Source organism: Nipponia nippon, unplaced genomic scaffold (genome assembly GCF_047370975.1).
Source record: "Nipponia nippon isolate SJK-2023a ecotype South Korea unplaced genomic scaffold, ASM4737097v1 scaffold_1, whole genome shotgun sequence".
NCBI lineage: Eukaryota > Metazoa > Chordata > Aves > Pelecaniformes > Threskiornithidae > Nipponia > Nipponia nippon.
This window is the reverse complement of record NW_028262290.1, coordinates 1,952,503-2,094,122: the sequence shown is the minus strand read 5'-3', so window position 1 is coordinate 2,094,122 and position 141,620 is coordinate 1,952,503. Positions and strand designations below refer to the sequence as shown.

The window sequence follows — 141,620 nt, the reverse complement described above, 5'->3', positions numbered from 1 at the left end:
TGGGGGGGGACAATTTGTCTGACCAAATTCAGGTGACAGCTTTAGGATAAATTGGACGACACCCCAAGCTCTCCTGACCAGATCTCCCCTGAGAAAAGAGAGTGGCCTGGGTGGTATAGCCAGATGCAACCCCCGCAATTGCATCAGATGAGCTCATCTTTAGTGGCTGACGTGGGAAGAAACTCAGAGAATCACTGAATCAGAGTGTGATACAGGCAGTTAAAAACTGGTAATCTGAGGATACACCAAAGAAAAGCTTGAGGATACAGCAAGGAAACTATGAGGTAATGATAATTTTTTTCCAACCTGTATTGATTATTTTCGCTACTTAGATACTGTCAGGATAGGAGGGCAATGCTTGGAGTTAGAAACAATTTCATTCCCCTGGTGCTGCTTGCCAAAAAGCCTCCTAGCCAGTACTTAAAATAGGATATAAAGCCAGAATAAAGTCCTCTCTTCAGAGCCATTCATATACACTTTATGTAGCAAAAAAACCCTCTCTTTTCATAATGGCTCCAAGAAACTGTGGCCTGATTTTTCAAATTTATTTTCCAGCTAAAGAGTTAAAACAGGAGGAAATGACAGATATTAATCAGAATTCCCATTATCTCTCCTGGCTTGTACCACTCATCTTCTGCTTTCCTAAGCACTGGAGCATTTGATAAAGCAGTCAGGAAAAAAACTCTTTTAATGAAACAGTTTTTGTAAGAATTTGCCAATTCATCAAAATCAAATTGCTCCACAACACTGCATCTCTCCGGCCCAATTAGTTTATAATTAGTTAACACAAAGTGGAACAGTTCTAAGAAGCAGGACAAAGACAAGTACAATCTGAATTCCAGTATCTATGGATAGAGCATCTGCTCAAGCAAAAGGAAACATGACTTAAGAGGACTGATCCTGTATCTCTCGCATCTTAATTGCATGTCCTAACCAGCAGAGATTGGCTATTCTAGATTGATCTTGCGCTCTCTACCTGAGTTTGATTGCAAAATCCATCCTGGACTTAAAATAGCTTTTTTATTTCTGCAGAACATTTCTTTGTCAACAAAATGGTATTTTCCAACCCAGAAAATATTTTGTCAACAAATTCACAACCAAGTCACAAAATAGCCCTGACAAATACGTTCCCTCAGGAAAATACTTTCCCCACATGTAAGACCATGAACCGAGCTCCTGTGCCACAGTTTCTTCCCTAAGCCATGTTAAAATGGGGTAAGCAGTACCACCCAAAAGTGCTGGCCTCAAAATGGGGACAAGAAGGACAAAGGAGGGACCATAAGTGGCCATGCATTGAATTAACCCACTTCCACATGGGGAGCAATTGTCCATTCTGGCCCCATATGGGGCTCGGTGTGTCCAGCCATCACGTCTACCCTTTTCTACCTGCAGCAGCTGGACTGGAAATCTCAGGTTCTTCCCCATCGATATTCTGTGGTTTCCTATAGGGGCCAGAGCAATTAAATAATTTTCCTGAGGGAAGGAAAAGGACACAGACTAGGAAGCAGCTAGGGTGCTTGAGGGTCCCGGTCTGAGGTCTGATGTTGCCCTGTTGTGTGATCTCAGGAAAGTCATGTTTTCTGCCTGTATTTCAAACTGCATTTCCTACATCTGTCCACAGAAAACTGCAATGCCTGGTATGCGAGGGGGTAAGAAAGTGTTTTGTAAGGGCAAAGCAAGCACAGAACTGCTTTGTGATCATAGCACAGGCTACTGTCCCCACACTTCACCCCAACTCCAAAGCGTAGGCATAGGAAAATGCCCTCCTTTTTTTCCTGCAAACAACTCAGAGATGCGCAAGGCATCGCCAGCAGAAGCTGGCAGGGATCCCACACTCCGAGTCTTTTACAACCAAAAGAGCTTAGCAATTAGCAAAATAACAAAAAAAATGTCAAATGCATTTTTGATGCTCTGAAGTTGCCGAGATTTTAAACAAACAGTCTGGGCTGCTCCCACACACGGAGAGGTCTGTGCACCAGCAACGTAGCAACAGCACCACCGTATGGGGATCTCCAACCCTTACAGCCCTCAGAATCTTGCCCATCTGCAGTTTGCTCCACAGACAAGATTAGCACCATGGTAGAAGTAATTTGCAGCAATGCATTGATTTCATGGTTGTCAGCAAGAACATATCTGATGTGACGGTGAAGTTTTTCTCCAAGCTCGTCAGGCTGGCTTCTGAAATCTGAAATCCTGAATGGGAATAGACGGATGTTTGGGTCTGTGCCTGGACCCTTGTAGAAATACTCAAGGTCAAACAGGCTTCTTGCTTATTAAACCTTTAGAATGCTCACTGGTTGTACTTGTTTGCACCCATAGATCTCAAAATACTTCCCTTGTGATGCAGGAGACATGAGCCCTATTTGCCATTAGAGGAAGGAGAGGCACAAAGAAGGGAAGGCACATGCCATAGTCCCTCAGCAGCCCAGTGACAGAGATCCCAAGACCCTTCTGTCTTTTCTCAATGTTCTACTCTTGATGACAGCTCCAGTTTCTGTTGCTGGACTCTGGATGATGTCTCAGGCAGCCTAGCCTTACCTCCATGTGCTCTGAAGCTCACTTGAGCAGTAAACCTAGATGTAAATCCTTGTAGTGTGAGCTAGACCATGACATGAAACAGTGTTAAGCATCTACAGATGTAGCAGCTGGAGCCTATCTCTGCTGGCAGTCGAGGGCAGCCCTGGAGCAGCAGGAGTCATGTTTCCTGCTGCTGGGCCAGCGTCGTGCCTGTCCATCCCAAGGCATGTGCACAGGAGAGTGGAAAACAGATGAGAGCTTGGTGAGAAATACTTTAGAATGAGACTGGGGACATACTGTGGCCTTTTGTCACAAGGAGAGAAAAGCCTGCCTGGAATCACGTACAAGGTTAGAAGAGGGTGCACAGGACCAGCTACTCTAGCTCCTTCTGACTACTAGCTATCCATCCATCTCTGTGGACATCTGTATATCTACTCGGTTTTAAATCTTTTTCTCCCCTTATCTACCCATCTGTCTTCCTGTCTATCCAATCACATGCCTCATTTATGATCCATGCTTCCCTCCTTACAGACAAGTCTGTAATGTGGTTTGCCGTACTGCCATCTAGTGACTCAGTCTCATTTATTCCCCACCCGTTCTGACTTGGGACAGTTCAATGATCCTGAGGCTGCTTGCGTTCCCAGGAACACAGCTGTGCAGCTGTTAGAAATTCCTACTTCAATGCCTAAAATTGGCCACTAAAATCCCTTATCATACATCCTACATCCCCACATCCTGAGTAGATTTGCAGACATCATTGCAGACAGCACCAGCTCATTCACTGCACATGTACCAAACGCCTTCCAGGAGTGGAGAAGTCAATAAGTTTCCTTCTGCAGCCCATTGCAGCCTCCACATATGTACTTCAGAACACTCTGAAAAGGAGCTGCAAGCCATGCTTATGCTGAGCAAGCAATGCAGTGACCTCTTTTCAGGGCCAGGCAGCCTTGGACAGCAGCTCCTCTTGTTCATGCACTTAATTCTGGCTTGAATTAAGGCGTCTGAGAAAGTGTTACATCTCTGAGCTCAGAGGCTGGAGACTCTGCAGGATCCCCCGATGATCCTGCTCTTTCAAGGACTACAATTCATTCAGCAGCTTGGATGAGTGTGTGGAACTTCATTTTAGTTTCCTCTTTGCTGGGTTTTGTTTTTTTTTTTTTTATCTCTTCTGCTTACAAGACATCCGCACAAAAAAAAGGCAGTCTGCGATTGAAGTCTTAATACATTATCTCTGTCATCTTGCAGGCTTCCCTACAGCCTCTTCGGACCACCTAGCCAAATGATTGCCACAGCCCAGGAAATCAGAGCAATTTTCTTTTGCCTTTGGAGACCCTTAGTATCTCTATCCAGATTTCCCAGGCACCGTCTCACCTATTGCCCTTCTTGTTCTCAGATTTCCAGCTCATGCCCACCACTGTTACTGAACCCCTCAATACGACACCATGCTCTATACCATGATCCACCAGCACTTCCCCAGCCTGAGCAAATAATCAAGTCCTCTTTCCCTCCCTCCTCAACAGAAAGCTCCAGACCTGTATCTATCAGGAATCTGCAGTGACAACATAAAATAGTATTAAAAAGAAACGAAAACCCAAGTGATTAGTAGACATCCTTAGATTCCCAGGGGACATAGGTGGTCTTTTTTATGCAGTTAGATGAACTGGGGATTTTATAACATCAGGAAAATAAAAAATACCATGCACACACAATCCTATGGACAACTGCATGTTAATGTATGTGTAATAAATATAACGGGGCACGTTTGCCATCTTCAGGACTCGAGCAGGAACTGCACGCAAATGTTCAAAAAACCAGTGCGAACCAATTGCTGTAAGGACATAGGAATGACAGGGTTCTCATACAGCCAAGTTGCAGCCAAACAGGACTGGGGCATGGACAGGCTCTTAGCTGTGTGCATCTCTTTCACAGCACCATGAGTCCTGGTCTTCACTGGCAGCCCTGATGCTATTAGAAAAAGAATAAAAAGAAATAATAGTACCAGGAGAGTTTGACTGGCAGCAAATCAGGCTGCTGAGGATGAAAAGAGCACTCCATCTTCCTTATCAATGAGTTGCTCGAAGGAAGAAATATTTAATTCAAGGTCTGGGTGGATTTGATGGGGTGACCATGTTATGCTTTCCCCTTGGCCCTGTTCTTCCCTAGCACAAAGAACCAAACCCTACAGGGACAATCATAAGGGATTAAAAAAGAAAAATAGCCTCAAATATCTCTGAATAAGGAACACCAGAGTCTGAGAACATATTGCCACTTTTTTTTATCCAGCTATTCCATAAAAGTTGGCTATAAATGAGATAGTCTGCAAATATATGATGAAGCAAAAGTCAATAGTCACAGAAAGAAGGTGTTGGGTTGGTTAGGTTTTTTAATTTTTAAACAGAAGTTCAAGAGTCCAAGGGGAAGCACTTAAGATCCCCACAGAGGAAACAGATTTGCAAAATGATCCCCTGCACCAGATTCTCCACTGGTGTAAATCAGGGCAGTGTCATTAACTTCAGCAGACTTAGTCCAGCTGACCTTCTATCACTCATCCCACAGCCAGTGATGAAGATCAATGATCCACCAACATGCCAGCACACCTTCCTTTCAATTTGAAGAAGTGCCTGGTGTCCTAAGAGCTAAACTGCATGAGAGCAAATCCCTGCTGGGTATTACTGCAAGGCGCTAAGTTCCTGAGGTTTAAGACCCTAAATAAAATGAGAAACCATGGCAAATTGAATTTAGCGGAAAGGCCTATTCACTGGTGGAGTGGGGTGAGAAGAAGAAAAGGCCTTGACCCTGTGTAAGCACTGCTCAGCAATAATAAAAATATCCCTGTATTATCAACACTGTTTCCAGCACAAATCCAAAACATAGCCCCATAGCAACTACTATGAAGAAAATTAACTCTATCCCAGCCAAAACCAGCACAAGACAACACATACGAATAAGGGCAAATGAGCACCTGGACACCTGGAAGAGGTCAATGCATTGTAATTTGCCCACATACCTTGCTACCACATGCCACGAGTGTCACAGAGACACTCACACATGCAGATAAATAGCTGGAGATGTTTATTAAAAGAACATTTTGTCCTTGATTTAAACACAATGGCTCCACTCAGGGTAGCAATGGGGGTGGAGAGCCTTGTTCACAGGGTGCAACTGCAGCCTCGCTGGCTCTGGGGAAATGCATAAGGCCAGCCTTGTTCTAAAGAATTTGGGTTTTTTTCCACTCATGTGAACACTTTGCCCAAGGGTAGGAGGAAAGGCGTGGGCATAGTGGTGGAGAGGAGCTGCTGGCAGCTCCAAGAGTCATAGTGAAATAGGAGAGGCACCTAACGCAAATATCACCACCGCAAACCAACCCCTCCCTTGGTCCAGCGAGCAGCCTTATTCAGGTGCCTTCACAGGGTAACCTTCTGGGCATGCCCGATTGCTGCCTCCCATGGTATATAAACTGCCCCACGAGGAAACAACCCATATTCAGCACAAGAGAGGCTATCCCAAAATGAAGGCTTTCTTTGTCCTCCTGCTGGGAGCAGTCCTGTGCTTGGACTCAGGTAAGACAACATGGAGAGTCTACCCCGCGTCCCCTCCCGCAGATCTTCAGCTAGGAAAAAAGACTTGTGATGGTGTTTGGCAGTGAGGGAAGAAATGCTGACGCAGTTGTCATATGAAGACATTTGTTTTTTGATGGGATGTCCTGGGTGTTGCATGGAAAAAATGCATAGTCCTACCCTGCTGATGGTGTGATCCTAGTGCTGGGTAGAGCAGCTTCCAGGAAAGATAAATCCTATACAAACCCAAATTTAATCGAAATCGAAATTATTTAAGCCAGACCATGTAGTTGTGTGTGTGTGTTTTTTTAAGTGGGGCGGAAGGATTATTTTTCTTCTTCCCAGGCTATCAAAATTGCAACTTTTCTGCAAAGATAAGTTTTGTTCCCACTTGTTTTCTGACTCTTCATTTCAAAAGTGGCCTCTGATGCTGCACAGGTTGTCAGAATTTTAATAGGACAGAGAAAGGGAGAATGCCATGGCGTGTTATTTTATAAACTGGATGGGTGGGATTTGGGCACTGTCAGGATTTTCTGGCCTCACCGGAAAAAAGTGGTTTTAAACTAGCTCTTCCCTATTACAAGAGAACAAAAGAAGCAGATCTGAGCAGAAAAGTTTCTCAATAAGCAGAGGATGCTTAAGGAATAGGCTGAGAAGGGTCTTGTACAGTCCTGGCCAGAAGTTCCCCTCTGCCAGTTTCCATCAGAGTTCTCTGAAATTTGACTTTTATTACATTAAAAGTCAGATAAATGTGAGAGCAGAGTGCAGCACTACAGACAAACTGGGTTTTGGTTCCTTGCCTCTATGACTGCATCAGTCATTTATACCAGAACATCTTGGACAGAGGGAGACTAAGTGCCTCAAATCACTTCTTGTTCCTCCTCTGAATAACACTAATTTCTAAATAGGGCTTTTCTGTGTCCTAAAAGAATATTTTAGGCATTAGGATATTGACTCGAGGGACTCATGGTACAAGCCTGGTGGTCATGGGGTTAAAGTACATATGTATACATTAACTCGCACACTTGCAAGGCTGCAGTGATGCCCTGGGGCACAGGTAGGTAATAGGAACAGGTAATTGCACCATGCTCTCACTCCTCTGGGGACTATTTCTCATCAGGGATAGACACTTGTAAGCTGCAATGCTTATTCTGCCTTTTCTTGATGCGCGTAACAGCACAGCAGATGTTAACAACACTGACTTGCGTCCCCCATAGAGTGGCATGTCCATGAGGGGGTGGAAACACGTGGTGACCCAGTTCTCAGAGGGAGGCGAAAGACGTGTTTGCACTTTGCTTTCTAAGAGGGGGTGATGAAGAGTACATGTCACAAGATGGTCAAACTGAGACTGGGGCTGGAAGAAACCTTGCAAATTGCCTGCTGCATCCTTCCTTCACCCTCTCTTCCCTCTGGCCTTTCCCTCCAACCCTGGCAATGCCTCAGCTAAGGCTCACAAGCCCACCAGGTAAAACAATAATGTCTATAGAGGCAGACAAATAATATCAACCTGTCCTTCTGAGGACTTCATCCCTTCATCCCAGTTTAGGAGATGGGAATATCACAAAAAGCCTGTTCCAGACAGGAACTGAGTTAGGCATCCAGAGGAAGAAGCATTTGGGAAGCACTTCCCATTGACTGATGAGACCAGTCAATGGGACCAGCTATCCAGCTGGTCTCTTTTTGTACCCTCACTGTACTGACTAGATCTGAAACAGCTTCAGCACCTGCAAAATTTGACTCTCACTCCAAGTAAGTGTACTGTTCTCCGCTGAAAATGGAAAAAAACACATTGTTTTCCCAATAACAGAGGTACTGTCTTTCTTTGAGGACCTTTGGGAATAGTCCTGTTTCCCAGTTCAAGCACTAACCTGGGTTCCCTGAAGAGCTTCAGATGGATTTGTCTTATAACCCCTCTTGGTCTCTTGCAGGTTCTTCTTTGCAGTGTTACAGCTGCACATCACAGCTCAGCAACTCCAAATGTCAGATGAAAGTGGACTGCAAGGAAAAGGAAATATGCAAGACAGATGTGATCAGTAAGGAAAAGTTGGGGTGGGCAATGTCTTAGTTGTGGTGTCGGAGCCAAGCATGGTCCCAGACTCAGGTGTCCAAGCGAGCCCCACCTATTCTAGATACACCAGCTGGCATGGGCCAGCAAAGCTCAGTGTGCAGCAGAAAGAGAAAAGCCATCTAGAGAGAAAAGGTGACAAAAAAAATTTCAAATTACTTTCATGTTAAGTAGAAATGGCAGAAGAAAAATGTTTATCCCTTGGTGATAACTGGGTCCTTGGTAGTGGTGCTGACCATCACCAAGTCCTCTCCCCACACCGGCCATGAGAGTGTGATTACAAAGTCATATTAGTACGTGCATGCTGTACCCCACAATTTCCTCAGTGTTTGTCAATAGATCATGCTAAAAAGCAGTATGGCCAGCGCAGTACCAGTTCCTGGAACGAACCTCAGGAGGGTGCAGCTGCCCAACAAGGCACTAGCTGTTAAGCACTTGACATTGCAAATACCTACCAATGCCTATAACCTGTACAAAATTATGTTTATTTCTCTTTCATAACACTAAAAGTGATTTGCTTACAAGGACAATAGTAAAGTTTATGGCTTTGAAAAGTTTGGAATATGGATTAAAATGTGAGGGACTGAGTCTGGTGAGACATAGTCATGAAGTTAAGAGTAGCGTTCAATGACAGAGCTGACTTTAGGTGAATTCAATGAAAAGGATAGAATTTCACCTAGGCTCATCTACAGCCATCTCTGAATGCAGCCATCTGTGTGTCTCCGGGTAAACCCCTTTAACAGATTATGATTTAATTCTCCCATTCTAGGCCTGGCAAGAAAATGTTTACCCTGTCCAGATCTGTGGTGACAGCTCAGTTGCTCTTAGACCTGGGGCACAAAACTCATCAGTGGCTTCTTCAAACTCATGTCTGTCAAGCAGCAAATGTAATACTTCCAGTAGGCGTTGTCCTTGTTGGAAATATGCAATTCCATGGCCACGCATTCACATGCAGGAGAGCCAACACATTGTATAACCCACTGGCCCTATACAGTAAATTTTTATATGTCAAAGACTTGGTGCCCAGAATAAATTGTGCAAGATCAGGAGATCTCATGCAGACTGTAATCTGATGGTAATCAGCAGTTACTGAGTATTAACTGGCCACAGAAAAATAGGCTGTGCCTCTCAGAAACCAATCAAACAACTGTGTCATCTGTGAAATGGGGATAGTCATGTTTCCATAACTTCCCTGGGTGTTGAAAGGCTCTGTGCAACAAAGATGGATGGGGTACAAGCAAAGATTACCCCACATGTTTGCTCCTCATCCATTAGTAGCTTAGACTCCCCAAACGAGGTGTTAATGGCTACTTCCATTATAAATTAAATTATTAGAATTTCTGTAGTTGCTGCTGTTTCAGAAACCCTTGAGAACTGTGCTGTGGAATACACTGCCTTAAGCAAATACTTGGGGATTGAAACCCTTCCCCCCTGCTGACAAACTGACACCCCAAAAATACAACCTGCTACAGTAAAACATGCTGCTGTTTGGAAACATTCATTTTTTTTCCAAGAAGTGAGCTCAGATAAGAATAGCATCTCATTATTCAGTTCCATGAGGCTTAGCCTGGCTTGCATTGAGTTCTTATAATAATGGTCCTGCTTTCCTTCCAGAGGTCATAGGGCTCTTCAACATCATCAGCAAGGGCTGTGACTCGTCATGTGAATCACTCTATCAGGACTTCAGTGTGGGCAACAGGAATATCTCCTGCTGCAGCAGCAACCTCTGCAATGTCAACGCAGCAGGCAGTGTGAGGTACAGCTATGGGATGGCAGCAGGGATAGCAGCCAGTGTGCTCTGGCCCTTCCTGAACAACAGACTGTGAGGAGCAAAGAGGACTCCCATGACTACAGAAAGTCTTGGAATACCCCTCTTATGACAGGAATTGTAACCATGAGCAAGGTGGTGTGTTGGGCACACAGCATCCTTGGAGCTGATGGCAGGTCTTTGCCGTATGATAGCTTCTTCATTACTGTTATTGTATTGCTGTAGTGCTAACAGATAAGAAAATATGTGTGCATGCTATCTGCATAACACCTAAAATATACTTATTTCTGAATCAAGTCTGAGTTTGTTACCTGTATATCACTTAGTCGTGTATTTTGGCACCCAACAGCAACTGCAGGTGGGTGTATTGCATGTCTGGCCAATGTTCAGTCTTGGTCATTGCTGTGTAATGATGATATGCGCCGAGAGGTGCCATGGCAGAGCAGAATAGAGCTGGCATCTGTACCTCCAAAGCTTGAGGGGCTTTGGCTTATGACAAACTTTGGAGGGGACATACCCCAAGAAAACCCATGAAGAGCAGTCACACATGAAGGGGAGCTTGCTTGTGATCTAGAGACCCTGGGACCCTGCACTTTGTTAGCTACCATACCAGACAAAAGCAGTGCTCACCTTCCCTGCTACGTGTGCATACAGCCATTCATACGCCTTCCCATAGCTGTAGCATCCTTGGGATGGTGGGCAGGACTGCACATTCAAGTGCCTGAAGCACCATGGTGGGCAATAACCATTGGAGTGAAGTGGAAAGGGTGTCCCCATGGTGTCCTGGTCAACAAATCCAATTCTGGGATTGCCAGTCTCCATCCTGGCCATAGTGGCATCCCCTGAAATTTCCCATCTCCTACAGGCAGGTTCTCAATCTTTCTTCTCCAAGTTCCTCTTTGATCCATTCCCCATGCCACTGCCTGGGACCCAGGTCCTGTCACAGGGTTGAAAATGTGTTTATCTTAAAGGTCCTGTGGGGTTGCCTAGCAGAGCAGAGAGAATGGAGAAAGTAAACATCAGAGCTCGCATTTTCCCCTCCGGGTACTTTGACCATGGAGGTAAGCACACACCTGTGAGCACACACCCACTTCCACCGCCACGTGAGATACGGGGAGATGGCAAGTGTAGGGAAAAGATGAAGGAAAACAAGAGCAGGGGAGATAGGGAAAGGCATAGGGCTGGCTCCTCTCCTCCTGAGATGCTCTCAGGACAGGGCTAGGAGGGCAGACGAGTGAGGTGAAACTGGTGTTTCCTGAAGATTTGTTGAGGTCATGAGGATACCCACAGAGCCCTTTTTTCCTTATAATAGGAATTTCCCTTCTTCACCAACTGATCTTTCCCCTTTCCTGGGACTCCCTGCTGAAGCCAGAGTGGCTTTCTCCACTCATCAGATGTCGAAGATTTGGTTCACATCTGATGAAGGAGTAGTTTAGTGCATCTCTGGTACTGATACAATCATCATGTTTCACCCACCTTTACTGATGTAATGCATGTGGCAACCATGCAAGCTTCAACTATGTGGAAAATCATTTCAAGCCCTCTCTGGTGCTGATACCAATGAGGTGTCTGCATGCAAGGCAGACTTTATAGTTTTAACATCTCTCCTATACAGTTATAGCCCCTCTATATAGTTACAGATTCTAAATTATATAGTTTGTCTTCTTCGAATAGTTTATTTTACAGATATAAACTTGAGCGTTCCTACCTTGCATTGAAATATCCTGTGCAGTGTTTAGCAAAGGCAGCAGAGAAAGTACCATACAAAGCTGCCTGAAGAAACTCTCAAATAAGACCTCCAAGCAACACATATATGAAGATATCTGAGAAACAAGTTAGAAAACATTCTGGAGAAGGCCACTGTTTCACATGTGCCTCCTTCCAATATACAACAAAAGAAGACAAGGCTCATATCAGCAGAGTGTACAGATGGGCCAGGGAGAGCCCCGGGTAGGAGCGACAAGGCAGGCTGGATACATGAAGTCCAGGAGCTGTGAAGTCAAGACAGCAGTGCATGGAGAACTAAAAGGAGAGGGAGATTGGCCAAGAGCCCCATTTTCCTCTCTCTTACCCTAAGAACTATTGGAGCTGCAAAGGATATGCAGAGCCACAGGCTGAAATAACAAAGAAGCATTTATCTGGTGGAGATGAGTCATCTGGGGGACCCATAGCCATGGGACAAGGGCCAGCATCAAATTTTGGATTAAGTTAATGGGATGTCAGAAGATAATTACATTGTCTGCTATTGTGAAAGAGAAAAGTACATAAATCCTTGAGACTTAAGACATTAACAAGCTGCTAATTGTAGGAAGCAGGGAAGGGGTTTTCCCCAAAAGAAAATCCAGAATGAACCACCTTCCTCATATGATGCGAGTCTGGTTATTGGCAGAGGGAGGATATGGGACATGTGGGGTGATTTATTCTGGCTTTTGCAACCCTCCTGAGTCTTAGTCACTGAAAAGGGGGTTTCATTCAGCTGTACATCTCCCAGCCAGGCTGTTTTCTGCATGGATGACCAACTCCATGACCTCTCCAGACCAGGGGTTCATCTTCTTGCATGGTAAGAAGACCCCTGACGCACTACTGCCCTGTGCCCACTTTCTGAAACAACTCCCAGGCAGTCAGGCATGTCCACATCCAGTGGCCTTTCTGAACAAGCAATTTGGCTACAATGCCCCTGTCTGGAGACTGGGAGTTTAGCTGTACAGAAATGGCCAAAGCATCTTAGCCAGCTCCTGAGCCAGAGGAGTTCCAGGACATTGGGTGAGCCAGCGACATTGGGTGAGACACTCCAGCTGCTGGAGAGGTCAAGCACATTCAACCCTGAAAATAAGAGAGGTGTCAAAAGCCTTTAGCATGAATGGGGGCTCCAGTTTACCTGCGTTATAGCATATTTGTCCCATGTGTCAACATTTTCTACTTGCCGGAGCATGGCATTGAGGAGTTTCTTGCTGGAGCCAAGAGGGGACTTTCCCTTGCTTTGGTGGTTGAGATGTGATGTCTGGACCCTACAGGCTGAGGGGATGATTCCTCCTCCTGATTTCCTTTCTGTACATATTCTGGAAGGAGTCCACAATCGATTACTGAGTGATTTTCCCCTGGATATATCTGGAGATATATCCGGAGATATATCCTCTCTACGGATATAGCTGGAGATTTTGCATGCAGTGCTGGGGCAGGGATTAGATAGTTAGGAGAAGGTGCAACTGGGAGATGTCATGACTGGGTGAAGACACAGTGAATAGCAGGGTAGGAAGCCCCTGCGGACATGATGCAGCGTTAACCGGCGGAACTCACTGCTTCTTGATGGGTGCCTGGCATGGCACTTGCAATAGCACAACACTGCACTCCCCATTCAGGTCACCAACAGACAGCCTCAAAAACAACCCTCTAAATTCTGGGAAGGGTTAGGAGGTGGTGAACTGAGGTGGATAAATGACTCAGACACGGGTCAGAACCTGGGCTGGGCCAGGGCAGGACCAGGAAAGAGGACTGTTTTCCCAGGTGCTGCGACTGCACGTTGACAGAAAGGCTGGAGTCCCCTCCTGTCTTGTAAACCCCTAACAAACACAAACAGGACTCGATCCCTCCTGCTCTGATCTGCCCCCTCTGTCGCTAGCCTGCTTGGTTAGTACAGATGATCTGGCATCACACAGCTCTGCAAGTCCTGGCTGAAGGTCGATTTACTCTCCAGGTACTGAAAAAAGGGGCTAAGAGTTCTTTGCTGGGTGACACACAAACACAACATTTGTTTGAAAAACAAGGTTATTTTTTTTGCCCAAGCAAGGTGCTTCTTGACAGTGCTGGCTGAGCAGTTTTATTGGTTCTTCTCCTATCTTTTCCACACTTATCAAAAGGCCTAAAATTGAGGACAGGCTCTTTAAACAACTCGATCTATCATGTATGCAAGAGATCTCTGTTCCTTCAGGATCAAACTGCAGTTAATTTATTTAAATAATAAACAGCTGGACAACAAAATGGATGGTTTCTTTTTTTCAAGGGCAGCAGTACACTTTTCCAAAGGCTGCAGTAGCATTATGGACTGAATGTAAACATACAATTCTTCAGTGAGGTTACCTCTTACAGATGGCAAAAGTAAAGAAACTCTGATCTAGAGTAAGTGCTTCGGTATGATTTTTATGGTAGGAAACGTTACAGACATACATTCAGAGTAAAAGAAAAGTGTTGCTTATGTTGTTGTTACGATGCTGTATTTGCTACTGGTAGTATTAGCTAGTATTCTTTATCTCTGTGAATAGGGATTAGGGCATGCAGTATTTCCTATGGCCCAGTAGAAGTTATACCCAGTGCCTGTACCTGGTCTGAAAAACGTCACCAGGGTCTCCTGAATTCAACCGGATTTGTGGCAGCTGGTTAAAAACATTTGATCACACTGGAGAAAGTCTCTGGGGCAGAGAGGCTGGATGAGCTGGCATTTAAGGACCAGTAGTTCCTTGCTGTGCTCCACATTTCCTTCGTGGCCTGGGGCAAGTTACACAGCACTTCCATACCTCTGCCTTGTACAGATGTTATCAGGTCCAATACATTGAAAGATTCTCAGATAGTGACTTTAATGGGGCCAGGGGAGGGACCTAGGCTAAAAATAAGCTCGAATACAGTCAGCTAGCATAACAGAGCTGGGGGAGGATTACCCACCACCAACCCACCCTGCACAGCCACATTCCTCCTCTGAATTATGCACACACCGTTGTGCAATGAGGCTTTTTGTGGTCCCAATAGACGGGAGAGAGAGCCTGCAGTTAGCTCTGCTCTGCCAGCTATTAAGCAACTGGACAGTCACTAAAAGTAATCAAAAGACCTGCCCTTTGATTGCAGAACATCCTTAAAGTAACTGTACCCTATTGTCTACCTGGATTTCAGTAAAGCCTTTGACACCATTTCCCACATTCTCCTGGATAAACTGACTGCTTATGGCTTGGACGGGCGTACTCTTCGCTGGGTAAAAAACTGGCTGGATGACAGGGCCCAAAGAGTGGTGGTGAATGGAGTTAAATCAGTGGGCGGCCAGTCACGAGTGGTGTTCTCCAGAGCTCAGTATTGAGGCCAGTTCTCTTTAATATCTTTATCAATGATCTGGACGAGGGAATCGAGGGCACCCTCAGTACGTTTGCAGATGACACCAAGTTGGGTGGAAGTGTTGATGTGCCTGAAGGTAGGAAGGCTCTACAGAGGGATCTGGCCAGTCTGGATCGATGGGCTGGGGCCAACTGTGTGAGGTTCAACAAGGCTCAGTGTCAGGTCCTGCACTTCAGTCACAACAACCCCATGAAACACTGCAGGCTTGGGAAGGAGTGGCTGGAGAGCTGCCCAGTGGAAAAGGACCTGCGGGTGTTGGTCAACAGCTGCCTGAACATGAGCCAGCAGTGTGCTCAGGTGGCCAAGAAGGTCACTAGCATCTTGTCTTGTATTAGAAACAGTGTGGCCAGCAGGACTAGGGAAGTGATTGTCCCCCTGTACTTGGCACTGCTGAGGCCGCACCTCAAATACTGTGTCCAGTTTTCGGCCCCTCACTGCAAGAATGACATTGAGGTGCTGGAGCATGTCCAGAGGAGGGCAACGAAGTTGGTGAAGGGTCTAGAGCACAAGGCTGGGGAGGAGCGGCTGAGGGAGCTGGGGTTGTTTAGTCTAGAGAAGAGGAGGCTGAGGGGAGACCTTATTGCTCTCTACAACTGCCTGAAAGGAGGTTGTAGCGAAGTGGGGGTCGGTCTCTTCTCCCAAGTAACGAGTGATAGGACGAGAGGAAATAGCCTCAAGTTGTGCCAGGGGAGGTTTATATTGGATATTAGGAAAAACTTCTTCACCAAAAGGGTGGTCAAGCATTTGAATAGGCTGCCCAGGGAAATGGTTGAGTCCCCATCCCTGGAGGTATTTAAAAGATGTGTAGATGTGGTGCTTGAGGACATGGTTTAGTGGTGGACTTGGCATTCCTAGGTTAACAGTTGGACTTGATGATCTTAAAGGTCTTTTCCAACCTAAATGATTCTATGATTCTACCCGCCACTCACCTGGGACAAGGCTGGCTGGCCAAGGCTGATGAAGCCAAGTTTATCCCAAGCTATCTTGACTAATCCCACTCCCATCCTGCCAAGCTCCTATTGCAGCCCTGACCTCCTTCCTATATGGCTTCTCCGATTTCTCATCCACAAGCCCATATTATGGGGGCATCACCTTATAAACTTGCCAGCTCATTAAAACACCTCTTGCTATGTGCCTATACCAGAATTTGCACACATCAGATGTGTTCATCACCCACACTGAAATAGCCTTTATGCTCTTCATGGGCACATGGTCACCTCTGCCAGTGCTTCCTCACGTGAATCACTTAAAGACACCATGACCCAACCCTGGACCCTTTCACAGCTCTGCTGATGGTCCTCCAACAGCTGGGGTAGTTTGACTGTGTCTATACACCTCCCCTGCAACGGGTATGGGGCTGAGTCAGGAAAGGAAAATATTTTGCTCCTTCCTCTCTTGTTATTTTTATTAAAGATTCAATCTGGCCTCGAGGGAATTTGTGAAATGAGGACTTCACCCAGGGCAGATGAGTGAAAGTGGAATAATGGGCAGGGAGGGGACTTGTTTTCATCAGGGGTCACTACACATTGAGTTATTTGCAGGGACCCACCTGTCTTCCTGGGTGGCTGTGTGGTGCCACACACATGGATGCCTTCTTTCCAAACTAGTTGTGTCTTCTACTCTGGATTTGCATTCAGCTGCATCCTTTAAACTTGCTTTCTGTGATGTAGCAAGAGTAATATGTTTGTCTGCTCCAAAGACAAATTCAAGAGAAAATGATGGAATCTCTGTCTGTAACATCCAGTGTTTCTGTAGTGAAGGGAAAGGTGTTCATCCTGCTTAAAACACTGATGTTCAAACAGAGACTAGTTTTTCTGACACCTATTCAACTGTAGCAATTAAAAAGAGAGGAAGGTGTGGCTAAAGTTTCAAATAGTCAGTTGAGATGTGATAATTTGAATACATCTGACCTATTCTGTTCTTCTACATGTTAAATGAGCTTTAGAAAAATAAAGGAAGGTTAGACTTGACATAAGAACTTGACTATTCAAAGTTTAAATGGGAATATTTAAAAGAAAACAATTAAGAAAACAACCCTCTTTGCTCTTTCTCTTGCATGCCATAGAGGTAGAGAATGGCAGTTCTTTGCCAAGAGTGTAGTGCTCCTGTGCAGTCACTGCTTCTGGACTGGCTCCAATTGCCCTGTGGTAAAATGGCAGAGCATTTCACAACTCTTAAACACAGCTATTTCCCTGCGCTTCACAATCCCACGCAATTAATTTCTCTTCTTTGCTGTTTTTGCAGCAAATGCTCTGCTCTCAGGTACTCTTCAAATGCAGCAGCTCTACCCTGCTTCGCCTCATCCTTCCCCCACGAGGATGGAGAAAAGAAGCATTTGCTTTTGCCATGGACACCTATTGATGTGATGTCTTCCAGTGTCCATGGGAAGCAAGGAGTCTGAAGCCAGTTACAAGCATGTCTACATCAGAAGTGCTACATGAGCTGCTGCTCAACCTTGAATCTATTCATAGAATCATAAAATCATAGAATGCTTTGGGATGGAAGGGATCCTTAAAGGTCATCTAGTCCATCCCCCCTGCAATGGGCAGGGACATCTACAACCAGATCAGGTTGCTCAGAGCCCCACTTAGCCTGTTCTTGAACGTTTCCAGGGATGGGGCATCTACCACATCCCTGAGCAACCCAGTGTTTCACCACCCCATTGTAAAAAATTTCTTCCTTAAATCTAATCTGAATCTACCCTCTTTTAGTTTAAAACCATCACCCCTTGTCCTGTCTCAGCAGGCCTATTCAAGAAGTGATGATTTGAAGAGCTGGTATTTGACACAGAGACAATGAGAGCGAACAATCTTGCATGAAGAAATACCCAGCAAACAAAAGCTATTTATCTCAGAGAGCAGGGGCACTCACAGGGTGAATGAAAAATTGCCCCAGATTCCCTACTCTAGAAGTATGAGGACAACCCTTACTCATCTTGGTAATGTAGAAAGAGCTGCTGTCCCAAAGCCCAGGGAAGTTGTGAAGGCCTGAGTCAAGAGCCTGAGAGAAGCCCAAAGAAGCCAACAGGGAAATCTCATTGCCATCCTTGGCAGCTGTGAATACAGAGGCTGCAAGCACCCCACCTAGATGTATGGGCAAGCATGTGTGGGCACGAGAGATACAGCATTTGTTTTCCTGGCTGGCACCAGAGATTGGCACTAAAGGCAGCAAGGAACACAGACATTTTTCTGACTCTCATTGTCATTCCCTCCCTGTACTCAAAATGGCCTCTGAGGACGATAACAAAAATACTCCTTATCCATCTTATCTTCTCCTGCTTCCTGGTCCACCCAATGCTTATATCCATCACAAGCACCGGGACACTGCAACCAAACCAATGGCCTTCCCTCACCCAGACTATGCCCTGCTCCTACCTCCCTCTCATCTCATCCACATTCCAGCTACATCATTTCAACAACTACTTCCTTGGCCTGGTTTTGTCTGGAGGCCAGTCTCATCTGTCACTTCCCTTAACATCTATAAGAGCTGAGGTCACCATAGAATCATAGAATCGTTTAGGTTGGAAAAGACCCTTAAGATCATCGAGTCCAACCGTTAACCTAACACTGCCAGGTCCATCTATACCATGTCCTCAAGCACCACATCTATCCGTTCTTTAAATACCTCCAGGGATGGAGACTCAACCACCTCCCTGGGCAGCCTGTTCCAATGCTTGACCACCCTTTCGGTGAAGAAGTTTTTCCTAATATCTAACTTAAACTTCCCCTGGCGCAGCTTGAGGACATCTCTCGTCCTATCACTTGTTACTAGGGAGAAGAGACCGACCCCCACCTCGCTACAACCTCCTTTCAGGCAGTTGTAGAGAGCAATAAGGTCTCCCCTCAGCCTCCTCTTCTCCAGACTAAACAATCCCAGCTCCCTCAGCCGCTCCTCATAAGACTTGTGCTCTAGACCCTTCACCAACTTCGTTGCCCTTTTTTGGACACGCTCTAGTACCTCGATGTCCTTCTTGTAGTGAGGGGCCCAAACCTGAACACAGTACTTGAGGTGCAGCCTCACCAGTGCCTAGTACAGGGGCACTATCACCTCCCTGGTCCTGCTGGCCACACTATTCCTGATACAGGCCAGGATTCCATTGGCCCTCTTGGCCACCTGGGCACACTGCTGGCTCACGTTCAGGTGGCTGTTGACCAACACCCCCAGGTCCTTTTCAGCCAGGCAGCTTTCCAGCCACTCCTCCCCATGCCTGTAGCTTTGCATGGGGTTGTTGTGGCCTTTTGCACAGCCAAGATGCCTCTCTGGTTCAAAAGTTCTTGGAGACATTCAGATGGGCAGCAAGGGAACATGTATTTATGTATACAGTCTAACAGCTGAAGGAAAAGAGGTTAAGAATCAAAAAAATGTTCATTCACATACATATTTACTGAGCGCTGAGACTTTACTGGAGAGCACACAAGTAGCTTCTGATGGAAGGTTAATCACAGGGCAGAACAGCTACCCCAGGAAATCTTGCCTAGCTACTATAAAAACCTCTGCAGTCTCATTTCTTCATAGACCTTAGTAATAACAAAAAAACCGTAAGTTCTTGCAGGGCTTTTATCAGTGACATCAGTATCCATGAGTCAAGAATTCAGTGATGCTTGGATTGCCAAAAGAAATTCAAATGTAGTCATTACCTGGGCCTTCACCAAAATACGTTGTCCCCCTGCAATGCTCTTTTTACATTATTGTATGGTTTCTGAGGCCCATTTAGGGATAAATCAAGCCCAGCAGCAAGTAGCCATGCAACCCATTATACTACCTGCTAGGATCCTGCTTAACAAGCACTGGAGGTGGGCTATACCCACATACGCCTCAGAAACACAGGGCAGGTAAAGGACGAGAAAAGAACTTTCTTCAAAATCATGGAACCCAAAATACAAACAACTTACTGCTTTTCTAACCTTTCAGGGGTGGGACCAGCAAGTTCCAGGCCCAGAGGTTACAGTTATGTTAGTAAATCAAGCCAGGCTAGTGGACACTTCAGGGCACTGGAGGTTAGTCATCCCTACTGTCACCAGCATGGGTTAGGCCCAAGAATTTCCCAAACCATTCCTGGGCATGACACAGGAGTTAACACAAGCCAATGACCATTCCCAGGAGGCAGTTTGGATGCAACCTGTCTATTTTGGCAGGAAAAAAGAATCATAAAGCATTCCTTGTTAGTCACCTTCAGTACCAGAGACTGGTCCTTGGCATCTTTAATTTAATTTAACTAGAAATAGAGGACCTGGAGTCTGGGATGGGTGTTTATTCCCCAGATGTGGAACAGAATGGAATTAATGATTAATGGGATGAAATTTAACTAGTCCAAATGCCAGATTCTGCACCTAGGATGGAGTAATGCTGGGCACAAGTATAAATTGGGAGAGGAGTGGATGGAAAGCAGCCCTGCAGAAAGGGATCCGGGGTGCTGGTCAACAGCAGGCTCAATAGGAGTCAGCAGTGCGCCCTGGCAGCCAAGAGGGCAAACCGCATCCTCGGGTGCATCAAACACAGCATAACCAGCCCATCAAAAGAGGTGATTATCCTGCTGTATTCAGCGTTGGTGCAGCCTCACCTTGAGTACTGTGTGCAGTTCTGGGCCCCACCATTTAAGAAGGATGTTAAGGTCCTTGAATGTATCTAGAGTAGGGCAACAAAGCTGGTGAAAGGACTGGAAGGCATGTCCTGTAAGGTGCAGCTGAGGACTCTGGGCTTGTCTAGTTGGGAGAAAAGGATGCTGAGGGGCGACCTCATTGCTCTCTACAGCTTCCTGAGCAGCGAAGTGGAGAGGGAGGTGCTGTTCTCCCTGGAATCCAGTGATAGGATGCGTGGGAATGGTTCAAAGCTGCACCAGGGGAGGTGTAGACTGGACATTAGGAAGCATTTCGTACTGAAAGGGTGGTCAAACACTGGAACAGGCTTCCTAGAGAGGTGGTCGATGCCTCATGCCTGTCAGTGTTGAATTGGTGTTTGGACAATGCCCTTAACAGCATGCTTTAACTTTTGGTCAGCGCTAAATTGGTTGGGCAGTTGGACTAGATGATCATTGTAGGTCCCTTCCAACTGAAATATTCTATTCTATTCTATTCTATTCTATTCTATTCTATTCTATGCTATGCTATGCTATGCTATGCTATGCTATGCTATGCTATGCTGTGCTGTGCTATGCTGTGCTATGCTGTGGTATGCTATGCTATGCTATGCTATGCTATGTTATTCTACTCTATTCATAGAATTATAAAATCATCATAGAATGTCCTGAGTTAGAAGGGACCCACAAGGATCATCGAGTCCAACTCCTATCCCTGCATAGGACAACCCCAAAATTCACACCATACATCTGAGGGCGTTGTCCAAATGCTTCTTAAATGTTGTCAGGCTTGGCGCTGTGACTACCTCCCTGGGGAGCTTGTTCCAGTGCTCCACCACCCTCTGGGTGAAGAACCTTTTCCTAATGTCCAACCTAAACCTCCCCTGGCAGATCTTCCTGCTGTTCCCTCGGGTCCTATTGTTGGTCGTCAGGGGGAAGACATCAGCGCTTGCCGCTCCTCCTTCCCTTGTGAGGAAGCTGTAGACCATGATGAGGTCTCCCCTCAGTCTCCTCTTCTCTAGGCTGAACAGACCAAGTGACTTCAGCTGCTCCTCGTACGGCTTCCCCTCTAAACCCTTCACCATCTTTGTGGCTCTCCTCTGGACACTCTCTAGTAGCTTTGTATCCTTTTTGTACTGTGGCGCCCAAAACTGCACACAGTACTCAAGATGAGGCCGCACCAGTGCAGAGTAGAGTCCATTCTATCTAGAACAGCTGGCTATTTTCCCGCCCATATTTCACCCTACTTTCTGTATAGAATCCCAAAATGCAAAGGGTGGAAGCATATCTACAATACTGTGTGGATACTTCAAGGTAAGTTCCCTGCCATCACCACCCTGGTGATTCACCATGAAGTAAAAAACAGTGGACACCTTTGCGTCACAGAAATTACACTGAAACATTTGCTTCCATGCTCCAGGCTTTGGGATTAAGATGTTGACATAAACAAGCCCAAAGACCTCAGGCTAAAGTAGAACATACAGCTACCTCTTTCCTATTGAATGGTGTGATAAGAAGCGGACACCATCCTGAAGACAACCAAGGACGTAGAAGGCAAAGTGACTATGCAGACATTCTCTTAAGATGGTTGGTGAAGAGGGGCTGTGCTAGTCTACCTCACATAATGGGGCTGTCTGGCCAAGAAGAGCCTAAGAGGAGAAGGGTCTCATCTACTTCATCAGTATTTTTAATAGTATACTAAAGCAAACACAGAATTCAGGAATAACACTTCTGTCCCAAAAGAGACCCCACACATCACAATCAAGTGTACGTTTCACTTACGTCATCCCTATTATCCTAGTCACATCTCTTCAACAGTACCTAGCCATAGTTGACACTAGACTTATCAGTGCTTTCAGCAGAAATGAAGTGTGAATTACTCTCATCTTGCTCACATGTAGAATAACTTTCAAAACTACCTAGCTCTCCTCCAACCCAGCAGAGATGCTGCCTGGTCACTTCTTCCTTCATCACCCACTTCTACCACTCCACATATCCCAAACCCTTTGAGTTACTCAAACACGGATTGCCAGGGCACTGGCACAGACAAAATAGGTCTTGGTGTGTGGAAAAGCTTGTTTCATCTGTGCCCAGAGCTGACCACTATTCCTGTTCATGAACTCTTATTTCTAGCTGTGAGGGCTATTTGCACACCTAGAATCACTAATGATGCATCTACCCAACATCCTTGTATGACAGGGCAGTACCATTAGGCTTATTGAGTAGATGGGTATTGAAGGCTGAGCAGACTAATGCTTTGCCTGGAAGGCCACTGGTGGGAAGGACATAGAGCTCCTCTGTTCAAGTGTCTGGTGAGAACACTTCTTATATTTAGTCCAAACTAGCCTATGCTTCTCTGTCTCCATGCCAATTTGCTATTCACATGTACATGTAGTGTTGCTCTGGCCTTGAGCAGCTCCCAGGCTGAAACTAAATTTGGTACATTTATACAGAGAAGTGAAGGACCTGCCTAGTTCAGCTTTTCTGTGATCTAGTGCCAGTTTGTGCTGACTGGGCCACCCATCTCTCCACTGAGCACAGAAGCAGCAGTGACCAAATCCTCTGAGAGCACAAAGCAACATAATTCTAAGAGCGACTTAGAAAGGAAAAAGATCCTCCTGAATTACTGAAGTTATTTCTGTGACGTACCAAACACATCATCTTGACAACACATTGATCAATAGATCGTACTCTGATAAAACTCCACCTTAAAATCTAGCTGTTTGTTCTTTTGCCCATCTGTTAGGAGAAGACTAATTCATTGCTTGGGCACACATTTCTAATTTCCAGCCTTGATTTATTCCATGGCCAGATCCCACCTATGTGTCCAGTGCCACTGTCTTTCTTATCTCAGACAGGTCTTCCCTTCCCAGTTGCCTGCTGTTGAGTATGTCCATATTTGGGAATTTTTTCTCCTTCTGCTAAGAAAGCCCAGCTCTTTCAGCCTAATATACTGTCCATTCTTATCTTCATATTAGCCTTTATACGGGACTTCAGCTCCCTTGGGCACAGGTGGTGAGAAATGCACCCAGTGTTGCAAGTGTGGTCTTGTTGGTACCTTGACCTTAGCCCTGCACTGCCCTCACTGACACAACTCCCACTCATGACAGCTTTCTTCACCCTTCATCAGAAGTCTGACGTATATTCAGCCTGTGATCAACCAGGATTCTCATGTCTTTCATCTCTCCAGTCATTTACAGGTGACCTCCTAGTTTACCGTATAACTTAGTTATTACAGTATATGATCTTATTAATATATGACTTGCATCCAAGCCACCTGGTTGTTTATGACATCCTGATCCTTCTCTGCACTGCTGATGCTTCCCAAATTTGTATCATCAGTAAATTTCATTAACACCATCCTATTTAGCATCTTTCAAGGTCTTCACAGAAAATATTAAACAAGAGTACTCCAAGACCAGTTCCTGAGGAACTGCCCTACTGATGTCCACCAGGCTCATATCCCCTTGGCAACACTTTAAAAAACTTTCAACCCTTCCACTTCGAATCCTTTAAAAAAGTTCTCATCCAGCTTATATTGACTTAATTTCCATCCGTGCCACCTTAATAAATATTCCTGTATTATATTGTTTTATTACTTTGCTGAACTCTTGAAAATCAGACTTTATTAATGTGAAATCAAGGAAGATCATCATCTTGGTTTTTAAGCCTTTTCATATTTTTCATTATTCTCTCCTTCAAAAATTGTTCTTAATCCTGGCATGCTGTCGAGGTCAGACAGATGACTTTTACCCCTCCTCTCTTTAATTTAGGTGGTGAATTTTGACCACGTGATACTGACTTGAACTTAATCAATTTATGAATAATATTTAGGAGTGGACCTGGACCTGTTGTTCTGTATGCTGGCTCTTTAAGAGTTCTGGGATGGAAAATATGCTGTCCTGCTTTGTCCCAACTTGAATACATTAAACTTTTTTATGCCACCTCAGATGTGGTTATTTCTATTTCCAGACACCTGTCTCCATGCTGTCTTTACCCGCAAAGTCAAAAGCACTTTCTGTATTGAATAAGTAATCAGTTTAATATTCAGTTTTCATCTATCATATCTTCACTACTTTCTTTTGTCTCTCAATATAAGGGCTGAAGAATTTTAACGTTTAATGTCTTTCCTGAGATCTAAGTCATTTTGACTATTGCAGATTTTTACTTTATATATTTCTTAACCTCTGTATGTAATTTTGTCTGCTGCTTGTTTTTGATTCCATTCTTTTAGGCTTCCCTCTCATTCCTAGTAAAATCTTTGAAATGGTTATTCACCCATTTCAGGCCACATTTATTCTTCTGTAAATGCTTCTTCTCTGCTTTTCCTCTTTGTTAGGGAAACAAATTCCAGACAGGTTTCGGAATCTTTGCTTTCAGGGAGCCACAGCCTTCATGCCTTGCATCCGTATCCTTGAATTGACAGTTCACTCACCCTTTCTCTAGCCACCATATATCAACATTTATCTTTGGTATTTGCTTATCTTAAACTAAATCAATCCAAACCTCAGCTGGATCAGGGGAGAATATTGTTCAAAGTGTGTTAGACTCCTGAGCCCAGCCACCAGAGTATGCCATCTTAAAAAACATCTCTGCAAGGAGGGGAGATATGAGGGAGGAAGGGAAGAGACAGTTGGTCTGTGTTGTAGGTGGCTAAAAGGAGCTGAAGCCAGATTAGATCAAAATGAATCTGAACAGCTATACTCTGGGCAGGCAGCTGAACCCTGGAAATTCCCGAGTCAATGGGCCATTTGAGGGAGATCAGGGGGACAGAGGACCTCCTGCTGTAAGAAAAGATCAGGTTCGTGACCACCTGAGGAACCTGAATGTATACATACAGTCTATGGGTCCTGACAAGATGCATCCCAGAGTCCTGAGGGAATTGGCTGATGGAGTTGCTAAGCCACACACCATGGTACTTGAAAAGTCATGGCAGTCAGGCGAAGTCCCTGGGGACTGGAAAAAGGGAAATATTGCAGCCATTTTTCAAAAGGGTAAAAAGGAGGACCCTGGGAACTACCGACCTGTCAGCCTCACCTCTGTGCCTGGGAAGACCATGCAACAGATCCTCCTGGAATCTATGCTAAGGCACATGGAGGACAGGGAGGTGATTCAGGACAGCCAGCACGGCTTCACCAAGGGCAAGTCCTGCCTGACCAACCTAGTGGCCTTCTATGATGGAGTAACTACATCAGTGGACGAGGGAAGAGCTACGGATGTCATCTCTCTGGACTTGTGTAAGGCCTTTGACATGGTCCCCCACAATATCCTCCTCTCTGAATTGGAAGGATATGGATTTGATGGGTGGACTCTTCGGTGGAGAAGGAATTGGCTGGATGGTCGCATCCAGAGGGTAATGGTCAATGGCTTGATGTCCAGATGCAGAACAGTGATGAGTGGTGTCCCTCAGGGGTCCATTCCGGGGCCAGTGTTGTTCAATATCTTCATCAATGGCATAGACAGCGGGATTGAGTGCACCCTCAGCAAGTTTGCAGATGACACCAAGCTGAGTGGTACAGTCAACACACCTGAGGGATGGGATGCCATCCAGAGGGATCTGGACAAGCTGGAGAGGTGGGCCTATGTGAACCTCGTGAGGTTCAACAAGGACAAGTGCAGGGTCCTGCAGCTGCGTCGGGGTAATCCCCAGTATCAATAGAGGCTGGGGGATGAAAGGGTTGAGAGCAGACCTGCTGAGAAGGACTTGGGGGTACGGGTAGATGAAACGCTGGACATGAGCCGGTAATGTGCTCTCGCAGCCCAGAAGGCCAACCATCTCCTGGGCTGCATCAAAAGATGTGTGGCCAGCAGGTTGAGGGAGGTGATCCTGCCCCTTTACTCTGCTCTGGTGAGACCCCACCTGGAGTATTGCGTCCAGCTCTGGGGTCCTCAGTACAAGAAGGACAATGGACCTGTTGGAGCGGGTCCAGAGGAGGCCACGGAAATGGTCCAAGGGCTGGAACAGCTCTGATATGAAGAAAGGCTGAAAGAGTTGGGGTTGTTCAGCCTGGAGAAGAGAAGGCTGTGGGGTGACCTTCTTGCAGCCTTTCAGTACTTAAAGGGGGCTGATAAGAAAGATGGGGACAGACTTTTTAGCAGGGCCAGTAGTGATAAGACAAGGGGTGATGGTTTTAACCTAAAAGAGAGTAGATTCAGACTGGATATAAGGAAGAAATTTTTTACAATGAGGGTGGTGAAACCCTGGCACAGGTTGTCCAGAGAGGTGGTGGATGCCCCATCCTTGCAAACATTCAAGGCCAGGCTGCATGGGGCTCTGTGCAACCTGACTTAGTTGTCGATGTCCCTGCCAATTGTGTGGGGCATGGACTAGATGACCTTTAAGGATCCCTTCTATCCCAAAGCATTCTATGATTCTATGATTCCAACATGTAGGAAACCCAGAAGAAACCCACCTAAGGAAGGCAAATGGAGAGAGCATTGGCTGTGGTCATTTCAGTTGGACACATAGGTGAATGAGGAAGGAACTTGGTCCTACTGGGAAGAATTGGCACAGTTCTATATGGGGATGGCATTTCTTTCTCCAATTTGAGCAAGAATGTCCTCTCATTTGCGACACTGGCTCAACAGCAGGGATGGCAAAAAAGAGATTCATGACAAAGACCCATTTGGGAAACATTGTCCTCTTCAGCTGCCATTTGCAGGCATGTACCAAAGGTATGCGCTCTTCATGAAGCATGAGGGGAGAGTGGAGAATATTAAGGAGAAGACTGGACACCATGCATCACAGCCATTCTCATTCTACATCTCCAGGAACATCCCTAGCCTTACTCATGACCAAGTGGGCAAATTTTTAATGGTTGATCCTTTATTATTAAAATCCCAACAAATTTATTATGCTGCAAGTTTACTACATGCCGGGGTGTGAACTGTGAGTAGCCCAGGAGTAGTTTTTAATTGCTCACTGTTCTCCTTGTCAAAGAAGTCTTGTTGATGCCCCATACAACTTATTCTGTAACCATATTGAGACACTGTTATTCATGCAGTAGTAGCTTCACCATGCCCCTGTATTTTTGTCTTTAGCAACTCTTTTTTCTTCCAAACTAGCCATGGAAATAGCCTCATCAGAAAAATATCCAACAGATATCCAAAAGGATTATAGACAATCATGCATTCAGTTCAACTGAGTTACATACTGATGTTAGGAAGACAGATACTGGCAACATAGCCCAGATGTCCCTAACATAATGTTACATGAAAGAAAATGTGTTTGCTAACAGGCAAATCCTTCTAGTGGCTGGGAAAGAAAAGCACCATTTCCACACCTGTAGCCTGAGCCTGCACAGAAGCTTCCCCATCAGACCCCAGAGCAAGCTGCTTCTGTCAGTCATTTACCTCGTGCAGCTCCACCCCGACAGCAATGCTGAGAATGTAGATAGAAACAGGTCAGTGGAATTTTTCCATCACCATATCATGAGCTGTTATTACTGTTTTACCTGCAAAATAACTTCATAATCCCACAAACTGGAGTCCTCATCTATGAGCTAACAATATTCATACCCAGACACCTCCTCAGGTGCTGATCTGTCCCCAAAATCTGAAGATACTTCGAGGGTAGCAGTCTCAAAAAAAAAAACAAAACAAACGTGCAGTCCAACAGAAGTGTCTGAGCCATTGCAGTGTCCTGCCAACATCCTGAGTGTAATCTCAAAGACATCTGGAACAAGCTGGTCTTCTGAGACCTTCTTCTCCATGTCCTTTTAAAACCCCTTCCTAGGGACTCATACATGGATATGTTTTCCTCTTCCACTGGCCACTCAGCTCCTTATCAGAGATAGTTACGTTTTGTGGGGACATTTGACTTTGTACCTTCTAAGCCAACAAACACTGGAGTGGGATGCATTTGACAAAATAGACATATTTACTATGGAGACGTGTCCAGGTGACCTAGTCCTCACCTTTGAAAGGTGCCTTTCAAAGCTAATGAAGGGAAACTACTAATCCACAGTGCCATTCATTTTTTGATGAGGCTTTTGTCTAAACCAGTTCTGATGAATTGTGCATGTGTCTGACACTGCAAAAAGAAAGACGTACGGTGATTCACCCAGGAGACATCTATGTTATAGAAGGAAGGCTATACTTAAGTCAGATGACTCCCACTTGGAGTTCTGAGTCCTGCTTCAATCTGCTTGTCACTGTGAAAATTTTCAAAGGTTATTGTCTTCCACATTTTCTGTTAGTCGGTGCTCCCACAACTTTTGGCCCTGTCAACATAGATCCCAATGATGAGGACTGGTTTCTTTGTTATTCTGTTCCTTTTATTGTGCTGGTTACCCACAGCAACATGCACCATAAGCTATTCTTACTGTTTAGCAAGGCTCACTATTTAGATTAGCTCACAGTAGGGCACCCAGGTCTGTATCTGGTGATAGACGTTGCTGCCAACATGGGACATGAAGCAGTAACGTGAGGGACAGGCTTCCTCATACAACTATCAGTCCTGCCAGTCAAGGGCACTGATGATGATATTGAAGGGCTGACAAAGTGATGTCAATCACTTCAATGCTCAGTCGGAGACTCAGTTACAGTCCCTGGTTTTGACAAAGGTAAGTGGTATCTTAAATTAGTGGGGAGAACTCAATTTCCTGTCTCCTGTCCTCTTCATAACCATAGCCTACTTGATAAAGAGGGAAAATCTCCCTTCTAAGGAGAGGGAGGTACCAGGCCCTGCAATTGGCCTGTCTTTGCATGTTGTCCACTCCTGCACTACTGCAGAAGGTTGCTCAGAGATTGACAGTGCCTTCAGCTGATCAAAGTGTGGACCAAGACATCGGAGACTCCCAACCAACAGCAGCCCCCATGAATACTCCCAGCACCCTTCAGCCTTGGCTCTAAATCATCCAACTTTCAGGTGCAAAAATCACATGGTCACAAGATCCTCTCACATGCCAGAGCACACATTTATGGGTCATAACGCAAAGACTTTCACATAGGGTTTGCAGCAGCTATCAGCGGGACAGAAAGGGGAATCACAACATAACAATGAATGCAAGAGGCTTTCGTTTGAGGACACATCCAGGCTATGTCTACACTGGTCTTTAAAAGGGGCCAGGATCCATTCTCTGATCCTGACGACAACTGGCAAAGCTCATGCTCGCATAGCTAAATTTTGTTATCCCCCCAAAACTTAATGGCCTCATTGGAAACATCTTTGGCCCATGCTATGCTTCAGAGTGTGCCTGGGTGCTGCCTGGGACAGATCCAGTGGGTTCAGGCCGTAACAGGGCCAAGGAGCACGCAAACTGCTACACGTCCTATGGACTCCTCAAGTCCATGGTAGGACCAGTACAGGTTAAAGGATCCCTAAAATGCCTAACTTGTAGATATCCATCCCTCTGGGATGCAGTCCAGAACCACGTGTTGGACACTTTGCATGCCCTCTGCAAATGCCTGGGAGACCTACATTCCCAGGGCTGACCAAGCACAGCTGATGAGGTGATGCCTGAAGGGATTGTCTTCAACCTTGCGGCTAGAAGAAGAGAAACCTGCAGAAGTAGAGTCCATGTCCCTGGACTCCCTTTTTTTCTCTCAGAGCACTGAACAGAGCTCACTTCTTTTTCTAAAAATAGGGGGGTGGAGGATTTCCTCCCATCTTCAGAAGTGCACCTGCTTTTTAGCCTAGAGGTTACTGTGCTTAAGCCAGAACTTGGGAGATGTGAATACAATTTCCTTCTCTGCTTGGAGAGGTTCAATTTCCTGTCTCACATCTTCAGACAGGGTTTGCAAACCACCAAAAGGAAGCACAGACATGGGAGGAAAGGGGTAAGAACTCTTTACAGATTAACAGAGTCAGCACTGGGACTCTGGATTTCTCTTTGATACTCCCCTGTGTGGAGACACATGTGTTTTGTATCAAACAGCCCCTGGAAGACCTAAAGAGCTCCTAGGGGAAGGGTGCTCACTGAGTCATGCTCACACTTTCCCCCTTCTCCAGCCCAATGAAACCTGCATTCCTTTCTGCTCAGTGGCAGAGTTTCATCGGGAGGGTGGAGAGCAACTCCACCCGAACAAGCCTATAGTCTTGTTATTAGTGCACACCCATGAGAGGTGGGAGCTTCGATTAGCTGAACACATCATCAAGCATAACTGCAGCCATGGTGATGGACAGCATGGTTTCCCGCTGCTGAGTCACAGATGAAGATGGTAGAGCCCACAGATACAGTCATCCAAATGGTGCCCAGAAAAAATCTACCCTCCCTGAATCACAGGAGACAAACTCAAGTTGGCTCAATACGCACATCAGTAGTGTCTCTGTTTTCCTATACTCCAGCCATCACCATGATATCTGGAAACCTGAGGGCAGACTCCATCCTGAGAAGCAGCTCCCAAAAAAGACATTGCCATCAGGTAGACTGATGCCATGGCTACAATGCTATGGCCACAGCATCAAACACAGTTGTTTGATGCTCATCTCATGACAGAAGGATATGTTCTGCTTATACCTGGGACTGGAGTGGCTGTTGCTACAAGACAACATTTCATTCTGGGTTGGGCAATGCAGGAGAGAAGGTGGTAAATCAGAGGCGGATTGGAGAAGGACTACTGAAAGGATTAAAGCTCTGGAGGACAGACCTTCCAAGGAAGGAGTCAAAGAGCCTACCAAAGTCTATCAAAGGGATATCCTAGACAAACTGCATCTCTGTGAAGCAGAAGGAAGTTGCAACAGTGAGCAATTAAGCTTAGTAGAGGGGTATAATGAGAGCCAGTGGCTGTAGAAGCTGTATAAATCAGAGTAGAAATATTTTACACAGGGGTTATTTTAGACACGGCCGATAACTGAACACTGGAACAGCTTAACAAAGCTTGTCATAGACTCTCTGTTACAGGACATCTCTACAAAATTTGCTTTTTCATTCAAACAAAAATTAACTGTAACGGAAGTTAGATCAGGTAGTTATAAAGCACATCGCCTTCTTGCCTGTGAACACTGAATTTACATCATCGGCCTTTCCTTGCATATGTGACAAGCAGAGAGAGATTATATCTACCTACATTACCTTATAAATAAGGACAGTCTCACAGGGACAGGCTGGTAGTGGTTTTGGATTGATACCACTGAAAATTCAGAGCGGCTTTTGGCACACAAGCCTTTCTCCCTACACACCACACCTCATTTATATTCTCAGATCCTCAGACCTGAAATGACATTTCAACTGGAGTCCCTTATGGCTCCTGCCACTCAGTGTTCAAAACCTTGCTCAGGGTTTATTCCACCACTGACAAAGACAGATGGGAATTTAGGTCCTCCTGAGTCCTATGAGCTGTCTAAGGCTCTCCTAACTGCTATATCAAACCACTTCTTTTACATATTTATCAAGCTCCATCTTAAAGCAGGTGGGATTTCTACCCTGCCTTTGCTTTCAGAAGGGACCCAATTTTTCCTAGCGTTTAAGACCCTACCTCTAATTGCCAGTCTAATATAACTCTACAACTGCCTGAAAGGAGGTTGTAGCGAGGTGGGGGTCGGTCTCTTCTCCAAAGTAACAAGGGATAGGATGAGAGGAAATGTCCTCAAGCTGCGCCAGGGGAGGTTTAGGTTGGATATTAGGAAAAACTTCTTCACTGAAAGAGTAGTCAGGCCCTGGCACAGGCTGCCCAGGGAAGTGGTTCAGTCTCCATCCCTGGAGGTATTTAAAAGCCGGGGAGATGTGGTGCTCGAGGACATGGTTTAGTGATGGACTTGGCAGTGCTGGGTTAACGGTTGGACTCAATGATCTTAAGGGTCTTTTCCAACCTTAACAATTCTATGATTCTATAACTCATGCTGGTCTTAGCTCTAGTCCAGTGTGACATTTTAGCTTAAGGAGTTTTTCTTTCTGTAGCTCTGTTTTCGATGCTTTCAATGTATTTCTGGTGGAAAAAAAATCATATCTCCACTCAACCTCTGTTCTGCCAAACTAAAAGGGGCCAGTGTTTTCCAGTGTCATCTTCTGGGGTGCATTCTCTTTTCCCAGTCTTCCCATTAGTTTCCATGTCCCTTTTCTTTCCATGAGGACCACATTTTTTCTTGACAGGGGCAATGAAATTCCAAGTGGGAAGCCACCAGGGCTTCATGCCAGTGTGCTAGCACTTCCATAATCACCCTGCCTCCCTTACACCCCAACACACAACTTGATATCACCTGTGTTTGTTTGTGTTTGGTTTTGGTTTTGTTTTCAGGGCTCCATCTACCAGAGGCTCCTAGCTACCTTTAGATCAACTAATACCTGTAGGTCATCGTTTCCTCCACAATTTTACTGGCATGCTCCCAACTTCTCTCTCCCTGAAGTCTGGCACTCCCGCACACTCAGCCAGTCTGCAGGAGCTTTAAACAGCCCCAGCTCTGGTGGTTTCCTGATGCTCTGCCTTACGGCCAGATTTCAAAGATTTTCAAGTCATTAGACAGAGTTAAGTGGCTTTGCACCAGCCAGAGGCAAACTATCCTACTGTGCTAATGAATCCCATGTCCAGACACCACAGTCATGGACAGCCTCCACCAAGCTGGACAGACTCCTTTAGTTTCCTATTTATATCAGTATTCCTTCAACCACATTGATTTATTCCAAGGCTTTCTCCATATGCGATGCCTTTCAAGCACGGGCAGACCATTACAACATGCCTGTGTGGCCATCTCCAGTTCTGCACGCTACAAACAATATGCCAAGCAGCCTTTTAGTGTTGTAAACGCTGGAGCGCCAACCCCGCTGTGCTTACCTGTTGAGACATAACCACCTTGAATGCTTAAAGCACTGGAAATTTTCCAGTTTCATTACTGTTAATTAAGATATTGCTCAAATGTGCCTTGAACTGCCCAGTTACAAGAAAGGATCTGGATGTAATCAGGTCTGGTGGCTTTCACAGAGCAGTCTTTCCTATGTAGCCAGGGAGGTATGTTTGAGCTGTTTTTCTTTATGCACCTGGTCTCTGACAACACAACAAGATAAAATAAAGATAAATGACGGCTTTCACTCTCACAGCCAAGTGAGCGTTAGGGTGCATGTCTTTCCCTCCCTTTCCCATGGCACAGTGCTGATCCTGCTGCCCCAGCTCGATCAGTTTTGTGTCATCCATGACTGTAGAAATTTTCATTAGCAATGCTTCTCAAGTTACTGCGAACCCTTTAGGGAGCAGCACTTTCCCAAAAAGCCCTATTCTCAAACTGAGAAAAAGGACAGGCTGCTGGGAATGGTAGCAATGTCCACATGCATCACCACAACGAGCCTGTGACAAGCAAACCCCCAGTCATTAAATCAGCTTGTGCACTCACCTTTTCTCCATCCCTGAAGACTCTGAGTACTTCACAGTGATTCACAAACTTTTCTTCTCTGGCTTATTCAGCTGTTTTACAGGAAATTGCATAATGCTGGGGTTTTCCACTCTGGATCACAACAAAAACAACTGTCCTGGTTTCAGCTGGGGTAGAGTTAATTTTCTTCCTCGTAGGTGGTGTAGTGCTCTGTTTTGGATTCAGCATGAGAATAATGTTGAAAACACACTGATGCTTTAGTTGTTGCTAAGTACTGCTTATACTAGTCAAGGACTTTTCAGCTTCCCATGCTCTGCCCAGTGCACAAGAAGCTGGGAGGGGGCACAGCCAGGACAGCTGACCCAGACTGGCCAAAGGCTATTCCATACCCTATGACATCGTGCTCAGTATAGAAACTGGGGGGAGTTGGCCGGGGGGCAGCGATCGCTGCTTGGGGACGGGCTGGGCGTGTAGTGAGCAATTGCATTGTGCATTACTTGTTTTGTATATTCATTTATCATGATCATTATTATTATTATTTTCTCTTCCTCTGCTGTCCTATTAAACTGTCTTTATCTCAACCCATGGGTTTTACTTTTCCAATTCTCTCCCCCATCCCACCAGGGAGGGGGGGAGTGAGCAAATGACTGTATGTAGTTGCCAACTGGGGTTAAACCACAACAACAGCAAAACCAGAAAGTCTATCAGCTTTTCCCATGAAATATAAAATGTTATTGACTCAGTCAAAGGGAGAAGCAAAGCATTTCTCCCCAACTGGAAGCTTTTTAAGCTGTTTCCATAAATATTGTGTAAAAGATATTGAAAAATTGTGTTTGAAAAGGTTGCCTTGAAATGCATAAAAGGAAAACTTTGCATATGGCATATGCATAAAGAGAAACTTTCTATCAGGAAGGTACTGCAGTGGGAAAATTGATCCATTTCTCTGTGTTGGGTTTATTTCCCAGCTTTAGAATAAAATTTGGTAAATAGTTGACACCTTTGCAAAAGAAAACACAGCGCCTGCTCTGCCAGCATGACCCAGGACCTGAAATAAAATGACATATCTAAATCCTAGATTTAGAAGCACCATCTCCCATGGTCGCCACCACTGGCCTTTCAGTGACTCTCATGTTCACCTGCTCAGCACCAGGACTCAGTTAAAAACTAAGCCCCTGGGAGCCAGAGACCAGGCTTGCTTTTGCACTGGATTTGGGAAAACAGACATGCCAGCTTCCCACATACCAGCCCGGAGAGCAGTAGGCATGAAAACATGGCACAGACTTTGGTGAGGTTGAGCCAATGCACGTGGAAGCACAGTCTTCTGCCGCTTGCATCTTGACTGTTGTTGCCCAATGCGACACGCATGACACAACCCAGCTCTCGGCTCGTGGAGCCAGACTTGAAGGAACAAACATACTTTTTCACATTCCCCATCCAAGCACCTGTGTGGGGCCACCTCTTGCAGTGTAAGCTGTGTTTTTCCTTTTCTATTGGACCAGCCCCAGGACATAAACCTGAAGAAGAGATGACGTATGGCAGGAGTCTTCTCGTTGTGGTGATGTCACCTCCTCGGGGATCTTGTTCCTCTACAAATTCCAATCCACACTGGAGCTGAGCTCTCCCCTGATCACCCCGAGGGAATCCGCCCACAGGATCCACAGGGGGTGGAGGGTGGGAAAGCATATAAAGCTCCCTTGGAGCAGCCGTCCTTTACCGTCCCAGCTGCACGGATTTGCTCTCAGCATGAAGACACTTCTGGTTGGGGTCCTGCTTGGCCTGGCATACGTGGAGTTGGGTAAGACCGCTGCATTCCTGACACTGCAGGAACCCCCTGGGAAATGCTTGGGAGGGGAGGGGAAAGGCATCAATGCAGAAAGACCTCGTAATCCCCAGGTAGGGGAAATAATGTCTTTATGTATTTAAGAAGGTCAATGGAGAGGGTGAACGGGGAAAAGGGATATGCATTCCTGGTGGGGAGAGCCATGACGCCTGACAGAGAGCCATGCCTATCATGTGGACTCACAGGTGGTTGCCTGTCACCCGTCCCTTCTCACATCGCACTCCAGTATGGAGGGGACCAACATGTTGCTTTGTAAGACTAAGGTGTAAATGGCAGCCATATGGCACAGAGCAGTACAAACATGGGCAAGAACTTGAAGTGACAGCTTCTACTTAAGCTGCCAGCCTGTCCCCTCAGGGATGGGGTGGGATATGTTCATCCTGAGCTCCTGCTGTCCCTAAAACTTCTCAGCTGGCTGCTGGAAGCACTGAAAACCAGAGGGCGAGGCTTCAGTATAGATATGGGTGAGGGTATGAGAAATAACTCCAGGGACTTTGGAAAGGTTCATTACACCACCAGCTCCAGGGTTTTCACTTATTTCTAGAGATTAGGAGATAGGTGAAGGTTGGAAATTCCCCTGGATGTGTTTGGGTTTGGTCTCTGATGGGTCTCGATCTTGGGCAAGCTGGCAGCAGGGTCTGGTTATCACTGTGTTCTTACTCCATCTAGTTGACCCATTGCAAATACATCCTTGGTGTGGAACAGAGACATCCTTGGGGTGACAGCAACCCAGTGGGTTTTAACCTACAGCCCATGAGATCCTCAGGCTGCTTTCATGGGACTCTGAAAGACCTCAAAGGAAAGGCAGCCTGGGCAGGGGTGGAACACCTCCATCTGGAGGCACAGCTACCTGGAGATCATTCAGAGTTGCAAATGAAAGAAGGCTGAAAGGCATAGACTTTGCAATTCTTTATGCATGGAAGTGTGTTGGGTATCTTCTTCAGGCTGCATTGGTTTTTTTTTAATCCCCCCTACCCTCATTCCTCCTTCCACCTGTCTCTAAAGCAAACCCAACTGCTGACTGAAGGACACGCTCTGGGTCAAACCCGCCCAGGGCTGAACCAGGACAGGTGCAGTTACTTCTATACAGCTACTGCAGTTTTTTACACTTCAGTACCTGCTAGTTTTGGGGTTTTTTTTATTTCCTTCAAGATATTTCACAGGTGGTGTATTATGTGGTTTTTTTCCTCCTTCTGGGTCTAAAATCCTGTCCTGGATTTAATGGGGTTGCTGTGGAACTGACAGAGCAGGTTTCCACCCCCGGGTCTCGAAGCGCTTTATGGAAACAGACGCATCACCACCCTTTGCTTTATAGTTGAGATGGAGAGAGAAATGGCTTTTCTGGGAAGATCCAGTGGGAGGCAGCTGGTCTAGGCACAGCTCTTGTAGCTCAGGAATATGTCTGTGACTCAAAATATACCACTCATTTTCCGGAGGTTTGAAATCAAGGGGTAGAAGGTGCTGTTGGACAGTGATGAATGGTGAATTATTGGCCTCAGATCAGGACATAGCACTGTCCTCTCTGTTCAGTTCTTCTCTTTTGCTCTGATCCTTATAGTTTTGGGCTTTCCTCTTCCACTGCAACCTTCCTACAAAACCAGTATCCTCTGACTGCCCCACCCAGGCTCAATGAAAGGTAACAGGCTGATGGTTTTCTTCCTTAAACTTGCTCTTAACTGAAAGTAATTCCCCCAGAGCCCATGGCACTGCCCTGCTCACCCATGAAAATGATGAGGTTTAGAAACCAGCTCAACGCAAAGGATGCAGATCAGTTTCTCAGATGCTTTAAACTAGCACTGCTCCATCCATACATGAGCCAGTCCTACAAACTCACAAACATCACTATGCTTGCAAGGTTGACAACATTGTTCTCTCTCTCATTGTGCACTACATGTTAAAATATAAAACAACCTCTCATGGGTCATTTGGAAGGGACCTACTGAGATCCTCAGCTCAGGTAAATGGGGATGGCTCCACTGCACCTGTTTACAAAAGATATGGCCACAAGAACACCACCACTGCTCACGTTAAAAAGCCCTTCCTACCTCTGCAAAGAGGACAAAGAAAGCTTTTGCATTGTGTAGACTCTATTGCACAGCTCAGTTTTCCAAAGGAGGTGCTAAGAGAAGTAGATACCCTGAAAATTCTTTCTAGAGTCAGATGTTCAAACAACTGCCTTCAAAAAATGTTTATCCTTATCACAAAGTCCCAGAGTTTTCTTTCTAACACCAGATGCTGCAGAACAAGAAAACATCGTCTCCCTGCAATTTTACCAATAGATGGCAGTGGACACATTTGGGTGGTTCTTCAGCTGCCGTGTTGGTGGAAGGCAGGCAGGATAGAAAATATCAAACCAGGCTGGTTTCTGTCATCAAGCCACAGCGGAATGACTCCAAAAATTTTGCACACTCGGTATCTGCCGACTGTGGAAGGACAGCTCTCGTACTGAGACTTTTGAGCAGCGGCTGTGATCAATGCTTGCATATGTAAAGGTATCCCTGTGACAGCAGGCAGCCAGCAAGAGCTTTGTAGCATCATCTCTTTTAAAAAGCAGCAGTAGCCCCTGATGAAAGTGGTTTTTTGGGCCATATTCAGCCCTTAGGATCTCTGGTACAGCTCTGACATTTAAATTCTGTTCTCAGTTACTAAGGTCTGCAGAAATCCCTCTAAACAAGCATGAAGGAGCTGTCACTGTGGGTGGAGGGATGGGGGAAGTGCCAGTCTTTCGGTGCTGGTGAATGCTGCTCTCAACAGAAGGAACTATTTAGCTCTCTGTTACAGCATCTCTTACAGAGAATGCAAAGAACCTATCAGAGCTGCTCAAGCAATAAGTGCCTCTAGATCCCCGCTCTTTTTGGGCTGCTGAACCCCAAGGTAGTGATCAGACTCAACTCCCGCAACATCATCCTTGTCCTTTGGTGTTGGGGTTTGGTCTTTCCCCCCTGACATATCCAAGCTTTGCCACTGCCTCCAGCTGTGCTTAGTTTCTGAGGCCACTGTGTCTTGGTAAAGGGGGGATGAAGCACTGACTGTCACCTAGTCCCCACTGCAGAGCCAAGGAGCTGCAGGCTTGCTGTCTGTCTTTGCTGCTGCGACCACCTCAGACCCATTCTGTTTCCCTCTGCAGCCCAGTCCTTACGATGTTACACGTGCAAGGAGCCAAAGGACATTGCTGAATGCAGAACAGTCACCCTATGCCCCCCAAAAGCCACCGTGTGCACAACAACACTGCACTCCGTAGACTCAGGTAAGTTTCTTTGCTTGCTGTGAGTGCTCGTGAGGAGACATGCATCCTTCGTGGGCCAAATTACTTCATGAACTTAGAATCATAGAATCAGGGAATCATAGAATCATAGTATCACAGAATCATAGAATGCTTTGGGATGGAAGGGATCTTTAAAGGTCATCTAGTCCAATCCCCCTGCAATGAGCAGGGATATCTTCAACTAGATCAGGTTGCTCAGAGCCCCGTCCAACCTCACCTTGAATGTTTCCAGGGATGGGGCATCTACCACCTCTCTGGGCAATGTGATCCAGTGTTTCGCCACCCTCATTGTAAAAAATTTCTTCTTTATATCTAGTCTAAATCTACCTTCTTTTAGTTTAAAACCATCACCCCTTGTCCTATTGCAACAGGCCCTACTAAAAAGTCTGTCCCCATCTTTCTTTTAGGCCCCATTTAAGTATTGAGAGGCTGTAATAAGGTATCCCTGGAGCCTTCTCTTCTCCGGGTTGAACAGCCACAACTCTTTCAGCCTTTCCTCACAGGGGAGGTGCTGCAGTCCCCTGATCATCTTTGTGGCCTCCTCTGGACCCGCTCTAACAGGTCCATGTCTTTCCTGTGATGAGGACTCCAGAGCAGAGTAGAGCGACAGAATTATCTCCCTCGACCTGCTGGCCCTGCTTCCCTCTCCCTCTCCCAGTCCTAGCTTGGATTATCCTTTAACTTCCCTTTAAGAATCCAGATGGATTATCCAGCTTCAGAGTGGGAAGGAGAGAAATCGATCAGATTCAGAACCTCATAGTGAATCATACAGGACTCATCCTGCTTACCTGGTCTGTTTTACCTTTCCTATCCCTATGTCCTTAAGGACCCTGAACCTATAGATGTGTGCAAACATATTGCAGAAACCCAGGGGCTCTCTCCTTGTTTGTAGACGCTTTCACCTAGCACTGTCTCACCAGCGACCATGTCAGTGTTACACCAGTGCTTCTTGGCACTGCTACCTCCTATGCAGAGCCATTGCAGGAGCAACTCACCTGAACAGAACACACAAGGACTTGTGTCCCTTTTCCATGCTCAAATAAATTTAGAAGGAGCAGAGGGAGGCAGCAGGGACAACCAGTGGACCTGTTCCTACAAAGAGCAATCTAGGTTACAAGCACCCATGGATTAAAGATGCTCAACCCCTAATTTGCCTTTATTTGCCTATAAACACTTTACTTTTAATTCCCCTCCATTGCACAAAGTGTTTCTCGATGCCAGCCGTCTGCACCTTCCTTTGCCATTTCTTTCTCCCTTGTTCTTCTCCCCCTCTCCAATCTGCCTGTTTCAGGTTACCCCTTTTTCGGCAACATCACTGTGACCAGAAGCTGTGAGGAGCAATGCATCTCCTATAATGGGATAGGGGCGAACAAACCCACGTCATGCTGTTACACTGACCTCTGCACCGATGACACCAGGAACAGCAATGGAGTGGGAAGAAGTTCTGCAGCACTGGGTCTGACGGCCATGGTCGTTGGCACGCTCCTCCAGTACGCTCTGTAATGCTGCAAGTGCCCATGCTCCAGCCAAAGCATCCCCACTCCTCTCTACCAAGCTGCCTCCTGAGCTCTTAGATGCCTTGGGAATAACCTTCTTCGCTGATGGGTGGCTTCACCCATCTTCAATGCTGTGAATTCAAGTGGATTCAAGCCAAGAATTTGGGCATCTGGACCTAAACCCCTCAAATTTCCAGTTTCCAGCTGCTAAGCAGATGTTCCTCACCTTCAACTGCTTCTGGCCCCTAGGACCCATATCTCCCCCTACAGCTTTCCTCTGTGGGGAGCAGCAGTGGATGAAGCGCTGCAGCTCTGCACAGCAGGAGGGCCTGGGCAGTGCCATCAAGGCTGGGGCTCTGGGGTCATCCTCAGCAAGAGTAGGGGCTGTATGCACAACGGACATGGACAGTGGTTTTTTCCAGGTCTCCCCAAGCTCCCACACAAAGTGTCCCTGTGTACTTCTATTAAATCCCTGTGTACAACCCCCCAAAAATCCTGCAACCCTCCACCAGGAGCTTGGCTTATTTTCTTTCAGCTTTTGGTGCCGTCTCCTGAGTCAGACAGCAGATGGATATTGGTCCCTGCTCAGTACCTGCTCAGCAGAGTGTGGTTTGCAATTGCAGAGAGCTGGCACTTAATTCTTTCTATAATAAGCTATGGAATGAGTTCAGAAGGGCTCAGCCTTCATATGTTGAGATGGGATGTATTTCTGGAAAGCTCAAAACATGCCCTGGACTAACTGGCCAGGGCAGGTTAGACGCGCAAAAGCAAATTTGGGCGTTTGGCTAGCCAAAACCCTCAGCAGCCCTTTGGCTGAGCTCGGGTTGCAATCAGAGCTCCTGGAATTCCCTTCCCAGATGTTTTACAGGCCATTTCAAGCAGCTTCTTCTGTTACTCTGCCCTCCCCTGCCTCTTCACAGCAGGGGCTGCAGGAAAGGAAAAGTAATGATTATCCCAGACCCTCAACTCTGGGAAAAGCCAACGGCTTCACTCATGCTGGTTAACAGTCCTACTGGGTCCCAGCGGGGGATTTGCTCCATTCTCCCTTGGAGCAGCTGTAAGATTGATTTTGATGCCCTGTCTGCTGTAAAACCAGACAAAGTGGAAGTGGATACAAACAAGACAGGCATGCCCAGCTTGCAGCCCTCTCTGGTGAGGAGAGACAGGGAACTTGCCATTTGCTCTGTTCCTATTGCCAAGGCTCGTCCAGGGGACAACCTGCAAGAGCAAGGGCAGAGTGGAGCATGGGTACATCCCGTGCGCCATCCTTGTATGTTCATGCCATCCCTGCAACCTCCTCTGTGGCAAAGTCCATTTTTACTCTGTTTCCATAAGACACCAGCCAGGAAAGTAAAGGAATAAGCAGGGAGACTCTTTTTCTTCATTGCACAGAGGTAATTGTTTCTCAAGGTCTGTCTCGGTACTATTTGGAAGAAAACTTTGACAAGGCATTGCATTCCTTGGCAGATGGCCCAGTGCAAGCCTGGTTGATGAGCCCCCTTTTTTCTGGAGGTGAAATGCTCTGTGCTTCATTAAAGCAGCCACAGCTTCCCTGAGACACCCTTTCAATGCTGAGATCGAGAGGGGGAAAAAATGTCATTGAGAGGATAATGATTGGGAGCTACTCAAACACTGATATTACACCCACCCTTGCAGACACAGAGCACCAGCTTCTGCTTCCTACTTGTCTGTTCTCTGTTTCCCTGCTCCAAAAACAGTCTGTTGTGTCAGGCCAGAAGCAAACCACCATCACTGTCATCCTTAGGTCAGATCACCTTTTCCATTCTGGGTTCAAGCTCTGGAGTAAGTCACTGTCCCCCGTGGCCTTTCCAAGCTGGCTGCAGGGTCCTGTGCTGTTGTCCTGGTTTCAGCTGGGATAGGGTTAATGTTTTGGGGTTTTTTTTCCTAGTAGCTGGTATAGTGCTGTGTTTTGGATTCAGCATGAGAATAATGTTGAAAACACACTGATGCTTTAGTTGTTGCTAAGTACTGCTTATACTAGTCAAGGACTTTTTCAGCTTCCCATGCTCTGCCAGGTGCATAAGAAGCTGGGAGGGGGCACAGCCAGCACAGCTGGCTCAGACTGGCCAAAGGGCTATTCCATACCGTATGATGTCATGCTCAGTACAGAAACTGGGGGGACTTGGCTGTGGGGGGGACTGCTGCTCAGGAACTGGCTGGGCATCGGTCAGCGCGTGGTGAGAAATTGTATTGTGCATCACTTATTTTGTATATTCGTTTATCATTATTGTTATTATTATTACTATTATTTTCCATTCCTTTTCCTATTAAACTGTCTTTATCTCAGTCCATGAATTTTACTTTTTTTTTTTCCCAATTCTCTCCCTTATCCTTCTGGGGGTGGGGGAGTGAGCAAATGGTTGTGTGGTGTTCAGCTGCCTACTGGGTTAAACCACAACAGTCCCTTTTGGCACCCAACATGGGGCATGAAGGGTTTGAGATAATGACAAATCTGACCACAGCATGTTAAAACAAATCTGTGATAAGCATTCATTATATGAGTTTAATAGTTGCTGGTCACAATGTTGATCCATTTGCTCTCAGAATTGTTGTGTTTGTTCTCAGAGTTGTGCTACGTAACACCTTACTTGTCGTATGTACTCCCTGCGGTGCTGTTTGTCACCTCTGAGAGTTGGATTAAAGTTATCATTTTGCTGTACTGTGTAACACTGGCTTATGGTATGATAAAATTATTGGTCATGAGATTGTACTCAGCACTGCTGTCATCCCTGTACTTTGGGAGCCATCTCTCGGAACCTATTTACACTTTTTACTTCTTCTCCTCAGAGAACCAAACTATGGGGGAGACGGGGGGGACGTTTTCCTCCACTACTTCACCTTCCCTTTTTCCTTCAGGCTAGTTACAACAGCTCTTGAGAATTTTCAGTATCCTTGGGATGTTCACACCAGCATGTTCCTATTGCTACGTCTCCTGAATGTGGTTCAGGTCTTGTTTAGGGTTAAACAACTATTCAAGAATGCCATCCAGAGATCTACCTCCATGACAGGCACTGTGGCTACTCAAACCCCAGTGACAAGCACCGTGGCTGAACCAGAGAACCAACCCATGCCGGTATTAATCGCCCTTATACACAAGAAATACACAAGAAAATCAGCTCACTTAGTAAGGGATGAAGATGAACCAAGGCCATCATGAGAACAGGAGGAGGAAGAGGCAGAAGCTATGAATGAGATGGGTATCATCTGATCCCTATCCCTGAGTGAGCTGCAAGATATGTGAAAAGATTTCCCTTATTGTCCAGGCGAGCACATCATCACCTGGCTGCTCCGATGCTGGGATAATGGGGCCAGTAGCCTGGAATTAGAGGGTATGGAAGCCAAGCAGCTGGGAACCCTTTCTAGGGAAGGGGGCATTGACAATGCTATTGGAAAAGGGGCACAAGCCCTCAGCCTCTGGAGGCGACTCCTGTCAGGCGTGAAGGAAAGGTATCCCTTCAAGGAAGACATGCCACATATAGAGGGACTCGTGATCGAGGAGTGGACTTGGCCATGGACACTACTGCACAGGTTATCCATGAATGTGAAACATGCGCTGCAATCAAGCAAGCCAAGCGGTTAAAGCCTCTCTGGTATGGAGGACGACGGCTGAAATACAAATATGGGGAGGCCTGGCAGATTGATTATATCACACTCCCACAAACCCGCCAAGGCAAGCGCCATGTGCTCACTATGGTGGAAGCAACCACTGGATGGCTAGAAACGTATCCCATGCCCCAAGCCGCCACCCAGAACACTATCCTGGACCTTGGAAATCAAGTCCTATGGTGACATGGCACCCCAGAAAGAACTGAGTCAGACAATGGGACTCATTTCCAAAACAACCTCATAGACACCTGGGCCGAAGAGTGTGGCATTGAGTGGGTATATCACATCCCCTATCACGCACCAGCCTCCAGGAAAATTGAACGACACAACGGACTGTTAAAGACTACACTGAGTGTAACGGGTGCTGGGACATTCAAAAATTGGGATACACATTTAGCAAAGGTCACCTGGTTAGTCAACACTAGGAGATGTGCCAATCGAGCTGGCCCTGTACAATCAAAACTTTTACATATTGTAAAAGGGGATAGAGTCCCTGTAGTCCACATAAAAATATGCTGGGGAAGACAGTCTGGGTTATTCCTGCCTCAGGCAAAGGCAAACCCATTTATGGGATTCCTTTTGCTCAAGGACCTGGGTGCACTTGGTGGGCGATGTGGGAGGATGGGAAGTCCAATGTGTACCTCAAGCAGATTTGATTTGGGGTGAAAATAGCCAATTAATTAAATTGTATGATGTCAATTGCTACATAATACTGTATATCGTCACTTCTATGGTGTCGATATGCCATATCAGTGGTATTACAGTAAGAATCACACGGATTAATGAAGACTAAACTTTGATGAAACTGAGCAAAGTGCAGCGATGACAGAACCGGGCAAGCGCAGCAATAATGGAACCAGAACTGGTTTCAACATGCAACAATCCAACACCACACACCATCCCTCCTGCTCTGAAGGACTGTTATGACAGATGAAGCCCGAAGTCATGGACTAAAAGAACTCAACGGACATTTTATAGGGCTGGCCCATAGACTAAGGGAATCTTATCTGTGTGTATATATCAAAAGACTGGAAAAGCGGTGGTGATTAATTGGAATGTATTGGAAAGTGTGGGACTTGGGCATGACGCAGACGGTATAGAATAAGGGCTGGATACTGTCCTGGTTTCGGCTGTGATAGAGGTTTGGGATTTTTTCCCTAGTAGCTGCTATAGTGCTGTGTTTTGGATTCAGCATGAGAATAATGTTGATAACACACTGATGTTTTAGTTGTTGCTAAGTAGTGCTTACACTAGTCAAGGACTTTTCAACTTCTCATGCCCTGTCAGCAAGAAGCTGGGAGGGGACACAGCTAGCACAGCTGACCCAAACTGGCCAAAGGGCTATTCCATACCATCTGATGTCATGCTCAGTATATAAACTGGGGGGAGTTGGCCAAGGGGGACCGCTGCCCAGGAACTGGCTGGGCATTGGACAGCGGATGGTGAGGAGCTGCATTGTGCATCACTTATTTTGTATATTCTATTATTTTTTTTTCTCTTCCTTTTCTGTCCTATTAAACTGTCTTTATCTCAACCCATGAATTTTACTTCTTTTTTCCCTTTTTTTTTCTGATTCTCTCCCCCATCCGACTGAGGAGAGGGCGAGTGAGTGAACCTCAGTGTGAGTGTGGTGTTTAGCTGCCTGCCAGGTTAAACCACAACAGCTGTGCTAACGTGGGCTGAACTTTCTTCCACCTATTGCACATGCAGATGGAGCAGAGTCAGGATACAGAGGGACTGGGAGGGTGAGAGTTCCCTTCTGGGTGAGAATCTAGCAAATAAAGTTAGATCCTCCAGTTTTCAGCCTGTGGCATCTTTCTTGTGCGCTCAGCCTTCATGCTGGGAGGGAGAGTGGGGCAGCACAGGCTGCAGGGAGGGCACGTCTCTGGCTGGTTATGCAGCTCCCAAACTGCCCTGGGCCAGAATGGGGAAAAACTGCGGAAGGGGACAAGCAAGGGAGTGCAAAAATACTCCTTGCAAGACCTAGATTTAAGGCTATCCCCACTGGAAGAGGAGGGGGAGAAGGGTGGCTGAAGGGTAAAGTACTGTCCAGTGGTTACAGGAGGCTCATCTGGGGCATGCAGAGAGAGAACTGGAGACTTTATTAATGCAGCTTCTCTTGCAGCAGGCAAAGAGAAAGCGGCTGAGCTCAGCACAGCAAGGCAAGCAGGCAGCTGGGGGCAACCATTCGGGATCCGCTCTGTGCTGCAAAGATGCTGCGGAAGGGGACCACCGCCCTCCTTGTGTCACTGGTGCTGGCTGTGAGCATCCTGTACCACACTGCACTGCAGGTCTCCTGTCACCTGGGACTTGCCTGTTAATGTGGCTCCATCACCAGAGCAGCAAGCTTCTACTGTAGCCAAAACAGAGTCAAAGGCAGGGTTTAGCTTCAAAGCTTTTGCAATATGTTCCTAGATTATGTGAGGTGAAAAGCCTTTCACACAGAGTGTCAGGGATACAAAATGTCCTTTTGCATTAATATTCATCTGTTCACACTGTGTTAGCTATAAGCCATAGGCTGAACAGTTGTCACTGGGAGCCCTTACAAAGTTTGATTTGCTGCTGCTTTGGTTATTGCTTTTATTTATTCTTGCTGTTTGGTCCCTAGCAGTTAAACCCGGCAAGCACCACTGCCCCAGTAAATGCAGGACACTGCCAGGGGTTTCAAAGGAGCTGGCGGACTTTTGCGTCACTGTGTCAAGTGGACATACGGAGGGAGACGTTTAAATATAGGCTGAATAAAATAGAACAGAGAGAGATGTGTCTCCAAAGGGCCATAAAAAGACTTGCAGCCTCTTGGCCCCGCAACACGAGCCTTTGCAGCAGGCGACATCCAGCGCTGCTGTTGCTGTGTTGAAGGATTTTATCTGCCCCTCTGGGGGCTTGTTCTTCCCAGCAGTCATTCTGTGCATGTTCAGAGACTTCATCTCCAGACATGAGGGCATTTCTCAGTGCCTTATGCTTTATCTGGCCAAGAAGTTGCCTTTTCCATCACCTTCTAGCCCTTCTGCAAATGTGGGGCAGCCCTACAGATGGGCAGCCCTCCAGATGCGCAGCCCTGATCTGCATCACCTGCTTTCAGTTGCAAATGCTTTTGTCCATCTAGAAATTCAAGAGTAAAGCATGACGGAGACTAAAGTTTCAGGGAGGTGTTTGCAGACCCACACTGGTGAGGATATACAAACTGGTATACCCTGTTGAGTCCCACCTCCAGCCAACCATCAGGGATATATGTCTGCCTTGCGTGGCCTTTCCTTGTGGGCTCCACAAGTCTAGAAGGCGGAGTGGGCATTTCAAAAGACAGTTCCTCCTCTGGAAACACAGTACACACCCAGCCTTGGCTTGGGTTGGATCAGGACCCAAGCTCAATCACACTGCTTTGACTTGGGCAAGTTTCCCACAAAAGCATCACTGGTGCTGCGGGAGATCAAAGCTACACAAACAGCATGATTAATAAGTAGAGGACCAGGGTTTTCAGTAGGGATCGTTTGCAGTTACTTTCCACAGCAGGACACTGGTCACATCATGTGTAGACATGAGTGGTGGTAGTTATCCTGGCATGCCTTGATTGCAGGCTGGCTCAAGCTGCAAGGTGGGAAACACCAGGAGCTGTTTTGCTGCTTTCTTTTAATTATATATATTTGGTTTTCTTTGGGGGCAGAGGGGGGAACCATACAGCCCTCTTGGAAGGTGCATTAATCCAGGTGGGCATGAGAGAAAAGAGAAGAGACTAGGGCAGAAATTATTGCAAAACTCCAAGAGAAGAAAAAAGAAGGCGATATTTTTGTAGTCCAGATATTAAATGTAAAACGGAGCTCTGATGTAATCAAATACAGAAAGAACTTGTTCTTGCTAAAAATACCTATCTAGAATATAAATATACATTAGCATGTAGCTGCAAGGCTTATGAAGATATCTGCTACAGTCTTATATTTACAGATAGGGATTTAAATGTTTAATACTGCACATTCAAAAGAAAGTCACTTCATCTGAAGTAGTTATTAATTATAGAACGCACTTGGCAGGACTGAAGTGCAGCCAGAGTGATATCATTTTCAATATCACTCCCCAATTTTTTCTCATCTAAAACCTATCATGTGCACTTTTTTTTTCTTCTTAAAATAGATCTATTTTTCCATATTAGGCAGTGTATTACTTGGAATGGCTGCCTCTAACATGCCGGCACATCCTCTCTCAGATGTCTTCATTGCTCTCCGGCACGACTCTCGCATCCCTAATTCCAGGGGAACACAAAACTGAAGCCTCTTTATTCAGTACGGCCCCAGGTCTGAGAACAAGACAAATCCCCTAAAAATGAATTGAAAGGAAAATTCAGGGTTTCTGAAGCGGATATGTTGAGGGGGCACGGAGGCAAGCACAGCATCATAGATGGTATCTCAATTTAGCAAAGTCATTTAGGGTCACTTGAACTCGACAGGGATGCTTAAAGCATTGTAAAAGGATGGGGCAGATGGCCTGTGTGTTCATTAGCTGCCTTCCCAGCATGCCTTCATCCCCATTCCCTGGGGCACCGGTCTACAGCTTGCCATGAGGTTTTAAAAAACATAAGGTGTGTCAATTAATTATTCTGTTCCCTGTCTGAGGCTGGTCTGGATCCTGAACCCCTTCCCCAGTCAGCCCCTGTTACACAGACGGGGATTGTCACGTAGCTCCAGGCATGGTCCTGCAACACCTCTTTAGTGCCGACTGAGCTTTAAGTTTGTGAATCTACTTAATAAATGTGGGTAAGGACATTGTGCCTTGGGATGAACCCATTTTGCACTAGTCCCTCGTGGGCATGTTGCTGAAATCCATGCTGATCCACAATGTTAAAGGCAACCGAAAGCCATAGCATATGAAATCCATAGGTCAGAGTCCCAAAAATCTAACCCAGTCATCTGAAAAAAAACACTACATGCTCCCTTTGGCCAGCAGGTCTCTGTATACACAGTGTGAATATATTTTTCATGTCTTCAGGCCATTCCTCCCCATTGCAAGGGCATTTTGTTGTGCCCTCAGTCACATCAGCGATGGCACACCAGCACTGAAGCATTGTCTGACTCTTGTTTTAGCGCACAGCCTTGCCTTGGGCTCACCAGCGTTTGGAGCAGTAGAGCTCACTCCTGCCTTGTTGCCAGCTGTGCTTGGGATTGGCATGAACATCCTTTCATCTCCTTGCAAAAGAAATTGCTTTTATCCAATAATCTGGGAATGAGATACAAAAGACTGCCTGGAAAAGGAGATGGAGTGATGTCAAGGTGCTCGTGTTGGTGCATTTGCTTCTGCAATATCTTTGGACTTGCAAGAAGCAGAGTGAGGATCACCTCGATGCTTGAGAGAAGTCTTGCACCTTTTTGAGCCCTGCTGCTATGCATGCACCTTTGCTGCTCAGCTGGTTTGCCAGACAAGGCACAAACACAGGCTGAGGCACAACGCTTTTCCGCTTGCCTACATGAAATCCCGGGGGCGGGCGGCACTTTGCCAGTCGAAACTCTCCCCTAGGCAGTGGAAGGATTTCAGAGGGTGGCTGTGAGGCAGCAGCGATGGGAGATGCTTTTAGAGGGATGTGCCACCACTCCCAGCAAGGAGCACCAGCCCACAGTGGGCAGTGGGCTTCAGGTTCCCAGTGGCACCAGGACACGCTCACCAAGAGCTGATGTGAGTGGTAGAACAGCAAAGCCTCATTAACAATGTGCTTTGATGTAGCTGTTTGTCATGGATTCTTTGAAGCCTTAAAAAGGGCTGAGCTGTCTTCAGTCCCAGTGAAGGCTTCAGTAGAGTCTCTTCCATCTGAATATTTGTTTTCCTGAAACCCACAGGGACTTCGCAAACTCTTGCCGTGCAACGAATTCAAACCAGCGGCTGTATGTTGTTACCTGTGCACGCACAAATCCACGATCGGATGAGCCATGTCCTTATAAAGCTGGGCTAAAAACATACCAGAATTTGTTTTTAATCTTCCCTGGCTGCTGCCCATCTCCTGGCTCTGAGGAGAGATGACACACGGGAAGAGATGTTTTTAGTGTAAAGACAGCTGTCGCTGTGTTTGGGGATGACATCCAAAACTGAACGAGAAACAAACACCCAGGAGATAGTGACAGACTCTGACGCACTTACAGCAGAGGAGGAAAGCCATCCTGGTGAGGAGGGGAGAGGTAGTAGCAAGACATCTAACTTCTGCCCCAGAAAAGAAGGGATTTTAAACAAACTACTATCAGCCACCAGCCATGGCCAGCTTGGGAAAGGGGTCTAGTTTATCTTTGTCTTTGGGGAATGAAATTAGGAGGTGGTTTTTTTTACCTGCTGATGTCCTCAAATCATGATAGGGTTTTCTGCAAGCTCACTTTTGCTGTGCCAGCTCTGTGCAAAAATCCCGCAGGCCAGTTGGGGTTCCTCATGCATAGGAAGCAAACCTAGGTGTCTCAAGGGGCTTTTACTGCTGACATCAGGGAGCACATGTAAAGGGTCTCCTAAGCTTATAAGACTCAACCCATATCCTTACTTCTTATAACTCCTTTAAAGAAAAATATTCATCTGAAGTATATGCATGTTTGTGGCTCTGCTGACAGGAGGTTGTTCCAGACCCTCACTGCTGTGATGGTCAGAAACCACATTTGTAATAACATATTGCTCTTGCTTCTCCCTGCTCTGAGATGGCATTTCTGTGGGCAGTTGGTCCTGTCTCAGATGTTTTGTTAGGCTAAACAAGCCAGCCTGTTCTGATCTGCTCTTGGAAGATCAGCACTCCCAAGCACAATTTTCATTATTTTTGACTGTGTCATCTTCAAGGCATGGTTACCTTGGGCGATCCAAGCTATGTGCAAGATCTCATGAGCTAGAAGGCCATCACAAAAAGCATCCTTAGAGGATCTGTCATTTCAGCAGTCTCCTGGGGCACAGTTGGGTTGGATAAAGGAGCTGAGAGGTGTTTTATTCAGGCAGTCTCTGAGCTATAATATTACCCCTCTATGAAGGCAGTTCATGAATCCTTATCCAATAGAAAAACACAGATGAGAGTCTCACTGGAGTCCTCTTGTTGTGCCAGTTCTGCTGAATGGGGCAGGGAAAGTAAGTGTTTTTCATCAAATGAAAATTGGTGATGAGCTGGCATTTCTGTCACCTAATCAGAGCACCCGTGTGTGCACAGCACCTCCCCTCCATTGGCAGTGCGAGGATGCACGCACAGGGCTGAGCTTCAGCTTTTTAGGGTCCTTTGTCAAAATCCTCTCAAACTCCTTAGGAAAAGGTTGGCAGACATACAACATTTTTTTCACATGCAATAAAATGCAATTGCTGACAGGCTGCTGCTTCAACAAGCCACGAGGTCTGTGGGAAAGAAATATCAAGTGTGTGCAGTCAGGCGCTAACTTTCTGGTCAGGAGAAAATCATTTGGTCACACAAGCGCATCTAACCCCTATAGAAAATGCTGTGTCACAAGATAAATAGCAGCAAAGTGTAAATGGATCTTCATGCGTTGAATTTTCTTTTCTTCTTTTTTTTTTTTTCTGGAGACGTCTCAGGGGTAGCAGAGTCAGGTAGACTAGACTAGACTAGATTAGACTAGGCTAGACTAATTTCAGTTGGAAGGGACCTACAATGATCACCTAGTCCAGCGGCCTGACCAATTCAGGGCTGACCAAAAGTTAAAGCATATTATTAAGGGCATTGTCCAAATGTTTCTTAAACACTGACAGGCATGGGGTATCGACCACCTCTCTAGGAAGCCTGTTCCAATATTTGACCACCCTCTCTGTGAAGAAATGCTTCCTCATGTCCAGTCTGAGCTGAGGTGTTCAGCTCCTTTTCTTTATTTTATCCAGGTCTTTTATTCAGACTCTCTTTTCTCCACTTGCCCTGGCCCCATGGATGTTTCCATGCAGCCCACCAACCTGTAGAGCTCAACCATCCTCCACCCCACCAGCACGGAGCTGGGTTCCCCACCCTGCAGTGCCTGGGGGAGGACAAGAATGCTCTCTTCAAGCTGAGAAGTCACAGAGACCTGAGCCAGGTTGGTGAGATTCATCCCACAGAGGGCACAGCCATCTCCCAACCTCTGAACCATGGTGCCAGTGGTGTTTGGGCTAGGAGCTATGGGGAGCGGCTGTGTGTTTTGGAAAGGCCAGGGCAGCAAGAGCACGTGCATGTGGGACTCTACGTGTGGGTGGATGGATGTGCCTGTGTTATCGTTTCTACCTAGTTGCTCAGTAACCTCACTTGTTTACTTTGGCATGATCTTGACAGCCCTGGAGGCCAAGGGAGACTTAATGAGTTTTATGGTATTCTGTAATCATGCAAACCTTGAAATAACATGTGACAACATGATTGTTTTATTAAGGAGGAATAGGTACATCTAAGATTAATGAGGCTTTTAGGAGTTTGTAGTTGGGCACCAGCTAGCTGTCAAGTGCTACCTACAACCCCGTAGAAGTTTGCAGCTGATTGTCTCCAAGATCCTCATGCTTTGTTTTTGGGGAGAAGGAGTGACATAGTCACCTCCTCCCAGCCCCAGCACTCAGGTAGAAAGAGCCCTGGGAAACATCTCTGCCATGTCCCAAGGGACTGACCATGCCACAGGGATCGGTGGCAGCAGGTTGCTGCATGGGCTGCACTAACCCTCTCTGCAGCCCAGGCAGGTCCAGCACAGAGTGGGATCATCCTTTTTCTGATCACAGGAGAAGGCATAGGGCCAAACTTTTCCTGTTCTTCATTTCATAGCATCGCTTCTCTCCTTGAAACTCAATATCTGCCCAAGTCCTAGGCCAAATCCTGCCATGAGTACAGGTCTGGAAAGATGCAGTGGAGTTAGCCAAAACCAACGTAAACAGCTTTTAAAGCAAACCAGGTCCATGGCATACCTGCAGCTCTTGGAATGCAGTGCTGTTTTTTCTAATGTTTTTTTAATTCCTCACGAGGTTTTATTCTGCTCTATTTTTGGTACTGAGATGTAGGTTTCCATTATAAATAGATGCATATTCTAATTCAGTCTGGTAACTAGGACAAGGATGCACTGGGCATCCAGACCTTGATTTTGGGGGATGAAGACTGCAACATTTCCAGCCAAACTTCAGGCTTTCTGTGAGATCCTTCTCTCAGGAAAACTAGTACCTTTGCATCTGGAAAGTGTCCTGCACTCCCTGGATATAAATCAAATGGGAGCACCGATAGGGACTCATTGCCAAGCTGACAAATCATAGAAACAAGGCTTTGAAGCTCTATAACAGCTTTCCCTCTGAGGAGCTCAGAGTCTGAATTTAAACACAAGGACTTCAGCATCAAAGCTGGGTGATAAATATTCTTCCCATTTTATAGTCAGAGAAGCCGTGCTGTAAGCCTGCGCATCCTTGTATGTGACACTGAACAAAAGCCCTTTGCAAAAACAAAAACCAAAGGCTCTGTGTGGTTTGTGAACACTTCTAAATGACTAATTACTCCAAAGAAAATCGGAAGCACACTGCAGACATGTCCCAAAGAACAGAAACAGTTCTGTTTGCAAGAAATATTTTTCATCCATGCGTAAGGAAGAGCTGACAGTTCAGGGCAACCATGAAGGATGGCTCAGTTCCCATCCCACTCTCATCCTACTGTCACCTGGGGAAAGTCTCTCCAACTATATAATTTACCATGGGCTTTGGATCAGGACTTCAACCTACATGTTTCCCAGGTGTCTGTGCAAAGCAATACTACTGCTCATGCTGCTGTACTGGGGCTGGGGAAGGGGAGGACAGATCTGTGCTCACGTGGGTTCTGCTCATGTGCAAAATAAGAGCAGCTAGTGAAGAGATTAGCTGGATTGGACACCAAACCAGCCCTGCTTTGCCCAGCAGGTTAGACCCCAGAGCTCCCTTCCAACCTCATCTGTTTTATAATACCAGATCTGGATCCATACTGGGGGTAACTCCTTGTTTTCTGCTTTACTCTCAAAATGCCTTTCACTATACACCAGTTGCTGTCACTTAGAGCTGGATAGCTTTCCAAATGTCAGCACTAGTCTGTATTCTCTCTCTTCAGAGGACCACAGAGCAGTGGCTGTGCCGTACCCAACTCCTTCAGTTTGTTTGCAAAGGGGAAGGTAAAGTTGCCATAGGGAGCACTGATTTGCAAGTGCATAACCATTGACTGATGACACAGCCTTACCCTTAAGGGCATGAGTCGCATTTACATAGCCATTAAGCGAAAGATAATCTTCTTGTTATACAACCATGGGTATTCTTCTCTGACTGAAATGTCATCTAGATTTGTTTTAAAAATCAGTTTTCAAAAGAGCTTCCTGGGTTTTACAAGTGTACACAACTGTTTCCTTGAGTATGTACCCACGCAACTCTGCCTGCAAACAGTGGCACTCACTCTTGGTACAGCTATCTTTTTTTTTCCAGGAGGGTAATATAGAGCTGCATTGCTGAGCGTGGGTCTCTCCAGGCTTGATCAGAAAGGTGCATGGAGAAACACAGCAAATGAGAACAGCTGTGAATAATAAATAAGCAGTAAATGAGATGAGGTCCTGCTGTGCAACTCTGCAGAGAGCAGGGAACTGGAGCAATGCTCTTCCAGAGGGGAGAGCACCAGCACAGCTTAAACTTCAGACTGCAGCTCACGTTATCAGCAGCAGCAAAGTGCATGTTCAGGCAGGGGCATAAAAGGAAATCTCCGTGCCTCCTCCTATGGATATTAGTGAATGGCTCTGCAGTCTCAGCGGGAGGTCACAAATGCCTTGGCCTCCTCTGAGAAAGAATTAGCAAACACAATAGATTCAAACTACCCTGTGAGGACTGGAAGCACAACACAGCTCTGGGCTTCTCATGCCTTTCAGGGGCAGCCATGCCAGGTCTCAAACCTGGACCTTTCTGGCAGGGGTGTCTGCTGCCTCCCAGTTTTCTTGCCTGTGCTACATCATACAGTCACAAAGCTGGATTTTACCTGGAAGGCTTCCAAGCAGAGTGTTCACCTGCCCAGCCAACACATTCCCTTTGCTGTGCCACTGGGGAAAGGGAGAAAACACAATATATTCAGAGAAATAGGTAGGTAGCTTAGCTCTGCATACAGTGATGTTGTGTTTATTGAGAGTCCTGGCTGATATCCGCTGCTCCCTGTAGAAACCTGTCTTAGGTGGCTCCATGGCCCAGGGAAAGGGCTCTCAGGTTGGTAGCTGAAGCAATGAACTACAGACAGATTGATCTACAAAAATTAACTGGGGTTAATGACGTCATATGGTATGGAATAGCCCTTTGGCCAGTCTGGGTCAGCTGTGCTGGCTGTGCCCCTTCCCAGCTTCTCGCTGGCAGGACATGAGAGGCTGAAAAGTCCTTGACTTAGTATAAGCACTGCTTAGCAACAACTAAAACATCAGTGTGTTATCACGTTATTCTCATGCTAAATCCAAACCACAGCACTGTACCAGCTACTAGGAGGAAAATTAACTCTATGGCAGCTGGAACCAGGACCGTCTCCTAACTTAAAGGAGAGAAAAGCAAATGAGAAGGAAAAATGTCATTTAGCTTTCTGGCTGAGGAGCTGAGATACTAGTAAAATCATAACAAATACTTTCTAGTATGCCAGTAATAGAAAGATGTTGAGAAACCAGAGCAACTCCAGCAGAGGTTTTCAGGGGGCTGGAGCCCAGGAGGTAGGAGGAGAGGCTGAAGGACTGGTTTTCTTCACTCTGGAGAAGAGAAGGGGAAGGGGAGACCTTATTGCTCTCTACAACTACTCAATGGGAAGGCATAAAGAAGACTGAGCCAGACTCTTCTTGAAGATGCATGGTGATAGCATAAGAGGGAACAGACCCAAGATATTAGGAGAGCTTAGGGGCAGAGGTCATAAATGAGCAGAAGACTCATTCCCAAACAAATGCAGGCAAAACCTTCAGGGAGAGCATAGGCCTCAAACAGCCCCCAGGAGTGAGGAGGACCAGAAAAAATAGATGGATCTGGAGGTGACCTGGATGAGGAAGGAATTACATTTTAGCAAAAATGAACAAAAAAAGCCCTTCGGTGACTGTTGAGGGGGAAATAAATACACAGAGACGTCATTTCCAGAAACAGCCTAGGTGCAGACAGCTTTTACACCAGGTCAGTGGGAACAGAGCTATATACTAATTTTGCATGCCATGCTACCTGCTCCTTGCAAGAGAGGTTCAGGTTTGTGTTTAACCAGAGAGCATTGCCCCATGGTTTAAGAGCTCTGTTTTGGTCTGGAGGTGCAACTACAAAGCACAGCGCCTCACCCACATAGATTTTCTGCTTTTCAGACTAGATCTCATCCAGGACCTGTGATCCTGCCATAATAGCTGAAATGTGGGAAATATGCTGACAAACTGGCCAGAGATCAAAGAAGTGACGCATCCATGGCCAATGAAGGGAGGGGAAGATTAGCCTCCCCCGCATGTGGCTTGTCAAAGCAATGACAGCTACACGGATATACAAGCTAAAGTCATGGAGCATGAGCACTGAGAAGTGGCTGCAATCAGTTGTGTCTAATGCTTTTTAACTGGTGGGGATCTCAAAAAATCTCCTTGGCTCAAGTGCATTGTAAAAGCACGCAGCTGTATGAAGAATTCTCACCGCTCACCTCTAATGAAATCACAGGACAGTCGGGGTGTTGGGACTTTCTGATTTTCTCCCAGGTGTCACCTTTTGTGCTCAGCCCAATTTGCTACATGCTTGCCTCTGTGGCTTTGGCGTAGCTGGAGAAATCCCCACCAAGGACTGCTGCACATTCACAGTTTACTTTCTTTCCTAGCGTATGCTCCTTGTTCTGGCTTGTTGTGATGCGAGGCTTGGCACAAACGTGAAAAGACACTGCAGATAGGGCCCATCTCACCAAAACTTGGACGTTTTTAATACGGAAGGCTCCACTAGAACTATTAATTCAAGATCCTTGAACAGCCACCACTAAGAAATAGCCATTTCCAGCCTACTTCATCCTAGAATAGATGTTAACACCACATCAAAATAATTGTGTCCTGGTCAAAGTAATTGTGATTCTCTGTCTTTCCACTGATTCTTAAGGGAGCCACAAGGAACGGCTCAAGAGTAGATGTCAACACCGTAATTCTGCCCCATTCTCAGTTACACTACTCTACAAAAGATATTTCCCCTTAGGGCGAATCCATCCAAGTTCATGGTAAGAGAAGAGTCCTGTGTTAACAGATTTCCTTTCCTCATGGAAGCACTTCCACTGTTCATCCTCGAACTCATAGTATGAGCATTTTCAAGCAATGGTATGGCACAAAAGAAAGAAGGAGAAAAGTATTGCTCATTACTCCTCTCCCCCATGTCCTGCCACAAGAAGCCCCACTGGTCCAGAGCAGAGAGGTGACACAACCTTCCCAACCCTGTGGTCTCATGTTCTGCTGAAAACACAGCAATAATCCAAAGGGTTTTGTTGTCTCCCTAGGAGCTCTTCTTCAGACTTCTACCCACAACAGTCCAGTCATTTTCAAAATCACTGCTCCCCAGAATAACATGTCCCCTGATTATGAGTTTCTCAGATACAACAAAGATGCCTTCAGTGTCAGGAGCTAGACTGACCATCTCCTGTGCAGATGTGTACCACAGCCAAATAAGCAGCCCCTGAGATAAGATCTACTCAAGCATCTGTCTACCTAGCCATCTCTCCATACCCAGCTGGGAATCTCCATATTCTTGTTACACTCGAAATCTTGTTATGGGCAAAAAGAAAAGAGATCTTACATGCAAAGCCAAGAATTTATTATTATTATGTATGAAATCTTAACAGTCTAATCAAAGAATTATGATTACTGAAGATCAAATTCTTACAGACATAGAAAGGAAATAGTCATTAAGATTACAGAAAAAGTTTCAATAGCAATACAGTTAAAATTGTTGTACACATACTTAGAAGTTTCTACCCATTTTCCTGGTGTTATGTTCACTCTTCCACTAATGTTGCTGCCTTCCACCTTACAGGGAGGTACAGTGCGTCATCTGCAAGCTGAGCCCTCCATTGGGAGGAGTATGATGGTGGAAATGGATTCTTCTTCCTCCAATGAGAATCCACTGGGATTTTATCATTTTGATTATGTTTGCCTAAACACTTTTACACTTCTCTCTTTCTTTCCTGGTTAGAAGGTGCAGGTCCACCTCACATCTCATTTTACCATGTATGGTGCATTGGTTTGATACTTGCTCTTTGTTCTCTTTGTTATCCATAAAGCAAATTTTGTCCACCTCTGGGTCTGCATTTCTTTAACTGACTGTTGGTGAGTTGTTTATAGCCAAGGCATCTCTAATGCCAAAGCAGTGCCCAGTCTCTTACCACCCCATGCCTACACTCCTCTGTACTGTGTCGTGCAGCTCCACCTCTCCAGGTCTCTGCTGCTGTACCAGGTCTGTATTGCTTTACACCCCATCATTACATCAGTCGCAAATAACTCATTCTACATACAACAACTTGTTAGGGCTATCTATGTAAACTTACAGTTGCGCCATACAAAGATAAACAAAAGTAAAGCAAATTAGGCATAGCCACCTGGCTAATTAGGAAAACTGCTGTTACACCTGAGCAAAGTAAAAACAAAGCTGAAGGCAGGTCAAGACAAATTCAGACAAAGCAAGCCCAACAAGCCTCAGCCCTGAGGACTTGCAAACTCAATAAAAAGAGTGTGGCCTAGTACTAGCAATGTCAGTACCGAGTTTCTTGGGCTACATGGCTATAGCGTCATCTCTTGCAATTGAGAGGCAATGTTTTTTCTTCTGTGCACCTTTCTGGTGACATGACTTTAGCTCCACCAGCCAGATATGCTCAGTTCACCTTCCCAAGCCCTGAAATGGCTTGGTTTCAAGCATTTTCACTATCTCTGCCCATGACTTGTACTCTCAGTGTTCATGACTGCAGTGGTATTTTTACTGTTGTTCTCTAAGATGATGATATAACACAATAATCTGGCTCCTGATGTATATGTTTTTAAATGCTCTTTGACATGATAATTTTGTGATGTTCTGGGCCATGACTGCCCTGCCTATCGACCAATGCAGGGTATGGACAGGGTAGTCTGAGCCCAGTAACTCACATCTGAGAAAGAGCAGTGCTGTGCAGTGAAAAATCTGTGAAAGCTGTGTTTCTTTCCAAGTTTTGCTAGTACGTAATTAATGTTGGTCTCATGTGCAGAAGTGCTGACGTACATACACTTCTGGACAGTGAATGGGAAATGGCTAATATTTTTTCCCTAACAAGTGAATGAATAGCCAGATATTTTGACCACATCCTAATAAACCCTCCATTTACAACAATGTAAAATAAATGGGGCTCTCTTCGGCTTTGTTTGGAGAAAGAAGATAAAATAGGGTTTGACACAAGTGCCTGTGGACAGAGATGAGGAAATACTTATCCACATAAAGCTCCAGCTTTGCTTTTAGGGAAACTTCAGTTTCTTCAGATTGTAGAAGAAAGTTATCAGCTATGGTGAAGTGCCCTGCGCTTCTGGATGTAACAAACGTCATTCAGTGATGCAATGAAAAGCAGAGGTGGCCATGATGGAGCCCAGCGGCCTGTCACCATTGCATTTTACCAGTGCATGACAAATCCCTTGTGTTAGGTCTTAGCAGTAGCACAGCGAGAACGTGAAGTGCCCACTTCAAGTCTTGGCACTCATGCATGTCCTGTGACTGGTGAGAATATTTGACACCCTTCTTTCCCCATGGTGTTCATTCAGGATTTTTAATGGTCCTCTCTCTATGGCACTCAGTACCTGGAGTACAGATGGGTTCATGTACTCATGGGTTCATGAGTGATACCTGGATTTAGACAAGGGATCTTTGCCTTGAAAAAGAGCTACCAGGGTGGCCACAGGGCTATATAACATAAATGGTGTAGAAAAGGTAGACAGGGAGCAGTATCACTAACGCTCATCTATGAGAACAAGGGGTCTGAATGAAACTGTGAGGCAGAGGGTTTGAAAGAGAAACAAACTACCCTTAATGAAATGGTGGCATTAAGCCTAAAAGGGTGCTGTGAAGACTGGGAGTGTGAATAAAATCAACGTGCAAGAAGACATTTTGGTGGTGTTTCACTATTGGTTACCATACACAGTGGTCCTGATGCAGCCCCTGGACCAGCGAAACCTGAAACTGCTGACTGCCAGAACTGGCAGATAAAAAGGGAGAATCTCCATGTACCACCCTTGTGCAGCAGAAAGCCCAAAACATATCGCACACCTCTGGGGACTGAGCTCTGAGCATGGCTCATAGGTAGAGGGCGCTGCAAAGTACACACTGCCAGCTAAAGCAAGCCTGCAGCTCATTTCTGAAGTCCTTCCATAACCAGTGACGTGGTTCATCCAGCCACCTCCATGCCAGTGCAGCACCCTGGCCACTTATGCAATGTTATTCCAGTAAAGGAATTATATTTGAGCAACCTGGGAGCTGTGCGTGAATGCAGAATTGCAATTCGTTCCAAATTTGATCTCATTTTGGCAATAGGAAGCAATGCAGGACAGGTGAAAATCATTGCAGAAACATCTGCCGGACTTTGCAACATGCCTGGAAATAATGGTTTGTGCTCTGGTGATCTCAGTGGGTGCATCATAAGATCACAGGAAACTCAGATGGGAATGGGGAACTCGGGAAGTGTCTAAATCAAGTTCCTGATCAAAGCTCTCAGCTGTGAGGTCAGCCCAGGTTTCTCAGGACTTCATCCAGCTGAGTTATGAAAACTTCCAAGGTTGGAAATCGTACCATCTCTCTTGGAAACCTGCTCTTATGCATTATTACATAGAAGACTTCAAATCACATCTTTAGTGATAATTTCAAGTATCACAAGCAGAGTGATAGTTGGAGAAGGACATTTTTGCTGGTAGATCTTGAACAGGAGATTATATAAAAATGCAGAATCAGACCAGGATGGACAACATAAAAATGTAGGAGCCCTCACCAACATACAAGGAATTGAAGATGATGCTCTAGAGGATTGAAGCAAGGGGGAAAGTCATTCCGCTGAACTCCAAATTCAGGCCAGAGCCGTTGCACAAATCACCTAATCTTCCCAGTAAAGATAGTTTCATACCAGTGGAGTTGGTAGAAGAAATGTTGATGGAAGGCCACTGTAGTGGGGGATAATAGGAAATGTCTTACACATCTGCTGCAAGACTGACCTCAAAACCTAACTCATCTCCCTGTATAAACAATACTGAAAGGTGGCACTGGAGTTCAGAAATAAATAAAATAAAATAAAATAAAATAAAATAAAATAAAATAAAATAAAATAAAATAAAATAAAATAATAAAATAAAGTAAAATAAAATAAAATAAAATAAAATAAAATAAAATAAAATAAAATAAAATAAAATAAAATAAAATAAAATAAATAGAATTAAATATTAAATTTTATCAGAGTACAGGTGCACTATAAATAAATTTAGTGGTCACTGCAGTTTTAATGCAACGTTCTTTTTATTCTGCTTAAAAGGGTACAGAAAACAAGAGATTTTAACCTCTTTGGACCAGATCACTGGCATGAGAAGTTTAGTCTCCTGCTTCATATTTTGGACACAGAATTGTCTCCTTAATTTCTTGTGTACAAAGAAGGAGATCTAGACAGCACAAAGATCCAGCACAAAACTGGGGCAGGGGGGAGAGGACCTGCCGCATAACTGAATTTCATCTGAGAAGACTGGTCAATTCAGCTATTCTGCTGGCTAACACCTGGAGAAACAAATGCTTTAAGGAAGAATGGAAGATTCTTAGTGCAAGGTTTTTTGCTTTAAATATACCTCATACAGCAGAATTTTTTAGGTCAAAACCAACCAGACCAGCATAGCAAAGAAACTCCAGAGTTAATTTTATGGGAGTTGTTGAAGAGTCAATTCAAAAATTTGTCTCAGGACTTCCTGAGCTTTGCTTCTCTCTTGGTCATGGGAAAAGGGTGGGTACTAAAAAAGCAATTTCTGGGAGCTGTTGAGGGTTGTCCATGAGGCATCCAAACAGAAATGTGGGCTGGCAGGGGTTTATTCTCTTCTTCATTGGGTTCTTCAGCATGAAAGATCTCCCCACCAGCTCCTCACAGTCTGGTCCAGAAGAGGACACAAAGGGAACTTGCTAGCAACCCAACTGGCACAAAGCTGATCCTCAAACTAGCTGCACCATCAGAATTGCACAAGTCAGAGTAACAGCAGGAGACAGGGCGTGTCATGCCAATCCCATCCACATCGGATGGGATGCATATGGAAGAGCACATCTTGGTGACAGTCGAGATTCCCGTGAAGGGATAAACTACAACAAAGCAAGAAAGAAGGAACAGTTAGGAATCGGAGGAATGAAGGAGAACTCTCCTTGTCCCGAGTGAAATATTAGCTGCCTTCACCACCAAAGTCTTAGCTCCAGTTCAAACACAATTGGTCTACTTCCTTCCAGGAATATAGGAAACAGTTCCCACTGAGTGGCTGCAAGCTGAACAGCACCTTGCATCCTCTGTGTCCTACCTGGATCAGCTTTACCCTGCAAAAGGTCAATTAGGCACTTTTTCTGCCTCTGTTTTGACTCTGCTCACTATCTCCTGCCTCTCCCATGTATGACCAGAGCCTTATCAGCAAGACCATGCAAAAGAGAGAGTTGCATCTTCATAGTGCATTTCTTTATTTGGACAGGTTATAACCTGTAGGGTCACCAGTCAGACTAACGATGCCTTCCTGAGAGCTCCAGAAAACTCAAGGGCATTTCTGTTTTGCCACCAAATGACCAGAAGTTGGTCTCCCCACCTTACTGAGCTTGGTTCATCCCTACTGGCCTCTCTACTCCACCCAGCTTTCATAAATAGTTCTTGGGTTAGGAGAGCACACCCGTTGTGCGAGTCATGCAAATGGCTCTGGAAAGCCAGAACTATTTAGCTCCATGCCTCAAGCTCAAGTCAACATGTTTTTTCTAACTACGCTCAGCACTGAGCATTAACTATGAGCTTACATTCACTAAGTATTCACTCACATGAAGACTGCTTTCCGCAACAGCAGGAGACTGCTCTCTGCCCTGCAGGAACTCTCTTCCAGGCTTATATATTTAAGTGAGAAAAGTTACTGGTCCCCACACCAGCCGTCTTCCCTGTAGAAATGCTGACTCATGTTAAAAATATGGACAAAGAAGTAATTGTCCTTACCATCCTCCAGGGAATACATAGTAGTCTTGCACATGGTTTCATTCTTCCTGCAGTTCTGGATCGTCAGGCACTTATCAACAGAGGTAGGTTCGTGGCAAGTGTAACATCGCAAGGTTTGGGCTGCAAGGAGGAAAAACATGAGGTTGCCCTAAGTGTGGACCACCACATTGTGTCCGTGCCCCTCCAGGTACCTCTGGGGAGGGTATGTCTCAAAAATACTCATACTGAGAACAGGAATGGAATATTTGTATCAATGGGAATGATAAATACAGTAGTCTGGTGGTCAAAGCACAGTCGCAGATGTGGGCTCAGACTCCCTGTAACAAGTCAAGCAAGACAGAGCCACACATACAGAAGACCCCATAATACAGGGAGGTCCTATCAAAACCAGGCTGCTGAATGTTTGGGGCACAAAGATGGTCCTTCTGCTCTTGCTTTGTTATCGGGGGTTTGCTATGCTGGCTTTTTTTGCAGATAGGTCATAAGTAGTCTGCAAGAGAGTATAAAGGTCATTTTACTTAATTTTTGGATCTGCACCCTAGAACACGCAGTAAATACGGGCTGAATCTGCTGGGACATCCCAACTCCAAGAGAAATGAGGAGGAGGATAAAAAAAATCAGGAGTAAATTAATGAAAATAGCAAGGAGGAGCTGTTTGACCCACCTACTTCCTCCTTACCACTGTGGGGGTAATTGTGTTGCCTAAGACAGGGCTGACTATTCTGCGCGGTGGCTGGATGCTAGCAGACAGAATTTGCAAAATGTGACATCTCAGTGCCCGAATTCTTTGAAGATCTAGCCCCAGGTGCCAGCAGACAGCTAAGACATGCAGATACCCAGAAGTCCAATACTTCAATTGTGCAATTAGCAAGATGTTTTTATTTCAATCATTATCACAAGTAGTCAATAGGCCCTGCTTCACATGTTTATGCCAGGTATCTAACTGTTCTACTTTAATTTGTGTTATTCCCACAGGAGAGTAAACACACTTGTAGCTGGTTTACCTCAACTCTGTTCTTACTTTGCATCTGCTTTGCTCCTTGCCTTTGCATTAGAAAGAGATCATAGACTCACAAACTCACAGAATCACAGAATGGTGGAGGTTGGAAGGGACCTCTGGAGGTCACCTGGTCCAATCCCCCTGATCAAGCAGGACCACCTAGAGCCAGTTGCCCAGGACCATGTCCAGCTGGGTTTTTTAATGTCTCCAAAGATGGAGACTCCACAACCTCCCTGGGCAACCTGTGCCAGCACTCAGTCACCCTCACAGTAACGAAGTGTTTCCTGATGGCCCAGCTCTCTCAGCTTTTCCTCAGAGGAGAGGTGCTCAACTTTGTGTCCCTTCTTTGGACTCCCTCCATGTCCATGTCTCTCTTTTACTGGGGAGCACAGAACTGAACACAGTACTCCAGGTGTGGCCTCACCAGTGTTGAGTAGAGGGGAAGGATCACCTCCCTGGACCTGCAGGCAATACTTCAACTAATGCAACCCAGGATACCATTAGCCTTCTTTGCTGCAAGGGCACATTGCTGGCTCGTGTTCAACCTGGTGTCCACCAGGACCCCCAGGTCTTTTTCAGCTAAGCTGCTTTCTAGCTGGATGGCCCCCAGTATATGTTGGTGCATGGGGTTGTTCCTCCCCAGGTGTATGACTTTGCACTTCCCCTTGTTGAATTGCATGAGGTTTCTGTCAGCCCATTTCTCCAGCCTGGCAAGGTCCCTCTGGATGGCAGCACAACCCTCTGGCGTATCAGCCACTCCTCCCAGTCTTGTGTCATCTACAAACTTGCTGAGGGTACACGCTGCCCCATGGTCCAGATCATTAATGACAATGTTAAACAGGACTGGATCCGGTACTGACATCTGGGGTACACCTCAAGTTACTAGCCTTCAAGTAGACTTTATGCCAGTGATCACCACCCCCTGGGCTTGGCCTTTCAGACAATTTTCAGCCCACCTCACTGGCTGCTCATCCAGCCCATACCTCACCAGCTTGTCTATGAGGATCTTATGGGAGACAGTGCCAAAGACCTTGTCTACCTTGTCCGGGTAGACAATATCCACTGCTCTCTGCTCATCTACCAGGCCAGTCATTTCATCACAGAAGTTTATCAAGCTGGTCAAGCATTAATTCCCCTTGGTGAAGGATCTGGATACAAAGAGAAGTCAGACTTGAACGTGAGTTGCAGCAGGGAGAATTTCATCTGGTGCTGTCCACTCTGTCAGCTCTTGTCAAAGACTGAGATCTCTTGGGTAGGAGAGTGTCCCGAAGAGAAGGAACTGTCTCCATCAAACTTACTGAGCCATGAGAACAAATTAAGCACAACCCTTCCCTTGTGCTGAGACTCTGGTTCAATGAGAAGAATGTGTAAAAAGTTATTTTAAAAAGATGACAGTGACTGTAATAATAGACTCCTTGGGACATGTACCACTCCAGACACAGAAGATAAAAACAGACTTCGGTACCCAAGTCCCCAAATCCAGTCCAAGGTAGCTCACCCTGCCTCATCACTCACCACTTCCTAGATGCTCTTCATCACCTCCCTGTTGAGCTGCAAAGACCCTCACAAACCTGCAGGTGCCAATTAGCTCCTAGACATGCAGAATAACCACAGCCCAAGTCCTTCAGTGCCTAAAGTCTTTGAGATGAAGAGGTTTTAGAAAGAGATGCTGAAGAGCCCAGGCTGTTGTGATGCAGTATTTCCGGAGCACTCCAAGCTAAAGATATCAAGCCAAAATAGCACCCAGTGTTTCCTGTCACCGAGGAAGCCATTTTTGGACAAGATTTCCAGGGCACTTTGCTCTTTGCAGGTATTTCTGAGGAACCCAACACCTGATCTAGGTCCTCTTTTCCACCCCCCAGCCAGACACCTGAATCTGTGTACCTTACAGGTATAGCAATGCATTTTGGTACCATCACAGACCAGCAGCCCCTCCTTGGTCTATCTGGAAAGCCGTTCTCACCCCATCTGTGTGACAGACCTGCTGAAATCCCTTTAAGCCCAATTGAAAAAGAAAAACAATTCAGCTCATCTCAGCACACCTAAAATGGGGTGTCATAACAGCAGGCTCAGGCAAGGCTTGCCTTATGAAAATAGATAAGATAACTTCACCCTAACTAGTAAGCCGAAAGAGCCCTTTTATAAACAGACCCAGCAACTATCTTGCTTTTATCCGAAGCTCACTTTATTATTCTGTTTTGCTCATTGTGAACTGATGTTTTGTTTGCATCAATTCTATGTCTGACAGCTGTTAAATACATCTTTAGGGAGGAAGCTTGGTCATTAGTCTCAGATTTCATGATACTTGTCACTGGGTAAGTCAAAGCCACAGCATTTGTGTTCCTCTTTGGGAAAAAAAAAAAAAAAAAAAAAAAACCAAACCACAAAAAACAATCAAACAATAAGCACAAAGGGACGTCAAGTTAAGAGAACATTGTCCCCAACAGGTTGAAACCCAGTATTTTCATTAACCTTGCTGAGACTAGCAGGTTCCAACACAACTAAATATGTTAAATAGCAGCTATAGCTATGAGTATTTTCTTTTTGACATGGAAAAGATAGCAGATCAGGAAGTGTATAACACAGTAAAATAACCAAAAGCTGGAATAAAACAACTTTACTTTTGCAAATAAGGCAGCTCTTCAGCAGCGATAGTCAGCTGACATCTCACAGAGCAGGGAAGAAACACCATAACTTGGAGACTTGAAGACCTGTGGTCTAAAAGCCCTGCTTTAAGCAAGCTTTGGAATACCTATCTGGTCTATTTGTGAAGGGTAGATGTTTGTGCAGATAACAAAACTGTAGTGGTCCCTTTTTGGTTGAAGAGCTTATGAACTTACACATAGACAAGCAGACATACAGTAGCTTAAAAATGGAATCACACTATAAAAAGGAATAGGGACATATTAGAAGCCTTCTTTAAAAGAAAAGGTAAATATAAAATGCTAAAATATTTCAATTTAGTTATAGCACATTCTTTTTGGAGTGCTGAAAGCAAAAGAAGAGATAAAAAAGCAGAAAATCTTGGAATTTCTTAGAAGAGATTTTGCTAGCTTCACTTGGCAGTGAAGTATGGCAAGATCTGCCAGTCTCAGTAAGGTTAATGAAAATACTGGGTTTCAACCTGTTGGGGACAATGTTCTCTTAACTTGACTTCCCTTTGTGCTTATTGTTTGATTGGTTTTTTGTGTTTTTTCTTTTTTTTTTTTTTTTTTCCAAAGAGGAACACAAGATCTGCCATTCTGACTGCCTTTCCAGGAAATGGTAAAATTACACAGAGTCCACTCATGCTCAGAAGAAAGCTTGGAGGAACTGCAGATATGTCATGGTTCTATCCCAACTTTGCAGCGGAGAGTGTGCAGAAGAAAATTCTGCTCGCCAAATCCACTATGAAGTTTCCAAAATCTGCCAATGTTTGCCCACCAAATCAAAGCATCCATCCTGATTATACCTACCTGAATGGGACAGAGAAGTCGGGAAGGACCAGAAGGGAGAAATGTGGCAGCACTGGGTCACAGCAGGAGCTTCTGCTCCCCAGCTGCCCAACTCTTGACAAAGTCTTATTAAGTTGGTTAAAATTACGTTGGTGACTCAATCCTACACCAAATTTGCATCGTGCTCCATTGCTTTCCTGCTCCATTCTGCCTTTCAGATTCCTGTCTGCCCCTTAAGGAGATCTGACTATAGAGTCCCCTTCTCTCCAAGCCATCCTCTGTTAATTAATGATGTTCTATTCTGAACTGCTGTCTCTCCATTGACAAGCAGACACGAATCCCCAGAATGAACAGGGTATAATGAGGAAAGGAAATATCTCTTGCTCTGGAGACCAATGATGATTGGTCTCTACTGTAGCAGCTGCAGTGAGCACATGAAGCTCCTATTGATCTTGACACAGCACAAGCACCCCAAGGCTTTGAACTACTAGTGACTAGAGCCAGGACACACACCTTAGAGATAACAGGACGGTCAGTGCATTACACAAGAGAGAGGGCTACTGTTCCAGCTCTGGGTCTGCCTCTCCAAAGAGGAGCTGTGGTCTCCCCAAAAATCCTCCAAAACCCCCTTCTTTGTCTACCCGCTTATTCCTCTCTTGCTGAATCTGCTGTGCAGACCCAAAGATGGAGGAAGCAAAACATCCTTATGTAAGAAGGAAATAAATACAAAGGAAAAAATCCTAACATAGCTCCACATCCCAGTCAGGCACAGATAAAACCAGACTCTGCACTGCCTGGATCTGGAGTAGTGCAGAGCATGCAAATATCCCAATTAACAATCACAGCTCCTGCACTTACCCTGCATTGGACTTACCTTGGCCACTTGGCTAACACGGACTCTGAGCTTGGGATCATTAGTATAAAATAAGTTTTTGTGCAAGAAGTTATTCTGGTGGCAGCATCAAGGGATGGAGAGTCTATGCCACCGTGTCCTTTCCACTGTGCAGTCACCTTCCAACATTAGAGGTTATGGCATCACGGCTCATGTAGGACTGCCTGCGATGAGGGGATTCCCTACTTCCTAGGGAATGAAAACACTCATATCCCAAACACCCCTCTGTGTTTGGCTTTGTGGAGTTGGTGATGGAGGAGAAGCAACTGAATCCCACTGATGGAAATGGAGGGGTAAGGTTTGCATGGCATCCTTGTACAGACTGGACTCACAGGGCTTGTTCCCGACATCCACATCCCAGATGGATCCCCCCCCAATATCAGGCTGCTGTTGGCTGCCCGCCTTGACTGTGTGCTTCAAGCCTACCCCCTCCAGCGAGGTGGCAGGTAGCCTAACAGGGACAGAAAGGAGGGAGGGAGGATGGTGGGGGTCACTCCCTGTGGTGACAAACGTGCAAATCCTCCTGCAAACGGGGAAAATCCCCAAAACACTTCACACTTGTTGGTTTTCCAAGGTGGCCTGCCAAAATTGTCTTTGACTTCATGCAAACCACAGTGTGTTACTAAACAGAGCTGAAAACATCAGCTCTGGAGTACCTGGGCCACCAGCTTAGTGTCCCAGCCCATCCTTCCCGTTTCTAGTGGCTGAAGTTTAATAAACAACACATGCAACATATAATTAGAGATAGCCACTACACACACTGCATTAAACTGGCTAGCTGGCTTCAGGGTTAAATATCAAAAGAGGAACAGAAATATTAAAAAAAAAGGAACCAAAAAAACCCCAGAAGATGAGAGTCAGATTGAACAAGAACAGTAAAAAGTGAGAGCTGGAAATTACATTAAACAAACGACACGATATAATCACACTTTGTCTTGTAACACTTCCTAAAGAGCCTGCATTAACAATCCCAATGAGAACATAATGATCCTGATCATCTGACAGGCTGGAAATATTCTACAGACAGATTTTTTGCTGAAAACTGCTGGAAGTGGGAGGCATGGACTTCAGAGGGAACAGGACACACCCCATCCCGCCATGTTGCTTCTCCTGCAGGAGTTTGGATAAGTCAGAGCAGGAACTTACCGAGCTCCATGCAAGCGATGGCAATTAGCAGAAGAGACAGAAACACCTTCATCTTGCACGGACCTTCGTTGCCTGGTCACTGGGCTGCCACCGCTCTTCACTGCCAGCTTTAATGGCACACCTCCTGGTGGCTTGCCATGAATGGATTCCGATCCAAGACCCAATTCTACTGGAAAAATGAGTTTGATTGAGCTATAAATGTATTGAATGAGCTACAAAGCAGGCCCCACCTCCTGCCATACTATCATCTCTTTTCATGTTCCCTGGAGTAGAAAATGAGGGTTTGCATGATGAACAATAGCTGAGGTTGTTTAAGCTGAGTGCTTTGTCTCTAGGCATGATGTGTAAACCCAGGGGTATTAAATAATCCCAGTGTCTATGCCTTGCCTTGCCGCTTGTTGATATTTCTTTTTTTTTGTAGTGGTTAGAGAGACTTGGGTGGTTTCCACGAATCCTGGGAAAAAAAGCATTTGTAGCTGAGAACAGCAAGGCATTAAAACCCATATACTTTTCTTCTCTGTGTTTTTACCCTTGGCAGGGACCAGAGTTTACCACCAGGAGGAGAAGTGGAAAGCTGACTTTCAATCCCTTACTCACTGGAAACAGCATGGTTGGGGTTTTGGTACTGTAGCACCTCTCCCCAAGCTGTGAGCAGGATTTCGGGGGCTGTGGGTGGGAGTATGCCATCTCCCTCTCTCCTCTCCCTGTCCTCTACAAGACACAGGTGGAGGGTGCACTGGGAAATGAAAGGTCTGGGCCAAGGGAGTGTCTCAGGCTCACTACCCTGAGCCGTTCAGGGAGGATGGTGCATGGACAAGCCACTCTGGCCTGAGCCAACCCTCTCCAAGTGCGGCAGCAAGCCCACAACTTCTTTGCTTGCCAAAACCCTTGGCTTTCCCATCCCCAAACCCTGCTGCCCTATCTCCCTGCTTCTCCTACACCTCAGGCCAGCCCCAGGCTAGTAAATCCTCCTACAATGCACAATGGGCAAGTTTGATTGTGGAATTGCAAAGACTGGTAAAGAAGACCCTTCCTGTGGTTATGCCAGGTGCCCCCCAACACACACGTTTAATAAGGAGAGAAAGGAGGGAAAGTTGAAACAAAGATATTCTTGGAAATATTCCCACCACCTTTGTTATCTATCATACTATTGGAGGAACTTTAGTCAGGGGTAGTATCACTCAAATTCTTGAAATATTAAAAGTAAATGGTCTTGTGTTATTCCCAGATAAACAATCCAGTCCTCATCTCTCCAAACCAAAAGCTCCAGCGATGGTCTCATCATTTTAGCAAGCTCTGCCTCACTTACAAACAACACTTCTGGTTTATCTACACCCTCAGGCATTCATAGAATCATAAAATCATTTAGGCTGGAAAAGACCTTTAAGATCATCAAGTCCAACCATTAACCTAGCAATGCCAAGTCCACCACTAAACCATGTCCCTAAGCACCACGTCTACCCATCTTTTAAATACCTCCAGGGATGGAGACTCAACCACTTCCCTGGGCAGCCTGTGCCAGTGCCTGCCTATGCTTTCAGTGAAGAAGTTTTTCCTAATATCCAACCTAAACCTGCCCCCGCGCAGCTTGAGGCCATTTCCTCTCGTCCTATTGCTCATTACTTGGGAGAAGAGACCGACCCCCAAATTTGGACCCGTTGTCTTCACCTTGCCTCCGTAATACAGTCATTATGTTGATTATGAAAGTTTAGCAGTTATTTCCAGCCCAAAACTATCTAGGGAAAGGCATTTTGGTATATTCCTGGTTTGGCATTACTCATGTTCAGCAGAGAATTTTATAATCCTATTAAGAAAGGGGAAATATGCTGATTGTGTTTGTTTTGTTCTTCGGAAAAAAAAAAACCAAACCACCAACTGGGGTGTGGTTTCTGGTTTCTGGTTTCTGGTATTAAGTAGCCTTGAACAATGTGTGCTAGATGATTGGTTTCACATGCACATCTGAAATGTGATCTTCATTACATTATAAGGTTTTCAATGGAAGAATATATGCCAGCACCCTGCTTAAATCCTGTATTCTCCTTCAGTTTGGAGGGTTGGTTTTGGGGGGGTGACAACATACCTTACTTGTTTATAGTTTCAGTTGATCTTATCTGAGTCTTTAAGCATCACCTGAAATGTTTCCTCTTTTATGCACACACCATGCAATTGCCTTGCAGTGTTGGCAAGTCACCAAAGAAATAACACGAACTAATAGGAACATCCAAACAGCGTTTTGTTGAACTCCTGTTATTCTTTTGCGGGTAATCACAGCCTATTGTGTTGGGGGTTTTCCATTAACTACAGAGAAAAAAAATAAAAAGACACAAGCTGTATAAATCTGCCTCAACCACTCACAAGATGGATTTGAAAAAAAAGACATTTTTGTAGTGTATGTGTTGAAAGGCAAACTAGTAAAAGACTGCATTTCAACGCAGTTTGTTATCATAAATAAAGGGAAAAGTTGAGAGTCAAATGTTTACTTCCAGCCTGAGAAACCTGTGCCAAACCCCTCTCCTGTCTTACCTGGAGAGCTGAGATAGTCTCTGGGTGGAGGCATCTTCATCTGATGTGAGCACTCCTGCAACAGTTGCATCCATGCTGGAAAGAGTCTCCAAATCCCGTAACCTCCCAATAGACTGGCTCATATGGCTTAATTACCAGGCTGGGGAGGTCCTACTGGGAAATCCTAAGATATGTCCATCCACCTCCAGGGCAGAGTTTCAGGGACCGTGGGCTGCGTGTGTGTACTTAGAGAAGTGCAGGCATTGGTTTTGATTCAGAGCCTTCTTGATGTGATCATTTTAAACTCTCTATTTTCTTGATTCTAATCAGCTCTTCATATATCTCCTAGGAATCACACAGCTTTCCAGAGCAAATGTATTAGCAAAAGCTACGATGAGATTCAAAGGCAGATGTGGAGAGGTGCTGACATGACAGAGTCATATGCTAATGGAAGCTTTTGCTGCACACCTACAAGTAGGTTAAACCCAAAAACACTCCTGTAAGATGAGTAAATATTATTATCTCATTATCATATATAAGGAAGCTGAGATGCAGAGAGGTTAATTAGGCTCATGGAGCAAGGTAGTAGCAACTCCAGAAATAGAGCCAGCATTGTATTCCACATGGTTTAACCACCAGTTAATGCTCCTTTTTCATCAGTGCTCTTCTGCTATTTTTGTGCAACCTTGATAGGAGGCGCACGAGTTACTAGAAGCAACAGGAGTGAGTGCTGGCCTGAAAGCCACATACTTAGAGGTTTATTCTAAGCTCTGTCAATGATTTGCTAGCTGACCTTGGAAAATTAACCTCAGTTTCCCCATTTTAGATATTAAGTTAATGCATGTTGTAGGGTTGAACATAACTGCAATATCAGCTCTGTGTTAGAAAGCCTAAAGAGATTTCTTCAAACAATTCACAGTTTTCTCCTAGTAGCTTCAAAATAGTGTCAATGATGAAAGCCATTTAAGGAAGCCAACAGAAACGATGTTAGTGTAATCTGTAAACCCGCTGGTGTGCAGAGTGCCAGGGATTAAATTACCATGAACTTCACCTCTGATGCATCATGCCCCCCATCTGTCTCTCATACAAACCACAATTCTCCAGAGATAAGGGCCACTTCTCACCTAAAAGGGAGGAATTAAACAGCTATCTTTGTCCTCCTCCATTTTCTCCATTGATGAGGAACATCTTTAAAAGTTAAAGAGAAGCCTGGAAAAGCAAAGTAAAAAATAAACAGTGCCAAGCCTGAATCTGGCCTATCCCTATGAATAATGCATCAGGAATCCAACCTTGCAGCTCTCTTAGAGCCATTTCCACTCAGGCATCACTCATTAGCTCATTAGTCACAGCAGCCTTATTCCTACAAATTGATTTTACTACAATTCTCTACAATGTATGGCCAAGATCCAACACATTTCTGCCTGGCTTTAAAACCATTATACTGGCACATCTTTGCAAGACACTTCATCTCTCTCTCAAGCCTACTGAGCATGTAAAGGTCAGGTGATTCCTGGAACCGAGTTGTTGGAAGGTTCTCTTGGGGAAAGGGCATGTGTCCCCTCAATCTGACAAACCATGGGCTCAAAGCACCCTGCTGAGCAGAGAGTTGTGACTTTCACACCTGGTAGGAGGTCAGTCTGCTACAGACTGGAGCTACAGATGGGTACAGGAAAGCTTGGCAGATCACTCCACCCTGGTTCCCACCTTGGTACTGGACTGGGACATGAGGAATGCTGGTTAGTGCAGGACCTGGAACAGACAGATCAGACCACCGCAAGTATGAAGGGTTTCATTAACTCTGTTATTCTTCCCAAATTCCCACCAGACCTCACTATAGCTATCCCCTCTGCCCCAGGCATGTGTTGTATGCTGTGCCTGAGAATTAGTGATGCTTTGTATAGTCACCAGGACAGGAAGGTATAAGACTCCCTATAAAAATAAATCATCTTGTTCCCTGTATGTAATGATTCACCTGCCTTTTTTTTTCCAACCTTGTTTTTTTTTTTCTCTTTGAACTCAATGTAGGTACCTCTTATCTCTAAGTTATTAATTAGACTAAACTCTGTGTAGCACTTAACTCGTTCAGGGTGGGACTTTCATATTTATCACTTGCCTGGCCAGTGGCCAGAATATGGATACAGTGGTCCTATGGGGAAATGTTACAGGAGTTGATAACTACTAAAGCATGTTCATAATGTGCATAGAAAGGATTGATCATATATTTATAAGTAGTGAGAATTTGTCTTCCTTCCCTACCAAAGTTTTCTAGTTTCCTTTTTTTCTTTTTGCTTTCAAACCGGTATCTTTTCCCTTCCCATCAACCCTGACTGACTGAGGGAGTAATCACTTGTTTCCTCCAACCAGCTTTCCAAGGCATTGTTAATGATGCAGGAATGTAAATGATAGAATCATAAAATCATTTAGGCTGAAAAAGACCTTTAAGATCATCAAGTCCAACCGTTAACCCAGCGCTGCCAAGCCCACCACTAAACCATGTCCGTAAGCATCACATCTACACATCTTTTAAATACCTCCAGGGATGGGGACTCAACCTCTTCCCTGAGCAGCCTCTTCCAAAGCTTGACAACTCTTTCGGTGAAGAAATTTTTCCTAATATCCAATCTAAACCTCCCCTGGCACAACCTGAGGCCGTTTCCTCTCGTCCTATTGCTTGTTACTGGGGAGAAGAGACTGACCCCCACATAGAGGAGAACACTGTGTTCCTGATCCCTTAACCAGTTGTCCCAAGGCACTGAAGTCTCTTTTGATTGCCCTCGACTTCTTGTTGCAACTTCATCACTGCCTGCCTGAAAAATCAATAATGGATAGTAATCTGAGGGCCATACTAGGGTAGGAAGCTTTCTCTTCACATCTTTAACCCAGGCCCCAGGGAGGCAGCAGACGTCCCTAAGAAGTGGGTCTGGTCTGCATATAGGGCCTTCTGTTCCCTTCAGAAGGAAGCCTCCTATGACAATGACCTGTCTTTTTTTCTTTATGGAAGCAGTTGTGGCACAGGGCATAGGCCAACATAACCTCAGTGACACGTTCGAGCTAGATGAACCATCATCCTCGTTATTGTTCAGTTCCACTTGCAGAGCCTTGTATCTATTATGCAAGGGCACCTGGGAAGGTGGGGTAGTCACAGAGGAGACGCGCCTGCTGCGCCGGGCAGGAACTTGTCGTCATTGCCCTCATCCCTTAAGTCACTGTGTTCACCCAGGCGGAGAGAGGATAGGGAATCCTCCATATCATACGTCCTGTCTGCCTGTTAGGTCTGTCCCAGGGAAGGTAGGGTGCAGTTCCAGTAGTCTATCTCCCTCTTGCTCTCCCTGATACTCAACTTACCTCCTCCTGGAGCTCTGACACTAAGCAGAGGAGTTCCTCCACCTGGGCGCACCTCCCACAGGTGTGCTCACTACTGCCATCCAATACTGGCATAACAGTAGGGCACACCCTGCACCCGGACACCTGGGTGGCAGCGTGTTCCCACCAGAGCTCTGTCTGGGAAGCTGCATCAGTTATGGTGGGTGCAGAGCTTAGAGAGGGCATGGTTTTCTGCCGGGTGGATACCATTGATCCCTGGCTGAGCTGGCAGGGCTTCACGCCCTTCCTGCACGCCCTTCCATGCAAACTACCACGCCATGCCCTTGCTGATGCACCATGCCCTGTTTGCCCACCCTGTTGGTGGTGCTCCTGGTCGCTAGTGCTCCCTAAGGGCTTCCTTTATACATGTGGGGAGGCTTGGCCGCCATTGTTCCTGGCCCTGCCCAGGTCTCATCAGCCACTGTCACATGAGCTGCAGCTCCTGGAGGGTCTCTCTGCTCCCCCTGAGGTTCCACCAGTTCGGGAACCCCCCGCTGTGCACCACGCTAGAGCGCTCCACTGCCGATTGTGCCAGCACCGGAGCTGTTCGCTTGAGCACCTGAGATCTTGCCCAGCTTAGCTGTCACCTGCTCCAATTATCCCCTATGTTCCTTCAAGACTTAATCCAATGAACAAGAGATACTTTCCTACCTGAGTCACTTCTCATCAACCCAGAAGGGAAGAACAAGGACAACACATGTAAAACAGTAAATGACCTGACTGAAAGGAAGCAGCTTTGCCTCCAAGCCCTTTTCATCTCCCTCTAATGTTGCAGTGCTTGGCACTGAAGCTGGAAATAGCCACGTCTCTGGCTGAGGAGTGTGTTTCCAAGTTCAGTCTGCCCAAACAGTAGAAATCCTAAGTGTCTTGAAGATATCCCCACTGCCCAGGTGATAGGCTCCGCCTGTCTCCCACGAGCTGCAAGAAACATCCCAGGTTTGGCCTCCAAATGCTTGAGAATTTCAGGAAAAAGCTTCTGACCAAAGAACTTCTGGCTTCTGGAGAATTTGTCCCTCATAAAGGTGAGGGAAGCAGCCTGGTGGTGATGTTTCCCAGCCAGGGGAGCAGTTCAGTCCATCTGATGGTCCTGGCAAATGGGCAAAGGAAGGTCTGTGGGAGACAAGACCAGTTCATGGGCGCTTGTCACAAAGCAGAGGAGCACAAACACCCCCAGCCACACCAGCAGCAATATTCACACAAATCACAAAATGGTTAAGCTTGGCAAGGACCTCCGGAGATGGTCTAGCCCTACCCCTCTGCTCAAAGTAGTGTCACTAGAGCAGGTTGCCCAGGGCTGTGTCCATGTTGGGTTTGAATATCACCAAAGATGGAAACTCCATGACCTCTCTGGGCAGGCTTTCCCAGCATTCAGCCACACTTATAGTAAAGAAAGATTTTTCTCATGTGTAAATGGAATTTCCTGTGTTCCAGTTTGTGCCCTTTGCCTCTTGTCCTGGCACAGGGCACCACTGAGAAGAGCCTGGCTCTGTCCTCTTTGCACCCTCCCTTCCGGTATTTCTAGACATTGATAAGATCCCCCCAAGCCTTCTGTTTTCCCGACTGAAAAGTCCCCAGTCTCTCAGCCTCTCCTCATAGGACAGACGCTCCAGCCCCTTCATCATCTTTGTGGCCCTTCGTTGGACTCTCTCCAGTATGTCCATGTATCTCCTGTACTGGGGAGCCCAGAAGTGGACACAGGACGCCAGGTGTGGCCTCACAAGTGCTGAGTACGGGGGAAGGATCACCTCCCTTGACCTGCTGGCAATGCTTTGCCTAATGCAGCCCAGGAGGCTGGTGGCCTTCTTTGCCGCCAAGGAACATTGCTGATTCATGTGCAACTTGGTGTCCATCACGACCCTCAGTTTCTTCTCTGCAAAGCTGCTTTCTATCCTATCAGCCCACAGCCTGTCCTCGTGCCTGGGTTTATTCCTCCCCAGATGCAAGACTTCATATTTCCATTTGCTGAACTTCCTGAGGTTCCCCCATTTTTCCAACCTGTCTGGGTCCCTCTGAATAGCCACACACCCATCTGGTGTATCATCTCCTAGTTTTGTACCATCTGCAAACTTGGTGAAGGTGAGCTCTGCCACATCATCAAGGTCATTAACGAAGATGATGAACAGTACTGAGTCCTGCGGTACCCCACTAGTGGCTTGCCTCCAATTGGACTTTGTGCTACTGATCACAAGCCCCTGGGCCCAGTTGCTCCACCAGTTTTCAGTCCACCTCACTGTCCATTTACACAACCCATACTTTGTCAGCTTGTCTATGAAGCTGTTGTGGGAGACAGGGTTGAAAGCCTTAATAAGGTAGAGATAAGCAACATCCACTTGTCTCACATCCTCCACCGAGCTAGTCACCTCATCATCGAAGGCTATCAGACCAGTGAGGCATAATTTTCCCTTTGTGAATCCATGCTGACTCCAGGGTTGTGATGTTGCTTTTTGTCTTGTCCCCCTCTCTCAGGATCTTGATCTCCACCACCTCATGGTCACTGCAGCCAAGGTTGCCCCCAAACTTCACATCCACAACAAGTTCTTCCTTGTTTGCAAGTGTGGTTTGGCCAACATCTTGACCATAGGCAATACGAGGAGTTATGAGAGACCTGGGTTTGTTCAACCTGGAAAACAAACTGAGAAGAGAGGGCTCAGGGGGTCTAACAGCATCTGACATAAAAGAGGGTCAAAGAGAAGGCTGAGCTGGGCTCTCCTAGAGGACACCCATTGACCACAAGTTGCAGGAAGTGAAATTCTGTCAGATACAAGGAAAAATAGTTCTCCATAAATGTTAAAAAAATTGGGACAGGAGACCAGAAAGGCTGTGGTGTCTCCATGCTTGGGATACAATGAAGAGCATGCTGAGCTAAGGCACTTCTTCCTCAACTCCAGGCTCCAGATGAACTTCTTTCTGCATCATGTCCCTTAGCAAAAGGGGCTTGTGGTCCTGATACGGCAACACACCCATCCCAGGACATCCTACTGAGGCTGCACTGGCAGATCTGGGGCCTGCCACTGCCACCTTCCGACAAGAGAAGAAAATGCAAATGCCTGGCCTAGCCCATTTCCCAAGGAAGGAAGGGAGGCATTTTTAGGACTATTTTGGTAGTTTTTCATTTTCAGTGTTTCCAAAATTCAGGTTTCATAATCATTTGGTTCCAATCAGCTTTAGGATGAGAAACATCCATGTGAAAATAAAAAAAGAGAGAAAACTTCAGTCTATCTAAGCTGCTTTGAACAAACCATGAGTTGAGCTCCCAACATGCAACGAGCAGCTGCACCTTGCCCTTAAAAAGAACCGGCAACTGCACAGTTGTCATCTGCAAGGTGCCACCATCCCACATCTATTGAGTGCTTGTATTTGTTTTTTGTGATCTTTCCTCTAACAGTTTGGACCGTGATACTAAATGGGCGCCATTCTGGAACCAGCAGGTTTAACTGGTCTGAGCTCAGGAAGGGGTCCTCGTGCGAAACTCAGACTCTCGTGCGAGAACGGGTGACTGCATCCCTGCAATTTTAGCAATGAGAAGACAGAATCACAGCCAGGAGCACCTGGCACTCAGGAACAACAACATGACATTGCTCTCTGATGTGGGCATGACAAGAATCTGTGTGAAATACAATACACCCAGTTGTTGTTTGTGTTAATTGGCACGGAGAAGGAGAGCAAGGCACGCTACTCACACCTCTTCCCCCACAGGTCTGATGCCGTATGTGTCACATGTTAGACGTGCTAGCTAGCTTAACTCTTTCTACACAAAGCACAAGAGTTATTAACTTAATGGCAGCTTGGATGGCCAAGGGTCCCCGTGTCACAGGAAGGGCCAGATCACCAGACCCAAGAAGACCAAGGTACATTGTGCATTGCTTTAAATCTCTTTTTCTTGGGAGATGATAAGCAGGAAGATTGGAGTGTGTTCCCACAGCCATGCAAAGCACCTCCCATCTTTCCAGCCTCCTCCCATCTCGGCTGCTGCTCAGGTCAGCATTGCAGCCTGGAGGTGCCATCTTCCCCCTCGCTCCCCATGGCCTCTCATGTGGATCTCAATACCCATGAACTGGGGAGAAAAGGAACCAGAGGGAAAGAAAGTGGAGAGGGTTAGCACTGGCAGGAAGGTGGAGCTCTTGATTCAGTCATTTTTTTTCTTCCTTTAGCACCACTCAAATTTTCACCTGCAAACTGTCTACCTACACACTTTTCTTGACTCTTCCATGTCAAAACTAGCAAATGAACCCGTTTTCTGGAGACTTCCCTCCAGCCCCAGAGCTGTTCCTTCATTTAAAACCTATGCTCGCCACAGCTAGAGTGGCAGCACATCCAGAGGGACAGAAAAGGGCGGGGATGGGGAGGCAGGAATTCTCCCACTTCAGACCCATTTGTAGCACATGGTGTCACATACCCTGAGATGGTCAACATGACCTTGGGATGCCAGTGGGAAACGTCTGCAGAGCCAACTGAAACAGAAACACTGGCAACAGCCCGCATTGTTTAGTTTCCAGAAATACTTTTGGGTATTTGGTATTACTACATCTCTTAACAAGGCTCACCTGGAAATACGGACCTTAACGAAGGAAACAGCTCTGTTACCTCTGGGTCAAAACATTAATGGTGTCCCTTCTTAGATGTGGAGAAATGGCACCATTTCCCTGAACTTTATGAACACCTGAAATGTGGGAGAGCCCATCCTGGGCCTGTCTGGAGACAGGCAGGTCCCCATGGAGCAGCAGGAGCGGGCACGTGGGAGGCAATGTGAACAGAAAGGATGGGAACACTGGGCAGGATGGAGGTGTAGCCTCTTTGGGGGTAGGTTTCTTTTGCCCCCACCTGCTGCGCAGTGCCCTCCTGCCCTGAAAATACTCCCTGTCTATGCTGGTGCTCTCCTGTCTCAAAAACATTTGTAGGGAAGACTGCAAAATACGGATTGCAAGGAGGGAGAGCAGTGGAGAAGAGCCTTTCCCAGGAAGAAGATAGTCCAGGCTGGGGTTCCCCAGAGAAAAGGAAAGATATTTTTAAGTCTTTGTTTCAAACAGCCTGTGGCTATTCCAAAGAAACTCCTGAGAGCCCATTGCTATTATTCTGCATTTGTCTTACATTCCCCAGGGAACACAATCTCCTTCTCCCACGGGATCCAACTGGGCTCCCCAAAATAATAAAGCTTTAAACAAAAATTAGACTGACACATCTTTGCAAAGCAGCAGGAATGCTCCCTGGTTCAGAAGAGCAGGGGGGAGTCTCCAGAGCAACCAGCCCCCACATCCACGTGTCCATGTGTGCATCTGTCCGCGGGCAGGAGAGGGGCCAGAGCAGCCCCTGCAGCACCGCAGCCCCATGGAGCTTGGGAAGAGGAGCAGCTGCCCACAGACACCCACACAGGGGCCATTATGTGCCCAAAATAGCCACCCTCTCCAACAAGAAAGAGCACAGGCTCAAAGGACAAATCCCATCTCCGTTCCCAGTAGGGTCATGGGCAAGTCAACGATATTTATGAGCACGACTATTGAAGGCAAAGACAATCCCTGTTCTTTATCCATCACCAGGAAGAGACTCCAACGGCCTTGAGATGACATGTATGGATTTATCCCTCCCTATAGTCTATAGGCTCAGCCTCACGTCTGTCCTCCTTTTGACCGGCCTGCAACCCCCAGCCCTGGGCTTAGAAGCCAACCCAAGCACTTTGTTTTCACACAAAGCAAGAGATAATATCTGTAACATCTGCAAAACCATCCAAAAATTTTGTTCCAGGTGTACCTTTTTTATTAATTCCATATATTTTTATTAGAGTATAAGAAACAATATGTAACATACTCTACACTTATACTTATGTTAATATATTTAAAGGAATCAATGCTTCTTTATTCTGCTTATTCTGTTACAATAAAGGTAATACACAATTACAAACCTCACATATATGTATTAGTAAAAGAACATTTCAGTGTAACCGCCTCAGTGAAATGAGATCATCCAACAAAGCTGAAATAAAATGTGTCAATATTTTTTCTACAACACTTTATTGGCCTTATTATATTTTCATGAAGTGTTTCAGTTTTGATGAAACAGCAGGGTTTGGGCTGGAAAAAGTGTTCCCTCAGAAAACGTTGGTCCTGGGAAGCCTGTTAAGCCTTTCATTTCTCAATTTACAATATCAGAGCAAAGCTAGACAAATTAAAACATTCAATCTGTCTCTGACATTTCTGATTCTCTGTTTTGCATGCAATTATCTGGTTAAAGGTAGCTCGCCCTTGGCTCCCTACTCGGGATTTCATGTGTTAACAGTTCCTCCTTGACTTGTGAGAGCTGGGCTTCAAAGCATCTCTACCAGGTCTGGCAAAATCCAGTAGATGGCAGGACCGATCCAGGGCTTTGCTTCCCTGTGCACCATGGACACTCCCACAATGCAAAACTGGGTGTGTCTATCCCCATTCCAGTTTGATAGCCTCAGACAGTAGCTTTCCAGGGGCGAAATAACTCCTCCGGGATCAAGGAAGGATTCAGAGTCATCTTCATCCCAAACAGCTGAGACCCACAGCACCTCACCACTGAGCGTGACAGTGAAAGCACAGCCCAGCTTCAGGGTGCAAAAGCACTGGAATCACAGGAGCAAGGGGCTTGTGATTGGGCCCTAAACCTCCAAGCATCCAGATGTGCACCACATCTGCCTTTCCCGGAGACAGGAGAGCATGGATGCCTATACCTCATTCCAGCATGGAGGCAAAGCCACCCAGACCAGAGCTACCAGGCTTCCCACAGGGGTGGTGGGACCACAGCCTCCTTCATGGCAAATAGGGTCTCTGGGAGGCAAGTCATTTCAAATAACACATAACTTGAGTAAATTAACACCAAGCAAGGACATTCTTTCAGTAATGATGTGGATCTTTTAATTAAGATTAAGCAACTGGCCTTATTTGTTCTGGCTGTTTGCGCATGGAAGTCACAATCAGGTTTGTGTTTTCCAAAAGAAGAAATTTTGCCCTTTTCAAAAAAAAAAAAAAAATTCTTAAAAACTGTTGGAAGAACTTTGTTCATTTTTAAGTCCTCCTTTCTGGGAAACAGCAAACCCAGCGAACCTAGGTGGAAAGGGCTGGTGCTGCAGTAAGCTTTGAGCATGTACAGAAAATACCCAAAAATGAGAGCCCTTGCAACATTGGCGTAGTGGTAGATGGCAGCAGCTGCCGTTGAAATATAGCCATTCCCAGGACGGAAGCACAGAAACCGTTTTCTCATTAGCACGCTCCAAAATGGGCAGGTATTTGACTTAAGCTCTTCTTATTTTTCAGTGAAAACTGATCCGGGATATTTTATGCTTGTACAGAGCAAAGCTGCCTCCCCTCGTAACCTCTTGTGTTGTCAGAAAAGGGGAAGATCTGAGTTTTCTGCTGAGATAATTCCACAGTCCAAGTAAACACATTCAAAGCACTTAAGGGCTGTCCCACCATGGCCTTCAAGTTCCAAATCAGGCTTTTGGTTTAACAAGCCACCAGTTTTAATGCTCTATAAATGCTGGGTTCTTGCTATTTATTTTCTTCTTATTATTAATGCTTTTAATTACTACAGCCGCACGTTTTCAGGCCTTTCACTCCTGGGCTTTACGACAGCTGAGGTTCTCATGATTTCTGGTGCTGGGGACTTGAGGGCAAAAAAAAAAGTCTATAGTAGGACCAGAAATTGTGAGAGTTGGCAGAACTGATCATATGACACTTGGGATTAAACTGTTGAATAACATCTCTTGCATTTGACAAGCTGTCCTACCCTCCCCCTCTCTCAAATATACATATATCTATCAAAGACATCTTTGCCCCATGTGTTCGAAAGAAAAAACTGCAAATCTCTCTTCTTCCATATACTAAGTGTACAGGAATATAGCACATGAGGAGGAGAGAAAGACAAAAAGAGAGCAAAGAGGGGAAAAAAAAAATCTCCATATGCAATCTATTCATCATCTATAGGCTCAAGAACACGTGTGAGCTGACCTTCAGATCTGTCCCCGGGCAATACCATTAATATAACTTGTTATTTGTATAGGGTAAGTAGCCTGGTGAATGCTCTTCCCGCCAGCCCTTGCTCCCTTGCATAACCGAGTCCTTGGCACGAGCAAACTCTGAAACGCTGAGATAGGAAGGGGACGGCCATTGGAGGAGGTAACCAGTTCTCATAACCCTGCTTGTAGCTTTAGCCCATGGGGTTGTCCAGCATGGCATGCTCAAAAGCCTCGTAAAGGCATGAACAGGCATTAGGACAGAGCTATGCTGATGGCTTTTAAGGTTAGCTCGTTGCTCACAGCATAGGTTTTGTGAAGGTAATTTGAGTCCAAAACCAAGATACCTTTTACCAGGTGGCTAGAAAAGAGTTACAGCCCCATCACTTGAAAGGTAGAGTACTCCTGGGTGCTGCCTTGCTCTCACTACAGCATCTACTCACAGCAAGTGGCGAGGAACAAATTAACCCTCCAAACAAGGTTTCTAACCCTCTTGGGAGGAAGGCTCAGGCACAGGGAAGCTAGGGAATATTTACCCCATTTCTAGTAATTTTTTCCCCAATTTTCCCTGTGCTATATGTGCATAGCAGAGATTTGTGGTGCACCTCGAGCCCTGTGGTCCCAGCAGGCGAGGGAAGATGCATTAACCAGAGGAAGGCACATCTGAGGACCAACGAGACAAGTGATGCGTTCTTACCAAACTTATCACCTAATTGCAGGTCACGTCACAATGACCAGTCCCTCCTGTTGTAAAGGCTATCATTAGCATGTGTCATTTTAATTAAAAGATGGGGAGAAGGAGGAGGAAAAAACATGTAACCACTTTTGTTGCAAATATTTCTATACATCAGCACACCATCTTTCAAAAGAAGCTGTTCATCACTCATTTTAAGTGGGGACAGAGGTATAATTGAACAGCGTGTGCAGCTTGAGAGGCTTTTGTTTGTTGACACAAAATAGGAGAACCACGTACAAGGAGGGCACGGCTAAAAAGTGCCAATAGATACCTGATTTTTGCTGCTAGAAGAGAGAAAAAGCCCAGTGCACCTCTGATCAATCACTGGAAGCAACAGCAAGCTTTCGCCTGACAGTTTAAGGCTCAATTTTGGCTTGTTTTGCATCTAGCAGGTCCACAGGTGGGCAAAGCAGGTAGGAAACCAGCACGATGCAGAGATGGCAGGAGGACACATCTCCCATGGGATGGCCGAGAACTTCCAGGAGCAACGCTGCCAGAAGACCTGGGATGATCCTGGAATCTGAGGGACAGCAGGAGTGGCAGGTTTGGTGGTGAAGTCACCTTCTGCAGTCCACGTGCACCATCAGCCCATCAGTCAGGGATTGCAGGTTGAACCTAAAGATCTGAGTATTGATATCTTTGCCTCTGACTTCACTAAATTTTGCAAACAGACCTGTTGCCCTGGATCGTTTAGGTATTGATGTTATTGTCTATCATCATCACAAGTCCAAAGTGGGGAAATCGAGGCACCAAGTCTTTGTAATACGCAGACTAATTTTTAGAGGTCCTGTTCCCAGTGTGCTTGCTCCATTAGGAGTAATGGGGTTGACTCAGATGCCAATAACTGGCATTTTTCACTAAAATGCACCTGGAAAATGCGATTCCCAAGAGAGGTGAAACAAGCTGGCCCACGGGTGTTTATCAGAAAGGACAGGGCCAGGAAGAAGACGGACTTGCTGCTCAGAGGTGAACTGGAAGGAATGCTGAGATGAAGCACTCAAAAGCCGCTTGAGAGGGTAAGAGGCCCTCGTGCCAGGCATAATATTTGGGTTTCTTCTAAGAGCGTTTCTAATCTCTCTGTCTGGAGCAAGGAAACACACACAGCACACATCCCATCTCAGGTAAAGACAGGAGCATGTTTATTCAGGTCTGGCACTTACAGAGCTTGGAGGGACAAGGTACATGTCATTTGTTTTCCAGAAAAGTCAGCCCAGGATCAGAAGAAACGAAACGATTTTATAAAAAGAGACTGCAGCTGCAGGGATCAGGAATGTGTCTCCCTTTGGGTCATGCATTCCCGGTGCCCGGACCACCCACATGCTGGGGGCACGCCAGTGCCAGGCACCTCCACGGAGCAAGAGGCAGGAATGTCTGAACACTTGACTGGGTGATATCTGGGGTTAATCGGTTCTCGGCGAGTCCCAGCCTTGTTTTAACCAACCTTAGAAATGAGGGGAGGGTATTAGGTATAAAAGCAGAAACCCTTCCAAAACGATCCAGCTTTGCCAAGGAGGTGTGAGAGCGCAGTGGGGTATGTCCACAGAAGGAGGAGAACAGCTTGGCCAAACCGCCCAGGTCTCCAATGCTGGAAGAGCATAAAGTCTGGGAAACAACCACCTTGGAAGCCTGCTGAGAAGCAGAGGATCTCCTTGCAGACAGCGACAGAGAAGATATTGGCTAATGAGACCCGCGACAGCCCCTGGAAGACGGCTCTTCCTTGGCCAGCCCCATCACTCGCGAGCCCTGAGGACGTAGATGAAGCTAACGAGGACCCCCAAGGCCAGGACCGCGTAGCTGGCTTTCACGCTGCTGGATCCGCTGATGTTGCAGAGGAAGGAGTCGCAGCAGTAAACGGAGGCAGCCGCTATGCCGAGGTTAATCCCAGCGCTGGGGCAAATGGGAGAGCATCCTTTGGAGATGGACTGGCCAGACTTGCTGCCTGAATTTAGGTTGGGCAGGAGGAAAGGAAGGAAAGCAAAAAGGAGACAGGTTTATAACGTTTCTTGGCTTTCTGATCACCTGTTCTGCAAAGGAAATAAGAGCACTGTAATAGCTGAAGCATCACAGGTGGCACAGAGAGGATGAGGTGCTTCTTGGAGTCAGGCCACGATAGTAATCTCAGCCAGCCCACACATTTCAAGGAATACCCCTGACAACCCCCACAGAGACTCTAGAGACCGTGCAACACCCCAGGGACACTCCTTCCAGGCTGTTGGCCAAAGTTTGGCTGCTACGGCCCCAGTGAAGAATCTCAAAAATCCCACTCGAGCTTGACCCTCAAGCGAGACAGGGAGTACGGGGCATACAGAGCACCACAGCAGGACTCGTGAGCGAAGGCTGCGCTTCGAGCCGTCAGCTGCGAGAGCGGCGCAGCACACATTTAGCAGCAGCAAACAGGAAATTATTAGCTCTGTGCTAAGACAACAGGTTTATAAAAGCTCCCAGCCTCCATTTGTGCATGCACGACCGCCCACATTGCGGACCATGCAACTCAGGCATGCAACACCCCTCCGTCCTGCAAGGGAGAGTAAGGCAAACCAGGCTCTGGGCTCTGCAATGGTGCCAGAAGACTTGCCAGAGCAGCCTGCTTCCCTAGGAGCAGCAGCCGGGAAGCACAGACCGCCCCCCCCCCCGAGATCTTTCCTGGCACTTAGGGAAGAAACCTGCAAATCTCCCTTCCTGGCAACCCCACCTTGCCCGCAGAGAGCGAAGAAGCAAAGGTGGGACTCAGCGATGAACAACCCAAACACAGGACAAAAGCAGGAAGGGCAGCCCTGGAGCTTTCCTACAAAGGAAGCATCCAGCATTCTCCGCACTTTCACTTATTCATCAGCAACCTCCCCGCCCCCACCCCAAAATTCCCTTTGGACTCCTGGCATCAGTGAAGGCACGTGGGCTTTAACGTGACTCCATCTGGCAGCACGCCCCTCATAAAATTCCCTTGGGATGGTCCGACACTCAGCTGCTAAGCAGAACTTTCCCCTTTTTCCAGCCAAAGGAAGGAAAGCCTTCCTGCAGCTCAGCAGGTGACCCAGGAGAGCAGCCAAGAGGGGCAGAAGAAGGTCCTGTCACCACTCACCGATTCCCACTCCGACATACGTCGTCACACAGTGGTTTTCATTCTCCGCGCACTTGACAGGCTTCAGGCAGGCCCAGTTGGAGGATGCATCCGAGCACGAAAAGCAGATGAGCGTGTGGGCTGCAAGGGAAAGGCACAGCTCAGTTAGGGGCTGGTGGGGAGACTTCCCCGCTTGGTGATCCCCACCTCTGACACACGGCATGCACCACATTTGGCCACAGACACGCTTGCTATTCCGTCTGTATCAATCTGCAATAGGTTTTTCCCCCCAAAAAAATTGGCCAAGTGAAGGGTTCAAGCATAAGGGATACATTTCATGCTCTTGGCAGGATCAACGGTCAGCTAAAGCCTCAATACAGCCACAGGTCAGCCTGGCACTTTATGGCATGCTCCTGTTTGCACCAAGAGCAGGTTCAAGCTACAGCTGCCAACTAGAAACTAAACAACGGAGGCAAGTTCAGGCCTACAATCTGGAGCCTGAGATTTGAGCTTATTCAGCTCAGCTACCGTGGACGCTGATGGGAAATGCTGTAGGCGTGACCACGGGTTTGAGCTTTCCGTGACCTGCCTTTGGCAGCTGGGCACAAAGCTCAGGCTATGCTTGAGCTAGCACACATGGTGGAAACAATTTCTCAGCCAGAGCAAGCCCAGCATGGCAGCAAGACCTGCAAGGACTTGCACCATCCGGCTACCCAGCGAGTCATAGCACTATGAAGGCAGCATATGCAACCAACCTTTTTAATTTGGAGCAGGGGGATAGCAAAAAAAGCATGCCTTCCTCCATGGCAGGTCCCCTAAAATGGTCTATCCTACACTAGCAGGATGGACTGCACCAGTTAGCTCCCATCCCTCATCCCTCAGATCTGCCCAAGGAAGAGGAAAGATTGGAAAATAGCATTCAGTGGTGGGAAATGGTTGCGGAAACAGCCTGGACCGGTGACTCAGCAGGGACATATGCACTTTGCAGTGGACGGACAATCTTCTCTCTGTTTCACATACAAGAACATCACATCCACACTGCAATTGTTGACCTACATATGCAGACAGATCAAGTCTGTTCCCAGTGTTTCACAGGCTCTGATTTTTGAGCGCGCAGACGGCAAGCCCTTCCACAAGGCACTGTCTTTCTCTTCTGTGTTTACAGGATGCAAAACAGAGCGGGGGCTGATTCAGGATGGGAAGTGCAAGGCAGCATCATTCCTGCTGCCACCTCTTTCAGCCCCACCACAAACAGATTATCCTAAGGAGGTGAAGCCGGTGAAGCCCTGGGAGAGCTTGCTGAGGCTCAGCAGTCCCTGTCACAGAGTATTTTGAAGAACAAGTTGGACAAATATTGGTCAGCAGCTGTCCCATTTTGCCATGGGACTGCATGACCTCTTGAGGTTCTTCTTAATCCTGTCTCTCTCAGGAAAAGAGAAGCTTTTTACAGGAAAATTGAGGTAAAAATAATAATTGTGCTCTGAGGATGACTTTTGAGCAGCCACAGCCAAGGCAGGGGAAGAAAACAAAAACATAATGTCAGGGAAATGGATTAAAGCAGGTTAGTGGGAGATCCTGAATGTCACATCAGGGCAGCCAGACGACTCTGCTTTGGAGACGAAGCCACCACCACCACCCCCTAAGCAAGAATTTCCTGGACTGTCTCATACATCCTCCAACAATCACCAGTCTGCCAACGATCCTTGCAACAAAACAGAGTTACCTGAGCATGCCAATGCAGCAGCCACAACCTACACACAGCACCCAGAATTACAGGGCCACCAGTTGAGTCAAAACCCCAGGAGAGATTCGTCAGTGGACCTTGCTTCTGGATCTAGGAGAGGGGGAGGAGGAAGGAGCCAGCCATTGAGCCTACAGGCTGCCATCATCCCTTGCTGAGCCCTCAGAGCCTTTCCATGGGTGGCATTTTTGACCTCATTGGCCAAAACTCAGTCTGGGACCTCGGAGTGAAGCCCAGCTCTCTCCTGCTCCCTTGTCCCCAGCAGGCTTCTGCTCTGAAGTCTCAGGTGACCTGTCCCAAACTCTTCTCCTTGCAGCTACCCTGAGGGCAAAGTGAGGAGGCAAATTGACTCATCCCATTTCACAGGAACTGTCTGCAATCAGGAATGGTCTGCAATCAGGAATGAAGTGGATTATAGGCTTCCTGTGGGCATTATGGTAGGACATACGTCCCCATATGTATTTGCTCACTATGCCGAACGCACGAGTCGAGTGGTGCAGTGCTATTCATTAAGGCTTAGGGGTTCCAGATACAAACACATCAGAAATATTTGGACCTGCACATAAAAGTGCCTTTAGGCATTAAATTCTCTGCCATGTGACTAAATCTATTCTCTTACGACAGCATCTCCTACCTGTCTGTGTCACACCTACCTATTACCCCTTGTCTGAATATAGACAAAATCTTTCCAGGAGAGATGAGTCTTTCAACGTAGTTTAAGAGAGGAAATATGCAGTCATAACTAGTGCTGCTTTCTGCCCCAGCAAACCGATAAGTAAATAACCCACTGCAGAGTGAAGAGCGCAAGCAGGCAGAGTGTTTTAGACAAAAGGCACAAGAGGGGTGCAGAATTATTTTACGCAGCCGGAGACAGAGCAAAGAGTTGGAGCTCAAGGCTACAAAAAAAAAAAAAAAAAAAAGCCCAAGACTGAACAATGCGAAAAGGAAGCCTCGTTTTCAGCAAGTAGAAAACGCAGTGTTCTTCCACAGGAAGAATTTATGTGTTTATTTGTTTGCTGCTCAGCTCTTCCGAGGAACAAAGGGCTCCCAAAACAGAGCGGATCATTTGGGGGAATTCCTCAGATAAGAGGTTGAAGCCATTCTTGCAAAGAGCAATGCAGGGGAAAAAAAAAAAAAAAAAAAAGCCTTTAAAAGCCCTCTCTGAAGCTCAGCAGCACGGGTGAAAAATGCTGTTGCTTCGGCAGCTCTGCCATCCGGTCCCTATGCCCAACGCTCTTTCTTTTTCCATTGCTTTTTGGCAATATCCTTATACACCAGATCTTCAGGGCACTTTGAGCAGGGGGTAAAGCTTTTCTGCAAAAGACTCCCTGGATGCGCTGGAAGCGTTTGGGGATAAAGCTACCTGCAACAAACCCTTTTGCCTGGCTAAGAACTTACTTTAAAGCTGAAAGGTTTTTTGGACGGAGGGAAGTGAAAGCCCCTCCTGCCTTGGCCTGGACAGCCCATCCTCCCAGCTGGAACTGAGCACATGCCAGCTGGGCTCTGACCCAGACCCAGCTCTTGAATTGCCAGTCGCTTTCTGGACCCCACTGGGAGGGGGGCACAGGAAGGGTGGTGAACAACTTCTTTCTTCTCACCGGTGTCCTCAGGAGACAAGGAGGGCCCGTGTTTCCTGAGCAGAGGCTCAGAGGGCCCAGAACTCTCCCGTTTGCTCTTTGTTTGGCTTCTCCAAGCATCGACATATGGAAACAAGATGGGGTTTTTTGCACGGCCCCACGGAGTTCGGATAGTCAGAAATGGAGTCGTCGGGAAGGCGGGGGTTGCAGCCCCTGCGACTTGGACAACTTGCAGTTTAATGCCCAGCAACAGGAAGCACCTTCTCCCCAGCTTCGCTGGTAGCCCCAAGATGCGCTCCACAGGGCATGGTCCCTTGGGGGTCACCTCCCCACACGCTGGCCACCGCAGCCTGCCCCAAAGCATGCTGGGGGGCTGGGGGGGGGGGGGCGGGGCGGCAGGAGCCAGGATCATGAGTGGCTTTGCCCAGACTTTGCTCCATCAGCCATTGCCAGGACTGGGCTCCATCTCCCCTCCACCCTCCTTCCCCTCGGCTGCATCTCAGCCCATTTTGGCGCCGTTATCCCGGCTCGCCGCGCCGTATGGGGGAGTGGAGCCGGCCCTGGTCTTTGTTCGAGCTGCAACTGGGAAAAGCTCCAAAATATCGAGACGGGCAGCTGAAGATGCACACCTATACATACAGGGACAGAAGCCCTGAAGTTCCTGCTTCAAGAGGGACACTGTTGCGAGGCAGGTCTTGGAAAGACACCCCTCCACCTCCCCGCCAAACCCCGGCACGGCTCAGCTCTGTCCCCCAGCCCCTTTGCAACCCTCAATCCTCTCCCCCCCGCCCCCGCACACCTCCAACTTCCAGAGTCCACCCAGCAAGACGCAGCACCACCACCTCCCGAATTTGCTCCCAAACCCAGGGCTGGGGAGGGACTGGGGGATCTCGGGAAGAGGTAATGGTGGCTGGGGGGGAGGGGGCATCCCCCCCCCCCCCCCCTTACCTCTCTCCACGCATAGCACCGCAGCCAGCACAGCGAGCAGTAGCGCCTTCATGGTGCAGCGGTGGGGCCAGCGAGATGCGCAGGGCAGCTGGCTCCGCGCAGGGCTGGCGGCAGGGCCGGGCGCCGGGGGTGGGGAAAGGCCAGCGGCTCCGCCCCGGGGGCCGGCCCACGCCCCGCACCGCCTCCCCCTACCGCCTCCCCGGTCCCTCCCGGTTTCGTTTCCCCGCTCCGGAGAGCCGGGGCCGGGGAAGGGAGTCGGCCTGGCCCGCTGAGCGGCCGGGAGCTCTGCGGGAGCAGAGCCAGCTCTCCCCTGGCCTTCCCCCAAAGGCTTTTTCCATCCCCCTTTCGGGTCCCCTCTATTTCCCTGATGGAAGAGACAGGAATAGGAGGGCTCCGGGCACACAGGACCCCACTCATGCACAGCCCTCTTCAAGTGCAACCCCCTGCATCCATGACTCCCTTCACCCACGAAGACCTGCTGCGTTCCTGCCTCCCTCCCCTCCTCCGTGCATCTTCATTCACAGACTCCCTGAGTACACACCCCCCCCATACATTCGCAACCATCCTCTGCACACACACGCCCTGCACGTGCAAGCCCCTGTGTGCAGGGCTCCCTTCGTTCATGGGTCTCCCGCATGCACAAGGCCCCTGCATCCAAGACCCAAGCATGTAGGGAACCAACTTCCTGAGCTGTTTACCAAAGCCTAAATGCGATTAGACATATAGGATTGGGAAGCTTGAAGGTACGAGGGCCCGGCAGCTGGGGTGGATGCCACCCTGGCTGGGTGGGGACAGCCTGGGCTGCTTGGCAGGACAGGTCTTTGGGGCTTAGGGCAGTCCACCAGAAAGGTTTGTTGGAGTGGCCGAGGTTCAGTAGGTCCCACAGAAATAGCTAAGTCCTCTAGGAAATGAGCGGCAGGGAAGGCATTGGGGGAGGGACCCTGTGAATTTGGCTGTCGAGGAAGCCTGGGAATGGAGGAGACGGCTGGTGAGCCAGCAAGAAACAAGCAGGTTTGACAAACTCCGTATGCCACAGATGGGTTTAATTCTGCAGAATCAGCATTTCATGGCAAATACATTCGTCAGAAGAAATTCCAGCTCCTGCCTTGTCAGAGTGCATTCAGAGTCCTCTACTTGGAAAATAAATCTGTGCCTGCAAACCCCAACTTCCCTTTTCTCTCCTACGGCTCATTTTTATTTGTCATTGCCAGTTATTCTAGCAGGAACGGACTGCGGGCAGTGTGTTTCTGTGGTCTAATATCTTCCACTGGAATGGGCTGCTGGGACTGTTTCATTCTCTGGTTTACAAATCAAATAGTAAAAAACTGGGAAGTTTCAGCTTTGCGGTAGCCTGAGCAACCGTAATTCAGATACACTCACGAGACCCCTGTCTCATACAGACCAAGTTCAGGTTGTGCCTGTAAGAGTCAGTCTGGCTTTTTGTAGCCTACATGTGAGCAATCTCACAGCATTTATCTCTGCTTTGGGGTACAGCACTTGAGATTTAATTCCTGGGTATCAGGAAGGCATAGCATGTTCCTTCAGCTCTCCTGTTCCTTTGGTGTCCTGTACACTTCCCTCATCCCCAAGAGCAGTGTACAAGGGCCCGCAGCTTTCTGGCTTTCTCCGCCCCACAAATTTAACATTATCAGTTCCAGTGTTTCCTGAAGAGGCCCCATCTGCTGCTGGGAAGGAAGAGAGAGGACCTAAGAGTGACACAGGACACAATTCACCACAGGATCTAGAGTCATCCCAATACTACTGAAATGGCTGGGTGGGGACAGCATTAATTACAGGATGGTGGAAACGGAAGAGGTGGGCAGAGCGACTGGGGACCAATTTGCTATGGTGGAAGATGCACCAGGTAAGGAAGCCCTTCAGAAAGCTTTCTAGTCTAAGTCCATGTCTCCCACTTCCTTACCAAGGCTATGGCGTGGGAGAGCAGACTGCAAAGCTCAACACAGTGACTGATGGCAGGCCTTTCTGTACCAGAGCAACGCGCAGCAAAACACTGCACCGAATGATCCAGCCTCCTGCAAGTTAGGGGGTAAAGTCCAGCTGCAGGAATGTGGCCTGTGCTGGGGAAAGGTGGGCACAGGTGCAAAAGCATGCTTAAGGGAAAAGGCTGTAAGGAAGCAGCTGAATTGTAAAGCAAACTGGTGACAGAGTAAATATTTAAAGGTTTGCTGGCATGCTGGGGAGGAATGGCTAGTCTTAAAATCAGGAAATTAAGACTATGGCAGCTCCCTTCACAGTTCAAGGGAGCAGGTTAGCAGAGATGGGTGGAATTACTAGGCCTGCAAGGCTTCGGTGCTGAACCGGCATTTTAGGAGTTTGAGCTTGAAATGTGGGCCCGCTAAGAGCTTGCTCAGCTTCTGTGGAGAGTTTCCTTCACCACCACGTTTCTCTTTCAGGGCTTGAGTGAGACGTCCTGAGCCTGGCCAGGGCTGTGCACGTGGGTCTCTGTGGGACACCTAAACCACAGTCAAGTTTGCAAATGAGGTGTTTCCCCAGTTAGTGGAGCAAAATTGGTTGATGGAGCTGAAAATGCCTTGCATAGATGCCACAGAAAGGAGACAAAGTCCTTTCTTTTCAATAGTTACATCGTTCTCTGGAGATGAGAAGTCTTCAGACTTCTCTTCTGCCAGAGAGGATAGGGACTGCTCTGTGGAAGAGTCCTGTCCAACCTGCCAAAGCTTTCTCCCTGTAAAACATGGAGTACCAGTTTGGCAGAGCAGAGGACTGGGAGGACATGATCTGTTCTCTAGCCTGAAAGAGCAGGATCTCTTCAGGAACGATCTTGGATCATCCAAGGATGCTCCAGACACAGGTTTTTCATGGGTGAACCAAGCCACAGGTGCTTCTTTGAGCCTTCTTGCTGTCTATAGTGCCAAACAGTTCACTGTGCTCCATCATCCTGACTCTCTGCTGCAGCCCACGGGGGCAGACCTGAGATAGCTCTCAGTTAGCTACTGAGGTTCCTGAAAATGTGGGTGCAAAATGAGGTACACCTTTGGGCCGCAGTATCTCCTGGAATAGGACCTTCATCTGCCCACTTAAACTACAACCTGCAGTCGCAATCAGGCCATCAGATTTATGAACTTTCATTTCTGATTGATATCAACGTTTCCGTTTTCCTTCTCTCCCAGAGCCGTTAAGGTGAAAGTGGTTTGCCAGCTGGTGCATGCTCAGTCAGTATCGGAGAAATTGATATTCTCACACCTCCTTCTTCCAGAGTCTGCATGACTCACCCTCTGTCTTGCTTGTTTGTTCTAGGGTTTTGTCAGGAAAATAATTGTGAAACTTTAAGCAGGGGTCATTACTCAGGCAAAAAGCTAAGCTCTGATTGCTGCTGTGATCTCTCCACAGAGTTCCCCTACAAATGGGCTCATGTTGTCATGCCCTGAGTGAACATTTAAGCCCAAGCCTGAGAGAGGACTATGCTGTAAGTATGCCTGTCTCCAGCTATCTCCTGGATGGACCTTGGACCCGTGACTTAGGTAGTTTGTCTCCAGCTCTGGTTTTGGCCCCATGTCCTAGATGGCCACTGGACTCAGGTTGTGACCTTGTCTCCAACCCTGTCTGCTGGATGGCCCTTGGCCTATGTAGTAGGTATACCTGCCTCCAGTCCTATCTCCCTCTCCTGGGTGAACTGTGGACCCATGTTGTAGCCTTTTTTCCAGTCCTGGCCTCTTTTGAACCACCAATGAGGTTCTGCAGTGACTTGCCAAGGCTTCTGTGCCTGGGGGCATCTCCTCTCCCACAGCACAGACCTCATCATCTGGTTGTTTTGGGGAGGGAAGAGGCATTTCAGGCCCTTCACCATCCCTTCCACCAAAAATGTGCTTCTCTTTAAATAATGAATTCGCCAGGCTCCAGGGAAGCTTCACAAACTGTGCTGAAGGTGTAGGCAAGGTGTTGGGCTTGTGGAGATTTGTAGTAGAAATGTTGTATTTGGTATAAAAGACATAGGAGTGGGAATGTGAAAGTGTGTGAAAGCACCTAGAAGTAACAGCAGAGCAAGGGTTAAAAGGAAAGGCATGTGTTGACTGCTCTGGAGCACTCTGTGTCTGACTTCATTCAAATGAAGAGGAGGAACAAACTGACCTCAGATAAGAGTCTCCAATGGATGAAGAACAGGGTGGGAGCCATAAAACACCCAGATAAAGAAAACAAAAGAACTGGGACATTCAGGAATTTCACCTAAAAGGGGCAAAATAAAAGAGAAAGGGAGGCATCATCCTCCCTCTAAAGGCTGTAAAAGGCAAATCCAAAATCAGTTTGTTGTACTCTGCCAAGAGCCTCAGAGGCATGATGAGAACTGCATAGCTGTCATCTCTTGGCTATCTATCTGTGGCATAGAAGTGACACTGGCCAGATCTGGGCACACACATGTTGGTGCTTGTGAGACAGTGATCAAATTAAATCCGTAAGGATGAGTGTGAAAGGGCAAAATCAGCTTGCTTAGAGATTTTGTATGATAAAAATGCTTTCTTCTCCTGGGCGATCTTGCAGTGAGTTTTATTACACTAATTTCCTGTAGACTGCAGCAGGGAGTTTCTTGTTCCCAGGAGCAATGTCTGCACATTATCTAATTGCTGATTAACATCTAATGCTGGAGCAGGCCCTGGACCTGGAAGCAGGTAACAGAGGAGCTATTGTGAGCATTGGGCACAGAGCCAGCGCCTGTTTCCTGACCCTCCTGGACCAAGGAAGACTGAGCCCCTGTCACCCGCGTACATGATGCCAGTGCTTTGTGTGGTGCTTAGGGATTTGCCTAGGTGAGAAATCAGCTGAAAGAGGAGAAAACCATGTCATTCATCTTATGCAGAGCTGTCTCTCCACTCACTGGCTCAGCACATGTATTGCTTTTGCTGTTGACTGTGATCCTGGGAACCCTGAATGTGTTCTGGAAGTTGAACATCCTTTGAAGTAAAGTTCCTACATGATGTCAGTGGAAGAGCATCTTTGGGTCACCTTTGCTGCTAGACATTGGTGTGTATTTGGCTTTGAGCAACCTGATCTAATGGCAGGTATCCCTGCCCATGGCAGCGAGGTTGGAACTAGATGATGTTTAAGGTCCCTTCCAACCCAAACCATTCTATGATTCTATGATAAAGCAAAGTCAAGCCTAAACACCATAATTCTGCTCTAGTGAGGGAAATTAGCACCCACAACGGATACATAGGAACGACAGAAAGATGGAGAGGATCAGGAGAAGCAACTGAGTTTATTCTCCAGCCCCAGTAGAGACACCAATGAGATGCTGAGGACAGCATTTTTCTATCATGCTTTGATGCATCTTGATAATGATGCTCAAGCTGCTGATGCTGGAGGCAGTTCTCCCAGCCATAGACTCCAACTCTTCACTGTCCATTAGGCGCTAGGAAACCTTTTTGATATTATCTAAAAGCTCCTTTGCTGCTATGTGACACCTAAAGCAAAAAAGTGGGGAGAATGGAGCAGCCCAGGCCTTTCTTTTGGAGAAGAAACTGGAAGGATCTCATCCCATCACACTCCAGTTTACACTTCCCAGTGTGATGTGTAAGACTTTTCAATGGACTACAGAGTTCCAACAAGGCCTCCTTCTTTTTCATAATTTTTTATGAACTTAGGTTTGTCAAACTTAGGTTTGACACATGTTAAGCTTGTGATCTGTTATAACACCCACAGCAACTTCTTTTTCTGCCAGATTGCTGCAAGGGAGATTTCCTCATCCTGTATTTGTGCGGATGATGGGTCCACACTAACTGTAGAGCTTTGTGCTTGTCCTTCCTAAATTTCATCCTCTTTCTCAGAGTGCCGCTTCAATTTATCAGAGTCACGCAGAATTCTCCTATTTGCAGGGTTTGTCTCCCAGTTTGTCACCTGCAAGCTCAATGAACTTATTCTCTAATCCGTCATTCAAACCACTAATTAAAACATTGCATCATACCAGAGCCAAGGCAAGCCACAGAGGACCCTGTTTAATAGATCATTCCAGTTTGACAGCAAACTGTTGACAGTTATTTGCTCATGATTTTAGCTAGACTGTGTTTTTTTAGTTTGCTTATGAGACTGTCATGTGATACAGTGCCAAAAGCTTTATTAACACTAAGCTATGTGACAGGTACCACTTTTACCCGAACTATAGATTTTGCCATCTTGTCACAGGTGGGAATAACACCCATCTGTCACAAAGCTCTTGCTGTTCATCCCCATCTCCTTGATAGCCCCTACACCATTGCAAATTGTTTGATGATTTATTTCAGAGTTTTTTCCAAGACTGGGGTCTGGGTTGACTGCTCTGTATGTCCCTGAAGTCTCCCCCCATCCCTTTTATAATGATGGATGCTGAGTTTGGTGGTATCCAGTCTTCTGAAACACCCAGAGTTCCCTATTGTGAAGAAACAGGAGCAGGTGAAACAGGCTGGGTTTGGTAGCTGTGATGGATGCCAAAGATTTCTTTTCCCAGTGCCTCTGTGCCTGGACACCACTTAGTTTGGCTGATACCCCTCACTGAGTTGCATATTCATATCGAAAACACCACCTTTTATTTGCTTAGACCTGTGCTCTGCTTCATTTTAATGTTCTTGCTTTTGATGTGTTAGCTGGCTAATCCATGTTAATCTCATGAACATCTGCAGCAGCAAAATGGCTTTTAGTCTTGTGTTAGATGTGGTTAGTGTCTCCACACCTATCTTCCCTTTTACTCTGCACGTACTGCAGGCAGGAAGCAAAAACATATCTCCTGCTCTGAGTGTGCAACTCAAAGTTGTTGTGAGATTGCAAAACAAATTCTACACTGAAGTGGCACCTCCAACCATCACCTGGATGTCTTCTTCCAGCAAGCACAGCTAAGCCTGGAGACCACCACCAACCAAACGTCACACTGCAGATTCATTTGAAAAGGCAAATGTGACTCATTCTTCCCATGGAGGAAGAGGAGACTTGGCTGTCTGTGCCTAAACTTCTGGGCCACAGGAGCCCTGATCTTCTACCCGTACCTTCCTCCAGCCCAGGGAAGGCAGGTACCAGTGTGGAAGGGAAGCTGTGACCTTGTCATTAGCCAGACCAAAATGTACCCCATTTCTCACCCCCAACCAAGAAGGACAGGTTTTAAGTGTCCCTTCTTTATTTGAAAGAGTTTCAGTGATTTCCCACTCAGAGCATCAGCTCTGACAAAGTCCATTCATAAATCCTACCCCCATACTCACTTTTCAGAGACCTTCAGCTCGTCATTCACAACTGTGGGCTTTCCGTCCAGAAACCAGGTGGGTGGTGGTATGACTGACAATGCAACCAATAAATCCTTTTAAACACAGTGAAAACCTTAAGGTGCTTCACCTGCAAAGGATCAGTCAGTGTCATCCTGGTATAGTCAGGTGCTCTGGAATCCAGAAATTTCAAGAAAAGAAAGGGTTCCTCTAAATTTGTAGACAAGGAGACCTAGGAACCCCTCTGTCCATTTGGGTCCTATCAGCAGGCAGCACTTAAACTGGTGTGCTGAAGAGGAGAGGAAGAGCTAGGAAGGCAATAAGGGCCTGCAAGGGGGCACGATGCATGCAGAAATCTGCCGGCAAGAGAAAGTCCCTGTAAGCAGAACCAAGCAGCTTTTTTAAAGAGTGACTGATTGCTGGGGATCCCAGTGCAGAAGTGGAAGCCCACAAAAGGGAGTCCTCAGTAGTGGTTGCTGGGCTCAGCTGGGCTCTCAGCGCACCACCTCTCCCTCCAGACCCTGCAGCAACTCACACTCCGTTGCTCTAAAAAAAGATCTGGATGAGGTTTGCTCTCCCTCCTTCTCTCTGCCCATCCTGGTCCCCCACACGCCACCAGCCTCAGTGGACTTATCTCAACCCTCGACTCCTTCCATCCCCGCCAGCTGGTCTCACCCACCAGGTCTTTGCCTTCTCACATCCAGTGAAACTGGTTGAGATATAAATTGCTCCTTCTGCTTCCTCTTTACTGTGCCAACTTGCCTGGCGGTAAGGACAGTAATGGCTTTGGCCCGGAGCCCAACTTTCCTGAAGTTTTTTGAAAGCCCCTGATGTCTTGCAGGGAAGAAGTGTCTTCCCTCTGTGCGGGGTATTCATGGAGCACATGCTCATGGATGCAGCATGGCCACCACAGCCCTGACCAGTGCTGCCAGCCCCTGCCCTTAGCAGCTGGACATCTCTTCCTTCCTTTTGGTTTAAAAAGTCTGTCCCTCCCCCTTTTCCATCATAGCTTTCCTTCCCTTTTTCAGTCGTCTTTGGTGAGAGAAAATTAACAGCATGTTCTGCTGGCAAGTTCACATTTGGCCCTCTTGACATCTGTCATCCCTGGGCATTGCTCACCAATATGCTCAGATCAACAGGCGTCAGCATCTTCTTGTCGCTGCCCAGCACTGTGGTGTCACCTCCTTCGTTTGCTTGGTTTCCCTCCTGTCCATTAAAGAAAATGTTTAAAACCAGGAATCGGGCTTCAGAGTTCACAGTGCAAAACATGATGTTATGAGGCATCTTTGGCTGATCATCCTCTTGAGAAACCAGTTGCTTTTTAATCCAGGCAGTGTGAAACATCTCAAAAACGTGCATCCTTCCACATGTGCAACCAAAACACAGCAGACTTCCAAGGAAATGCTTCAGACAAACCGAAGATCTCATTTAACAATCAAATAAAACATCTCATCCAAAAAAAAAAGCCCTTGAATTGTTTAGATGGGCTCTGGTTTTCCCCAGAACACAGCTGAGCTAGTGGTGCTGCTAACTCTTTTGTTTTGTTTTCCAGAGAAGTGAGCTTGCAACAGAGGCTATAACCAAGAAGCTCGGGGCTGTTTGTGTTAGTCTCTGGCTGCCTGCCCTTCTTCTTCTCTGTAGACACCCCCAGGCCTCCTACAGAGCTTTTCTGTCTCCCCTCAGCTGCAGCTCTCGTAGGGAGAGGAGGGAACAGAGAGCCTGGAGTGCAAAACCAAAGTCCAGCACAACCAGTCATTTCTATGCCAAGAACATGTTTTTTGTAGAAACCATCTCACAATCTCTAAATGACTGGAGTTGGCAAAAAATGTCAGGTTGATTTGGCCGTTGTTGTGGTTTAACCCCAGCTGGCAACTCAGCACCACCCAGCCGCTTGCTCACTCCCCCGCAGTGGGAAGGAGGAGAGAATCAGAAGAGTAGAAGTGAGAAAACTCATGGGTTGAGATAAAGACACTTTAAAAGGTAAAGCAAAAGCTGCGCATGCAAGCAAAGCAAAACAAGGAATTCATTCCCTACTTCCCATCGGCAGGCAGATGTTCAGCCATCTCCAGGAAAGCAGGGCTCCATCACACGTAACGGTGCCTTGGGAAGACAAACGCCATCACTCCGAACGTCCCCCCACTTCCTCCTTCTTCTCCCAGCTTCATATGATGAACATGACACCATATGGTGTGGAATATCCCCTTGGTCAGTTGGGGTCAGCTGTCCCAGCTGTGGCGCCTCCCAACTTTTTGTCCACCCCCAGCCTCCTTGCCAGTGGGGTGGTGTGAGAAGCAGAAAAGGCCTTGACTCTGTTTAAGCACTGCTCAGCAGTAATGAAAATATCCTTGTATTATCAACACTGTTTCCAGCACAAATCCAAAACATAGCCCCATAGTAGCTGCTATAAAGAAAATTAACTCTACCCCAGCCAAAACCGGCACATTCTCCACCCCTTATTCCTTACCATTTACATCATGCTGAGGTACCACACTATCCAATACAACCTTATTAACCACCACCTCCCTTCCCATCCTTTGATATAATACACAGATACCATTCCCTTAGTCTATAGACCACCCCTCTAAAATGTCTTTAAAAAGTCCACAAAAGTTCACAAAATGTCCACTGAGTTCATTTAGTCCATGCTTTTGGGCTCCATCTGTGATGGTGGTTGCTCAGGACAGGAGAGGTGGTGTGTTGCGTGGAGTTACTGGGCACCAAAGCCAGCTCAGGTCGGGTCACTGCTGCACTTGCACTGCTTCTTATAAAGCTTGTCCTCCATTGGTTCAGGTGGTTCCTGCTATAGTAGTTCCCATAACATGCAACTCAAATCATGGGTTGAAACAATTTAAAGGTATTTCCATTACAGTCTCCACCCCTGGTCCCTTTGGGCCAGGTTATAGGGTTTAACATTGCAATGAACTCCTTCCCTTGCCCCTGCTCTGGCTTGGACTTATCCAGAGACTGCAGTCCCTTAGGGTTGTACCTGCTCCAAGCAGAGCCTTATCTATGAGCCACAGTATCTCCAGGGGTATACCTGCTGCGACACAGACTTATCCACAGACACAGTCGCTCTGAGGTGCACCTGTTCCAGTGTGGCCTTCTCCATGGGCCACAACGCCTTCAGAGATATACCTGCTCCAGCATGGCCTTGCCCACAGCCACAGTCCTTTCAGAAGTAAACTTGCTCCAACATGGCCTTACCCATTGCTACAGTCCCTCCAGGGGAGTACCTGCTCTATTGTGGGCTTATCCATTGCCACAAGCTTTGAGGTGCTCGAGCATGACCTCATGCACAGCCATTGATGCTTCAAGGTGTACCTGCTGCAGCATGGACTTATCCAGTCACAGATGCTTCGAGGTGTACCTTCTGCAGTGTGGACTTATCCTTGGGCTACAATCCCTTCAGAAGTATACCTGCTGCGGCACAGACATAACCACGGCCACGGACGCTTCAAGATGTACCTGTTCTGGCGTGGGCTTATCCACGGCCACAGATGCTTCGGGGTGTCCTGCTCCCACGTGGACTCATCCACAGGTCACAGTCCCTTCAACTCGAGATCACACTGGAGTTCCAGCCTGTCCAGTACAGCAGCACAGAAACAGCAGCAATGCCCTGTTGTTAACATGGCCATTGCTGTTATCAAAGTGTTCCCAGGCACAGCAGAGTAAGATGATAAGCAGCACAGCAGTACAGCAAGCAGCGAAAGCAAAAAGCAGCCACTAACGAACACTAGACTCTAATATACAGTAAGGCAAGCAAGCCCTGTGGAAAGCATAGAAGCCTGCCCATTAATAGCTAAATAGCAGTAAGAGCTATAAATTAAATCTAGCACATTCCAATCAAACCAGTTGTTATCTTGAACGCTTCAAGCCCCATGTTGGGCGCCAAAAAGGACTGTAGTGGTTTAACCCCAGCCGGCAACTAAGCACCACGCAGCCACTTGCTCACTCCCCCTCGATGGGATGGGGGAGAGAATCGGAAGAGTAAAAGTGAGAATACTCGTAGGTTGAGATAAAGACAGTTTAATAGGTAAAGCAAAAGCCACACACACAAGCAAAACAAGGAATTCCTTCCCTGCTTCCCATTGGCAGGCAGGAAATCTCCAGGAAAGCAGGGCTCCATCACACCTAGCAGTTACTTGGGAAGACAAACACCGTAACTCCAAACGTCCCTCCTTTCCTTCTTCTTCCCCCAGCCTTATATGCTGAGCATGACGTCATACGGTGTGGGATATCCCTTTGGGCAGTTGGGTCAGCTGTCCCAGCCGTGTCCCCTCCCAGCTTCTTGTGCACCCCCAGCCTCCTGGCCGGTGGGGTGGGGTGAGAAGCAGAAAAGGCCTGGACTCTGTGTAAGCACTGCTCAGCAGTAATGAAAATATCCTTGTATTATCAACACTGTTTCCAGCACAAATCCAAAACATAGCCCCATAGTAGCTACTGTGAAGAAAATTAACTCTACCCCAGCCAAAACCAGCACAGCCCTGCAACAAAAGAGGGAAATAGATATGGGGACACCTTTTTTTCCAGCTGGACGAGGTCCATGAGGAGGCAGTGTGCAGACAATTCCCAGTGCAGTGCTCACCATGCTGCTCCCTCTTCCCTCCTCCCTCCCATCTCCCCGCTGGTGCCCTGCTGCTGCCTTTCCTCTCTCAGCCACATTTGCTCCTCTCTGCCTTTTCCCCAAGCTAAGCCAACACATCGGACCTGGGCGATAAAGGATGCTCATTTCAAAATGTGATACCCCTACAAAAGAAAAGATCCCGAGGAGCCAGAAATTGTTCCCCACCAAGGCTGGAGGAATGTCCAAAATCTGCCAGAAATAAGCTTTACCTCTACTTAGTTGTTTATGAACTGCTTGACTGATGTATGATAACCAGCTTACTGTGAACAGAAGATACTGAACATCCCCTCTGTGCTGACACAAGTATTGAGCTATTACCTGTGTTTCAGGCAGGGTGGGTTGTTATTCCTTGCCGTGCTTTGAAACTCAAAGAGACAAAAATATATCTTCAAGGATCTCTTCAGAGCTGTAACGATTTGAAGCCTGAACTTGTCAAAAGGGCTGTCTTTTATATGTTTTCTAAGGTGACTTGAATGTCTGGGGACACTTAGGATTCAAGTAGGCTTAGGAAATCAATGGGAGTTCAGCACCTAACTTATTTAGACTCTCTCAAAAATCCCAGGGGAAGCTCAGCCACAAAGCACGACTCTTCGAGAGCAGTAATTATCCCAGAGCAACACACCTTTATTTCAGACAACAATGCCATCATGGGGAGCTTTTCCTAACCCATCACAGTCCACATGCAAAGATGTAAGTGATACCGGCTAGGACACCCAGGGACATCACTCCATAGCTGCTTTGCTTGCTGCTGACTCCATTCACGTTGCATAATGGCTTCTCACAGCAAGAAACCCTCTGATAGGTTTGGTTTTGTTGCTGACTTGTTGCTGGACATGTTGGAGAACACATCTTAGAGATGACATATTTAGGCTTGTTGGGCTCTAATACAGGAGAGGGGGAAAAAAAGAAAGAGTAGAATGTAAGAATCATTGTTAAAATTTTTTGCTGGCTAAATCTGCATTGGTGAATAAAAGGTGGCCAGGGACTAGTCCCCAAGGCAAATATGTCCTCTGGTCAGGACTAGCAACAGTCTGGCCATGTCCACACTGCTGCAACATGATGCTGGTCTTCTTTGGGCTTCATGTTTTGTCTATCCCTAAAGTGGAATTAGCATGTGTGGGTGGCTTTCAGTTCAAGCTTCCTGAAGCAATGCTCAGGCTGGGTTGCTGCCCACCAGGACAGTTTTCCTACAGCATAAAACCAGGGGGAATGTATTGTATGACCTGAGATTTGGTCTGAGAGCACATGGAGGTGTGTTTGAGGGTGCAGAGCCCCAAGGACAGACCTGAAGGATTGTGCATGGCAGAGGGAGTCAGCCGTGGTGCAGTTTTGCCCAAATATTTTTGAAAACAGCCCTGGGAGTGAGTGTCGCCATAGCAAGAGCTAGTTGGAGCAGTCAATGCAAAGCTGGGGGAGCTAACCATGAAGCAGTGCACACAACCCCAAGCTTGAGTTCACTCTCTGGTGCTGCTATATATGTATTTTCAGCATTTCCCCAACTCCTGGTAACAATATCAGGTATGTATCGACATTGCAGTGACTGCAATAGCAAGCAACAAGGTCGGTGTTTTCTAAGAGTTGGTGATAGGGGCTATTGTTTCCTTACGTGGCCGTGACTGGGATGAAAGCCCATTCCTGGGACTGCTCTTCTACAACACAAACAAGATGTTGCTCAGAAACATACTTGTTCCAACGTTGTTACGGACAGTCACGCAGTATTTGTCTTCCTTTGCGCACATGGAAATGGTCAAACAGTTCTTGTTGGACTCCTGTTCTTGGCACACGTAGCACATAAATGGGTAAGCTGGGGGGGGGAAAAAAGCACATTACATGGTTTAGGAACCACAATACCTACAATCCAGATATCTCCATTTTCCTCGTTATAGCCTGATGAATGCTTGTGTGTGAATGGCCAGTGACTTTCTTTATCCCTTGACCCGTGGCAGCAATGTTAAATCCCTCTCTGTCTCATATGTCTCAGACTGTGAAGTGTTATCGATCTGTTTGCAATCTCTGGCAGCAGTAGATGTGAGTGGAATTCAAGGATTTGGGGTCTTTTATGATGGAGATTATTGCTGAGCAATAGCTTCTCTGTCCTGAGAGCTCTGCCATGTGAATTGCCAATTACTGCTCGGTCGCTTCTCCTGGGCAAGCCTAGGCAGGGCTTGCAAGGGAGAACTTGAGGATGCCTGGAGCATTTTGAGGCGGTGGACAATGCCCAGTGTCCTACTTCCCTTTCATCTGGCTGGGACACTACTGTCACATGTCCTTTCTTGTGGTTGAACACCACTAACTGAACTGGCCTAACCTCAGTCCTAGGAAGTCTGATGAGAGTAGTCAGATTCTCTGTTGAACTTCTGCATACTACTGTAAGATAGAGAATAAATGGGAAGTCTTAACCAAAAGTATGGTTTAACTGGTAAACACAGATTTGGTGGGATAATTCATACATCTATAATACAGATACAGAAGATGACTGGCAGGAAGGGCAGGCAGCGATGAGCTGTTTTTGTCAAGAATGTACCGCTTGCCTTCAAATCCAGAAGGTGGTAGGTAGACTTCTGGAAAGCCTCTGTAAAGTAATGATAAAAAGGAAGAAGAGCAAAAACACAGTCTGGATGAGAAACCACACCAAAGTGCCTGCAGAACACTCCCCAGCTAGGCAGATTAATTGATTTATAGGTTTTATGGTGGTGGTGGGGTTCTGAGCTTGTGAAATCACCCAGAGCAAAGTATGTGGTTTTGTGTGTAGGCAAGGGCATGAGTTAATTTAAAAACACAGACATTTTTTGAAAGGGAAGCAAATATAGTGCAGAATGCTTGTTAAGTTCCGGGTAAGTCTGGGGACAGTCTGTCAGTATGGAAAGGGCAGAAAGCAACTAGAGGACACGTTCGTGTGAGTGCAGTTTTGCCCGATAAGAAGTTGGCAGTAAGAAAGTGGAAGGGCAATGTAGGTCAGAAAGACCATTAAATGAGAAGTTCTTGATGGAAGGGAAGGGAAGGAAAAAGTTACCAACTGTTGATGCTGAGAGGGCCATAACACTGTGTAGCTTTTTTGCTTCATTCATCACTAAAAAAGATGAATCTTCGTGTACAGGGTAGAGGAGATGCAATAAGGTTTTACCAAAATTTTTTGGCACAATCTTGAATGACATTGTTATGAGCAAGCCCAGGAAACACAAACTAATGAAAATGCAACAGAATGAGTGCAAAGCCAAACATGAGAACACCCTCACAGGGTAGTTCGCAAAGGTTATTGGGCAAATCAATTGGAGCAATGCAACTCATAAGGTTCTCCAGAGCTCTGCTGTGGGCTCAGGCTATTCAGCATCATAACTAGTGACAGTAGGGATGGGATAGAGGATGCACATCACATTTTCAGATGATGCCAAGGACAAAATAGCTGAAAACATACTGTAAGTGGAGTTTTAAGTGATTTTGACAGATGGAGGTAATAAAAGAATGAAAAAAAAGAATAGATGCAGTTCAATAAAGAGAAATATATTACACTAAGACAAAAAATAGCCACTTAAATGTAGCATGAGGAACAACTGGTTGAGTTACAATTAAAGACTGCAGTGTAAACAGCAGGAGTCAACCGTGGCAGACTACAGCGATGAAAACAAACGTCACTCAAGGGAACACAGGCAGCAATGTCATGTGCAAGATATGCAAAGTGGCCTTTCCACTCTGGCAAGGCATCAGCTGGAACACCAATGACCAAATCTGTATGTGGCACTTCAAAAAATATGCAAAGCATTTGGAGAGAGACCAGAGGAGAGGGAGGACAAATGCTCAGAGATCTTGAAAAGATGACCTTGTAACAAATCATAGAATCATAGAACAGCAGGTTGGAAGGGACCTCAAGGATCATCTGGTCCAACCTTACTAGCACAATCTAGACGAGATGGCCCAGCACCATGTCCAGCTGAGTCTTAAACATGTTCAGCATAGCGGAGTCGACCACTTCCCTGGGGAGATTACTCCAATGAATGACTGTTCTCATTGTGAAAAATTTACCTCTCATGTCCAATCGGATTCTCCCTGAGAGTAACTTGTACCCATTACCCTTTGTCCTCACCATGGGACTCCTTGTAAAAAGGGAGTCTCCATCTTCTTTGTAGCTCCCCTTTAAGCACTGGTACATGGTGGTGAGATCACCTCGAAGCCTCCTTTTCTCAAGGCTGAACAAGCCCAGCTCTCTCAGCCTATCCTCACACGGCAGGCTGCCCAGACCCTTGATCATCTTGGTGGCCCTTCTCTGGACCCCCTCCAGCCTGTCCACATCTTTTTTGTATAACAGGGACCAGAACTGTACACAGTATTCCAGGTGTGGCCTGACAAGCACTGAGCAGAGTGGGATAATGACTTCTTTATCTCTGCTGGTGATGCCCTTTTGGATGCAACCCAGCCTCCTCTTGGCCGCCTTGGCCGCAGCAGCACACTGTTCACTCATGTTGAGCTTCCTGTCCACCAGGACCCCCAGGTCCCTCTCCACGGAGCTGCTCTCCAGCCAGGTGGATCCCAGTCTGAGCTGCACTGCTGGATTATGTTTTCCCAGGTGCAAGACCTTACACTTGTCCTTGTTAAACTTCATAAGGTTCTTGTTAGCCCACTCTTCCAGCCTATCCAGATCTTCCTGCAGGGTGGCTCTCCCTTCCAGAGTGTCTACTTCCCCACTCAGTTTGGTGTCATCTGCAAACTTCATCAGGCTATGCTTGATCCCGTTATCCAGGTCACTTATGAAGATATTGAATAGCGTTGGGCCCAATATTGATCCCTGGGGGACCCCACTTGTGATGGGTTGCCAGTTTGAAAAAAAGCCATTTGCCACCACCCTTTGGGTGTGGCCCACCAGCCAAATCCTCACCCACTGCACAGACCACTTGTCCAGGCCATAACACATCAGTTTCTGCAGGAGGAGGCCATGGGGAACTGTAGTGAAGGCCTTGGAGAAGTCCAAGTAGACAACATCAGCTGCTCGCCCCATGTCAACTGAACAGGTCACTTTATCATAGAAGGCCACCAGATTTGTCAGGCACGATCTGCCTTTTGTGAAGCTGTGTTGGCTTTTTCCAATCACGTGCTTCATTTGGCTGATGGTGGCCTCCAGGAGGATCCATTCCATGACTTTCCTGCGGACTGAAGTAAGACTGATGGGCCTATAATTATCCGGATCCTCCCTTGAGCCCTTCTTGTGGACAGGGGTAACATTTGCCTTCCTCCAGTCCTCTGGGACATCCCCTGATCTCCACAACTTCTCAAAGATTATAGAGAGTGGCCCTGCAATGACATCAGCCTGCTCTCTCAACACCCTCGGGTGAATGGCGTCAGGGCCCATCGATTTGTAGGGGTCAAGCTCCGGTAATAATTCACATACTAACAACTCCTTCATCACTGATGGGCGGTCTACGTTTGGATCCTCCTGGATTTTTGTTCCCAACGCCTGGGATCCAACAGTGTATCAAAGGTTGGAAGCATTTAGTTTGTTTATTAACAATGAGAAAATGCTGAGGAAAGACACAGTAAAGAGTTTCATGCAAGCAAAAAGAAGCTGCAAAGAAGAGAGTAAGAAACTGTTCTACACATCCATTGGTAAAAACACAGGAAAACTACAGAAAAAGATGTTAAGAGATATTAAGACTAACTTTCTAAAAGGATGAGAGTCTGAGCAATTCCAGGCTGTAGAATCTTCTTTGTTGAAAACTTTCAAGGCCACGTTAGACAAATATCTGCCTGGTTTGGTCCAGCATTGGAGCAAGGAAAAGGATCATGACCTTTTAAGATTTCTTCTGGACATAATATATCTATAACGGTGAGTTCATGGATGCAAATGGCAACAGACCCTCTTTGGTGGGCTGAGAGATCAACAGTTCTGATCAAAAGTTGCTTATTAGGGTCTTGAATGGGACCCCAAGTACATGAGAAGGATCAAATAACAGTTATCTCCAAGTTTTCCTCTGTCCCTGTATTAGGCCAGAAAGCTGCAATCTCTTACTCTTCAATGTGAAAGCCTTGATATTAGAATTCCTAGATTTCTCCAATCTAGACTGGGCTACAGAAAGGTGCTGTATACAAGACTGTCCTTAAGCCCATTTGCAAGCTGATGCCAAAATAAAATGTCGTCAGCCTACTACAGCAATAATGTATCCCACCATGAATGTGTGCTGCCAGAGTCTTGGATCTTTATTAGCTTTCCACTTCATCCTGAGTAACACTGAGGGTGTTGCCTTTGATAATTACTCTCCTCTGTCCATGTTGTGTCACTGCATTCAGGAATTACGGGCACAAAATCCTTTCTTTTTTTAGAATTGTATACTCCTTTTCCCACCCCAAAACGGGCCAAAGCTTCTGATATTCCAGGCATGCTGCAGAACCATCTGTCCAAAAAATGTAGGAGTAGGGGGCTGATACATCAGAGCAAGAATTAATTAGATGCCTCTTTCTCAACCCCTGCTAGATATGTATCATGGTTTCTGGGAAACCATCAAGCGTGGGGGAAATATTGGCAATCTGGTCATTAATTCCTACGTGCAAGTAGAGACATAGCAACACATGTGTATCAGTCCCAGAAGGAGGACACACATTCAGAGTACCTCAGACTTCCCTTTGGGAGAAGGATGCCTCTAGCATGACATATGCACAGAAAAGCTCTTGCACTTCTACCTCTGATTTAATCTATTAAAATTCTTATTGGTGCATTTCCTAGGGAGCAAGACATGGCAAACCACGTGGCTCGCTCCAATGGAGGAAGCAGCAGTAACGAAAAGTCTGTAAAATACTCAAAAACTGATATGGATAAAAAAAATATGGGTTTTTTATGCTTTCTGGCACTTCTAACTTGCATCATTTGGGAAGATCCCATAGACCACTGCATGGATATAACCTGGCATCCAGCACCATACAATTAGAGTGCTATCACTCAGTACTGCCAGCTGGAAAGAAGAATTAGTTTAGTAGGATCTTATTTCTGCAGCAAATTGTTAATCAAGGTGCAAAAGGAAGTTGGTGGCAGCATGGCTGCAACATTGCAATACTCCAAAGTTGGTGACAGCTCTCTAAATTTTTGCCACACGAAAAGTTTTCACCATCTTCTCTATAAGCCTTATCTTAACTAGTAGCAGCTTTAGAGGCTCACCTTGCTCCACACACAGGACAGCAGCCAGCAAGGTGACAAGAGTAGTCTTCATCTCCACCAGATCCTCTCAGCTGCACTGGAAAGATGTTTGGAAGGCAGGTTATATACCTTCTGAATGGCAGCAGTTTTACAGGTTCCAGATGGCTCACCAGTGGACATGAACTCAGTCCAAGGGTGTGTAATGTGCATGTGGGAGTTCTCCATGCTGGAGCCCATGGAACAGGCTGGCACCTTGGGGAAAAGTCCTTTCAGCAACACATTTCTTGCTCTTCGGGTTGTACGAGTGACAGGAAATGAGGATCTGCTCTCTTCTCCTCTGAGTGTCTTCCTTTCCTTCCTCCCAGCAGAAGCAGCCGCTGCAGTGATGAAATAGCGGAGCCTGGAGGCATGGGGAGATAGTCCTAGCAGTGCATTTTTCTAATCCCTTTGGATAGTCAGTGCATGATGTACCAGGGTTCATACCGTTCATTTTCTTTAATTATTCCACAGTACCAGAAGCTCAGACTCTCAGCTGGCCTATGCTGGTTTACCTCCAATAAAATCAGTGTATTTTACACTACGTGAAATTAGCTAATATTAGTTAAACAGAAGATTTTTCTCAAATTTTCATGTCAGTCTTCATTTCTTTATTGATTGTACATTACCTGTAGTTAATCCCTCTGCTTGCTCCTCTCTTGGTTGTAATTCTCAAATACCTTATACACTTTGTATTTAAGGAAGTTTTGCTTCTCTTTCAGGGATCCTTTAGAGGGTCTGCTTTTCTCCACGCCCAACAGTTTCTGGAAATCAGACCTCCATTTATGATACCACAAATTTGCATCCTGGAATTGCTGCTCTACTTTGAAAAAACCCATCTCTCAAACTGTCTCTTTTTCAATCTCTCCTCTTAAATCAATCCCTTTTCTTCTATTCCTCTCTGTTGCTCTCCTCTGAATTTCTTAAAATCTGTTTCTGACATTCTGGGAAATAGACCCCAATAAAAGATGTAGCTTGTAAAAACTCGAGCTACCATCTCAACAGAGCTTCTTCCAAAGTGAGAATAGTCCTGGACAGCAGGTAGCAGAATGTGCAAAAGAAAACACTGCAAAACTCCCCTTTTGCTGGCAATTATGGAATAACTTAACAGGCAGTTCCTCAGAAGTAGCTATCAGTAGGGTACTTTTGTCTAATACGAATCGTTCCAACACTAGATGATTTCCTTATCTGTGTGAGTTCCTGATACTTTTCAGGCTCACTTAAAGTGTTCCTAGAATGACATCATCAGGTGGTGAATTCCAGAGTTATTCAAGCCCGATGACAAAACAGACATGCCCGCTCTTGATTTTGGAGGTTTGTGAGGTCAGCAGGGTACATGCTGGTGATGATCAAATCAAGACTTCTGCTTTGCAGAGAGCAATTCGGTTTACTGCCCAAGTGTGTTATCAACAGGTTGTTCTTTATAATTAGTGGGTGTGTCTTCTTGCTGATGTTTTGCAGTGAGTGTAAAAGGAAGCAACCATTTTTTCCTTTTTAGTCCTATCAGTTATCCCATAGACTTCTGTTACGTATATTCCTTTTCCCTTCCTCCGTCAATGAAAGAATGCTGTAATTATTGCCATATCCACCCTCACATTGACTTTGCTAACATCCATTTCTTTCTACATGAACCCTCATGTGATAGGATGTTGGCTCAGTCCTTTCATCAGGCCTCCTCAACTCAGCTTTGAAAGAGAGTGGTGAGGCTAAGTCATCCCCAGCACTGCCAACTCAGGAGAGAAATTTGAGTAGGAAACAAGTTCTTCTATGTCAAACAGTTATCTGGGAGCTGTCCCCAGGACATTAATGTCTTTGCTAGTACGTAGATGTACTGCAATTCTGGAGAATGCCCTCTTCCCAGCTTCTGGAGAGCAGTAATTTTGCAGCACAGTGACTGGGTTGCAGCAATTCCTTCTTTCTCAAGAGGACAGATGATGAAACTCAGTGCAGTCAGAGGCAACGCTTGAGCAGCCAACGTGGGGAGGGTGTCTCCTGCTGCTTGGCATCACAGCCTTCAGCCTGGAGGAGGGCCTGGATCAGGCCAGCCAGCGACACCAAGTGAGAACTAAGATTGAGAAAGACTGCAAAAAATGCAAGGAAGATTAGTCACCTGTGTAGAATAACCTCATCGCTGCTCATTCAGGAAAACTAAAATGGACCTCAAAAATGGAGCCATGAGTTGGCTATATGACAAGAGAGCAGAAGTTAATTTTGAAAAAGGGATGCTTTTGTCACTTTCCATGGCTTCCAGAAGCTTTTTAGACCTAGTGAAGACCTTGCTTTGATCTTTTACATCTATCTTGTCTCTTGCTTTGTCACTGATTCATCGGGTGTTAATCGGATCTGGGCAAACCAAGCAGAGAGAAAGGGAAGAAATTTCATATTGTGAGGGAAAAGAAAGACAATTTGAGGAGAGCAGAAGGCAGCATAGGTTCTTCAGAATCAGTGGTGATAGACCCCTGAATGAGGGAAAAGAGAGGCCAAAGTTAAACCACCTGTTCCAGGTGCCTAAGTTAGGCAGGGCAAGGCCCCCTTGGCTGATTCAGGTCCTGGCACAGTGACTCTGAGCACCGAAAACTGAGCTCTTAGGTAATCCACACAGAGAGGGCCAGCTCCCTCCCAGGAGCAATCCCAGCTATTTGAGTGAGAGGCTTATCTTCTTCCTGAGAGCCTTCCAGGCATGTCCCTGCAGGGCAGCTTGCCACTCTCATCCAAGGAATATGCAACCATGGGAGCCAACAAATAAGAAACGCTGGGTGGAGGGATGTGGAATTAGGCAGGAGCATCTGCATGGGAGATGTCACATCAGGATTTCTCAGGGAGGCTGGCAGAGAGGAGTCTCCTGTCACACAACACCCATTGCGAAGGGGAGGGTTCACTAAGGGAGCTTTCATGGTTTTAGGACCTCCTGTGCCTCAGGGCAATTGCTGCTCCCACCTCCAGATAAGGACTCCTTTATGTAACTTCAGATGTGGGTCAGTCTTTGGCCCACATGCATGAGTTGTGTTGCTGGGCAGTAGAGAATGCAAAACCTATGGGATCAGGGAGAAACCAGGCAAGAGGGAGGCAGGCTGGGGCCCATGGATGGAGCTGCTCCCTTAGGGATGGGACTCCTGGCTTCCCAGTGCTGTTCATAACTTCTCCATGCAACAGCCATAAGCAGACCATGTGTTAAGTCCCGGTCTGATTGTCAGGCTCGGGGAAGGTTTGTAATGATCCCAAGGGCAAAATTAAGACACAAACGAGGTCATATGCTGCCAATCAGACATTTTATTGGGTAAATATAAAAGAGTAAAGCGATAGGAAAGGCAGGAAATTAAGCAAGCATTCAGAGAGATAAGCCAAGGATAGTCACCACCATGGATCCAGCAGCGTCCCGTTGGTCCTCAGTCTTCAGTTTTTCGGTGGTGGATGGCCACACCCAGGTTTCCTTGTGCCATCTTTTATCTGGTGTTGGAGAGGGAGTTTGCCCTCTCGTTTCCGTTTGGTTACCCAGGGCAACATCAGGTACCCAACACATGCACATCTACTGGTGGGGCAAGCGGCCTGACCGGATACCAGTTGGTGTCCTATTCTTGGTGGTGTCTGATAAGCCAAAGAATGGCCTGCTGCTTCAGCAAGTTTGCACAGGTTTCCTTGCAAGACAGTGCTACCTGATAAGCCAAAGAGTGGTCTGCCCTCGGGTCTTGTCAGACAAAAGAGTGGTCTGCTGTCCGGTCTTATCAGATAAACACACACAAGCAAGCTTTGAGACAATTGTTCTTAACACTTCAGTCTCTTACACCATGAAACCCTCCACTGCAGAAGCAGGCTCTACCAGTGTCTTCGCCCCCTTTGCCCACACAGTTTTATACCTTCCTTCATGTGCCAGGTTCCCTCCTAACCCAAAATGGAGGCACCTGCCAAGCTCAGGTAGCACAAGACATGACCTTATTTTAAACCTGGATGCCAAGAACATGTCTGTATTCACAAGCTCAGCAGGACAAGACCTGGGGTATTACTAGTCCCAGCTTGGCCTTTGCTCGTGCCAGCCAGCATTGTCCCTAAGAAATCCTAAACCTGTGGATAGCAAAGGCTGAAGACTACTTCAAATAGGTCAGTTGTTACCACCTTACCATCTGGGTGTGGGGCAGAGTATGGCCATCCAAGGCCCCAGAGCAGTTCTTGGCTCATTCAAGGTGTTCAAATGTGTGTGCCACTTGAATATCTCTCAATCTGGCAGGAGGGGAAGAAAGGTGAAAGGAGCAGACTGGACAGAAGAATGGAGCCAGCTCAGCTGTGGGACGGCAGTGCAATAGAAACCGTGAGGACAATGGAGAGTCTCATGACTAAAGATGGAGTATCCTTGGCCAACCTTGCATTTGAACTGAGGAGAACAAAATGACCTGAGTCTCTAGCAAGAAAATAGAGGTTGGAGGTAAAGCCCAGATTAAGACTGGATGAAGAAGCCAACAAGGAAGGCTGGGAGAGAAAACAGCCGGGGAGTGCATGGCTGTTGGGCAGATGTGGATGGGAGGGAGGGTGGACAAGAAGGGATGGGAGCAGGTTGGGGTGAGCTGGAGCCATGAGACCACATTTCCTTTGCAAACCTGTTATAAAGATCCGGATGTTTCTGAGTGTTGTTGTTCCTCTGCTCTCAGCAGATACCCAGCAGAGTGAGCAAAATGTGCAGCTGCTTTCCGTGTGCAATGAGTCTACAGAGAGAAAACCAGCTGGGTGAGCTGCACCCAACTAATTACCCTGGGAGATCTTGTTGGGATAATCCTAGTGGAGAGCTTCTTCAGCTCAGGAGAAAGCATTTCAGCCTCCTGTGACTCACTTCGGAAGGGTTTGAGTGAGGAAATCTCTCATTCTTAGCTAAGATTATCCACAAGGAAGTACAGTGCAGGGGAATGAGTTCCTTCAATTTTAACCCCAATAGGAAACTTGACTAGCAAACATAAAAGATTTATTTTCAAAGTTAATATTTTGTTATAGATGAAGCTGAAATTTCCAGACTCCACCAGACACATGGTAGAAACTGTCTTTTCTCATGATTTTCCTTTAAGCACCATGCAAGATACTTTTCTCCCCTTGCAAAATAATCCATAATGCTTATAAAGCAATTTCCACTGAAAAATCTTAAATCGGTTTAAAGAAAACTTAATGCTCAAGATCCCTTCGTGTTGAGTCCTGCCTTGTCCCCTCTGTTTGCCTGCTGGGGAGCTCAACAGCCATTTCCTTTCAGCCAGCTGACCCAGAAGAGAAACTGAAAGCAAATTAAACAGAATACAGTTTACTCTGAAATGGAGTCACAAAATGACACTTCTGCCAATGCAGAAAAAAAAAAAAAGAAAATCTGAGGAGAGGCTTCCTGAAGTGAATGCAAAGCAAGTGCAATATATTTCAGTGTTATTTCAACTTGACTTGCAGACTAACGCCTCTGCTTTTGTTGCTGCTAACATGGATGCATCCAGCCGCTACGCCTGATGTACCGTACCACACAGTCACACAATAGAATAAAATAACACTTTATTGTGCCCAGCTTCTGTTTAACAACTCTAATATTAAAGGCTTCATCAGAGCAAAATGATACAGGGCAGAAAATGGTATAAAGGGAAAAAATGGCACAAGAGAATAGCAGGGACAAAATGAAGGTGAAAAAATGCACAGAGTTATAAAGGCCAATAATAGGAGAGATGGTGACTATATGGTGCCAGTCTGCATATGCAGGGCTCCACATCATGCCTTCTTCTTCCAAACACCATTTTGAGGTAGAGCTGTGCTCTTATGCATTGTCATCAGAGCACAGAAAGAGCAAAAATATTTGCTGATGGGATGTGACCTTCCAGGTAGGCAAAACAGGGCAGCATTCACACTGTACAGGTGCGACTTTGATCCCTTGCAACGCAAGGCCAAGCAACTCCTTTTTCCCCACCAGCCCCTTTAAAAACCCAGCCGGAGGATGCAAGCAAGACTGGCCAAGACTCCCAGAGCTATTATAGTGTAGCTGGTTTTCACACTGCTGGCACCACTGATGTTGCACAAGGAAGTCTCGCAGCAGCTAGTAGCAACACCGGCTATGCCGATATTCAGGTCAATTGTTGGGCAAAATGCAGAACATTTCTTGGTAATACGCTGGTTACGGTCATTGCCTGAAGTGGGGGAGAAAGAAAACAGAAAGAAAAGTCAGGTTTTTTATTATGTATATTTTTTACAGACTTCAATGATAGACTGGCTGTGCAATATCCAGTGGGGAATACGTTGTTCTGTACTTAATGCTGTTGGTTTTCCCTTGCGCTTCATCACACTGCATCGTTATTTGTGTATATGTGACCTATGGAGACTATCTACAGGCCTTACGACTCCCCTGCTGTTTTCAGGGTGAGCGGAGTGCAACACAGGGCAAGAATTTGGAGATCTAATGCATTTGTATAGTGCAAGATTGCAAGACATCATCATCACCATGCCTTGGGATTGCTCCTTCCACACTACGTGGCCCTTTCCAATTCCACCACCTCATGAGTGTATATTTGAGCTTGGAGATGAGACAAGGGGTTTGTGCAGAGAAATCCCCTCACTTCCAATGATGTCCCCCATTCCTGAGTGTGTTTAATCAGCAGTGCAGTATTGCTACAATATATTGCAACAGAGACGGGCTATGCTGAGTTCCCACCTGCTGTAAGATTTGCTCGCTGTGTGCTGTGATCCTCATTAATTCTTCCACCACACCTCATGGTGGTAGGAGGCTCTGCAGTCAGCCTAAACTGAACCCCATCTTCTCATCAGAGCCTTAGAAAAGCTTCACACTTACCGAGTCCTGTGGTAGAATAGGTTGTGAGACAGTACTTCTCATGGTCAGAGCATGTGGTTGTACTGAGACAATGTATATTGGAAGATGCATCTTTACATGTGAAACATGTCAAGGAGAAAGCTGCAAAAGAAGCACACAACACTCATCAATCACCTCTAGAAATATCTGTAGCAGCACAAAACTGGTGGTGCTGGTCCAGATGGAGGATCTGTCAAGCCCAGCGGCCAGAGTGTATGAAACTTGGCCCCAGCGACTCTCCTCAATCCAAATTACTTTAAGCTCAGATTCCTGACAGTGATGTGGTTTGTTCATGTAGTAACCCTCAAGGAATCTTCCTTCTGGGTACTTACTTGAGTCTCTCTTGAATCCATTTAAACATCTGGCATCCCCCGTGTGCTTTTGGAAGGAGCTCCCAAGTCTAATACCACTTGCAGCATGAAGCTGTTGTGGTTTCTTTCCAACCTGGCTCCTCTAAGCCCCGCTTGCTGGCCACTAGCTCTTGTATGGAAAGAGTCCAGTGGATTCCTGTCCACACTCTTTCACGTCCTCTTTAAGTCATCTGAAGAGTCCTGACCTATACATCCTTTTTCAGAGCACATAGACCAACAGTGAATCATTTAAAAAAATCTTTGTGAGTACAAAAAGGGAGGCACACACCTAAGAGTAACCCCCCCGGCCATACTAGGCATGAATATTTTACTGCATGCCCCCACAACATATCTCAATTGAGGGACAAGTGACCTAGATCTTCTTCTCAGTGTTTGCTGGGAAGATGGATGCTTGCATTTGGCTGGTTCATTTTCAGAGCTCTCCTGAGTTGGAAGGCAATCTTGGACCTGTAGAAGACAGGGCTCAGCAAACCACCTCCTTGGCTGCAGCAGACTCCTTTTTAGAGCCGTCCATGGGTGATGACTGCCTGACACTACAAAATGTGTACATCTGTAACACTGGGCATCTGCAAACACTGTGCTAATACGAATGAATGAAAACAGCTTGCACTCAAGTAAGCTAAAGCAGTCATTCATAGCAAAGAGATCCTCAGGGAAGGTTTCTTTGCATGATAAGGGGAATTTCCTACTCATCTGTTTATCTGGAGCAAACACTCCCGCAGTAATGTCACCCACCGGGAATTAGGCTCATTCTTATTTCCAGGTTATGCCTGTCTATGGCCAGTTAATACCCGTCTTATTTTTGTACCAGCACTGTCCTTTGCCTTCCTTGCTCTTTATCTCCCTCACTCTTCTTCCTTTGCCCAGGCTTCTTTGCCCTTGTTGGTGTCTTTGCCAGCAATGTCCCAACCTCATTGCTGCCCTTGTTTGACCTTAGACAAACTAATCTGGCCCGAACAGGCTCTCTGCTCCCTAATGTCCTACTAGCCCAGACCTGGCCCCAGCTCTGACCGTGACCCAGATGACCAGGGTGTGCACTGTATTTCATAGGAAGCCACAAAAATGCCTCTTAGGGCACTATTCATCCTTCTCTGTCTCTGTGGAAACTGTCTTTTCTCCCCACTCCAGCTAACAACCCCTTTGCCCTTTCCATAGCCGCCCAGGACTGACCATCAATTGCCTCTTGTGGTCTGTAGTCCTTGCAGATCCTACTCTCCCTGTGTCGTCTCTCACTGAAGAGCAGCTAGCAGAGGACACAGAGGTCAGGCAACTGGGCTTGCAGTGACTCAGATCCCATCACCCTTATGATTTCAAAAGCCTCAGGCCTGACACCCAGCTCACTCTGACTTGATACCAAGACTTGCAATTTGCTTCCTACCTTAGTCATGGTCATTTCCATCTGCAGACTCTTAGCTGTCCTGCCTGGCTCTTGCATTCAGTATTCTCCTGACACTGCAAGCTACTTTTTTTTTTTTTTTTCCAAGTCTGGGACCCTCCTTTAGACTATCTGCACTCAAAACAGTGTGGCTTCAGTCTCTTTTCTTGTGCAAACCCTGCACAGGCACATTTTGCTCCACCGCACTGGGAACAACCCTTTCCTCCCAGAATAACCGTATACTAGAGCAGAGTCCCCAGACTGGGTTTTCCAGATATGTAACCCATTTTATTCCTTAATTAACACAACTGGGTTTTCCAGACATGTCACTCGTTTTATTCCTTAATTAATGCAGCTTCTTTAATCAAACCCATTCCTAGAAAAACTTCCTGAATCTATGCAGGAAACAGTGGAGCTTGTTACATGCCCAAGTCCTGTTTCATCCCAACCTCCCAAAGCTGCTGATTTAAGAGTACAGTTGTCCTGGGACTCTTCTGTCCCAGGGAGGGGGCAAGCATCTGCAGGGGTGAGTTTGCCAACATCTCTCCATGCTCAGGACCTTTCTCTCTCACTCACATTTACTGTAGAGGACTCTGGAGGCATGTGGGCTCCTAACCTGGTAGCTCAGTTAAGACCCTGAAGTCAGGTAGGACAATTTTGATCCTCTATCCTAGTAAGAACAACAGTTGCTCATGCTACCAGAAAACACTTCTGATTTTATTGTATCTGTTGAGATATCTGTTGTAAGGAGGGCTGAGTGGGGAAGGGAACAATATTTCTTTAGAAATGTGCCCCACTCAGGATGCAAACCTGGGGTTAAACTAGGCTGCCTTTGGAGGTCTCCTGTCTGTGCCTAGCAAGACCTCTGCTCTAACCGAAAAAGAATATTCCTCAGAGCAACATTTTCATGTGAATAATTTGAGCCACCCAGCTAAACAACTTACACATGTAAAGCATTAGCAAGTGCAAGTGCCGGAGGATGCAGGATTTACACCGTTAAAATCAGTCAGGTTCAGGATTAATTGGAACAGCAACCAGCCTTCTGGCTAGATTGCACAGTGAAGCTGTGCTGCGTATGTGTTAATTTTCACGAACTCCTTTGGTAAGTTTGCTGTCTCATTACGTGATCTTTTTAAAAAATGTGATTACAGTTGATAAGCTGCAGGAAAGAATCCTTTTATTTCCCTCAACTTTCTCAACCCGGTTGAGCACAATGATTTAGCACATGGCAAATTTAAAGCCTGTGAAGTCCCACAGTAAGAGCATTTACAGCCTCAAATTAAGTATGAGCCTAAGTGCTCTGCTAGATCAGGACCAGAAGGGCCAGTAATTTGCAGGTAAAGCCCTACAGCAGAGCCTGAGAAAAATTCAGTTTGCAATAATGCAAAAGCCCTCCAAGCTGAGGAAATCAACTCTACCCCTGGAATAGTCAGAGGGATATTCAGGGCTGCAACCTCTGTTCCTTGCCTGACCCACAGCTCACTCCTGTGCAAATGGGGCATCTTCCAGAGGCACAGACAGCAGTCCTTGGCAGAACCCAGCCAGGCAGAGTTAAAGTGCATGTTCCCAGTGCATCTTTCCCAAAAGAAACAGCCACCAGTTATCAGAACGAGAATGGGACTCTGTGTCTCCATCCCAGACCCGAGGTCAACGTCGGCAAAGTTGCACCTCAAAGCGACAAGCTGCAAGAAAGAGATGGGAGCCAGAATTGTGTCTTCTTGTGGCATGCCCATCACCACCAATTTAGGTAATGATGGTTTGTAATTGCAACCAATAAACAAGCAAGTGAAAAAAAAATAATCAGGCTGTAGTTAGTTATATGTCAAATTTGCAGCTTTATTGTACCTCTTGCCCTTTGGTGTCCAGCTCTGTATATCCCTCAGCTAATCCCCCTTCTCATGGAGCTGCACCGAGGGCTCTCAGCTGCCTACACTGAGCCATTCCAAGGGCTGGGACTAGTGAGGTGGGTATCTCATCCCCCACTTCAGCTCCTCAGCATCCTTCCAACTTCTGGTGAGGATAAGTCCCCTGGCTTCTTATCCTGAGGACTGGAATATTCTCTAGAGATTAATGACCCTTCAGCTTTACCATTCATGCTGCAAAATCACCTTGTCATCCTGCAATATCAAAGACATGCCCCAACTCTGGGGGTCTCGCTAGTGCAAAGCAATCCTTGGAGACTCACCACTCTCGGTGCACAGGGTTACGATGAGCACGACAAGAAGAGAAGTCTTCATCCTTTATAGGTCTTGCAGCCTCCAAAACAAGCAGGACTCACCCAGGGCAGGTTTTATACCTCTGCAGAGATTGCTTTGATGCTGGGGTAATAACTATAGGGTTGCTGTGTCAGATGGTGGATAATTGCGAGTAACGTGTCCGTGCTTGCGTGTGGAAGTATGCTTTGTTGGAAATCTAAACAGGCATATATTCTCTCCAAGCTTCTGCTTTTCCTAGTTGTTTCACAATGCAGTTTGTTCATCTGGTGTTAAGTACGCAACAGTTTCTAATTCTGGATAAGTGGAGGAAAAGCAAAAGACAAAAACAAAACAGTGTCCACATGAGAAGAGGACTGTTTTCCTTTCCAGGTCAGTCTGAGGCTCGGAGCAGGCTGCATCCTTGAAGATCCTGTCCTCACACACTGTTTTAGTACATGTGGAAATTGATTGAATTTGAAATTGAAATTGGGATTGAAACTTCTACAAAATGTCTCCCAGGACTGTTAATACAGCTAGATCAGAAGAGCGGTATCTTTCCACTGCATTTCATAGGGGACCAGACATCATTTTCTGTGGGCCTCTTTAAGACAGCATTTCAAAATCATAAATGTTTCTGTTCTAAAATTGGATATTTTTTATGAGGGAAAATATTCTCTTATTAGAAAATATATTCCACTGGGCAATGAAAATGACCACTTAAATTAAAAAATAGAAATAACACCCACCCCCATCACATGGAACAAGCTGTGATTTTTTTCACAAATTACAAAAAATAAATGTCAGGGAGAAAAAAACAAACAGCTAAAGCATGGAGAATGAGGGATTGCCTGATCAAGGATCTCAACTCATTGTCTTCAGAAAAAAAAAGTATAGCCAGCCAAAATTATGTGAAATGCCAAATAGGAGTACTCCACTGGATTTCCATACGGTGTTCTTTATTCCTCCTTTTTTTATCATGTTTCATCCTATCACCCTGTATAAAATCAGAATCTTTCCCATCTTCTTCTGATTGCTGTTGCTTTTTCCTCTCACCATTGTCTTTCTGCCATCTACTCGTGGGGACGGAGGCACAGTCCCAGAAACGGTCCAGCTGGAACCCTTTCACATGACACTCAGAGCTGCAGGAGCAACCTGCGTGCCCCAAGCCTCTGCCAGCGACTCTGCCCCTTGCTGCTCTCCATCTGTTTTGTTTCCCTTTTTTCTTAGTCTCAAAGTTGCTCAGATTTCCATCTCCCATGGAATATTTGGGCTTCCAGTATGACCGACCTACAGTCATTATCTCATCGAAAAGGCATGCCCGGTTCTTGAGGTGATGTAACTCTTTCCAACACGTCTAAATTGGATGTATAAATATTCTTAGTGTGGAGACCCGCGTGACTAAGGTGAGGAAAATTCTGCTTTCTCAATAGGTAGAGCATGAAACTCAGTTGGAACAGAGGTGGCAATTAACCAAGAAAGCTCAAAGGAGGGGTGGTGTTTGGCTTCATGAGGCCAATGCCTGTGTAAGGCACCAGGCAGGAGGAAAACAGAAGTTGGCACCCTCCATGCCAGGCACTGCAACCCTCTCTTCCTTGTAAAATATTTTATTTTCCCCAATCCAGAAAGGATTTCATCAGTCTTTATTGGTAAATAAACTTTTATTGCTGACTATTTGAGGTAATAGCAGAAAAGGGGGCTCTAGGCACAAGGCGATGCCATTCTGCAGCCCGTACGTTGCGCTGAAGAGGCAGCCCACATTCAGATTTATTTCAGCCAACAGCATCCATTAACAGGTACAGAAATAGCAGCTCAGCCAGGCACTTTTTTTTTTTCCCCTCCCTTGTAGTCTCATCCAAGCAAAAACTAAAATATCTCTTGTCTCCTGCAAGCTGCTGAGATTTTGAGATGGCAAGGCTTTATTTCTTAAAGGAGTTATTGCAGGATTTCTGACAGTCAAGGTTTTCCATTAGATGGTCCTGCACTCTTCCAGCTGGTTCCATATGTCCCCCTGATATTAATGTTATCCTCATCCCTCACCAGTGCCAGGTGAGATGATAGATTGGAAAGAACCCATGGGGGTAGAAAGGACACAGATGATTAGGACATCAGAGGGACCAAGGCAAAGGAGGAGATAATGTCACTGTCCACAAGTATTTGGAAGCTATGAACTTGAAGAAAATTTTGGAAAGAGTAACAGGGGATTTAAGTGGGGGTGGAAAGACTTATTTCCCTTGACACAGTTGCTGAGTGGAGAAGGAAGAAGAGTGTTTTGCTCATCTTGTTCTAAAGCTGGTTAAAATTGTCATGAGAGAAGGGCAAACAATTTCTTTATTTTGGTGAAAACACGTAGTTTTCATGAAACAAAAGCTGAAATTTAAAAGTAACTGTGGAATTCAGATGTTTTTACTAAATGTGGATTTTCAAGTTGGCCAAAAGCTTTGAGAAACATTTCAGAAATTATTGTGATTAACATATAGGAAAAGTGATGGGAAAAGTGGTTAAAAGAAGTGCAAAAAAACAAGTTTCTGTTGGTTCCTCAGCACAGAAATGCTACAACACTACCATTCTTCAGTTAGCCCATCTCATTGTTGTGGTTTAACCCCAGTTGGCAACTAAGCACCACACAGCTGCTTGCTCACCCTCCCCTGCCCCAGTGGGATGGGGAAGAGAATCAGAAAAAAAAAGTAAAACCTGTGGCTTGAGATAAAGACAGTTTAATAGGACAGCAGAGGAAGAGATAATAATAATAATGATAAAAGAATATACAAAATAAGTGATGCACAATGCAATTTCTCACCATGCACCGACTGATGCCCAGCCAGTTCCTGAGCAGCGGTCCCCCCACAGCCAGCTCCCCCCAGTTTATATACTGGGCATGACGTCATATGGTATGGAATAGCCCTTTGGCCAGTCTGGGTCAGCTGTGCTGGCTGTGCCCCCTCCCAGCTTCGTGTGCACGTGGCAGAGCATGGGAAGCTGAAAAGTCCTTGACTAGTATAAACACTAAAATGCACCCTCCAGCTCCAAGAGTGCATGTATTTTGTCCATCTCAGCTATAGCTCTGCTCCTCCAAAAGCTGCAGGGGATCTCCACTCCATCTCCTCCATCCCAAAGCCTGGAAATGCAGCAGTGACAGAGGAAAGAGAAGGAGCAAAGACCTCCCCACCAGATCAGACACCCATCACCTCTGCTAGGTGGTTTCTGCCCGTTTCCCCTGTCCCTGCAGGGAAGTCATGAGCAATCACTCAGACACCAGCATCTTCTCCAAGCAGGCATGGAGGTCCCCTTTCTATGAGGGCAGATTCCAGTAGCACCGTCCTCATCTTAGACATCTCCAGCATCTTCTCCAAGCAGGCACGGAGGTCCCCTTTCTATGAGGGCAGATTCCAGTAGCACCGTCCTCATCTTAGACATCTCCAGCATCTTGGGGTGGGACCTTTACCTATTTTAAAAGCCGAAACCACACACCCTGCAGAGATCACATGAGAACTTTGCAGCACAGCCAGGAGCACAACCAATACCTGGCAAACCTCCAGTCCTGTGTGTTAGCAGTTACAAAACAATTCTTACTGTTGCTTGCAATGGGAACAACACGAACATCTTTGACCTTTCCAGACTGACACCTTCATTCATTAGCGCTGAGTGATCAGGCAGAACATCTGGCTTTATGGAGTGGCTGTCTTGAGCTGCCAGATGCAACTGAGTCAACTGAGAAAGGCAGCCAGGAGAAGACTCCCAGGTACTGAAAAGAGGAATTCAATGTGAGGGAGAGATTCAGACTACAGACCTTTCTGTCAGAGCTGTTTTCTCAGGCTGATTTTAGTGTGGATATAACAAACACACTCTAGAATAACATAAATCTTTATTTTGTCTGACGATTGTCACTCAGATGCTATCAAAAGAGCTTTCACAAGGAAAATTAATACAAAACAACAAAAGATACAGGGGAAAAAATACACTGCTGTGCCATTTTGTGGATGGGATCTGAAGCAACATCTTGGAAAAAACAGGGTAGCATAGACCCTGTTGGAGATACTTGACAGACGATGTTGGTTTCTCAGTTGGGGAATACCTTGTAGGTTTTAGGGTTGTCACATCTTCTCCCACCTCTCATCACAATCCTGCCTTGATGACACAGATCAAACTGGCCACAATTCCCAGGAACATCACGGCGTAGCTGATTTTTACGCTGTTGGCACCACTGAAATTGCACAGGGAGGTGCTACAGCATTTGGTGGAATAAGCCGCCACACCAAAGTTCACGTTCGTCTCAGGACAGTCTACAGAACATTTCTTGGTGATGCGGTGTCCCACGTCCTTGCCTGGATGGAGAATAGACAAGAAAGGACAGCTGTGATTTAAGATTCTTCTGCAAGAGCTGACCAGAGGATTACAGGAGGAAGTATATTGCACTATGCTTAATTTACAATGCAGCAATAACGGCCATCAGTGGATTTTTATGAGTGCTGGGTGAGTGTCCACACAACCTGGATCAAATGCATGACACTAGAAAGTCCTTGGTTAGAAACCCACACCATGCTTCACGTAGGACAGCAAAAAAATCACTGCCAATGCATTTTCAGTTTCTAAAACCACACTACTTACAGCCAACTCCTTTTCGTCCTCCATCACAAAGCATGTGTGTGAGCTCTCAGATCAAGCAACAGGGTCTGCTCATGAAAATCTATGTGCTTCAGCCAGCCCTGCCACAAGGTGGTGAGGAACGTACCCCAGGTGGTGGATCACAGGACGCCGCTGAGGGATTCATACATTATATGTTGTGATCCTTGAACCTCAGTGATCAACAACTACTGCCCTCAAAAAACTATTGCCCATCAGTGTCTCTGGAGGGGAAAAAAACCAAAACAAAATGCTCCTTGATGCATAGCTGGTACTCACCAAACCCAGCAGAGCTGTATGTGGTTATACAGTATTTCTCATGGTCTTCACACTTGTAAGTTTTAAGACAGTTCCAGTTGGAGTGCTCGTTGTTGCATGTGTAGCAAAACAGTGAGGAAGCTGGAAAGAGCACACATGACACATGTTAGTGGTTTCCAGCAGTGCCCGCCTGGGAAGAAAGTGACAAAAGCCATGTCCCTTCTTGGAAAATACAAGGTGAAAAGTATGTTATGAACAAGCTTTCATGACAAATGAAATAAGAGGTTGGTTTTGATTAATGAAGCTGGCAAAGCAAACAAACAGAACAAAACAAGTTTTCTTTCTTTACTTGAGATTTTCAGTGATTAAACCTGAAAACACATTTTTTCAGCCTGAGCAGCACTCTCAGGTGACCCTTCTTTCTCCCTCGGGTCTGCATTGGCCTTGTTGACAGCCAACCTACAAAAGCAGAGCTCACGACCTGCCCAGCTGGGTCTAGCATCGTTCTGGCAAGGAGAGGATGAACTGGCACTGTTCTCAGGTGAGAGCTTAGTTTTCAGTATTTTCAGACTGCATCTGCAAAACACTGTACAGACATGAATTAATTAAAGCCTATGACACCCCTGTGAGCTAAATTACTGATCACAGAACCACATTAAAGGGAGTTCCCTGGGAGAGGTTGCTCTGGACAATAGAGAGATTATTTCTACCAGCGTCTGGAAAAACATGTTCTCAGTGATATTATTAGCAGGGCTGAGCCAGGTCTATTACAGAGCCAGAAGGAGGTAGGATATGTATTTCTGAACAAAACTGAAGTAAATTGAGTTTCCAGGCTGGCCAGCTGGCCATGCTAGAAACACGGGCACGTAACATCTCATTCCCTGGAGGTGGATTCACAATTGGTAGAAACTGTTTCCCTCCTGTTCAGAGTCCCACGAAATGCTCCTCATTTCTGAGCAGGGGTGACAGAGGCAGCTGAGCTGCTCTCAGGACAGCCTGCTCCATTGCCACCAGTGGTGGAGAGTTTCTGGTCGAAGGTGACCAAATTGCAAACCAGGGAGGGTCCTGGTTAGGCTGAAATTTCCCTGGTTCAGTTCCTCCTGGCTTTCTCAACCCAGGATGGTTCTTATTTCTGTACAGAATAGCCCCTTTCAATTGAATTTGAACGTATTTTTGACAAGGAAACTCCTCCTGGGAAGTCTCCAAAGCCCAGCCACTCAGTTGATTCAAATTCATCTCTGAAGTTGAACCAGCGCATGATGCCTTCTTAGACGATTCCAGAAGCAGTTTTAAAAGAGAATTAAGAGCCATTTTAGGCCCTACCTACCCCAGGTAGAAGAAGAAAAGGCCACCCCTCTCTGCTGCAGAGAGCTCAGGTGCCTTGTGTACAGCTCTGGGTCCTGGTACCCCAGCACACGACTGACCATCTTGCTCTGAAACCTAACCAGATGCTCTTTTCTAGTGCCAGGTGTTGCAAGCGCAGGTGTTTTCCATAACAGCAGATAAAATCATCCTTGTTGCATCCTGGTTTTAACTTCTCTTTAACTGACTATACAGCACTCACTGTTTCTCCATCCCTTGGATAAGTTCAGCCTTTCACCTCTCCTCTGGAGGTCCCCCAATCCGAGCTGTGGGCTGCTGTCCTTTTGCAGACCATCCAGAGCAATCCCAGATGCTGCCTAGCAAGTGTTATTGCATTTTACGTTCCCTGTAGCTCTCTCGGATCTGCTTTTCTGCCAAATCTCACAAAGTTGTTCAAACCACTTCCTGCTGCAGATGGAGCCGAGACCCCAGCATGTGCACAAAAGCAACTGAAATGCACTCGTGTTCACTGACTGATGCAAGGAAAATCCTTCCCAGTCAGGAAACAGTAACAGCTTAAATCATTATAGCTGTTATAAAGCCTTGCCTGCATCTGGCCTCCACCCTCCATTAGCTCTAGTTTTGCAAATGCAGCCAGAAATAGCCTTAACGGTGCAAAAAGGCTTGCAGTACTCCTTGAGATTGCAAATACATGCACAGAGCCAATGTTTCTGAACTGGACATTTCTACACAATTATCTAGTTATATCTGCACCTCCTCTTGAAAGAGGATGAGCGCAGAGCATTGTGGATCCCATTATAAACACACTCACTCCCAGACACTTAAAAAAGCTCTTCAAACCTATAAGCAAAGAGCTCTTAGGCTTTCAAATATCTGCCAGCAACCTAGTTTCTTAATTATAATGTCATTGTGGGAAATAAAGTGAAACGCTGGCAGAAGATGCAGTGTCAACACCAGCCCTGTTACCTTTATCAACAACTCCTGAAGTTTCATTCAGGAACAAAAATAAAACCAAAGGCAAAACTGTGAGCCCAGCTTAATTCCCATTAGCATTTTTCAGTTCACAGGTCTATCTTCAGATGTGAGTGGTCAGAGCTTGGTACTTGAGGGTGTGAGAAACCGGAGCAGTGAGCTCATCTTCTTTGGGTTATGGGTACCTCGGCAGAACTCACCCAGAAGCTAAGGCTCAACCACACTAAATATTGCTTGACGCAGTTGATGCCGGAGAAAAACTGCACTACCAAGACCTCACCAGTTGCAAAGAAAGCTGTCAAACCATCGTGTCCCTCTGTTATCCCTAATTTCTCTTCCGATATTTTCATCCTCTCCATCTGGCTCTCCCAGCCTCCAAAGCTCCTTACCTTGCTCAGCACACAGGACTGCCGCCAGCAGGGCAATCAGAAAAGCTTTCATGGTCGTTGTGCCCTCAGAGCCTGAACAATGTGGGATGGTGCACTACGGTAAGGTTTTATACTGGGACCGCGTTTACTTTGACTTCGTTTGATTAGAGTAATTTGAGGTTTTGGGAGTGACAGCACATAAGATATGATCAGTGATGGGTGTGTTTGTGCGTAGGAACCTATTACGAGGCTCCAGGTAGCAATTTTTTTAACATCTCATTCAGATCCAATCTTTTTTTCCAAGGCCTACTCCTGCTGACCATGGCTGCGTTGCTAATTTGGGGAACAATTTATGTGATTCAAACATGGGAGTCCCTTCTTACTCCGTTGGGCTGAACCGCGAAACCTGAAGCAAAGCAGAGGCAGCTGCGCCAGTCTGGGGTGGCTCATCGCTTGCAAGATAAATGGCGTCCCCTGGTATCCTCCATCCTTTCTCTCTGCCGTGATATGAGAGCTTCATATCTGTGGAAAGTGGGAGAGAAGGCAAAAAAGATGATTTTCACTGGATTGTCCACAGTCATTCAGAATTATCTCACTTGTACTAAGGAAAGTGCTTTAAGCAGAAAACCAGCTTGTATCGTTCCTGCAATGACACTATTTGTGCCTGGAGACTGTCACTCAGAGGCTCCCGTGGTCCAGGCAGTGATGGAGTCCGATGTTTCTGTTTTGCTCTGCTTCTCTGTCCTCCAGAAGCGTCCAGGGTTTCCAAACAACAATGTTTGTTGCTACCTGTAGACCAACTGTAGACTCTGTCAGGTTTTTCCAGTCCCTCATGAGCTTTCCAGTCCTTCTGGGTTCTCTCCTTCTGCTCCCACAACCATGTCATCCCCTCTTGCCAAATGACTCAGGATGCAGCAGAGGCACAAAGTACATGGAAACGACTGCAGGAGTTAAACTACGAATGGGAGCGAAAATGACTGAGAAATAAAACCATCTTGGTCAAGAAGACATCTCAGTAGACCAGGACCCTTCGTCTTTAGAGAGAGCAATGACCAAGGCGGGGCTTAGAGTCAAGGTGTGTAAGGTCACAAATGATGTGGAAACAGGATAAAGAACAGCCAGTTGCTCTTTATTTTTCCCCAAATTGCTCCCCAAGGAGTTGGTTCATAGGCTTTTCCTCTGATCATCTGTCTGCAGGATGCTGGGCAGATGGCCCCTTGTCCAACCCCTGTGATGAGTCTTTTGCTTCCAGTCATCTTTGTTTGCCCAGTTCCTCTTTTCTACAGCAGCTTCAGCCCCCAACAATTTCTGTCTGTGCCTGTGCCCAGAGCAGGGTGGAGGGGATGTGCATCCAGTTTTCAAAGTCTTCCACTCTGTTCTCTGGATTTTCCCTGACCTTGAGCATGAATCTTTAATCATCTCCTCTTTTAGCAAGGATGTGAGAGACCCACATGACAGTTAATGTAGCAACTATAGTCAGGAAATAATCTATGAAAAAGCCATGGTCTCCAAACAAGACTTTGTATAAATACAGGCATGAATGATATCAGGCAGGAAACATGATCTGCTAGAGCGTGGGGGGAAATAGTAGGTATTAGTCCACATTTGTTTTACGTGTCATAGCTAGGCTTCTCTCAGCCAGTTGGGCAAATGAAAACCAAAACTTCCTTCCCTTCCGTCCACATCAAAAATCAGAAATGAAACTGAATTATCGCACTGTGAATTCAGCTCATCTTGGAGCCAACCGAGCAAAAATATGCAGCTCCGCAGCAGGAAGAAGGGAGCAATGAATGAACACAGGCCACAACAAGAAGAAAAGCTTTGAAATTAAAACAAATAACTGAACAGTAAATAAATTACACTGTTAAGGCAAAGTGCAGCTGAATAGAAAATGTGCAAGTGAGAAATGGGCTGTAGGAAGTGGAAATGTGAGAAAGCATTTAACTAGATTAGAGAGAGGGAAGGTTAATAATAATAAACAAGATTAATATTTCACCCAGAACTGGAAAGAGAGAAGGAGGGAGTTGAGAAATATTGGTACAGAGCAAAATAAATCAAAGCAAACACACAAAGCTTGGGGGGAAATAATTAGACAGGCAAAGTGAACGTAAGAAATAAGATGGGATAGGAGGGAAGTATCGATGCTTCACTGTTTCTCCTATGGTGGCATTACTTAGCGCTGTGCAAAATGTACATATTGTTATGTGCAGACACTGTTCAGGTATTAACCATAACCCTTCAGGGTCTGAGGAGCATTTTCTACAGCTCCACAAATCCCAGTTTAATCAGCTGCTGGAGTCAGACTGCAGGGTCTCCTGTGGGGCCTGGATGGGGAAGGCATCTGGAGCATCACCTGGCCCTTATCCTTGTATCCCTGAAGGAGAAGCTTTGGGACCCAGACTGGGGTCTGGCCAGGTCCCAAAACCATGCTATTCTTGTGTGCTGTTGATATTGCAGTCACGCCCAGGGCCACTGCAAAGTCTCTGGACTCCAACCAGCACCACAGTGGTGGGGTGGGGGACGGGTGTCCTTTGAAGCAGAGAGCAACCCACTTTTTCAAGAAGGGGAGAAGAAAGCTGGAAGAAAAGCCAGGGCAAACTGGGGTAGTGGGAAGTGCAGATGGTGTCAGGAGACTTCAGGGAACACAGCGTGGAGGTGTTAAAAGTACTTTCCGAGGGACATAAAAAGAAAAAATTGTGGAGGGCAGCAGGGGGAATCTTACCGCAGAAATTGGGCTAGGTGGGTGTTAACCCAATGGTGTCAGGAAGGGTATTAAACAGTTAACAGAGCCTGGGAATTCAAAGGAAGAAACCTTAACCCACTTCGAGCTTGGCAGCCGACAGCATGTGTTTGTGCCAGACCTTGGGAGCGCACTGTGCAAGGCCTGTCCCTTTTGTGTAACTGGAGCCAGACAAAGCATGTTTTCAACCCGTGATGGAGTGGCAAGGTGGAGCAAACTGCCAGGTCTGGGGATTTTTTATTGTCAACTCTCCCCACTTCCTCCCTTTTTCTTTCCGGGAGGTGCCTCCAATCGCAGCTCTCCTCCATGGTGCAGGGAGGAGAAACTCTCCGTTTCAGCTTGGGGTTGCAAATAGAAGCCTCAACAGGGAAAGGAGATGCCATGGGAGAAGGTGGGAAGAAGGCAGCCAGGGGTAGTGCTCCCAGTGTGCCTGAGTCACACAGATGGTGCATGCAGGGCAAGCAGTCCAGCCCAGCATCAGGCTGATCTGGTCGTGTCATCTCCTTCCTTGGCAGGTCAGGGAAGGTTGGGTTGCTTCATCTGACCATGCAATGGCAACAGGGTTAGGTGAAGGGCAGAAAGGGGGGAGATCATGGGATCCAGAAACCCCAGAGAAAGAGGAAGACCTGTATGTGATATTTTGCCTTTTCCCCCTAAGGCCTGACTGTTGCAGGCAACCTGCTCTATTCTTCCTTTTCCCAAAGCACATCTGGGTCTGTAGCTGACCTGGTAGGCTCCAAACAACAGGACAGAGCTCCTCAGGTCAGCCTCGTGGCAGATGACAGAGGCTATCAAGCCTCCAGCTAGGAAGGACAGGGGTAGCCCAGATCCATCATGTCTGGCTGAATTATAAGGTGTTCCAGGTAGACTTCCATCTCAGCGTGACAGTTGTGATGGTCATGAGGAGCCTTGCTATTGGACATAATGGGTGAGGAACGAGTCCTTTGGGGTCGCTGCTACCAGCCAACAGAGGACCAAAGCCTTTGTCACATTCCCTTAACCTCCAGGGTCCTAGGAGATAATTCAGCCCCATCAGCTTGGAGGGTCATGGGGAGATATCAAACAGCACCATCACGCATGGAGTCAACCACCGTGATTCACATCCCCACCAATGCCCTGGCTGAAGGGCCAGTTCCAGACTAGCTCACCAAACAGGGCACAAGCCCAGCCCCAACGCCATCCATGCCATTGGACCATCAACACAGCTTGGACACACCCCAACCAGCATTGTCTCAAACAGTGCCCTGACATGGGGCTGCTCCTTGCAAGTAATTTGGCTGTAACCACCCTGTTTACAGAGGATAGAGGTTGGAGTTATGGATGTGAATCATCCTTCTTGGACCTGGGACAAGGTTTATTATTCTGTGGTGGCATCTCTGCAGCTAGCACAGGGGATATTGGAGACTTGTTGGGTTTGAAGGAAAAAGGGCAGTAAAGAAGGATGGTTGCAAGGAGGATGAAGAGGTGAGAGAGAAAAACCCATTACCTTCTTGGGATTCCCCCAAAAGAGTTAATGCCAGTCCTTGCCAAGGAGGATGCCACTGGCCACAATTGTGTTTGGGGAGAAATGATCCTCACAGGTTTATTTAAGTTTGCACTTGTAACACAGCTCAGTTCATAATTCCCAAAACTGTCATTGCTTTTTCACTGAAAGTGGCAATTTCCCATTGCCCAAGGTCCAGCCCTCCTGATCCTCTTTCATGACATGAGCAGCCAACGTGCAGGCACTAAAATAGGACCGTCCCCTCTGCCGCATGTTTATGTTGGTCCTGGCAAGCAAGGCTCTGGTCTTTCTTTGGAAATCTTGGGCTGCAATAGGCATCTGAACCATGCCAGTACAAACGCTTATGAAAGGCCGATCAAAAGCTTTGCCACAGAAGATTTTGGCCAGCCTCTCCAGGAAGAAAAGAAGGTGACAGCTTTCAGTTTGTCTTCACAAATCATGTTTGTCTTTCTAATCACTGTGGGGGTTTTGTGTTTGTTTTGTGTTTTTTCTTTTAAATTAAACTTTAAGATCCTGGAGTTACATGGTGGTGTAGAGAGCAGTCATTTGAACCTGCCAGGCCAGTCATATGTGAGAGAAACTCATGTAGGACACAGCTGTGGTAGCAACTGGACTTGTGAGAGCCTTCACAGCCGTCCACAGGGACACCAAGAAAGCCTTAGTCTAGTTGTTCATTTGACTTTTGTAAGAAATAAATTTTTCCATGTCTACCCATTATAAAGGGTAGACATGCACATCGCACCCCAGAAGGCAAGGAAACAGTCATGGTTTTCAAAATTGTTCTTTTTTTTTTAATTTGCTTTAGTTTCTTGACTCATCTTTTGCATGATGGGTATTTCAGGCCTGGAAGTGATCCTCTGTGCTGAAATCCAATAGCTGAAATTTCCAAGGTTAGGTGAAAGCTGAGAGTGAAATGAGAAAAGCACGTTTCTCTCTGTCTATGAGAAAGCTGTGACGAGCTCCACAGACAACCTCTCTGCTCCTAATTTGTTTTAGGGACTCTGGGTCTGATTTTTTCCAAGTGGACCCCAACTGGGAGTGGAAAAACTCATCGTGGGTGGAAAAACTCAGCACATGCATGGGAAGATCAGGATGCTCTGGTTTCTCCCCTGACCCATTCATGCTGACCCAGCCAGGTACGGCATCAAAATCCCTGTGGCATGGTGAGAACAAGAGCTTGGGCCATCCCTCATTACGTCTAGAAACTTGTCACACCTCAGGTAATAGCCATGCTGAAACCTCTGCAACTGTGGCCAAGGAGGGCAAGGAGAGCAGGGCTGTCCCGGGAGGAGAGCCCACGGCAGGCAGAGGAGCTGCAGATCAAGGAAAATATCCTGGCTGAAACCATCCCAGCCGGCCGGGTGTGTTCAGCAGGGCAGATAAACAAACAGGATGATCCCTGGGAAAGCAATCGTATTCCTCTCTGGGTGAGCAGAAGGGTATTTTCCCAGAAGGGTTAGTCAAAAAATCAAGCCTCTGTGTTGTTTGGGTTTCTTTATTTATTATTATTTTGGAAAAGCAGGGCATGGTTTTGCTGGGGTGCATTTGCAGTGGTGGTAGGGCAGAAGGAGGGAAAGGCATCGGTCTACCTCAAGAGCATCCCTGAACACTGCAGCTGGGCTTTGGCTTCCCTCACCCCATCCCCACCGCTCGTGGGGTATGGTAAGAGCAGCTCACATGCCGTGATCCATCCCACCCAGCAGCAGAGCAGCCCCTCTGAGCCCAGCTCACCAACCACTCTATGCAAACAAGGGCTTGCAAACCTCATGCATGACAGCCTGGGAGGGGCATGGGAACCAAAAGCCACGCGCACTGATCCAAAGAGCAATACCAGGGTGGAAAAGCCTCCAGGGGTTTGCAGGCACCCTCCTGCTTGCCAAGGAAAGGGCACTGTAGGAACAACTCGTCCCATCTTGATTGCACACACCACGTACCAGCCTTTGACCCACTCCCAACTTGTTAACATGTCAGGAAAAAGACAACGATGTCTTGAAGGGACTTTAGAATGTTTTAGCAAAGGCTTCCACATCCTCAAAATTGAGGCTGAGCGAGGAGAGGCATGCCCAAAGTCACAGGCGTGGGAGAGCAGTGGCTTTTGCTTCTCAGCCCACAGCAGCTGCAGTCGCTGCTCCCGCCAGCTTTGCTTTGCAACCCGACCACTGCTGCAGGAGCAGGGTGGGGTGAAGGAAACAGGATCTCCAATGGGAAAAGAGGCCCACGAAGCTTGCTTTCCTCTGAAAGCAAAACCCAGGGATGTGCCGTCCCATTTCTGGGCTGTAAATACAGCGCTTGGCATCAGGCCCTGGTTTTGCTCGCAGCCACTCTCTCCTGCCTCCTTGCACAGAGGAAAACACATTTTCATTCAAGTTGAAAGGGAGATGGGATGAAGGAAGCACCAACAGAAATAGCTCTGGGGTGGGTTCAGCACCATGAGACCCATTCTGCAGCCAAAACCTCACGCCTGTCCTCTGGGCATGACTTTCACAGCAGACATACAGGGTATCTCCTCTCCTCTGACATGTCCACAGCACCAAGCAATGCCTCTGGTGTCACTTCCACAGCCAAAATCAGGCCATGACATCTCCAGTGCCCTCACTGCCACCTGGTCCTGATGGTGGGATAGGTCCTGCCCACCCACTCTGATTCCATCTCATTTCCCCAGAGAAGGGTGGCCAGGAAGGGGAGGATGCAACAAGCCATCCTGAGCAAGCAATCCTTGCATGTGCTGGAGTCAGACATTGCTTCCTTTGAGGTTCTCGTGCCCGTTGTACAGTGCGGTGGGTTCCTGGCCAGACCCGCAAAGTGCTATGGTAACAAAAAAGAGCTGCGAACCTACTTCTACACCAGTAAATAAGTCAAGGACAGGGCATGTGCTCACACAATTGCCCGCTATCAACACTCACCCATGCCAAGAAACACCTCCCAGGCCGTGCTCAGGAGACAGCCCAGGGCTGTTTGGATGTGGCCACCCTGTTTTGGAGATGGAAAGGGTGCCACAAGCATGCCATAACACGTGGCCTCAGGGCTGGAGGACGGACCCTGCCCTGTGCTGTTTACCCATCTGGATGGAGCCTCTCCCTGTAGCATTTAGCCTCAGGAGCTTGGTTTCACCCGTTTGCTTCTTCACACTCCTGCCAACGCGTGTGGTGCAGCATTTAGTGTGGAGGGTCTGGAGTGGGAGGTGAGATTATCTGCAGGGATGCTGCTGTGACAGCTTCCGACCCAGCTCCCTCTTGCTCCAAATAAGAGGAAGGGGCCATGCAGGCAGGACCATTTCAGTAATGCCTGGGAGATGCTGAGCACCACTCCTGCCTGTTTCCTTGGAAGCAGGACAGCATCTAGGGGTAGCACTGGGTTTCCGTCACCACGCCTTGATGACCGTGGGTATTTTGGGAAATGAAATATGATCAGACCTAGAAATTTGTCAAGTTCTGCTTCCTCCAAATCCTTCCGCCCCACAGCAGGCAGCAAACCTTGGGGAGACCATCTGTCTCCAGATACATCCACCCCAGCAGCAAGGTCCACATGCCCAGGGAAAGCTTTGTACCACTCTGAGCATGGGGAAAGGAGACACAGAGCAGCCTGGGGAGGTTTTTCGGCTGTGGGGATGGGGTAAAGCACCACCCTTCCTTCTCACCACTGCCGACATCCAGCCGGGAGCTGGGTGATGAGCAGACAAACCAGTCTCCCAGCTTTTTCAGGGTGGGGCACATGCCCAAGCCTCCTCCTCACTCTCCTGTCTGCGGTAGCACGGGCTGTGCTGTGCTCAGCCCTCCTTCTCACCCACGCTGTGCTGGGGAGGCAGGCAGCCTGTCTGCGGAAGGGAGAGGCAGGTCAGTGGCAGCGTGCAGCACTCCTGCTGCCTTTCGAGGTTTTCTGAGGACACAGGGCTCTGCATGTCGTCCTGGCGTTGAGCTCATTCCAGGGACCAAGTCCTGGCCCTGGAGCTCCTCTGTTTGCACTGTCAGGAGCCTCGGAGTAGAAGAAGGGGTCCTGGACCCCATCAGATCTACTGAGCAGCCTCAGCCCATCATGAGACCTGTCACCCTGCTGACAACAAATCAGGCAGTGGCCAAGTGACCAATGCACTGAGCAATGCCCACGCCCTTGCCTTCACCTCTGTGTCTACATCCATCCATTGTAAAAGCTCTTGCGTGATGGGAAAGCGGGGGAGAGATGTCTTTCTGCGCTGTTTGCATGCCCAGCTACTAACAGAACTCCTAACAAAAGCTCCTCAGCACCACAGTGAGTCAAAGAACAGCATTTCTGGAGGAGTGAGTGACGTGGGAGCAGCCGAGGCTTTGCCATGACAGGTTTCTGCATCACATTATGGAGAGGATGAGTGTTCACACCGGTTATAGCAGCATAGTGCTGCAGGGGCCTGGCAAGCTCTGAGTGCACAGACATCTGCAGTGGGTGGGCAGGCTGACCCTTCCTGGTCCTGGTGTAAGGACATCCCTGGACCAGCTGGGTGAAGCATCACCAAGATACTGAGTGCCAAGATGCAAAGAGCCCTCCAGGTCAGGGCAAGAAGCCCTGTGCTTTTTTCTCGATCTTGAGGTCTTGAATCACAAACACCAAATGACTCTCCTGAGGTCAGGCATGGGGAAGCTCTGGTAGAGCTGGATTTGAAGCTTCATCTAGGCCACCCTTTTCCTAAGGACCTTCGTGGACCTCTTCCCCTTTCTGGTTTCACATGATTGCTGAAGGCATCAGGCAGTGGGTTGAAGACAGGGTTAAAACCCACGGGTGAGGAGGAAAAAGGTGGAATTTCCATTATTTGCATGCATGGTGGGTTGCAGGTGCCAGTCTTGGTTTTTGGCTGTGACCATTTGTGAGAGGAATGGAGGGAATTAGCAGAGTTCAGTATTAGAGGGTAGGAAGATGTTCAAGGAGTCATTGCAAAGAGGAATGTGTAGGAAAATCAGAAAGAGGGAATAGAGTCACCCATAATGGGACAGAAAGGCGCAGCGCCATCCAATTTGATCCCCTCTTTACTCCCCAGGACCTCATAGGTCCCAAGAAAATAAGGTTCCCTGCATGCTGCCCGGGCCCAGCTCAACATCAGCCCAGCAATTCTGGGGACTTCCAAGAGCACCCCAGCTGTGGGTGAGGGAGGGACTGAGGGTTGCACCCCACTTCCAAGCAGCCCATGGCCACAGGTTCTGGACTGAAACCTTCCAGGGCTTGGTACTAACTTAGGGGTTTGGATGTAAATGCTTCTAGCACAGACACCCCAGGACCTGATATTAGATGCACCAGAATTATCCTGCACAGCCAAACCAAGGCACGTCCCCGGCGTGGGAGCGAGCAGACGCTGGAGGCTGGCCAGGGCCCGCTGTCAGCGAGCAGAGCTCGGTGCAGTTGGCATCGGCAGCGCCATCCCGCAGCCATCCTTCCCTGGGCTGCTTCCAGCCGAGCCATCTCATCCCTTACACGGCTGCTGGTTTTTCCCCCTGGAAATTGCTCCAGGAGCATAGGCTTTCTGCGGGCAGACAGCATTTTGTGGCCAGTCCGGCGCCGCGCAGAGGCACCAGCTCCCTCTCGTGGGCTTAGTCTGGTTCTCTGCACTGGAAACCGTCCAGGATTTCCCAGGAAAGTGGGGTTTTTTTGTTGTTGTTGTCCCCCCTCGTAATTCAGAATATTCATTAGTGCACCAGACATGGAACTTTTATGGAAATGTGCCAACTTCCATCAAGTTTCCTCTCACAGACAGTTTTTTTGATAGTTTTGCTACCCTTTTTTTTTTTTTTCTTTTTCTTACTGAGGCTGGGATTCAAAGCAACTAATTTAGGCATGTAAATGGTAGATCTCCCTGATTCACTTGCCCTGGGCCTCTGGAAAGAGGCACCATCTTCGATGCCTGCCCTAGGAGGGGGGAGTCACCCCAGAAGTGCCCATCTCTCTGTGACTCTGGGGTAGGAACACACTGAGGCATTCAGCACTTAGATATGTCAATGAAGGCCACAGCATGAGTCCCCGAAGGCCATTTCAGTTCATAATGGTTGAAACTGAGTATGTTTCATGAAGTCAAAAGTCAAGAAAGAAAACCTCTTTTGATCTGTACCACAAACAAAAACGTGGCTTGACCCAAACATTGCCTAGGAAATGCTGTCATTTCAGCTTCTGGTTTTGGTTTGAAAAACTCCTGGTTTGGTGCTGGAATTTCCCCCAGAGCTGTATTTCCCACAGCATTTCCACCCAAGCCCCCAGCAGGGAGGTGTCAAGAGTCCAGAGAGGTGTTTGTCCATCCTGCAGTGCACCCTGGTACCTGCTGGGGACAGCCAGATTGCTTCTCCCCCTCTCCCTCTTCCCTGAGTTGCGTGACCCAGCAGGTCTCACCATCGTCCTGATGATGTTGGCCACCCCACAAACAAAACACAGACCTCACCCCGAGCCTTGTGGAGAATTAGGCAACGCATCAGGGGCTGCACTTCAGAAGGGTGGTTTGGTGTTTTCCTGCCTGGTGTGATAGTCATCTCGGTGGTGTGGGTGGCCATGGGACAGATGGGGTGGCTGCTGGCTGCAGGGAGGCTTGGCTGCTTTCATCTGCCATCACCACCCATCGGGACACCTGCCCAGGGCACTGCTGCTTCTCTTTTTGCAAGGCTTGACGGCTTCATCCCGCTTCCAGCCTCCCTCTGAGCACTTCTCCAGCCTTGCCCACACACACAGCTTGGTGCAGGGCTAAATTTATCGCGTGGGTTTGGCTGTTTGAGGCTGTAAACTGGTAGCTCTGATGGCGGAAGGGAAGGGTGACAACCACACGCAGCGAGTCCAACTGCGCTGCAGCCTGGACCCAAAGCAGCCACATCACAACTGCCCCTGACGTCCATCCGATGAGTCCCTTAGGTATTTAAACTGCTAGTTATTATCTGCAACCAGGCATATATTATGCCATTCGTAATTGTTTGTTGCTTCATCCCCATGCTGTGTTTGCCTGCCAGCTCCAGCCACTGAAAGGGCTCTGTGCTTTGTGCTGCCTCTTCTAAGTGTCATGCTTGGGCATTTCTTTCTCCGTGGACCTATCTCCATGCCTTGCACCAGGGTCTGTTAGCCCCTTTGGGGGACAACAGCCCTCTCTCCCCTCTCTCCCCATGTCGGGCATCCGCTCCCCAAATGCTTGCAATAATGCTGCGCTGAGTCTCTGTAGCATCGTTCTCCCACACCCTGGACCATCTCCAGCTGAGTCGTCTCTTTTGCACTGTGCGGTGCCCCAAACCGCTCAGGTGTTGCACCTGAGCCCTGCCTTGTGCTGGGGAGAGCAGAAGGGCTCCTTCACCTCTCTCCCACCTCTCCCATCACCATCACATCTTTGAATGGGGTCAGAGAAGCTCAGTGCAGTCTGTAGTGATGATAACTAGTTCCTTTCCACCCAGTGCACAACCCCTTTCCGTAGGGTCCTCCAAGCACTTTTGAAACCCAAGGGATGAATGCTGCCTTGCACAATGACACGGCAAGGGGCATAGGCTCAGAGTAATTTTCTGGACAGCTTCATCCACGTGCTAATGACTGCCATCTCTCTGTGGTCCCAATTGGCCCTAATTCCTGGTCAAAATTAGTGATTAGGAATCACACCCACCACTTCTTCCTCCCTGCAGAGGTCAGATGTATTGGAGAGGAGTAATTGCCACCAGGGTAGCTTTGCACCATGGGAGGAGGGCAGATTTCAACGTCCTTGAGCTGCAGTGCCCTTTGGGCAAGGGAAATAACCCTTTGCTCTTCAACTATGATGATCAACCCAGGATGATTTATTTCCCCTTACATTAGCCATGGGATACAAGAATGCTTTTCTGCAGCAAAGGCAGACCAAACCAAGCAAAAAACAGCCAGTTTTGCTTTAAAGCGGCAAAAAAATACCCAACTGTGTTTTCCTGCAGGCTGTGGAGGACTCTGTCTCTGCTACTGCAGGACGTGTAAATCCAGCACAATGAAATATTAATTATTAGAGTCTGTCCAACTGGGATTCCTCAGTGCTTTCAGAGAGCTGAATAATTCCGACACACAGGAAAAAAACCCACACAAGTCTCTTTTTTATGAGAAAAATATTGTGTGAGGAGTAAATTAGAGCTTTTGAGCATTCAGGCTGAGGGACAGGAGGGGCCTCGGATTGCTTCAGGGCGAAAAATGCAAATTCCTAAATAGGGTATGAAAGAGATCACGGTCTAATGAAGAGGTAAAGGGAGATGCATCACCCAGCGCGGCTCCTTCGGCACGGAGATCTGCCCTCGCAGCATGGAGTAACTGTGAGAAGGAGGGGGTAAAGGAAAGTAGAAGTCGATTAATAAAAGAGAGCGCACATTTCTGAAGACTCCTGTTAGGCAGCACTTCAGAAGAAGGCATTCATCCAGAGCAGCCACGGGCACTAGCCCAAGGCAGACGCGCTCGGCATGGCTCAAAGACCCTTTTATCCCTCTTGTTTACCAGGGCTGGGTTTGAAGCACAACACAGAGTGTCATCCATCCCTTGGCTGAGCAACATTTTGCAGATTTGGGAGCCCAGGCTGACCCAAGTTTAAGTATTTCTATGCTTTTTCCAGTGCAAAACTCCTCCAAAAAGTGCTGCTTGGGAGGAGGGAGAGGCATTCAGCAG

General features: G+C 46.7%; 6 protein-coding genes and 2 long non-coding RNA genes across 8 annotated transcripts; 3 read left to right on the top strand and 5 right to left on the bottom strand.

The window, feature by feature from the left end:
- The first annotated feature begins 5,926 nt into the window (after positions 1 to 5,926).
- Positions 5,927 to 10,203, top strand: PSCA (prostate stem cell antigen). The gene is made up of 3 exons (XM_009474030.2): positions 5,927 to 6,077; positions 8,003 to 8,107; positions 9,754 to 10,203. The coding sequence occupies exons 1-3, from the start codon at positions 5,963 to 5,965 to the stop codon at positions 9,963 to 9,965; spliced, it is 432 nt and encodes a 143-aa protein (XP_009472305.2). The 5' UTR covers positions 5,927 to 5,962; the 3' UTR covers positions 9,966 to 10,203.
- A 25,362-nt stretch (positions 10,204 to 35,565) lies between these two features.
- Positions 35,566 to 40,430, top strand: LOC104020591 (secreted Ly-6/uPAR-related protein 1). Its single transcript, XM_009474031.1, has 3 exons — positions 35,566 to 35,617; positions 38,790 to 38,909; positions 40,219 to 40,430. The coding sequence occupies exons 1-3, from the start codon at positions 35,566 to 35,568 to the stop codon at positions 40,428 to 40,430; spliced, it is 384 nt and encodes a 127-aa protein (XP_009472306.1).
- Positions 40,431 to 62,063: 21,633 nt separating this feature from the next.
- LOC104020592 (ly6/PLAUR domain-containing protein 2) lies at positions 62,064 to 69,762 on the bottom strand. The gene is made up of 3 exons (XM_009474032.2): positions 69,625 to 69,762; positions 63,153 to 63,272; positions 62,064 to 62,275 (listed from the first exon to the last, which is right to left on the bottom strand). Exons 1-3 carry the CDS (start codon positions 69,674 to 69,676, stop codon positions 62,064 to 62,066), a joined length of 384 nt encoding a protein of 127 aa, XP_009472307.1. The 5' UTR covers positions 69,677 to 69,762.
- A 15,549-nt stretch (positions 69,763 to 85,311) lies between these two features.
- LOC104020609 (lymphocyte antigen 6E) lies at positions 85,312 to 91,677 on the bottom strand. Its single transcript, XM_087739398.1, has 3 exons — positions 91,519 to 91,677; positions 87,274 to 87,393; positions 85,312 to 86,133 (listed from the first exon to the last, which is right to left on the bottom strand). The coding sequence occupies exons 1-3, from the start codon at positions 91,568 to 91,570 to the stop codon at positions 85,925 to 85,927; spliced, it is 381 nt and encodes a 126-aa protein (XP_087595524.1). The 5' UTR covers positions 91,571 to 91,677; the 3' UTR covers positions 85,312 to 85,924.
- Positions 91,678 to 93,248: 1,571 nt separating this feature from the next.
- LOC148057225 (uncharacterized) lies at positions 93,249 to 115,851 on the top strand. Its single transcript, XR_015700454.1, has 3 exons — positions 93,249 to 93,382; positions 94,888 to 94,963; positions 114,714 to 115,851. It is a non-coding gene; the product is annotated as an uncharacterized LOC148057225 (long non-coding RNA).
- LOC104020593 (uncharacterized) lies at positions 104,151 to 110,745 on the bottom strand. The gene is made up of 3 exons (XR_015702964.1): positions 110,477 to 110,745; positions 105,023 to 105,142; positions 104,151 to 104,219 (listed from the first exon to the last, which is right to left on the bottom strand). It is a non-coding gene; the product is annotated as an uncharacterized LOC104020593 (long non-coding RNA).
- A 134-nt stretch (positions 115,852 to 115,985) lies between the features above and the next one.
- LOC104020594 (lymphocyte antigen 6E) lies at positions 115,986 to 121,776 on the bottom strand. The gene is made up of 3 exons (XM_009474034.2): positions 121,234 to 121,776; positions 117,285 to 117,404; positions 115,986 to 116,625 (listed from the first exon to the last, which is right to left on the bottom strand). The coding sequence occupies exons 1-3, from the start codon at positions 121,283 to 121,285 to the stop codon at positions 116,417 to 116,419; spliced, it is 381 nt and encodes a 126-aa protein (XP_009472309.2). The 5' UTR covers positions 121,286 to 121,776; the 3' UTR covers positions 115,986 to 116,416.
- A 3,580-nt stretch (positions 121,777 to 125,356) lies between these two features.
- On the bottom strand, positions 125,357 to 133,464 carry LOC104020595 (lymphocyte antigen 6E). The gene is made up of 3 exons (XM_009474035.2): positions 128,806 to 133,464; positions 126,143 to 126,262; positions 125,357 to 125,565 (listed from the first exon to the last, which is right to left on the bottom strand). Exons 1-3 carry the CDS (start codon positions 128,855 to 128,857, stop codon positions 125,357 to 125,359), a joined length of 381 nt encoding a protein of 126 aa, XP_009472310.1. The 5' UTR covers positions 128,858 to 133,464.
- Positions 133,465 to 141,620: the final 8,156 nt, after the last annotated feature.

Coding starts and splice junctions, on each gene's coding strand:
- PSCA (XM_009474030.2), top strand. CDS start 5,963: ATGGTATATAAACTGCCCCACGAGGAAACAACCCATATTCAGCACAAG. Junction 6,078..8,002: donor AGTCCTGTGCTTGGACTCAG/GTAAGACAACAT, acceptor GGTCTCTTGCAG/GTTCTTCTTTGCAGTGTTAC. Junction 8,108..9,753: donor ATGCAAGACAGATGTGATCA/GTAAGGAAAAGT, acceptor CTTTCCTTCCAG/AGGTCATAGGGCTCTTCAAC.
- LOC104020591 (XM_009474031.1), top strand. CDS start 35,566: ATGAAGACACTTCTGGTTGGGGTCCTGCTTGGCCTGGCATACGTGGAG. Junction 35,618..38,789: donor CCTGGCATACGTGGAGTTGG/GTAAGACCGCTG, acceptor TTCCCTCTGCAG/CCCAGTCCTTACGATGTTAC. Junction 38,910..40,218: donor ACTGCACTCCGTAGACTCAG/GTAAGTTTCTTT, acceptor TGCCTGTTTCAG/GTTACCCCTTTTTCGGCAAC.
- LOC104020592 (XM_009474032.2), bottom strand. CDS start 69,676: ATGAAGGTGTTTCTGTCTCTTCTGCTAATTGCCATCGCTTGCATGGAG. Junction 63,273..69,624: donor CATCGCTTGCATGGAGCTCG/GTAAGTTCCTGC, acceptor TCCTCCTTGCAG/CCCAAACCTTGCGATGTTAC. Junction 62,276..63,152: donor TATGTATTCCCTGGAGGATG/GTAAGGACAATT, acceptor GCTTTGTTGTAG/TTTATCCCTTCACGGGAATC.
- LOC104020609 (XM_087739398.1), bottom strand. CDS start 91,570: ATGAAGGCGCTACTGCTCGCTGTGCTGGCTGCGGTGCTATGCGTGGAG. Junction 87,394..91,518: donor GGTGCTATGCGTGGAGAGAG/GTAAGGGGGGGG, acceptor TTTCCCTTGCAG/CCCACACGCTCATCTGCTTT. Junction 86,134..87,273: donor GTATGTCGGAGTGGGAATCG/GTGAGTGGTGAC, acceptor ACCTAAATTCAG/GCAGCAAGTCTGGCCAGTCC.
- LOC104020594 (XM_009474034.2), bottom strand. CDS start 121,285: ATGAAGACTTCTCTTCTTGTCGTGCTCATCGTAACCCTGTGCACCGAG. Junction 117,405..121,233: donor AACCCTGTGCACCGAGAGTG/GTGAGTCTCCAA, acceptor CTTCTTTTGCAG/CTTTCTCCTTGACATGTTTC. Junction 116,626..117,284: donor CTATTCTACCACAGGACTCG/GTAAGTGTGAAG, acceptor CCCCCACTTCAG/GCAATGACCGTAACCAGCGT.
- LOC104020595 (XM_009474035.2), bottom strand. CDS start 128,857: ATGAAAGCTTTTCTGATTGCCCTGCTGGCGGCAGTCCTGTGTGCTGAG. Junction 126,263..128,805: donor AGTCCTGTGTGCTGAGCAAG/GTAAGGAGCTTT, acceptor TGCTCTTTCCAG/CTTCCTCACTGTTTTGCTAC. Junction 125,566..126,142: donor ATACAGCTCTGCTGGGTTTG/GTGAGTACCAGC, acceptor TTCTCCATCCAG/GCAAGGACGTGGGACACCGC.